The sequence below is a fragment of the Triturus cristatus genome, chromosome 10, assembly GCF_964204655.1.
Source record: "Triturus cristatus chromosome 10, aTriCri1.1, whole genome shotgun sequence".
In the NCBI taxonomy this organism is placed as follows: Eukaryota; Metazoa; Chordata; class Amphibia; order Caudata; family Salamandridae; genus Triturus; species Triturus cristatus.
This window is the reverse complement of record NC_140593.1, coordinates 967,162,717-967,306,895: the sequence shown is the minus strand read 5'-3', so window position 1 is coordinate 967,306,895 and position 144,179 is coordinate 967,162,717. Positions and strand designations below refer to the sequence as shown.

General features: G+C 44.8%; 1 protein-coding gene across 1 annotated transcript; it reads left to right on the top strand.

Moving 5' to 3' along the window:
* The first annotated feature begins 28,016 nt into the window (after positions 1-28,016).
* LOC146796341 (cryptochrome DASH-like) lies at positions 28,017-125,800 on the top strand. Its single transcript, XM_085628864.1, has 14 exons — positions 28,017-28,319; positions 44,141-44,313; positions 54,060-54,153; positions 55,056-55,186; positions 59,625-59,773; positions 61,136-61,224; positions 62,268-62,341; positions 73,100-73,189; positions 79,578-79,657; positions 88,144-88,203; positions 101,327-101,484; positions 117,045-117,164; positions 121,190-121,366; positions 125,399-125,800. Exons 1-14 carry the CDS (start codon positions 28,251-28,253, stop codon positions 125,507-125,509), a joined length of 1,575 nt encoding a protein of 524 aa, XP_085484990.1. The 5' UTR covers positions 28,017-28,250; the 3' UTR covers positions 125,510-125,800.
* Positions 125,801-144,179: the final 18,379 nt, after the last annotated feature.

The following is a 144,179-nucleotide window of genomic DNA, read 5'->3' as shown; positions in this document are numbered from 1 at the left end:
TCTTCAAGAGGGGAGGAGCTTCGCCCCGCTTGCTGAGAGCGCAGCAAGCGCACACAAATAAGCAAAATGGCATGACAATGACCTTTTACTTATAAGACGCATTGTAAGTGCAGAGGGTGGGGCTGAATGCGGCAATTGCATGATTACAGCTCCCCCTGCAGTGTGCATGTCTGGTTTGCTACGGCCAAGTCGCCATGAGCACTGTAGACCCAGCAATCCCATGAATGTAAAACAGCCGGGGGTGGCTGGCACAGGCTCCCAGCCTCAAAATGAGTGCTGGCTTAGCCTGTGCCCCAATCCAATGCAATGAGAGCAGCTCCAGAATTGGTTGTTGGCGTTCCACTGAGCAGGAAGGAAGTCCTTCCCTTTCCTGCTCGAGGACTCTGATCGGGGAGAGACGTGTCACAGACGGGGAACAGTATGTATGGGGAGTTTGGCGCCATCGCACCCTACCATATTTTTATAATTCTAGCCATCACTGCTGAAGACTCGACATAGATGGCCACTGCAGCAGAAGCAAGATGGTGTCCGCGACGCGCGCGCTATGCTGACTTGGAAGGAGGGGCAGGGGAAGGTCTGGGCCATGGAGGAGCATCACACAGCACCTCCTGATGCTTGATGAGTGTGCTGCATACTCCATCAGTCACCGCTTGGAGGCAGCATATTGGATGCGTAACTGGACATCAAGCAGTCTGTGCACTAAGGAGCAACTATCACACCATGGGGTGGCACACAGATGCCCTTGCATGGCTTGTAGTCTCAGGGGAGCTGAAATCCTGCTCTAATGACTAGCTGGTTTGCATTAAGGCGTACCTTGGATGAACTACTGCACGTGCGCTCTAAGGAAAAAAGGAGGTGCCGGGTGACGCAATCTAGGTGGAAGAAAGGAAAAAAGTGGGGAAAGGTTTAGACTCCAGATTAAGGAACTGCACAAGGTTTCCATAGGACTGCAGCTCGATGAGTGTGGAAACAATTAGAAGGGCTTAGACCAAATTAAAAGCTATTGATACGGGCAGGGCGGAATATGCACTACTTCAACTGAAACAAACCTACTATTCTATGGGGAATAAGGCAGGCAAACTCTTGGAATGTAAGTTATAGGCAAAGAAGGTGAAAGAGAGGGTTGAGGCTATTAGGACTCCAAATGGTGCCCTCACCCATAAGAAGGAGGAGATTTGGAATGCATTTAGGGACTTCTGGCTGTAAAGAGCTGAGGAGAAGAAAGATGGGGGCATTGCTGAAATTCAGGAGCAAGTCAATTTGACAGGTCTAACAGTTCAACAGGTTGAGCTTTTGGACAGTTGTATGATGGAACCCCACATGCATTTACACCGCTTGCCTTTACAACACAGTCACTACCCTGACTGTGACGTTATCACACGTTACTTTACCACGCAAGTCATTACAACAACTTGCTTTATGGGGCACTGGACTTTGGAATAGTATAAATTACTATTCCAACTCCAGTCTACGCAGCAGTAGGGAAGGTGTTGGGCCTAAAAATCCAACACCAGTCCAACAAAGCACCCCCTAATGCAAGTCATTGTGATGACTTGCATGGTAAAGTAATGCGTGGTAACGTAACAGTCGGGGTAGTGACTGCATTGTAAAGATAAGCCATTGTTTTGACTGCAGGGTAAATTATATTTAATTTTCTGGACAAGCCTATTAGGCTAGAGAGGTGATCAGCAACTTTGCAAGGCTCCATAAGGCACAGGACAGGTTCACAGCAGTATTTTATAAACACCTTTTCCCACTAATGGTGCCCATACTCACAAATCTTTTTAACACCTTTGAGGATGTGCAACTGTTGACAGACAACAAGAGAGAGGCATTAGTGGCTTCGCTGCCCAAGCCAGGGTAGTAGTTGATGGGTTACACTTCTTATCATCCTATGCCTTATCGCCCATTTAAATGTGGGTGTTAAATTATTCACTAGCATTTTGTTTGCAGGATTGGGTCCCTATATTTCGAGTCTTATTGACCCATGTCAAGCAGGGTTTATTCCTGGTAGAGGACCCTTGGACAATTCTAAGATGGCGATTCACCTTCTAGACAAGGTGTGGAGGGCGAAGGTAGAGGCCCTGTTGATGTCTGTCAATGGCAAAAAGGCCTTTGACAGGATGTTTTGGCCATATATCTGGAAGCTGCTCAAGGTGAATTGCTTTGGGCCTAGATTCAGGACATGGGTATGGAACGACTACTACTCCCTGTAAGCCTGGGTGCTTGTGAATGGGAATGCCTCAGCCCCTCTCTCCACAGAACTGTTGTGTAGTTCCTACAAATCTATATAGGATCTGTGTGTTTAGACAACATAAACTAAGGCATTGGTGTCCAGACTGATTCCAGACACCCCCAAAGGATATGTTAGTCTGTAGACCAGCTAGCTCACAGTGCAGCTATAAGCCCCACAACCTTACCAAGGAGCGAATAGTTTCTGGCAACTATCGAAAATGACCACCCTGACCCCTCAGGGATCGTAGAAACAGTACAGTATTTTTCGCTCAGTCACTCATGCTCTCTCGAGCTCAGTTAGATATACAGAATAATCAGTGGGGATGTTTTCAATAAGCACTTATTGAACCAGCATCATTCTACCATAAAATACATGTGCTACAACAACCATTAGACAGAAACAGATGTATACGGCTATAAGCACCAACAGAGTAAATAAAAGGTAGAATTCTACCAGGTGCTAAAACAATGAATAAATGCAGGCATATAGATACGTGCGGGTAATCATGAGTACTCCTAAAATGCAAACCCTAACTAGATATACCTAAGTATACCTAGCATGTATGAAGGTGCATAGCCAAGAATCTCCTTAGGAAAGAGCCAACCCCATTACCTGATGGCAAAGAATGAAGGACCCCGTCTTGGTCTCGAGTTGGACACCCCGCGAGGGATGTCAGACCACTGCGTGCTGGAGTGTCTACGTGCAGGAACTTCAGCATCTCGTGTCAGCATGGAAGCTTCTCCTCTGGTTTGCCCAGCGAATATGTGGTACTTATATACCCGAAAGGTGCCCTCAGGGGTTCTACCTAGATGTGTCATGGTACTGTGGGCCTGACGATAGTGGTGACTTTATAATGCAAAAGATGGTAATCCTGCTGTAATACTAAGAATCCTTATGCATAATAAATTAGGCTAGTTTTCGAAGAAAACCACACAGCATTTGTTCGGCGCCTAACTAGGTAAAAGGTCCGCACCAGAACCGTTATATAGAACAAGGTAGGAAAAATTTAGGTAAAAGGCTGTGCAACTACATATGCCTATATAGGGGTCCACTGGGGCTCATAACACCCACTCCTCATCCGACTGGACAACAAAATTAACAAAAGCTAAAATATGCCTGTATTAAAACATAAAGGGCAATGCAAAAATATAAGTATAAAAACGTCTAAAAACATGGTATGTGTTAAAAACGTTGCAGAAGTTAAAAAGCGCTATAAGTCCTCTGGATAGTCAATATACTGTAAGACCAACTGAGCACGCCGAAAGCCATAGTGCTCAGTGAGAGCAAAGAGAGAAAAGTAAAACAAAAATGGTGTTTTCGGATTCCAGTCAGTCAAGAAAAACTTTATTTGGTTTTCACAACCATAGAGCATGATACTAAACATTTTTTTTAAGAAATCAATTACAAAGATTTAAAACAAAATTTCATGAAAAGATCATTCATTTATAAAACAAAAAAATGTTTTGGAATTCACGTAAAGTTTCCAACTTGTTTATGACCTAGTTCATTTTTTATTGTCCACTATTCGTAAAAGTGTATCAATCGAGGTAAGAAACTTCGCCCCTCGACAGATTAAGATGGTTGATGTTCCCCCAATCCAACAAGTTACAGTTTGTCTACAGGTACGAATGTTGAGCTCTTTTAAAATGGGTTTTAAAAGTCTCCTTCTTGCTTCTTTCACTGTAGGGCAGACGCACATCAAATGGCATAAAGATTCATTATAATATCCACATAAACGGCATTTTGCATTTAAGAGTTTTCCTTTCCATGTTTGTCGCAAATCCTAGGTTTCCTATTCTCCAAGCCGGTACAGCATAAAACTCTTTTTTAGAACCGATCGAAAATGTGCCGCTAAATAAGCTTGCGGTTTTGGTTTAACGTAAGAATTTATGACCGTCCAAGAATGTTTGCGTTTTACCAGTAATCTTTTGTCTTCTAAAAAGGACAGATTTATTGCGGCGCTATTACACACTCTATTAAATGCCGTCCTTTCCATCTTACTATCCCATGCCTCTTGTATGTCTAGTGCGGCCAATGCTGATCGTAAGTATTCGCCCCATGAGTACGATGTATTCAAATCAAACTGAGCCTTTATTTTTGTCCAACATAGGTTATTCAGAGAACCAGGATCTGAGGAACGGAGTTTCCAGCACAGTTTGTCGCTGGAATTCCTGATTTTGTAAGCCGAATTCCAGGCGGATCTGTGCTGGTGAGGCACTTTTCGGAAGATAAAAAATGGCTTTATACACCTTTATCTGTAGTTCGTTTAAGACTTCAAATTCCCGGCCAGGCCATATTTCCAAACCGTATGCCAGTGCAGGAAATAATCGAGAGGCCATTACTTTCAAAAGATGACTGTATGATGGGCAAATCAATTTTTGTTTCAATTGTTTATAAGCAAAGATTAGTGTTTGGGCCTTTGCTCTTATTGCTCTTTTCTGTTCAGTGAAGGACATACCTCGACCCAAGTTAATCCCCAGATACTTATAGGTACAAACTTCCTCTATATGTTCGTCTTTGGCAAACCACCTGAATTTTCCTGGACTAGGGCCTGCTAATCGCACGACTTTTGTTTTTTTCGTATTTATCTCTAGCCCTTGCTGGTCGAAATACTTTATCAGGTGGTTAATGACTCTTTGCAAGCCAATTGGAGTTTGGCTCAAGACCACTCTATTATCTGAATATTGCAGGTACTGTATATGGTCTTCAGCCAACTTTGGAGGAAGACCGTTTATTTTTAACAAATAAGATTGCAGGTCTGCGAGGTACAGGTTAAAACGGCTTGGGGCCAAAACACAACCCTGTTTCAGGCTGTTGTAAATGTTTATTTTGGACGATATAATGCTACCGTCTCCCAGCTTCACCCTTGCCCAAGTTTCACTATGGAGAGCTACTATGGAATTAATTAGTTGTTGCAGTAATCCCCATTCTTTTAGTTTCATCCAGAGTCGATCTCGTGGGACTCTGTCAAAGGCAGATTTTAGATCAATAAAACATGCAAAAAGTCCTGTGGTCTTAAGTGTGGCTTTTTCCGTAAGGATTGCTAACGCCGCCAGATTCGTAGTTGTACCCATTCCTTGTCTGAAACCAGTCTGATTTTTGGGGATTATACTGTTTGACTCTGTCCATGCTTGTAGATCTAACAAGATGCAAGATGCATAAAGTTTTGCCTCCACGTCCATCAAGGCTGTAAGCCTATAATTCCCGGGCTCATTGCGACTTCCGTTCTTATAAATGGGGTGAAATAGACTCCCTTTCCAAGAATATAGAGACTTATTTTGGGAGTACAGATAATTGAATAGTGGCGTGAGGTAATTAGCCCAAAAATCTGGTTCTTGTTTAAAAAGTGCGTTTGGAAGGCCATTTGGCCCTGCTGCTCCCTCCGTTTTCAGTTTTTTTATTACTTCTTTTAGTTGTGTACTATTGGTTAAAGGGTTTGAGCCATTATGGCATAATTCCTTAAGGTCTTTTTCAGGTTGCACATTTTCCAGAGTTGATGGACAGTTGCGATTGCTTTTCCTCCTGCAAGGCTTCCAGATCACATTCCAGCCTCGGTTGCTTATCATTCTTTGTGAAGTTATATAAGTTTTGTCTGTGTTGTGCCCATTTTGCCTCGCTTATGCCTGCCGTTTGATACGTTCTTGCTCCCTTTATTAACTTGTTTATTATGCCCCAAAATTCGCACCTATTTGGCAATTTCCTGGCCCAAAGTAATTTCTCCCAGAGTTTTTCCATATGTTCTTTTTTTGCGTCCCTGCACTTCTCCTTGTATTTCTTCCTCATATCTTTAATGTGTCGCTTGTTTACTATTTTTCCTGCTCTTGCTGCAACTGTTCTTTTTCTCACCTCCCTTGCTATTTCTCTTTTCTGGTCACGGAGCTGAATATTATACCATGGTTCGTATATTCTTCTCTGTGGGCCTGGGCATCCTGGGAGTACTGGAAATGTATTAACTAAGGTTTTCCCAAAGGTTTCCCAAGCCTATTCTAATGATTGAACACTCTGCGACCCACTATTGTTTATATATGAAATGAAATTAAATGAAATGAAAAGTGAATTTATAAAGCGCGAATTGCTGCCCAGGGGCGTCCAAGCGCTAGTGTAGACTAGTGGTAACTGAGCACTGAGGGGGGATCAGCCAGAAGAATTAAAGGGGGGTAGTGAACAGGAAGGTTTTTAATTGTTTCCGGAATGACAGCAGATTGGGATTGGACCGAAGTTGAAGAGGGAGAGAGTTCCACAACTTGGCAGCATTTAGTGCGAACATCCTGCCACCAGCTCTCGCTCTTTTTACTTTGGGTATTGAGGCTAGAAAGGCCTGGGTGTAGCGGAGATTTCTGGTCGGGTGGTAGTGAGCTATTAAATTGCGGCTAATTGCTGGTCCCGTCTGCCAGAAAGCCTGATGAGAGATGCACATTGCCTTGAAGGCAATTCTCTGTCGTACCGGTAGCCAATGCAGCTTGCTAAGTCCGGGCTTGACTGATTGTCTGCGAGGCAGCTGCAGCAGGGTGCGGGCTGCGCAGTTCTGGACTACCTGGAGCATTCGCAGTGTGAATTCCGGGGCACCAAGGTAGAGGACATTACTAAAGTCCAACCGGGGCTGGATCAGACCCTGAACTGCTACCTGTTTGGCCTCCATCGGTAGAAGGGGAAGAACTTTCCTCAACATTCTGAGGAGGCCAAAACAGGTCGCAGACAGTTTGGTGGCCTGGGTGTTGAAGGAAAGGGTCTTGTCAAGCCATACCCCTAAGCTCTTTATGTTGTCTTTGGGTGCTGGGGGGGTGGCCAGGCATGGGGGCCAGAGGGAATTAAATGGTACTGGAGATGTTGGTCCTAGGAGCATCAGCTCTGTTTTATCCCCATTGAACTTTAGGGAGGACGTTGTCATCCATTCCTTGACTTCCTCCAGGCATTTCATAAGACCTGATGAAAGAGGTCTGTTGCCCTCCTGCGCCAAGGAAACCACTAGCTGAGTGTCGTCAGCATATGAAATGATATTAATACCAAACGGCTGGACGACCTCCGCCAGTGGTTTCATATAGATGTTAAATAGCGCACGGCTTAAGGAGGAGCCCTGCGGTACCCCACAGCTCAGTTATCTGCTGGCAGACACCATATCCCCGTCAAAAATCTGGAATGATCTATTGCTCAGAAAATGATTCGAGCCATCTAAGTGCATTGCCTGTTACTCCGATGTTAAATAGGCGGTTCAGCAGGGTGGCGTGACTGACCGTATCAAAGGCGGCACTTAGGTCAAGGGGGACCACTGCCACTGATCCTCCTTGATCCAGAATCCTTCGGGTTTCTTCGGTGACCGCCAGTAAGGCGGTTTCGGTTCCATGCCTGGGTCTGAAGCCTGTCTGGGTAGCATCCAGTAGCAAGTTATTCTCGAGGGACTTCATCAGATGGACATTGATGTGCTTCTCGAGAATTTTGCTAACCCAAGGGAGCAGCGAAATTGGGCGGTAGCTGCTAGGATCCTCTGAGTCGAGATTTGGCTTCTTAAGCAGGACCCGAACCATGGCTTTCTTCCATGCAATGGGCACGGTGCAGGATGAGATGGAAGCGTTTAAGAGGTTCAGTACTACAGGCAGGGTAGCCTGGCTCGCCTGTATCATGGCCTCTGGTGGAGCTGGGTCACGTGGGGATCCTGATTTTACTTGGTGGGCTAGTTGGTCAAGAGCTTCAAGATCTAGAAGGGGGAATTGATCTAGTGATACCCGATCCGGGGGGGGGGGGGCTGCCTCAGTGGTACCTGGTCATGTACTCTTAGATCTGTGACTGCCGTTGGAAAAGAGGAGTAGATCTGAGTGACTTTTTTATGAAAAAATTCTGCTAGATCATTACATTGGGCTCGGGTCTTAACAGGAGGTGCGGTTGAGCTAGCCACTTTGGTTAATTTTTTCACTAAGTGGAAAATTTCCTTGGGTTTAGATTTAGCTGCCATGATTTTATCGGCGAAGTGAGCTGATTGAGCGACCATTATCTCGCCTTTGTAGGCCTTGATTGCTTCTCTATATTGAGACTTTTTTTCTGGTAAATAATCCAGACGCCACGATCTCTCTAATTTCCTACAGAGACGTTTTTTGTCTCTGAGGGTGTCTGAGAACCAGGGGGGCGATTTATGTGCCCTTTTAGATGTAATCTTGCGAAGTGGAAGGGAGGTTTCAAGAGATTTTATAATTCAGTCTTCACATTCCTGGTGTGCTACGCTAGGGTCTGCGTTGTGAGACGGGCAGGTGGATTCTAAATTGTGAATCCAGGACTCGATGGGTAATCTGGCCCAATTCCTCGTGTTCTTAACTAGAGGTATAGGAGGTGTAGATTTGCAGGTGGACCAGGTAAAAGGGATAAGAGAATGGTCGGTCCAGGGAAGGCCGATCGGTTGGCCGACTACTAACTCTGTGCAATTGCTAAAAACTGGGTCCAGTAGGTGACCTTTTGAGTGTGTGGGGGCTGTGACCCGCTGATCTAACTGTAATGCCGCTAGGTCATCCACCAGTTCCATAGCAATATGATCTAGGGTGGTGTCAAATTGTAGGTTAAGGTCGCCTAATAGTGTAAAGTTAGAAGTGGCTATAATTTGTTCGGCTAAAATGGTGGGGAGTGATCTGTGAAATAGTTTGGGTGGACCTGGGGGGCGATAGACCAGAGTGCCAGAAAAGGAGCTGTTAGGAGAGAAGCCGATACTGAATGCTAGACTCTCGCACTCCGGGATTGATTTGGGAGTGGTGCGGCAGCGATACTGATCTTTGAGTATGTTTGCCAGACCTCCCCCTCTCCCCTCCATCCGGTCTAATCTGTTAATTTGAAAACCGGGGGGCAGGGCTGTGACTATGTGTGGCTCAGAGTAGGGTGTAAGCCAGGTTTCCGTCAGGAAGACTGCATCGGGCTTGCGTTCTTCTAACAGGAGGGCGATTTCTGTCCTGTGTTTTGGTAAAAGACCTACAGTTTAGCAGGAACATACTATATTCCTGTCTGGTATCTAATAACTTGTTGGTTCTGAATGTATGTCTGCAACCGAAGCAGTATGGAGGAAGTTCAGTGGGCGTGTAAGTGTGCATACAACATACCGGACCTATTGTCCTCGCGTTATAGATGGTCTCTGGGCTGTAGGTCCTGGTGTGTGGGGAGCGGGATATAGGGGGTATGGCCCCTGGTCCCGTCCGGTCGCGGGATATATTTATGCACGACGTCCATAATTAATTTGATGTTTTTGCCGCGCCATTTTAACTTCCCTAAGTTGTATATTACAGGCATTTCTGTTAAAGTTGTGGTGTTCTTTTTCTGAAACAGATTTGCATGCAAAGCTAGAACTTGTGGAAGGTGGTCGCTTTCAGGGCGGGATTGGATATGGAACGATTCAACTAAGTGGAGTAATTCATTACTAGCCATTGTGTAATCAATAGTGGATTGAATTTTCCCACTTAAGAAGGTAATGCCAGCTGGCTGGTCTCCCTTTATTTTCTGGTTCCAATTCATATTTTTGGGTATTGACCTCAACTCCTTTTGACATACTCTTTTTTTCAAATTAGTCCCTATTATTTTGGTATTAAAATCGCCTGAAATTATCAACTCACTACCTTGGTGGCTGGTTTGCAAGACCTTTATCAAGTTTGTCAGGCGGGACAATTTGTCCTTCTGCTTTTTGTTAGGATGAATATATATGTTTAAAATCAATAGCTGCCAAGGCTTTGTAATTACAGATGTTTTACTCTCCAATTTTACTACTTGAAGCCAATTTTCACCCATGTTGAGTTCTTCCATTTGCCAGTCTAATTTTTCTGTGACATATATTGACAATCCCCCCCTTGGATGCCCATAATTGCAAAAAGTTATTTGGGTTTCCTTAGGCGGGTTTGAAGGTTCCTCTCAATGCTGTTTCCTTTGTAGGCCATTAATTACGTCAGGATCGTTGTTGGCTCAGAAAATGAGAAACCCATGACCAATCTTGGACTTCTTCTGTCTGTTGTCTTAATTGTAGTGGACTTTGATCCAGTTTTCCGACTTTTTGCCTAATAAAACTGTATTCTTAGGAGTTGTACTTCTCGCTTCTCTTAAACATGAAGTAGGCCGTAACTCATGTCATGATAAGTGTGGGACCACTGTATCTGATAGTAATGGATACGGATATTTTGGGCATTTTGGATATAATAATATAATGCCCCAGGATTCAAAGTCCTCTCTGGTTGAGTATATCAGAGCAGTTGTTTCTTTTGAAGACCAGGTTGTCTGGGTCACCTCTATTTCTGGCCTATTTTCCATTTGCAGAAATTCTACTGCCAGGAGATCTACAGATGCAATGTTGCTTAATTTTGATATCTCTTCAAACAGTCTCAATAAATTTCCCCTGTTTAGGGTGTTCAATCTGCCCTTTGTTTCATATTTGGGCTCGAAAATCAGTTCATGAAATATTTCTACTGGATCTCCTTGTTGTATTTCCCTCGAGTTTATACAGATTTGTGCATTTGGGGGTTCATAAACCTTATTTCTGTTCTGGGCTATGTTGTTGAATATTGTCCTTTCTTGTTTGTATAAATTCGGTTTACCCTCGCTGGTTTTTTCTCGTTCTGGTTTTACTACGTTTTGGCTTATTACTACCCTTGCGGGTTCTTGAGTGGTAGATGTTTCAATTGGTAATTTACAGACTCGTCCGTTTTTTCCAAGAGAAATTTGTATTTGACTTCTAGTCTCCGTTTCTATTATATCCATTTGATGTCCCAGCACTTTTGCCGATGTTATTAATGACCTATTATCCTGAGTTGTTTTATGGTCTTCTTGTGTTTTTATGTTTGATCTTACCACTCGGTATTCATTTGAGTTTCCTTCAATAATTGGATGTGTAAATGTGTAATGTGTGCTATTTTCGCCCTCTTGATTTTTTATTGCGGTTGTAGTATTAAGTATCGGTTTCGTGATTACACTAAGCTCCTTTTCGTGTTGTTTATGTCCTTCGCTTTTGAAAATTTTATTATTTTCTGCTTCACAACCAGATGTGATACGATGAGAAGATATATCAAGAATGACAACTGTCTCTAGTAAATTCACTCGGTGCTCTTTATCATGTTTAGTTTTTTTAATGCCTTCACTGATATACTTTGTTATTTTCTTGATCGCATGAAGATGAAACACTTTGGAGGGATTTATTAAGACAGTCAATAGAGTCTTGCAGATGTAACCTAGGGCTACTTTGTTGCTCATTGGCGATTTTTTTGCTTTGTTGACTTTGTTTAAGACTTGGCCGTTGGGAGAATAAAGGGTAAATCTGTCTTGCTTCCTGGCCGGCTTGTTTACAAGCATTGTTCCTGGCCTTACGTGCTCGTTTTCATTGTCTTTTTGTTTGAACACCATTTGATGAACTGAGTATTGAAGTAGATTGCTGGATAATTTGCTGATTTCCTGTTTCGTTTTTATTCTTAAGTTCATTGTGTTTTGAAGTACAATCAAGTTGGAGGTTACATAAGTTCCTTTCCGGACCTGTGCTGCCTTTTTTTTTTTACATCTTTTGATTCTTTCGCGACTAGGCGTTCCATGTTTTGTGCAGGTTTAACAACACATAATATTTCTGTTAGTATTTCTGGAAGAGATGCCAATTTATCGATTATTCGACCACATCCACAATTTAAGTTTGACAAACGTCCGCTACCTAGATCACTACTTTTGTAATATGTACTGTTATAGTGTCCAATTTTTAGTTTATACCTGCAACATGTGCCGTGATTAGATTCATGAAATCAATTTGAACCTCTAATTTGACTGATTGAAATTTTTAAATGTCAATAGCTTGCTGTAGGGTTCTTAACAGAGTTTCACTCCATGTGGCTGAATGTATTGATTGCGCTGACATCCCTGTGGTTGATTCAAACCCACTGACTGATGAAATTGTGATCGGAGGGGACAAAGCCTTTTGGCTTTCCAAAAGATGACCATTTTGGGTAATGTTGTTACCCTCCTGCTGCTCCACACAAACTGTACTTTTTGATTGGGGTGGAGGCTGCCCCCCCTACCTCCCTGTCTTGCCGATCTGGGGGTGAACTGAAGATAGGAATATCTCCTTGGTCTTGAAAGTGAGCATCCTCTTTATTTTGGGTGAGAGCGTCCTCTTTATTTTGGGTGCTTATTTCCAGAGCTTGGATGAGGTCTGCATCGTTGGATATAGAAAAGGAACTAATCCAGTCGTCCATTTGGACGTTATCTTGTACTCCTATCTTACCTGGGGCTCCTTTTTTACTAAGATATTTTCCACCTATTTCTTCTTTGTTTTGATCAAGCGAATCCTTAGGTAGATGCACCTGCGCAGTTATTTTTATCGACCCTTTTTTTCTAGGCTACTCTTCTCTATCAACCTCCCTTGTACTTGTTACTTGGCTTATTTCTTGGCCTGTTTTCCTTTTGAGTATAGGGCTTTCCCCTAGTTGATTTAATTGAGTAGATTTTGCCTCTAATTTTGTGCATCCCAATACCTGAGGACTTGTTTCACTTGATTTGTTAGGAATTATTGGACTTGGCAGACCTAAACCTCCGTCAAGAGCATAAATTGCAGCCATTGGGTCTTTTAAGAAATTAAATCGCTGCTTGCCGTTTTTCTCCCCAAATTTGAAGAATGCTCATTCCGGAGTGGGAGCTGGCACTAACCTCTCCTTTTGCAATGTTAATTTCTCTCTTTTTCTCCTTTTGTTTGGGAGAGTTAGAGACACTCCTCTTTGATTTGTTCAGTGTCGTCTGTCAAATTTTTCCAGATCTCATGTTCCTTGGTTAATGGGGCTCAACCCACTTGAATGTCACACACCGAGCCTCACCAAACCTCTTATATGGACTGTGCACTCAAAAGATCTTCTAATGGAAATGAACTTCCTTTAAATAGAACGTGTGCCAGCGAAACTGGGATCTGAAACTCCTAAGCAAACCACAGCCCACCCCCCCACGGGCACACTCTCAAAGGGAGCCTCTCCTATGCTCCCGGCACAACAATTGTGGGGCTTGGGTGTTAGACTCAATTAGTACCAATGGCAATCAAAGGTCAAAGGTGGTCTGAAAGCTGCAAATGCCGGCTACGATACAATTTGTGCTGAATTAATCTACACAAGACTTTTAATCTTGCAGCGGCCGGGCTGTACCCGCTAACTGCAGACCCAGCTGGTGTGTCCACGGCCGAACCCCATAGTTTTCCACGGGCCTCTCCTCTCTGCCCCTGGCTCCTCACTCCTCGCACGGCTGCATTTACTCCCCTTCCTCCTTCGATTTGGCTCAGCTCCCAGCTCTGAGCACCGCCAAACCGCTCCCCCCTTGATCCCTCTCAAATTCACTTATGAAAATTAAAGTAAATTTCCTGGGAGTTTTATTTGATGCTTTATGATTTGGTGATAAATAAGTTTGTGAGATCTCCTTGACCACGCACACCACTTCCACTCCACTTCCACTTCCAACCGCCGCCAACCGCCAAACCGCACCTACCGCACTTGATGTAGCGCCACTCTACAACCCGGCAGTTTCAGGGATCTGGGCTGTGAAAGCAAAAACAGCAGCATTGGTGATGGCGGCCCACGGCCCACAGCCTCCGCGACCCTCTGCAACCGGACAGTTTCAGGGTTCTGGGCTGTGAAGGCAACAACAGCAGCAGTGCTGATGGCTGCCCACGGCCCACAGCCTCCGCAACCCCCTGCGGACCTCTCGGGCTGCTCCCAGAAAATAGATCCCGATGGCTGCAAGCCTACAGGTGAGTTACGGCGAGTTTTCGGCCATGAGCGGCTGCGGCCGCGGCTCGATCCTCAGCGGCTCAATCCTCAGCGTTTTTTAATTCCAATTTGGGTTGTTTTGGAAAAAGGCTGAATTGTTCCCATCACAGTGAGGGACAAATGTTTATGTGTCCTGTGTGGGAGACGCAACATCACTGCTGCTTACATTCACAGACAACGGTCCCTGTAACACCTCTTGGATCTGGTAAATGGAGCAAAGGCGATCTTCTCCAGTTCCCACAGCCGTTACTGCACGGCTCCGCACGCCTCAGTACGCCTGATCCTCGACATCCCCCGCCGCAGCCACATCACACCCCACCTAAGAGACTTGCACTGGCTCCCCATCAACAAGAGGATAACCTTCAAGCTCCTCACCCACGCACACAAGGCACTCCACAACACCGGACCAGCCTACCTCAACAGACGACTCAGCTTCTACACCCCCACAGGCCAGCTTTGCTCTGCCGACCTCGCCCTCGCCACAGTCCCCCACATCCAAACAGCGACCTCCGGCGGCAGATCATTCTCCCACCTCGCCGCCAAGACCTGGAACACCCTCCCCACCCACCTATGGCAGACTCAAGACCTGCTGACCTTCAGAAGACTCCTCAAGACCTGGCTTTTTGAGCAGTAGCAGCTTCCCCCCCCAGTACCTTGAGACCCTCACGGGTATGTAGTGCACTTTACAAATGTTATGATTGATTGATTGATTGATTGATTGATTGATTGATTGATTGAAGTACTCGAAGCCTTTGAGCCTGTGGTAGAGCCGGTGTCCATTCCAACAGGAGCTGAAGCACCCTGTGGTGGCTCTAAGAATGCCAAAATCAACATTGGAATACTCTGAGGACACTGCTCTATGTGGGCCTTTAATGGGTCCAGTAATACATTAACATCAGGAGGCGCAACCGATGGAAGTGTTAGACATATGTCCAACACGCATTCTTATCTGCAGAATAAGCAGCGGAGCACAGGCAAGACGCAGTCAACCCAGACTGATCTGAATGATAGGAACCAATGCTCGCTTAGTTCCCGAAGCTGAGGTGCGCCCAGGTGGCATACCATGTGTTCACGGCAATGTCGAACAAGGAGTGCTTTTTCCATCTCTTTGGAAACTGGGTAGTCCATTGCGTAACGGGAAAATTGAAACCAGGATAACCACTACAAGTAGTAGGACCCTCCAAAAATGCTTCCCACTACGGAGTGTATAAAAGATGGAATAACTCTGAAGATCGTCTGAAAGGTGCTTAATAGTCCAGAACCTATGCTCTTAAATTGGTGTACTATCCCACTCGTATCAGATATGTTAAAGATACGCTGTACCATTTCTCCGAAATAGAGTGGAAAGTTAGTTTGGACTAGTGCCTGTATCTCAGCTGAAGTCCTTGCAAACTGGAGATAAAAAGTCGCTCTGGCTGAGGTTAAGGCCACATTCTTTTGTAAAAGTATGGCTTTCAGTCTGCTCAGAGAATAAACCGTATAAGGGATACATTCAACGAAGGCCATAGCGGTGCCTCCCTGACTGTGTGGGTGGGTGGAAACAATAATTGCATACAGAAAGTAACCCTGGAACTTACTATGACCAGATATGCGATGCCTGGCAGCATCCAACAACAACCTTGATCATTTAACTTAAAATAACTCCCATTCGAGAGCAGTTTAAACACTGGATGAATAACAGCAGCTAGGGATCCTTTCAAGTGACATGATAAGTTTGCAACCAAAGCATTACAAGCTTCGTGAAGCATTATATCCTGACAAATTAGAGACCCACTTAAACTAATTCTCACAGTCTAAACCGCTGAGAAAGACTTCAGTGTCCTCATTCCTGCATCTAAATCTGTACAGTAATTCCCAAGATTCATGTATGTATTCCTTTCCCAAAGCTTCATACCTGCCTACTTGGTGATACTGTAGACAATATTGAAATTGGAATGTCGTGACTGGCAGTATAATATGGCCATGGACTAACCACTCTGTGGAAGGTGATTCAGCCACGGTGAAAGTTAATTGGTCCAATTTTTCAATGTGCAGCATTGTATATTTTGCATCTTTTTGTGCCATTGTTGTCTGTCTTTCTGTTAGATTATATGCAGAAAACAGAGACGTACTGTTGATATACCGCCAGGGCACGTGACCAGAGCGCAATGAGTGTAGCGTCCAGCTTAATAATAGAATGTCCCACAATTACGAATGCCCATGCTGAAGAACAGACACATTGTTGCCAAGTGAATAAATTCTGGATGTTAGTGCGGTCATACCATTGTAGACCACTGCCAAAGCGTTTTCTAGATTAATCCTGTCAATCTCACGCAATCTCTCAGCAGCTTCCTGTTGCTAGATTTGCCATATTTCATTATAAATAGCATATAAGAAGCGTTTCTGACGTGGTTTCTGGGGACCTAACAAAAAATCCCCGAGATCCATGTAACCTGAAAGTAAGGACAAATGTTGTTTCACTCGGGACAGTGTTGAGCTTTTTAGCCACTCTAGGAATAATTTCCCAACACTGTAAGATGTCACCACCCGAGTGTTCTCGTTGTACGTAGCGCTGGTCAGGCCTACGGATAATAAACCCTTCTGTGGTTCCCCTGAATCTTCCCTGACACACATTTGTGTCGATAGGCCAAACCAACCATCCCTTCCAATTGGGGACTGAAGAATTATATGAACCATCATGTATAATGTCATCTAGCATATCCTCACTATGTTGGGTACAGTTACACCACCCCTCAAAGTGTGTGAGTGAGGGAATCCAAGGTGTGTTCAAGTCCTTAATCTTGGCTAGTCCAAGACAAAGAGTCTGTTGCACTGTGTTGTTCATGAAGATAATCTGCTGTGGAATTAGACATGCTCTAAAAGGATGCCTCGGATCCCTGAAATTGCCAATCCTTAGTCCCCCAGATTGATTTTGTGTCGATGGTGTCCTTCCAAAAGTCGAAACCCTATAAAGACAGCTGGGAAATAAAGGAAGCAGAGTAAATCTGTTTTGTGTTGGTGAGCATATTTTCCTTTGCAGGTTTAGGTGCAACCTTGTAATAATAAGATGTCTGGTCTGAAGTGATAAACCAAGAAAAATAAGCAAACTTCTATGCAAATGTTTGTGAATTACCTTTTGGCGGTGTTGGGCAATGTTCCTATTGATGATAGGTGAAAACATTACGTGGGATACTTGCTTTGTGCAAGAAATGATGACCGTAGTGTTGGTAGCAATACACGGTATCAAAATCAGATGTATCATCATACAATTCATCACTAGAGAATGCAACATATTGTTCTAAATCAGACATCATAGAATTTACAGTATCAAAGTCCCGATCATCAGAGAAAGTACTGGAGGTGATGCTATCATTCAAATAAATTTTAAACAAATGTGGTATTTCCAAAGGTTCAGTGGGACCAAATGCATCATTTGAAACCCTATAACAAATTATTCCCTCAGGAACTGGAGCTGCTGTAATGTTCACAAAGGACAGGCCTCTTTGTTCACGATGAGATGATGTATGTGGTTTCAGGACCAAATTAACATGTGGTACTGGGTGATGGTGTCCATTTAGGAACAGGAAAAAGACAGTCACTACCCCAATCCAAAGGACTAGGAAAAGTAGACCAATTGCAACCCAGAGCTGTATCCAGGGAGAAACAAGGTAAGTCTTTTTCAGCCAAAGGTAGAGATCATATGTTTTCTCTTTGCGGGGAACAGAAGCTGGTGGTGACTCAGGTTCATTTGGATCCTGAGAAAAGGTGTCAAAATCGATGAAGTAGCCAGATGCTCTTTGATCTATCTTTGGTAGCTTAGCAGGTTTTTTAGAACTGGCAGATAGCTCATTTCAAAACATATTCACATAGATATCGATATTAGACCGAATTGAAATTTGTGTTTCATTTGTAGTTTGTTGCTGTTCAATTTCAACAGGCACAAGTTCCATTCCATTGTTGGTAACTCCATTACTTCATATAGTAGAATCTTTAAACGTTATTAGTCTTTCTGTCTGAAATTCCTGTATGGTAGCGAGAGGAGATCGAGGGCTACCCAGGAGTCATACGGCCGGCTATTCAGTATCGGCCACATAATGTGGTTTGATCAGATCAATAAAGACAAATCTCTTTTCTTTCTTGTCAGCAAGAGGCGGAAGAAGTACTGTTCTTGTTCCTTTGAATGCCAGGACAGGTACAGGCGCTCTGTAAGATGGCCCAAATTCTTCTTTGTCCACAATCTTTTCTCTGACCACGTTCCTGATCTTCGGGACCCAGGCAGGTCTTGCCGGAATAGCTTTCACTTCCCCAGTGGAGGTGCATTTTACTTGGACGTTGCATTATAATGCCCGGAATTCATTGAGTTCCTGAAAACAGCCAAACGATCATTGATGTCAAATGCTTTTTCATCCGTTACTGTTCTGCCACAATCGCGGTCAGGTACCCAAATTATAATCCCAAACAGGACCTCATATGGAGTATGGTCTCCTAGGGAACTTCTTGGCATGTTATTAAGTGCCCTCTGGACCCCATATAGGTGATTGACCCAACTGCCACCAAATCCTAATACCCTCGCAGTTAGGGATTGCTTTAAGTCCTGGTTTTTCCTTTCCACAATCGAATTTACCTCTGGATGATAAGGAGAGGAGTACAGTAAGACCACACCCAAACTTCACATAGCTTCTTCTTAAGCCCGAGAGCTAAACGCAGGGCCATGGTCATAATATAATGTGCCAATTGCATACGTCCCTGTAAAAACTCGCAAATCTTTTATAACAATTTGAGCGCCAGCTGAGTGCTGGGGCCGAACCCATAGGAATCTAGAGCATGAATTCACTGCCACCAAGAGGTACTTGTGATCCCCGTCAGAGGGGCTGCAGTGATCCAAATAGACACATGTGACATGCTACAGTGGAACCCTTCATCTGTTGACATATGTTGCACTAAAGGACAAAGCCCTTGGTCTGCTTTGTAAGACCTGGCCACCAATAAGGCTGTTTCAGAAGAGAAACTGTTGCAGTAATACCTGCGTGTGCTGAATCCAGACCCTCGTGTGCAGCTAGAACTAAACCTAATCTGCGATCCATGTATGGTATTACTCTATCCCCCACTCCTGGAATTTGAGCATACAGAATATTTTGTGCATCTAACTTACTTGTAGGAGTACTTGAGTGGAAAGTCTTTTGGCAAGGCTGAGCTGTAATTACGCATAGCGATGACAGCTACCATTATCTGTCCGCCTATCCTCGTGCTGGAACAAGTTATTGCAGCAACAGCAGCAGTTCTTAATGTCGCCTTGGCGGTTTCATTAGCCAATGAATTCCCTTCAATGTGAACGCCAATACGTTGATGACTCAGCATATGAATCACGTGAGCCAGTGGCAAGCCTTTTTTCAGCTCTGCCACTTGTTTCCAAAGCAACTTGTGCTTTATCATTCAACTTTTTGAATCTCTAAACCCATTCTGGCCCCAATAGTGGAGATATTCATTGTATGACGGATACAGTAAAATGAATCGCACATAATCAGTGTGGGGGATTCCTGATCTGTATTTTGCTGTGCCAGTATCAGTGCTTTTAGTTCTGCCAGCTGGGCCATGCAATCTCCTAGAGACGGTGTCTGCGTATTGCTAGGACGGAACTTGCCGTCCCACATACATCCTTTTACAATCACACATGCAGCGTTGTATTGCTGTTTCCTTCCTATGGAGGCTAAGCAGATCCGTCAGTGTAAATTATGTATTCAGACTGATCTAGAGGCATTATTTCATTCGAGAGAGGATATTCTTACTCGTATTGCAAGAATGCTTTCATTTTTAAAAGAATCAAATTTGTTGTCTACATCTGTTGTAGTGAGAGAATTAGCCCATCGTATCCATCATGGATGCAGTGCTTTTTCATTTGGAACGCTTGCTTTGGTAGCAGCCTCTAAGGTTGGTCCCGGAGTCACGACAATTATCCACTGCCCCTGAGCTAGTGCTCTTTCTCTCACTACAGCAGTCTGTACTGCTGTTAGTATTTTTTCTGTTGATGCAAAACGCATTTCAGCATTTGTATACAAATGGGATTTGTATGCAATGGGTACCATTTCACCTTCATTGAATGTGAGGTAGGTGTATCCGGATTGACTGCGATTACACAAATCACTAAATTCGTGGTGTTTACACGTGTGTGTAAGTGTCTGGAAGCTATCATGTCAGCTTGTAAGGAACTGAGAATTTCTGTGTGATCCTGTGTCCACTGGCGAACTGAGAAATCAGGTCTAATTAAACTGTAGAAAGGTTTTACTCTTTCTGCGTAATCCAAAATGTATGTTATGCCAAAATGTGGGAATCCTAAAATGGATTGTACATTTTTCAGAGTCTTTGGAGGTTGGATCAGCGCACATTTTTCTAAAGAATTAGCTGCTATGCTTTTCCCTTCACTTGAAAGCTCATATCCCAAAAATAGGACATTGAGGGGGGCACTTTTTGACTTTTTAAAGTTAAATTTGTAGCCCTCAGAGGCTAATCCCAGAATTATGTTGTTCACCCTGTTCAAATGATCCAATAATTGTCTGTCAGATAAATATCATCTACATAGGACAATGCCTCCTCATGAAAATGTTTAAGTAGCTCTGATACTCTTGCTGAGAACCACCCTGGGCTATTCTTATACCCTTGGGGCAGACTACAGAATTGGCGTTAGTAGCCCCGGGCCAAAACTTTTGTCAAATATCTGCTTTCAGGCACTAAATTTTGGCAAATGAATCCATTTGAGATATCTAGTGTTGTTTTATATTTCTCCCACACAATGGTATTCATCAATGTGGCACTGTGTGCATTCTGTACTGCAAATGCTTTCTTGCATGTGTTCAAATGCCTGTAGTGGAAAACTAGATGCTATGAATTCTTGGGTTTTATCACTGAAAACAAAGGATTATTCATAGAAGAGATGCAAATCTCAATCACACCTCGATATTCAAGTTGATCTAAGATCTCCTTGACTTGCTTTTTCACGTCATGTTTTATTGGGTACTGTTTTTGTGGTGTAGTAGTAGTCTTAACTGGGATTTCATGGTGAGGTGACTCAGCATCCCACCGAAAATGATTGCGGTATAATGCGAGAGCTAGCGCTACTGCCCACTCCTGGGCATATGAATGTTTTAGAGATTCTGAAACTAGGTCGGAGAAGGCTGGTAATTTTACGGCTTCTCCTTTTGGGCAGTCCATAACGAACTCAGGTGGCCCGCATCGCTGCTGGGGGCATCTGAATACCTGTGCTCTGTCGTGCCTGGAGGGGCTGTGTTTGGAGTCGCTGGCCGCTGTTGAGGGTGAAAGGGGCTGCTGGATGGACTACAGCTCCTAGGAGCCCGTGCCTGACCGCACCTGAGTCGCGGCCCGCCCACCCGCCCACAAACATTTAAAAACGCTCGCGGAACCCGCTGGCGCGGGTCCCGCATCGCTGCTGGGGGCATCTGAATACCTGTGCTCTGTCGTGCCTGGAGGGGCTGTGTTTGGAGTCGCTGGCTGCTGTTGAGGGTGAAAGGGGCTGCTGGATGGACTACAGCTCCCAGGAGCCCGTGCCTGACCACACCTGAGTCGCGGCCCGCCCACCCGCCTATTGGCTCCAGTATCCCTCTAATTTCATTCAATTCCGCAGCGCGGGACGCCCAGGACGAAGCCCGGACAAAGGGCGGACAGTCTGTGACAGTCCGGGACAGGAGGGGGTAGGAGGGGGCTTTTTTGTATGTTGTTAACCTGCCTAACTTGTTGTGTGATCCGCCTAAACGTTACTGCTATCAGGGTAGGGCAGTGAGTTGCATGCTGGTATAATGGGAAGCTATTATTTGTGCTAGGCAGCCATATACAGCGTAGGTTTATAGCTTGTTGCATATTGTGGTGTTAGTCCGTTGTTGAGTATCGGTACTGGTCAAGCCCGGCTTATAATGTCTAAAGCTAAACCAGCGGTTGTGTCCACTACCAAGGATAACTATCTAGTCAAGATGGTCGATAAAATCAACCAAGAACGGAGGAAGTCCTTAGGACGGCCGGGGTCACAAAGCCTGAGGCCTCCCTCTCTTAACCGATCGGCCCCCCAGTCAATTACTAATCCAGATGTCAGTGTTTCCTTAGATCCTATGGATAGTTCCATCTTGGTTGATCCAATGGATATCACAAGCGAGGCTAATGTTACTCCCGGGCCCCCTAACGATTTAGAATCTGGTCAAGAAACTTTTTTTGATCCAATAATTCCAAGTGTGGAGGCATCGAGGCCACAAAGATTATTACGTTCATGCAGGAACAATAGCAAGATTAATCAGCCCAAACGAGGGGGGAATCGCTCCACCAAGAGAGCCGACCCTTCATTGTCCAATGCTCAACGTGACCAAAAAACGGTACAGGATGGTACCACGATCACTTTAGATAATGAGCAACTTGATTTTTTGATAAATGCTATTGATGCCAAGTTTGATTTACTTGTTAAACCCCTATTGATCAAACTTGCTATAATCTCAGATGAAGTAGTCAGACTGGGAGGTTTACTGGATTCATTCATTAACGCCGGCACGGGAGCGAAAACTGACGATAATGAACATGGACCTGTTGAGGTTCCCTCTAATATTCCTAATTTAGTTCTAACGTCGGCCGTGAGCAGCAATCCTAATTTTAGTTCTGGGAATGATTGCGAAGCTGTTCCTGCTGTCCCCAACTCTCTCCCACAGTTGTCGGGCCAAACTAAACCTTCCTTTAGCTCAGTACTAAGGAAGCAGGTGGGTTCCAATGCAAATTTTAATAGTTCAAGTAGCCCTCAGCCAGATTTACCGCCGACCTGTGCACCTTTTGTGGCAGTTTTAACTAATGTTCCTCCAGTAAGAGTGTCCGGAAGCAACCACGGCTTTGATGAATCCCATTCGTCACTAAAGAATAAAACTGTGGATTGGCTCCACCGGCAGTGTGGCTTCCCCGTAGCCTTATCAGGGGATATCTTAAGCACTAGAAGAACTAATTGGGTAGGCAAATCTCGTAAGACCTGTGGAGGGGATTGTATTGTTATCAATTTTCGAAACCCACAACTTACCTCCACGGTGCTGATCAAAGCCGCATCTCTCCCTAAACGAGACCAAGGAATTTCTTTACGCCCCCTTGGGTACTTTTATAGAGACCATGATTTTCAACCTGATGTTGAGCATCACCGATGGAGGTCTAGAGATTTGAACATGTGTGCTGGTCCTACTATTTCCACGTCTAATAGATTCCAGCCCCTGAGTGGGCTTGATTGTAACAATTGACTGGTATTACCTTTGGTGGACCCAGGGACTGTGGTCGCTCCCTTGGGAGAGGGGAGGCGTAGTGTGGTCCCCGGGGTTCCAGAATCAGTGGAGGCTATTGGTATAAGTGGTATCAGTGTTAACCATATTGATGTCCCAGTCGATTGTGGAATTGAAAGACCGACCACTGACGATAGGGATAGGGTTGTATCAACTAAGCTCACTGTACCAGACAACTGGGGCCGGTGCTCAATTGCCTGTTGGAATGTTGCTGGACTCTCACAAAAGGATGTATGTTTAGGTTGGTTTGATTTCATTAACATTTTTAATATTATTTGTTTTCAGGAAACCTGGAGTCTGGACCCCATTAATTACAAGGGTTTTGTTTCTTACCATTTGCCGGCTGTGGCATCCACTTCGGGCAGAGCAAAGGGTGGGCTTTTAACCTTGATTTCAGTGGAAGTACCACTCACTGTTAAGAAATACGTACCGATTGGGGCCCATTCCCAGATTCTATGGCTTTACCAGGAGCTGGGTAGAAATATCCTTTTAATTAATTTTTATAATAATGTATTTGATAATACTAGGCAGCAGGTAGTGTTTGCTTTAGAGTCCGCTTTGGCAGATATAGTTACGGGAAACGATATAGTGTTTGATTTCATTTGGCTAGGGGATTTTAATACCGCTGTGTGTCCATCCCCCGCCCACAGGGTTTGTAGTTTTGTAAATTGCTGGGGGGGAGGCGTCTCTCATTTTCCCCATAATCCTTATGGAGATTCATTAAACAAAATCTTGATGACCTATGATATGGAGATGTTGGAGAATATGAAAGGTGCCTCTGGTGAAACCATCCCTACATTCACGGACCGAAATGCAAATACTGTGATTGATTTTATTTGCATTTCATCTAGCCTTAACCCGTGGTGTACAGCCCCTTTGGTAGTTGATAATTTAATTAGCGATCATAACTGCCTAACTGTGGAGGCTGTCCTCTGGAAGGCGAAACAAGGCCCCAATTTAAACATAATAGCTAATATTGAACCCCACCGACCAACTGGAACCAGAATTAGGTGGAAGGGGGATAAAGCTGATATTCTGTCCAACTCCATTATTATTAATTGTGTAAACGAAATTGCTGTTATTTTAGAGAGCAAAGAACTAACAGATGTAATTATACCCAAGTTTATAAATATTAATCTCATTATTGATGCTAAATTTACTAAGCTTCTTAAGGGTAAGTCGTGCGGGCAAAGGGGGTGGTTTGACCATGCTAGCACTATTGCCCTTAAGGGTCTTAAAGAGGCACTTGTAGCCAAACCAAGGGACATAATTTTGGTTAGGGAGCTCAGAGCCACCTATCAGGCTGCAGTTAAAAATAGGAAGGCCGAACTAAGACAAGAGGCATGGGACAAGCTAGACCAGGCGGCTGAAACTTCGGATTCCTCCCTTTTCTGGGCAACAGTTAATTGTCCCTTTCTTAAGAACGAGGAGATCCCTGAACTGACGGCAGTTGGAAACGTTAGTGCAGAATGTTGGGTTTCCCACTTCTCCATGATTTTTGAATCGGATAAATCTATGGACGTAGGTGGAGGTGACTGGCCAGTCATTCCTTTAGATATATCCACCTCCGAGGTTCAGGATTGTATTTCTGTTAGTAAGGGAGGAAAGGCCCAGGGGCCTGACGGGGTGCCCATAGATGTCTACAAAAAAGAACCAGAGATATGGGGCCCGTTATTAACTAATGTGTTCAATGCAGCGGTCTGCTATGGTGTTCCACACACCTGGGAGGAATCTATTATAATCCCTATCTATAAGAAGGGAGAGAGGAGGGACGTTAAGAACTACCGTCCAATCTCCCTTCTAGATTCCTCTGTGAAAATCATGAGCAGGGTGCTTCTGGTCAGATTAGAAGAATGGGCCGAATCGAATAACATATTGGCAAATTCCCAATATGGTTTTAGGAAGGGACGAGGGACAGTAGAACAGTGCCTCAACCTAGAACTTCTTATAGGGAAGTATACGAAGGCCAAGAAAGGTTCTCTTTTTCTCTGCTTCGCAGATTTGAGCAGTGCCTTCGATATGGTGAACCATAAGATCCTATGGGAGAAATTACTAGAAATGGGGGCACCGGAGGGCATTGTTTATTTCCTGGCCCGGTTATACGCTAACCTTAGTTCAAGTGTTCGTTACGGTCCAGGAGGGGAGCGCACCCCTAAGTTCCTTATCAGACGTGGTATTAGACAAGGGTGTGTGCTTGCCCCTCTACTTTTTACACTCTTTATTAATGAGGTCGATTCTGTTTTAAAGACTGTTGTGGCTGACCCCCAAAAACTCTTGATTTTCACGTCCCAGTTCTACTTTATGCGGACGATGCCGTTATTTTATCTAGGACCCCTATTGGCCTTCAACGCCTAATGGACAGGTTTTCTCTGTTCATTAAGGAAAGGAAGTTGATGATTAATAAAACAAAAACTTTTGTTATGGAGTGTGGTAAGGGCTGTAAAAAAACGCACTCGTTTTTTATTGAAGGGCATAAGGTCCAAACGGTGGACTCTTTTAACTACCTAGGTATTACCTTTTCCAAGTCAGGTAGCTGGTCCAGCGAGATCAACCATGTTAGGGCTAGAATGGCGAAATGTGCCCACGGGGTGTTTCAGTTCGCATCTAAAATAGGGGATAAACGGCTTAAAGACATGCTGAAAATCTATCAAATGAGGTGTCTTTCTATTGCTCTTTATGGTGCTGGTATTTGGGGGCATGTTTCGACTGGGAGTCTACAAGTGGAGGAAAATCTCTTCCTAAAAAGACTCCTAAGTTTACCCATATCGGTTTCTACCGATTTGGTGCATAGGGAGTTTGGAATTCAACATCTTTCAGATTCTGTCGCCCTCAGACCACTTATGTTGTGGCGTGCAATCTGGGCAAAGGAAGAGACCTCCCTAAATAGAGCTATCATTAACCCCTTGCATGCCCGCCCCTTTCCCCGCCCAGTGCCGCGCCTTCCATTAGCGGGCGGAGTTCATGACGAGCTGGACTTGTCATGGGCACAGCGCCACCGCAGCCCATGACGAGTCCAGCTCGTCATGGGCACTGAAGGGGTTAAAGATTGTTTCTCTATTGATAATCATCTAAAGATCCCATGGGTCAAATTTGTCACGGGTAGTTTTTTGGAGATCTATGGTCTTAATGTAATAGAGGATTGTTATGCAGCCTCTAGTTTGACCAAAAATGAGACGAAATCTGTTTTTATGAGCCATAAGTCTGAGCGGCGTGGAAAGGCCAGTGGTAACTTAACTACCTGTTTGTTCTACGGAAGTTTCTGCGAGACGATAGGGTACCAACCGTATTTGAGCTTTGTTACCAGACCCTCCCATCGGTTCGTACTGACAAGATTGCGTTTTGGGATTGTTCACCATTTGGTGGCATTTCCAAGTATCAAAAAACACCCGATTGGTCCTTGCCCATGTGATAATACTACCGTACAAAGCACCATGCATTTTTTATTGTTTTGTCCAGTTTATAGCAATTTTCGTTCAGCTTTTTTAAAACCTGTTTTTAAGAAGTATGGAGTTAGGATTGTAAAAGATACCATGAAATTGTTATTTAACCCGCCACCCGATGTCTGTTTCTTTACTGCCACTTTTCTTCTTCAAGCCATCAAAGCAAGGCCTAGTATGATATTTTAAACTGTTATTTAATGTATTTTAACCGTCTGATTGATTTTGTATAAATGATGTTTGTTTTATAATGCAATGTATGCGCTTTTATGGACTTTGTGTTTAAGCTCCGAATAAAGCCTTATGAAATGAAAATGAACTCAGGTGGCCAATCTTTTTAAGCCAATAAGATATCATATCCATATGTCAGGTTTTCCCAGAAGACACCCTTCACTTTCATGGATATGTTCCCCTCCATTTGGAGTATTATTTCTTATAACTGATGTGGGACACTTACCCTAGTATCAGGTGTTTCCACCGTGATATGCCCATTCAATGCTGCTGTCACCAGACATTCCATCAGGTTCTGGCGAGCTATTGTTACTTCTGCTGCGTTGTCTAGTATCGTCAGAGCCCATTCCCCGTACAGAAATTGAGTCAACAGTAGCCTGGGCATTTCTTATTTTAAGGCTAGCTACTTTCTTTTTTTTAAATTGAGGTTTACTTTTGGGTGTATCTTCTTTTTTGATAATATAGTCTGAAGCACAATGTGTGTCTCTTTGCTTGGCTTGCTCTTCAGATCTGCGTTCTGACCGTCCTTCCCTCTCAGTGTTTTTTGATTAACCCAGAAAGGAACGAAAGGAACATGTATCAGTATCCAGCATACATATCAATGTAACTATAAAATGGAAAGCAGCTGTACCAAGCAGTATTAGTACACTTTACATAACATATAATACCCTCTCCATTTCTCCAGAGCACTCAGAGGCAGCAAAAAAAAATATGTAATGCTTAAGAAAACCCAAAACAAAGTTAAAATACTAGGATGCAAAGAAATGCAATTTAGAAAGCTAGTACTGACTGTATATTTGACATCTGCCATTTTATTTTTATTTACTTTTGAGAGCAAGATCCTCATCCAAACAAGAGGCGCAAGTGCGCTATACATAACACTTGAAGAAGTATACATTACAATGAGGGAAGAACGCAAAACTAACCGAACGGTAACGGGGGTTGAAAAAGCAGTCGCAAAAATTAAAATTCAACCAGGAGAATAATCTCAGTGACCAGTAATAAACAAGGCATGCGTAAATCGAAATGGTTACATAACTTTAGATAGATTTACTGGACTACCACCAACACGACAGGAATCTTCATGCTGCTCATAAACAAAGCGCAATCAACAAGAGTTGCACTACACATGAAAGAGCAGAGGTTATCCTGAAAACAATTGAGAGGGGTGGCGATTTTTGGTGACCTGCAAAGAGACCGACTGGGAGGGGCAAATTGATGCTGCACGTTAGAAACCAGCAGAGGGAGTATCCTAAAAAGAGACGAAGGAGGTAGACAGGGATCTATTTCTTCACTCCTCCTGCCCATCCATTCGAGCGACACTGCCATGTCTGTCACAGCCCCGACGACTATCATCTGCCTCCTGAGGAACGACCTTAGGCTTCACGACAATGAGGTAACGTGTGTCACTGTTTAAATGTTCAACGCTTCTCTCCCCCGAAAAGTGGTAACATGGGCTGTGCGTGTCGTAAACACAGACAGCTGCAATGTCCTTACTGGGATGCAAACATAACAAGTTACTAATTGAAACACACGAAAAGCACGATCTGCGGTCCAGTGCAGGTCTCAGGTTTGTTTCCCTCATCGCTGAATATATAGCCGTAAGAGGTGTACTTTCCTGAAAAGGTTGGAACGATGCGTGATCCGTTGACATCTAAAGACATTTTTAATTCAACAAATACGGGGACGGGATAATGTATTTAGTCGCAGCGAAGGTGTTCTTCGGGCAATTTGTAAAGCATGTTTTCAAAAATCTGAACGTGATTTGCAGCGTACTTACCATTATACAACTCTATTTACGGACTATGGAAGGAGTTGCATAAAGCTCCTGTTATATATTCATCTCGTATCCCGTCACGTGTGACTGTGCGCTGCACCGGGAGTAAGTTAAGGGTATAGGTAAACGTGGCGGCCATCTTGAGATAGTATTTCCAGTCAGAAGTACAAATTGTCTTTAGGCTTACATGCCCATTGGAAATTAAAAAGTGCATTGTTTGCTCGGTAAATACTCAAATAACTATTTACATTTATCTAGTAAATGATTGCACTGAAAGCGAATAGATGCGGTCTCATATTGTGGGAGCTTTAATTAAACGTCTCTGCAGCAGCTTATGTTACAGAGATTTGGAAATACAATTATGGTAACATGGTTGATTTCTTTAGTTGGAAATTGTGATCCTGAGCTAAGTGGGTCGGGCCAGTGAGCGTGGCTGCATGGTCAGAGAACATCATTTCTAACTAGATTGATGTAAGGATCACATTCAGGACCTGCCCAATCCCATCACGGGCATGGGTTAGACCTTGTTTGCAAAGAGCCTTGGCCTCCTGTCACTGGGGCTGCATGTCTGCAGTGGAACTCCAGGACCGACAAGCGTAGCCCACCTGGGCCTTGTTCAGTGAACTCACCTTAACCAACTACTACTGCTCTAGCACCTGCTTGGGGAGGGGGACGTGCTCAAGATCGCTGGTCACTCCAATCCTGCAGGTGTGGGTAAGACTGATTTTGTGCCAGACAGTTCCGGGGGAATATGCTTGCTATATAGCTCTTCGGCATTGGAACACTTTTGACTTTAAGACCGAGTCCTAGTGGAACTCTTGAGACTCAGACTACTAGTGGCACTTACCCTGGATGCTGCTTGTAGTGAACAGGAAATAACTGCTATCGCTAGAGTTAGGAGGGAGTGGGACACTGGGAACTGCCTAAGAAGCACTAGATCCCGATCTCCGGGGGAATGTGGACGTTTTTTGTGAATGTTGTATTTTCCTTTGTGTTGACAGAGGTAAAATAAAGTACTTCTCATTTTTAATAAAAGTGAGTGTTTGGCTAAGTATTAATTTATTGTTGTTGATGTATGTGGTTTGAGTTCTGAGCCTACGTTCAACCCCAGCATCTACCTCACCTCCCCGAGGGAGCCTTGGACTGCTTGGGCCACATTATTCCAGAGAGTCAAGAATTGAAGGTGTATTTGGCCCAATTGCTAAGGATCCATAGTAGGTCGAGCCCCAGGATGTCAGGAGTAAAAGGCCTTAGCCCCCATGGTTGGGTGCAGTAACCCCTGTGGAACTCTGAATTAGGTCCAACCAGTGAGCCCACATTTTTTAGTAATTTTACCCTTCAAAATGGTGAATAGCTTGAAGTAGTAAAGTTACTAAAAAGTGTAAGAGTAAGTTTATATGCTTAGATTTACTTGTGTAAATTTACCTTTGTGAATAGGCTTGTGTGTGTCTGTGTGAACACAGACGACACCTGGATTGGCTTCAAAGTTGGTGCACTGTGATCAGCATTAGCCAGTGTGAGTGGCTGCTAGAAACTGCAGTGAAACTGTTTATGTGCAGCTAGGGGAAGAGTCCCAGAGCAGGAGGTGTGTGTCTGTGAGAACGAAGTTTTTCTTAAGGAAAGGGGCTGACAATTTCTTTTCGTATTTAACTGGTGCCTAGTGATATCAGTAAACACAACTGTCTGTAAACAATATGTGGGTGTTATGGATCTATGCAACAGGGTTGGTGGGTGTGAACAACAATCCGTGGCCACTGGGCCAGTTCTCAAAAATAAATAAGTGGAAAGCCTAGTTTATCAACCACAGTCCTTCAAGGCTCAGAAGTGTAGGAAGAGGACTCTGCATAGGAATGATTGCTGTAGAGTTGCTTCAAGAGTAGAACTTGTGCATTGTTAAACCTGTACACAGCTTGTGTTCTGTCATGGCCTCAGCAAAACAACTAAATAGCGACTGCGCTCTCACACACTATCTAAAGCACTCTCCAATATTTCACGTATTAGCAGTCTCACTTCTGACAAAACTCCTGCGCACAGCGGTACAAAAGGGGGTGGTGATGGACGGAGCATCAGAACCAATCAAACACTCACACCCAGTCAACAGATCTGGGTTTGATCCATCACCATTCTTTAGCCCACTCTGCCACCCCAGTTCAGACATGGCCATATGCAAATCAGTCTGACCCTGTGCCCCATGGGAACAGTCCAGCCCGAACTGCCAAGCCATGCCTTCCCTGGACCGGAAACAAGCTTCCTAGGACCGGTTTCTGGCATTTCAGCCGTCTTCAGCCAGGCTTGCTTGAATCCAGTGGCAAAGTGAGCAAGGGACTCACGTCTGAGCATACCCTGCCAACTTATGGCAAACAAAGCGGTACAAAAGGGGGTGGTGATGGACGTAGCATCAGAACCAATCAAACACTCACACCCAGTCAACAGATCTGGGTTTGATCCATCACCATTCTTTAGCCCACTCTGCCACCCCAGTTCAGACATGGCCATATGCAAATCAGTCTGACCCTGTGCCCCATCCGCTTTGTTCGCCATAAGTTGGCAGGGTATGCTAAGACGTGAGTCCCTTGCTCACTTTGCCACTGGATTCAAGCAAGCCTGGCTGAAGACGGCTGAAATGCCAGAAACCGGTCCTAGGAAGCTTGTTTCCGGTCCAGGGAAGACATGGCTTGGCAGTTCGGGCTGAACTGTTCCTATGATGCACAGGGTCAGACTGATTTGCATATGGCTATGTCTGAACTGGGGTGGCAGAGTGGGCTAAAGAACGGTGATGGATCAAACCCAGATCTGTTGACTGGGTGTGAGTGTTTGATTGGTTCTGATGCTCCGTCCATCACCACCCCCTTTTGTACCGCTTTGTTCGCCATAAGTTGGCAGGGTATGCTCAGACGTGAGTCCCTTGCTCACTTTGCCACTGGATTCAAGCAAGCCTGGCTGAAGACGGCTGAAACGCCAGAAACCGGTCCTAGGAAGCTTGTTTCCGGTCCAGGGAAGACATGGCTTGGCAGTTCGGGCTGGACTGTTCCCATGATGTACAGGGTCAGACTGATTTGCATATGGCTATGTCTGAACTGGGGTGGCAGAGTGGGCTAAAGAACGGTGAGGGATCAAACCCAGATCTGTTGACTGGGTGTGAGTGTTTGATTGGTTCTGATGCTCCGTCCATCACCATCCCCTTTTGTACCGCTTTGTTCGCCATAAGTTGGAAGGGTATGCTCAGACGTGAGTCCCTTGCTCACTTTGCCACTGGATTCAAGCAAGCCTGGCTGAAGACGTCTGAAATGCCAGAAACCGGTCCTAGGAAGCTTGTTTCCGGTCCAGGGAAGACATGGCTTGGCAGTTCGGGCTGGACTGTTCCCATGATGCACAGGGTCAGACTGATTTGCATATGGCTATGTCTGAACTGGGGTGGCAGAGTGGGCTAAAGAACGGTGATGGATCAAACCCAGATCTGTTGACTGGGTGTGAGTGTTTGATTGGTTCTGATGCTCCGTCCATCACCACCCCCTTTTGTACCGCTTTGTTCGCCATAAGTTGGAAGGGTATGCTCAGACGTGAGTCCCTTGCTCACTTTGCCACTGGATTCAAGCAAGCCTGGCTGAAGACGGCTGAAATGCCAGAAACCGGTCCTAGGAAGCTTGTTTCCGGTCCAGGGAAGACATGGCTTGGCAGTTCGGGCTGGACTGTTCCCATGATGCACAGGGTCAGACTGATTTGCATATGGGTATGTCTGAACTGGGGTGGCAGAGTGGGCTAAAGAACGGTGATGGATCAAACCCAGATCTGTTGACTGGGTGTGAGTGTTTGATTGGTTCTGATGCTCCGTCCATCACCACCCCCTTTTGTACCGCTTTGTTCGCCATAAGTTACAGGGTATGCTCAGACGTGAATCCCTTGCTCACTTTGCCACTGGATTCAAGCAAGCCTGGCTGAAGACGGCTGAAATGCCAGAAACCGGTCCTAGGAAGCTTGTTTCCGGTCCAGGGAAGACATGGCTTGGCAGTTCGGGCTGGACTGTTCCCATGATGCACAGGGTCAGACTGATTTGCATATGGCTATGTCTGAACTGGGGTGGCAGAGTGGGCTAAAGAACGGTGATGGATCAAACCCAGATCTGTTGACTGGGTGTGAGTGTTTGATTGGTTCTGATGCTCCGTCCATCACCACCCCCTTTTGTACCGCTTTGTTCGCCATAAGTTGGCAGGGTATGCTCAGACGTGAGTCACTTGCTCACTTTGCCACTGGATTCAAGCAAGCCTGGCTGAAGACGGCTGAAATGCCAGAAACTGGTCCTAGGAAGCTTGTTTCCGGTCCAGGGAAGACATGGCTTGGCAGTTCGGGCTGGACTGTTCCCATGATGCACAGGGTCAGACTGATTTGCATATGGCTATGTCTGAACTGGGGTGGCAGAGTGGGCTAAAGAACAGTGATGGATCAAACCCAGATCTGTTGACTGGGTGTGAGTGTTTGATTTATTCTGATGCTCCGTCTATCACCACCCCCTTTTGTACCACTTTGTTCGCCATACGTTGGCAGGGTATGCTCAGACGTGAGTCCCTTGCTCACTTTGCCACTGGATTCAAGCAAGCCTGGCTGAAGACGGCTGAAATGCTAGAAACCGGTCCTAGGAAGCTTGTTTCCGGTCCAGGGAAGACATGGCTTGGCAGTTCGGGCTGGACTGTTCCCATGATGCACAGGGTCAGACTGATTTGCATATGGCTATGTCTGAACTGGGGTGGCAGAGTGGGCTAAAGAACGGTGATGGATCAAACCCAGATCTGTTGACTGGGTGTGAGTGTTTGATTGATTCTGATGCTCCGTCCATCACCACCCCCTTTTGTACCGCAAAACTCCTGCGCACATCAGGGTACACAGCACTGTCACAACCCTCGCAGATTAGAAGTCGATGCTACTGACAGCATGCTCATAATCCGCTCTGTCTAACAAGCACACACTACTGGAAGCACTCTCTCTCCCCTCACAAACTAGCAGCAAAACAAATAGGTCTGGCTGATAACGTATTTATTTGTAGCTTTTATATAAGCGTTAGCTAGACCCGAAGGTATCAGAGCGCTTTACATATAATGCAGGATCGTTCCATAGAAGTACATGCATAGATACAGACCAAGAAAAACATTGTGCAGTCGAGGTAGGTACAATACAAGGACATTTGAACAGCACAAGTTAATGGTGTGAACAACATAGAAGAAGCATAAACAATCAAATGCCCTCCTTAAAGAGTCTAAAAGGACTGGGTGTGATCATTGGGAACATAAATTAGTTTGTTTGAGTATTAAACTCTTTGTTGAGGAGCAGGTATTTAAGGTCCCGTTTGAAGCATGAAAAGGATGGGTTGCAGAGGAGATCTCTAGCGAGTGAGTTCCAGATCCTAGGAGCACTTCCAGAAAATGCCTGGAACACACTTCCTCTTTCCATTAAATCCTTGCCCAAACTTCTGGCCTTCGGAAAGGTGCTTTTTTCTGCAAACCCGTAACTCCGGTTTGCTCACTCAGCTAGCGCCAAGACACCTTATTGGTATTCGAGCACTTTATGAAACCTCATAAAATAACATAACATAACTACACGACATTGCTATAGTTGAAACAGTTGGATGCATGAATGACTCTTCAGATTACTCCCTGAAATACTTTTGCAGCTAATTAAATGTTAAAATGGAGCTGTTTATGTTGCTGGAGACCCCTGTGTGTGGAAACATGTGTTTTCAGAGGACCTTGTGTGTGGCAAACATAATAATTTATCTGGACGACTCTTCTAGTTGTAACTGATGATAGCCCTTGTTCAAGTCCAATATTGAGAAGACCTGTTCTCCACTGAGGAAATGAATAATATCCTGGATCTTTGTTGATAGGTGTATTCCCTCTGAATGGTTAACTTAGGGGGGCGTGGCCAAGATGGCGGGGTGAGCGGACGCTTCCTCCCGTAGCTCCTCCGGCCCGGCCAAGCTAGAGCCTTTTTCTTATGCTTTTCTCCCCCCGCTGAGGCTCAGCGCGGGAGAGGAGCGTGGCGGAACATCAGGGGCACACATCGGTGCTGTTTTGGTCCGGATCGCCCCGGGGGAACCCCCCCAAAAGTTCGACCGAGATCAAGGCACGACGACGGCGAGCCCGAGGGGCGGAGCGCATTGGAGAGCTGTCCGGGCGCTTCGGCTGGGCCTGGTGCTGAAAGTTGCGATCTGGAGGGGATCTGGCCCGCCGGTCGACGGTGACTGAAGGAGCCTTGCGGGTAGGGGCCCGACGGTGTGGAAGGCTTGGGACGGGTGCCCCGGCACTCGGATTGGTGACGGCGACACCTCGCACTGCGGAGGCCCTGACCCCTAGCCGAGGTACAGCGGACTCTCTGATGGGGTTGGACCATCTGGGCCCCTGTGCGTGACAAACGGGGGCCGGTGGTGGAACTTATTTTACTGCGGGGTGCCTCGGGGGCCCCGGTGGTGTCGCCGGGCCTGGTCGTTTTGGCCTGCTCCGCTCCGCCGCCATTTTGTCCCCGAAGGAGCAGTGGTGGCAGCCTTCGCTGGAGTCCTGGCTGCGGGATGCAGGCGACCCCCGCTACTGCTGGGCTGACTACCGGAGGGATGTGCTGTTGGGACCCCTCCGCTGCGGCCCCCTTGGTTGTCTCACACTAGCTCTTGCGGCTGACGGTGACCGGACTGGGCCGCCATTTTGTCACCTGTGACGCAGCGACTTCACTCGTGGGGGATACCCAGGTCGAGTGCTGGCCGGCGGCTGAGCATCCCTGGGGCGCCTGGATCGGTGCCCGACTGCGGAGCTAGCGATGTCTGGAAAAGGAGGCCCGAAGAAAGGGGACCGTACCCTGCCGGACATGCTTGGCAGGGCCCAGCACTTGCGGGACAGGACGCAGCCCTCACCGGGGCCCTCCCGGGCTCCGGCGGATGTGACTGGAGGGGAGCCACCCGTCACGAGGGCCTTTATGGAGGAACTGTTTAGCTCCCTCAGGGAGGACTTCCAGACACTGAAGCGGGAGGTGGCCAGCGAGGTCCGAGAAGTGCGCAGGGAGGTGGAGGGCCTTGGTGAGCGTGTGGAAGCGGTGGAGACGGAGGGCCAACAGCGATCGGAGGAGATAGTCCACCTCCAGCAGGACGTTCTTCGCCTCCGGGAACAGTGTGTGGAGCTCCAGGCCCACTCTGAGGATCTTGAGAACAGATCTCGGAGGAACAACATTCGAGTGCGTGGTGTGCCGACTGCAGACGAGGGGTCCGATCTGGGGGGCTACCTGCGGGCCCTGTTTCGAGAGATCCTGGGGGAAGCTGCGGACTTTCCCATCAGCATTGACAGGGCGCATAGGGTTGGCCGGCAGCGCCAGTCATCGGCACCTCCACCGGACATTCTGGCCTTCCTGCCCGACTTTCCACTAAAGGAGCGCATCATGGCGGAGGCCCGCAGGAAACAGCCCCTGACTTTCCGGGATCGGCCGGTGGCGCTTTACCAGGACCTCTCTGCCATCACTCTGCAAAAGCGCAGGTCCTTTAGGATTGCCACTGACTTTCTGCGCGAGCACGAGACGCCGTACTCTTGGGGTCACCCCTTCCGCCTGATTTTTCGGTGGAACGGAGTGTTACACCAGCTACGCTCCTTGCAAGACATTTGTGGGGTTCTGGGGCTCACGGCGGCGGAGGAAGAAGGAGCTACGCCGTCGTGGAGGTCCTCGGAGAGACGGAACCGGCGGAGGTCATCGAGGCGGCGCTCAGCGACCAGTGTGGGGCGCCCGGACTCCCCTACCATCAGAGCGGACATGGCAGACGCCCTGAGGGCGGCGGCCGGGGACTCGACCGGCTCCTCTAGCGTGGCCTTGACGGCCTAATACACACTCCGGGGGGAGATGTCTTTAGCTTCTTTACTTACTTGGCCCGGGGCGGGGGGGTTGGGGGGGAGCGGTTGGAGGTGAGTGGCTGGACGTCCACTTTGCTCTTTCCTACGGACTTGCCCGTTTTGGGGCTTGACTGAGACTATGGGGTGTTTGAGTTTGGGGGTGGCTAGTTGCCAGGGTTGTGTTTTGGGTGGGGGGGGGGTTGTTTTGGGGTTGAGAAGGTCCCGTCCGATGTTGTCTATGCCCGCTTTGTTCTGGCTTGTCCTGCGCTGCGGCCTTGCGCGCCCCACCCGTTGATTCCCTGCCCATTGCATGGCGCTCCCGACCCCCGCGAGGAATGCCGGGCCTAAAGGTTGTGACCCTTAATGTTCAGGGTCTGAACAACCCGGTGAAGCGCAGAGCGATCCTGTCGTTGCTGGAGGGGACGCAGGCGGACATTTGCCTTTTGCAGGAGACACACTTATTGCCCCGAGATTGCCACAGGATGCGCTCTGCTAGGTTCCCTACCCAGTTCTTTTCCTCGGCAGCGAACAAGACGGCGGGGGTAGCTATTCTCCTAGCGAGCTCCTTTCGGGGGGAGGTGTTGCATAAGTGTGCTGAACAGAAGGGGAGGCTCCTTGCGTATCGCATGCGCCTGGGAGGCATAGCATTTACGGTCGGCTCCGTGTATAGCCCAAACGATCACCAAGAGCGCTTCCTAGATTCCGCGCTGGTGGATGTCACTGCTTCCCCCGACCGCCACGTTATCTTGGGGGGAGACCTCAACATTGTCTTTGACTCTATGATGGACAGATCGGCGCAGCGCTTCCCGCAGACGGGGGAACTGTCCCAGGCTGGGAGGGCCCGGATTGCGGAAATGGGTTTGCACGACCTCTGGCGCTCCATGCACCCCACGGATAGGGACTACTCTTACTTCTCGCACGCACACCGCACCTACTCACGGCTGGACTACCTCCTGGTGAGTGGACCGATGCGTGCCGCTGCCACGGCGGCGGACATCGGGGTCCTGACCCTGTCTGACCACTCCCCAGTCACCGGCGTTTTCCAGTGGCCGGCGGCCTCCCCCTCTCGGGGGGTGTGGCGCCTCCGGGACACACTTCTACACAAAAAGTCGGTGGTGCAACGCATCGGGGAGGTCATACAGGACTATCTCACCCACAATAGCAATACTGACACCTCGCAGGCGACACAGTGGGCAGCATTGAAGGCCGTCCTTCGGGGGGAATTCATCTCTATCTCTGCAGCTGAGAATAAGGAGCGGCAACTGAAGAGGGAAGAGCTGACGGCTCAAGTCCGGGAGCTTGGGCAGGTCCACCGCCGTACGGGGGCGCCGAGGGTGTGGAGGCAGCTGAAGGCAGCGAGGAAGCTCTTGTCGGCTCTGGATCTTGACAGGGCGGAGTACGCCGCCCTACGTTTGAAGCATGCCTACTACACCGGGGGGGACAGATGTGGCAAGCTCCTAGCACACCGGCTCCGGGTCGCGCAACAACGCAGCGTTGTGAAAGAATTGGTGGGCGCGGACGGGGGGGTTGTCTCCGGGGACGCGGAGGTAGCGGAGTCTTTCCGCGGCTTCTACGAGGCGCTGTATGCTGAGGAGCTCTCCTTGCCACGGGATGCCGACGGCTATTTGGAGTCGGTGACCCTCCCGGTACTGGATCCGGCTCAGGCTGACCACCTGGAGCGGGACATCCATGTTGAGGAAGTGATTTCCGCTATCGCGCGGCTGAAACATGGAAAGGCCCCGGGCCCGGACGGGTACACGTCGCTCTTTTACAAGACTTTTTGCACGGCCGTGGCCCCTGTCCTTACTCGGCTATTTAACTCCTTCGCCGAACCGGGAGCCATCCCTCCGGATCTCCTGAGAGCGACGGTCGCAGTAATCCCGAAACCTGGGAAGGACCGGGCCCTCTGCGGCTCGTACCGACCCATTTCGCTTTTAAATGTCGACCTCAAGTTGTACACGGGGATTCTCGCGTCCAGGCTGAGTCCACACCTCCCCGATCTGGTGGAGGCGGACCAGGCTGGTTTTGTGCCCGGCAGACAGACGGTTGACAACACCAAGAGGGTGACGCATGTTCTGGAGAAGGCCTCAAGGATCTCGGGGGAGCGGATGTTGCTGTCTGTTGATGCGGAGAAGGCCTTCGACAGAGTTACTGGCCGTATCTTGAGCTGGTCCTCAAGAAACTGGGAATCGGTGATAAGTTCCGCACCATGGTATTTAACTGCTATAAGCATCCTTCAGCGTCGGTGCGGGTCAATGGGTGTAGCTCTGGTGGCTTCGCCGTCGAGCGCGGCACGCGGCAGGGCTGCCCTCTTTCGCCGCTCTTATTTGCCCTCTACATGGAGCCGTTAGCTCAGAGGATTCGTAATAATCCGGATGCAGTCGGGGTCCGGATGGGCCAGTACGTTCACACTGTTAGTCTCTACGCGGATGATGTCCTGCTGACTTTGGACGACCCTAGGAGGTCGCTGCCTGCTTGCCTCCGAGAGCTGGACGCTTTTGCGGGGGTGGCCGGCTTCAAAATGAATATGAGCAAGTCGATGGCATTAGACGTGTCCCTGGCTGCGGAAACCAGGAGGGATCTTCAGCGGCTCTTTCCCATGCAGTGGTCCTCGTCCACGGTGCCGTATCTGGGGATTCTGCTGGCGCCCACATTACCGGAGATGGTTACGGCCAATTATGCCTCCCTCAGCAGGAAGATCAAGGACGAGCTTGGCCGTTGGAACAAAGGCCTGCTGTCCTGGCTGGGGCGAATCGCGGTGGTCAAGATGACGGTGTTGCCCCAGATACTATATCTTTTTCGGGCCCTTCCGCTCCAACCCCCGGTGGGCTGGATACGACAAATGCAGGCTGACATCTCCCGCTTTGTCTGGCAGGGCCGTAGGCCACGCATGAAGAGGGTCCTCTCCACGCTTGCTCCGGAAGCGGGGGGTCTCGGCATTCCGGACCTCCGTAAGTACTTTCAGGCGGCGCAGCTTCGCTATCTGGTGGAGTGGAGCAGGTGGGAGTCCGATAAACATTGGCTCTTCCAAGACCAAGCAGTGGCGGGCCGCACCTTACAAGAGGTTCCATTCCTGCGCCGCGCGCACCGCCCCCCCAATCTTTACGCTTCCTTTGTTACGCGGGTCCCCCTGCGTGTGTGGGACGCGGTCTGTGAGGCCCGGGGCCTTACCACCTTCCCTTCGCCGCTCACGCCCATTGCGGGCAACCCGGACTTCTCCCCAGGGATGGAGCCGGGGGTTTTCTCCCACTGGGTGCAAGCGGGCTGCAGGGCACTCTTCCAGATCTATGGCCCGGAAGGAGTGGTTCCTTTTCAGCAGCTCCGCCAGGAGTTCGGCCTGACGGAGCTGGACAGATTGCGCTACATGCAAGTCCGGCATTGGGCCCTCCAGCCCCAGGTGCGTGCCACCGCCGCCCGTCCAATTACACCGTATGAGAGGTGGTTGGCTACGCGGACCTCCGACGCTAAATTGATCACCGATCTGTACAAATACCTACAACCTCCGCCGTTTCACTATTACAACCCGGGGAGGGAGCGTTGGCACAGGGAATTGGGTAGGACACTTAGCCACAAGGAATGGGACAAGATTGCGTATCGGGCGCGGCACTCGGCATATCACACGGGCCTTACGGAGACCTTTACTAAGGTGTCCACATACTGGTACTACACCCCGGAGAGGCTGTATGAAATGCATAAACACACTGACAAGGGGTGCTGGCGGAGCTGCGGGCAGGAAGGTACCCTTACACACATTCTGTGGGATTGCCCAGTGCTGACCGCCTACTGGAGGGAAGTCTTGGACGAGGTGGATAAGCACTTTGAGATAGAGCTGCCGCGACTCCCGGCGTATGTCCTGTTGGGCCTCCCCAATGACCTAATGTATCCACTGAAGTCCCGTAGGGGTAGGCAGATCGCAATCGCGCTGGGGTCTGCGGTTCAGAACATTCTAATCCACTGGCGCACAACCACCGTCCCCTCTATCACCGGTTGGTTGCATAGGCTCTGGCATGTGCTGGGGATGGAGAAGCTGTCGCTGACGGTCGCGGGGGAGATAGACCAATTTGAAGAGCTGTGGCAACCCTTTCTAGCGCTGCTGTCCACTGAATTCCGGGAGCTCACCTGCCCGAGGTATCTTAGGCTTCTTAGGCTGACGCCGCCGGTGACCCCGGCGGACTAGCTTACATGTGAGACGGGGACCCCCCGGGGAGGGGGGGGGGCGCGGGGCTTCCTGGTTAGGATCACTCTGATGCGGGACCATAGGACGGGGGGGGGGGGGGGGGGAGTGTTGTTGTTTCGTCACTGGGAGGATGGGGGATGGGAAGGGGGGGGGATTGTGTTCTGCTGGGGTGTTGATGGGGGGGGGGGGGGTTTACTGCTTAGATTTGGGGTGTCGGATACGCGTGCGGGGATTCCACAGCTTGTATTTCTAGCTCTCATTTACTGTGTTTTTTCCCCTGACCCACCGCGCTACCTATTGCCAACCCTCTGGAGTTGCACCCTTTTTCTTTGACTGTATTCCATGTATCCTGCCCTCCTATCCCCCTCCCCCATGGTTTGTTTTTGTCTCAATAAAAACGTTTTAAACATGAATGGTTAACTTAGGCAGCATCTAACCACTCCGATGCAGATATTACCAACCAACAGTCTTTTGGTTATTGGGATTAAAGGGGAGACTCAAAATGTGGATCCATCACGAGTTCAATAATGTCCTGTTGCAAGAGGTTGCCAATCTTGACTTCCCACTGCTTTTGTACGTTGTAAGCAATGCCGCTAAAATACAGAGTTCTGCTTCGCACCTCTTCATCTACATGCAGCCTGATCTATTTTTATGTTTGCCAAAACCAATGAATAGTTTGTGAAAGCAACTGGTAATGTCTGAGTCCTCTAACAATTCAGTGTGTGCGATGAGCCTGTATAGTAGAATTAGACCACATTTCACTGCCTTGTTAAAGCTTAACAGGCATCCTATGTCCAAAATGGCTTCCACAAAGTAGACATTAAAGTTGCCCTCACAACTGTCTTTTGACAACACTGCACAGAAGCCTTGGCACACATGCAAGTTATGTGCACGGTGTATGCAGATATTTAATTCTGGCTGAAGGTTGTTGTAGCCAGAAACTTTGTCAAAGTCAATAGCTATCATCATATTGATGGAAGCATAGGTGTCTACCAGTTAAGGGATTTTTATGTGACATATTTTAATGTCTAGAACAAGTTCAGTGATGTTGTCATAGTGATATTAGTGTTCTAAATGGCCTCACTCCCCATATGTTTTACAGATATACGAAAACGTGCAAAGTCAGATATGTATGGCAGACAACAGTTACATCTTCACATACTTGCTGTTTCTTTGTGATGGTTTGTAAATGTCCTTCACATGACATATTTCACTATGTGGGGTGATGGGCTGTGTGGTGCATCCATCAGCTCCATGTGGACATCAGCATTGTGAGCATTATGCGCCATGTTCAGCATATCTTCCTGCTTCCTGGGCTTTTTTCCAGAACCACACTGACTCACGTCAAATAATTAGCAGAGATATTGTCTATCATCCCCATCCAGGACCCAGGTTCCCAAAATACCCCACATTAAAAGACACCAGCACACCTAGTGATCTGGCATTGGCGGAGACAGTAGGACAAGAAGCATGGCAGTACTATGACTTCAGCCTAACTACACTGCAGCTTTGCGATACAGGTTTCCATTTCACACCAGACTCACTTCAGGCACCATCAGGGGACAAAATTATAGGCATAAGGCACAGCACACTGTACCAGAGCCACCTTCAGAGACAAAGGAATGGCTTTGTCACCAGTGTAGAACCTAATGACACTAAACACTGAGAAATTAATATGCCGCATAACAAATCTTTATTAAACTATTTACAATGATCAGCCATGCATGAGATAGCTGGATGGAGCTCCTTATGGAGGAGCCGCAATGAAAAGTTGGTGCCTGGTTGGTGTGCTCTTTGCTCTTCATTGGACCTGCCCTTGTACTTCTGGTGCACATTTGCTACCTCGTTCACTCTGGAAGAGCTTCGCGTGAGTACTCTTGATGATAACACAACAGGGGTGGATTAAGAGGTGTGGCAAAAAATCACAAACTTTCCTGTTAGTAATTTTTTGACTTTTCGCACTCAGTGTACAGCTTTAGCGATTCTTAACACAAGTTAGCTTGTGTCAGAGTTGCTTAATTCTTATACTGCAAACATAACTGTATCAAATTTAATGACGTATCGAAACTCGGTTACAGAGTGTCCTGTGTGGTGTCCATCTGAAGTAATTCATTCTTCAACCGCACTCTCCAGTCAGTAGCGTAGGTCTATCCATCGCTATCCCTCTGCTGTCGGCTCCCACGTCCTAAGGTAGCGCTCACTGGAAGAACACCACTCGGTGCATCAGATAAAGTTGGCATGTGAATGGGAAAACTATATCTCCACCCAACTTATTAAGCAACTAACAGCCTGTGGTCCATTATCATGATCAGAGTTGTAGGAGGTCTGATACTTCAGCATGAACAGGAACTTTGATTCAGAATAAAAAGAAGCGAAGGGGGTGAGGGTGGTGAGCTTGGCGGGACATGGGTAAAGTCATTTCCAGGCAAGTCACTGCCTGTAGATTCTTCACTGTCTGAACCATCATAGCAGTGGGCTCCATTCAGCATAAAAAGAATGATGTGTTATGAGCAATGTTTGCAGATGACTCCAAGCATCCAAAGATTCAATCTTCCACTACTCAGGTAAATTTGCTTTAACATCCTAATGCATTGTGGAAGTTTCAGTCCTTTTTCGTCTCAGTCTATTCAATTGAAGCAACACACATGAAAACAGTGATTTGTAGAAGAAAATATCCAAGAATGAAGCTTTGTGTGCTTGGTGACATTAAGTCTACAGGTAGTCCTAGGAACAAGTCAGAAAATGCTCTTTCTTCGACACTGTAAAAGCAAAGCTTTGAATTTCGTTTGCAATGAAGTGATTTACCATATTAGATTGCAATAAATCCCCATGGCAAAGGCCCAAGGACTTGGCTCACCCTTTCCTGTATGTATATGTTTTCATCTTTCTTTCCTGTTGCTCCTGCATAATGGACCTGGCAGAGGGACATAGGGTTCTTTGCTGAAGGTTTGGTCCCCCATACTCTGACCTCCATAGCCTTTCCACAACTTTTCCAACTGGTTTGTTGCCTGACATCTCAAATAGAGAGGTGATTTACATTCCCGGGGTGCCGGGTTACAGCAATGTTTTAAACCAGAAGGTTTGTTTCCTGGTTGAAAAACTGATAAGAGAGTACTAGAGCACAGTTGAGATCCACACCCCTTAGGTTCTCTTGGAAGCTGGTATTCTTTAAGTCTAGAGGTATTTAGCAGTCGGAGTATCTTGAGATAATATGAAAACCATACATAGATAGACAATGAGAAAGCAGGGTCACAAATCATTTTTCAAAATACAAACTTTTGCTGCAGGTAGGGGTTGATTTTGAGTCTTATTTCAGTGACAGAAAATGTGATTGACTTGATATTTAAGTTTGTGTTGCAGGATGTCTAACTTGTAAGAGTATCTCAAGATTAAAACTTTTGTGATTGTAGGTGTTGCATTGGGCCCTGAAGAACGCAGGACGCATAGTGCCGCTCTACTGTTTTGATCCAAGACACTACGTGGGAACACATCATTACAATTTTCCTAAGACTGGGCCACACAGATTGAAGTTTTTATTGGAAAGTGTGAAGGATTTAAGGGAAACGCTTAAGAAGAAAGGAAGGTAATTGGGACATGTTCTAAACACATTTTTGAAAGAAGAATAGAAACATTGTTTGTAGCTAAGATGTGCCTTAAAACTGCAGTAGGGATAACAGCAGAACAAAACAAATGTAATTACTCTTTTGGTGTTTTTGATGCACTCGCTCGAAGGTACCTGTCCCTGTAACACATTGATTCTCACAGAGATGTTTTTTGTGAGGGCTTACCAACACAGAGTCATCACAGTGTGTTAAACATGCCCCCCCCCCCACACACACACACCCTCCCCCATGTAATATGGTCTAAAATTGCAAATGAGGCATCCTGGTGACATCATAAACTACAAAGCTGAAGGCCGAGTTGTTTGTAAATTTCCCCAGAACCCCAAGATTGCAATAAAGGGCCATATTACACATGATATATTTTTATATTGCATGTTGTTTTGGGGTAGATAACTTGAAAAAAGCTGTTTTCTTCAAAGAGCAAACAAAAATGGGCACTTAATGGAATTCGAATGTTTAGGTTTGGTATACCATTCATGAATAAATTGATGGTGAGGGCCAATTGATTTATATGATTCTGTGACTACAACGTTTAAGGCATAATTATGGATTGGCTGCATTAGCCACATAATTAGTTTATTTTGCAGATTTAGCAAAAAGTGAGTCTATCTCAGATGGATGAAAATAATATTGACAAAGAATTTGCTGCATAATTTGCATTTTTGTCACATAACTTGGTCCTCTATGCCACATAATCCTAGTAGCCTTGACAATGGTAACGCTCTGCATAGTAGTTTGGTGGCTTTCATTATGATGATAATGAACTCCGGATTTCACAGGGAGTTATGAACTGTTTTCCATATTTTGAGATTACCTGTGAAAAATAGCTTTTTATACCACTGCATTATGTGCAGTAAACACACTCAAACATATAATATATATTAATATATATACATCAGTCAGTTTCTTTATTATACTGGTATAAAAGTATCAAGCAGCATTTTTAAAAGAAGTTAAAAAGAATGCAAATTGTCATTTAGTACATAGATAGTCCGAGGAGTTTACTCGACCAAAATATGTGACCACATTATTGCAACACAGAGAATAAAACAGTTATAAAAGAGACTGTATAATAAAATTCCTACAAATTCATTGATAAGATCATAGCTAATTTTAAATAAAAACAGTTAAATGCTGTAATTATAACAGTCCAACCCAAATTGGCCTGTGTAAAGTGCCAGTGCGTAAAAAGTGTTTTTTGCGATGGATAGGCGTTCATCTTAGGTTAGGGTATTTTATCCATAAGGCCTAAGATATAGGTTAGACCACCCCTCGCAAGGCTTTTTGCCTAACTATCCAAGCACAACTTAGGAACTTAGCCACCCCACAAGCAAAGAGGGTCCTTGCGTCTGACTTCAGAATGCGCAGAGCAACCCAGTGGTCGGGGGTGCCCATTTGCCTGCAGATTGGTTTTAGCCATTTAGACCTTGCTGTTTTATATGCTGGACAGGCAAACATAACATGGGCAACGCACTCCAGCGGGGCTTCTGGACGCAAGTTTGTGGTTAGTGCACGAACGGGGAGTGTACCAAGCCTAAACTGAATATAGAGCGCCCTATCTCGTGGTACCTCGATTATATCCAGATATGGTTCGAGGCTTCTACCCTGCTTGTGATGGTAAAATTCTTCTGTTAATCTTCCCTCAATTGGCTTGCTGAGTTCTTGAGTATCTATCCAGTCCCAATATGTGCGTTTGAGCTCTACTTTGCTAGGAGGATTTTGGCTGTCCCAGGATTCCTTGAGGCCCAGGACTCTCAATGTTTTCCTGACACTTGTTATCCAGTTGACTCTATGGTCAACGTCGAGACTCATCACCTCGGTGAGTGCTAAAGTCACAGAAGGATTGAAACCTGTTCAATAGTTATATATATATATATATATATATATATATATATATATATATATATATATATATATATATATATATCTCAAAACAATACCCTTTCAGACTTAGAGTGACGCCTGAATTATGTGCTACAGAGTGCCACTGGTGTTGTAGGGTGCTCTATACAGGAGCTGCTTCCCACCTAAACCTGGGTACTACCCAGAGTTTTCTGCTTATTTTATTGCTTATATAAATATCACACATTCACACATACAATTTTCTCTCACTCTCTCTCTCGCTCTCTCTCTCTCTGTGTTTACATCATCTTTTTTAACCATCTTTATTAGAGATAATACAGCAATCCGAGCATCTGATGCCGCGAGGGTAGCTACAATAGGTAACATGACAATGAGCTACTCGATTTTTGTGAACATTACGAAATACTTATGAGTTATGACAGTAGTACAACAACTTCTATAACTGGACCACCATGCATATCTCCTAGCATGAGTGTACATATATTAACGAGTTTGCCACACAGGCCACTCCCAGGTGTCAAGTAAACTATCTGGTCTAAACCTGACGCAATAGAAGGAACACTTCTGTAGTTGTGATAACAGTTTGGTCCATCAGTGCTGTGGGGTGGGGCATCTGCCTATAAGTAGGCGTCGGACAGGGGGCTTAGGGGAAATAGGTGTGGAGAGAGAGAGAGAGAGAGAGAAATTAATCCCCTCCTATGCCATGAACAATAGGCTTGTGTGGTGTCTGTCAGTAAGTCCAAGGGGACAGGGTTGTCCTGTGGGGCCACAAAGGCAGTGAGCATGTCCTCCCAGTTTGATGCAATGGGTCCTCTTCTAAGTCCCCCACATCTTCAACCTTACCCCCTTTCAACATCGCCACTCGCCAATGCATTACTCTTGTCAGCTTTGGTCCTGGCCTTCCAGGGCATTGCTATTAATCTAGACACAAGCAAGAGTGCCAAGCAGATGAATCTGGTGATGGCTCCCCTGACTTTTCTGCACCTGTAAAGGCTTAGTAGACATCTGGGCAAACAGTCCAGGTCATTGCTTCCCGTCGTGAGGGATACTATGTCCGTGTCAATTCCAGAGGCCTCGGGCAATTGGGCAGTTCCTAAAAGTGTGAAGCGTATCTGCCCCTGGCGTTCGGAACCGTGGGATACATTTTGTAGAGACTGGCTGGAGTGAGGTAGGCCCTATTTAGCATATTGTGTTGGATTTATTGGAAACTAGTGTTCCAGCACACTTTGTGTGGGTATTTTAATATTCTATCCCATGTCTTGGACAAGAGTGCATGGTCTATATCTCCCTCTCAGGTCCCTTTGAGAGTGGCCATGGGATCCTGTAATGTGTTGACTTGTGCTTTGCTTAGCCAGGTGATCAAACCGCGGCCATCGCCCAGCATGTGCATAGCACTTAACAATGGGTGGGGGTCCGGCCCCAAGTACACTATACCCCCCAGTCTCGCTAGCATGCCCATTAGTCTGCGATAGGTGAGAAAATGCCGCTGGGATGCCCGCTGTGTCCACCAGCTGGTCAATAGGGATAAGGGACCCATCCATAAAAAAAAGGTCTCCCAGAGTACAGAGTCCCGCCATTTACCACCGCTACAGACCCTCTAGGCAAATCTGCTCTCGGAAGACCCAAAGGAATCGCAGTCGGACCTCGGGGGCATATTGGGGCATGTCTAGCATGTGGCGCAAGGCTCTTGCAAAGCAGTCTATTTGTGGGCAAGGGTAGCGCCGCACCAGGCAAAAAGGCCTCTTGCACTATCTGGTGTGTCCATTCACCTGGGGTGTGGCCTAGCTCGTCAATGTATTTCAGTAGTTGGACCACTGCAGCTACGCTGCCAATGGTACTTTTCAAATTCGGGGCCCCAAAGCCCCTGCGCTCCGTGGGGAGCTGTAATTTTGGGACCATGTTCTAGATGAGACCACCAAACATGGCGTGTGGAAGGTGCTGCGGGAGTCCATCACTGGCAAGTTAAAGAAGTAATACAAAAGTGGCCGAAGCATTATCATTTTTAAAAGCACCACCCTGCCCTACACCAATAGAGGGAGGGATATTTTCTGCTTATTCTTGTACTGTAACGCCCCCTCCCCCCGCCCCCCCCACCCCCACAACCTGGAATAGCAAATGTTCTGTAAAACTGTGCTGCTTCCTCCAAAACGCATGTTTGGACTTGTTCTATGGCCTTCGCTCCACCCATTAGTTTCTACTCCTGTGACGTTCATAAATGAAGGCCGCTTTCGGAGCGTGAACATTTCAGAGTAACACCTCTATATCTTGCCGCTTCAGGGTTTTTCTCTTGCCTGGTTGCATGTCAAGCACGTTTACCAAATGTTCTCGGGATGGAGTTTAATAATTTCAGAATAATTCTGGAGAAATGTACTTAAAAATTGGCTTGGCTTGGCTTAGGCCTTTGCAATTTCAGGTGCTCTTTAGAACCGTAAACAATAGCGCTGAAAACTAAGTTTGTTCCAGGGATGAAAGCTTCACAGAAACACACTTAACGTCAGTGTTAAGTCATGGGGACACACTTTTTGGCTGGAAAAAAATGAATGGTGGACTTCAGGCTTTAAAAGCCCATAATATATCAAATATTGGAAGGCATGCTGTGCAAGGAACCAGCCACCCAGCATGTCACTCCTCTCACTTACAAAAGTGCTTGTCCTTCAGCATAAGGAGAGGGTCTGGTATCAGCTCTTAGAGTTTGAGGCAGCTTCTCCTAGTTGCCTATCTTGGTAGGGAGATGTGAAAGCCTCAGGGTGATCACAAGAGTATCAGGAGGTAGCAGATGGCTAGCCCTCCAATCTGTCCGGACAGGGTTTGAGTCTATTAGAATGGCAAAGAAACGAGTTTAGGAAAGAGATAGTGCCCCAATATAGCCCACGCCCATCTCACTTCTAACCAACCATCTTCGGCCCATTCCACACTTAGCAGTATGTCAATGCATAAAGGGTACATCTGCGAGAAATCTACAATCATTACAGTACATTAAGCACCTTAAATCTGGCACAGATCATGTTTTTGCTTTGTAAACCTCCCAAAAAGTAGCCGAAAGTCACATAAAAATGTATGTTTCTTTTTTAGTCACCTCAATTCTATTATCTGATTCTTAGTACCCCAATTTCTCACCTTCCAGGCCCCATGGTTCAAGGGCACATTGTTTGGGCAGTGAGTAAAGGACTGCGACTCAAGTCTTCTCAGGCTTGGAGGCTGGCCCCCCATGAGAATCATCATTGTTTATTCTATATAACCATACAATCCATACATCACATCCATCATAGATCTCTCAGGGGAAGCCTGCAAACAAGCACACTCGCAATGGGATAGGTTGATTTAATAGTCTAAAAAGCCAAATCCTCTTGACATTCTCGTCAAGCCTACCTTATGATGATTTAACTAAAAGTGTAGTAAGAGACAAATCTTGAATATTAAGTATCTAGTAATCAGCTACAGATCATAGAGCAGAAGGAGCACGAATAATAGAAGTGGTGGAGTCTGCTACCTTAGCAACCGTCCACTTCAAAGCGGTCTTGGCTGGACATAAGGCAGCATTTCTCTTCGTTCCCAGAAGAGAGTCAGAAAGCCTGCTGCATTGATCAGGCTAAACAAGATTGAATGGGAGGAAAACGCATGGAAATGTGGACGGTGAAGCTTCAAAGGGGTCCCAGTTAGTGTTTTTTTAGTTCTCTAAAGGGTGAACATTAGGAGTGCTGAATACGAGTAGGCGGGAAGTAGAGGAGAGATGAACTTCAAGATGGTGAACACTTCACCTCTTTCTGATTCACTTAGCGCCTGATTTAGAGTTTGGCGAATGGGTTACTCTATCACAAATATGATTGATGTACTGTTCACCATATTAGAAGTACATTATGGTCTATGGTACTTCTAATAAGGAGGACACGTGTTGTGACGGAAGAAGCATCTTTTCAACCTTTAAATCAGGCCATTATCCTGGCAGCAACGGCCAAGCAGGGTGCACTAACTAATAAAGATCTCTTTAAGGATCATATAATCAATCAGTCAGTAGACTTGTAGAGCGCTTCTTGTCACCCGTGAGGGTATCCAGGCGCTGGCAGGGTCCAATTGATTAGCCGAATAGTCAGGTCTTCAGACACTTTCTGAGCTCTGGAAGAGATGGGGAGGTCCGTAGATGAATGGGTCGCTCATTCCATGTCTTCGCTGCTAGGTAGCCAATGCAGAAAGAGTCAGGGAAGCGTTATAGGTGTTTCTGAACCCCCAAAGCTACACTCTTTATTTTTTAAAGCAAGTTACTTCAAAATAGGCACAGCACTGTGAGCACTGTTGTGCCATGTCCAGAATGCATGCCTTGCAATAAATCTTTGGTAGTTGTCGACAACAAGAGATAATAAGTCACAAGACTTCAGGAAGAGTTGCACAAGACGTCAAAGGAGAGGAGGCCACACCAGTGCTTTCAAACTACTCCTCCCAAAACAACCCTAAACCACATCAAAACTGTATCACATCATAGAATAGAGTGATTAAAAGTGAGGCTCTTTTGCCCAACTACTGTAGCCATTGATAATGATAGCTACAGTTCTACACATCTGAAGCAAATTCATTACTTAAACCTGTAGTTGGCAAGACCAATATTGTGACACAAAGTGATCTAAAAAGAGCCACATTGCATAAGAAGATATTATGTGTAACAATGACTAAGTTTCTCTGCAGTGGCCGCCTGACTAAGGAAAAATCCTGATCCCTGAAAAGTTAGTGTCAGTGGTAAGGGCAAAAAGATTTGGAACCAAATGTAAGAGGAATGGAAAACATTGTTATCATCAACCTGCCAACCATTGCAAGATAAGAATTCTGTGAGCCCTGTGAAATAAAACCCTACACTGGCTCAAAAGATACTTTTGCCAAGTGATATCGGACTTTGCAAACTGATGAGCCTAAATAATCCACAGCACAATGTGGAAGTAGAAGAAAAACAGCTGCAGTATCATTGGTTGCACAAACAGAGATTTGTTGGAGACTTTGGTAAGCATAGAATTCTTCATAGAAACTCCAACCCCCAGATCGTACTGGAGCCTCCCGCCCCACCACTCCTTGACTTTTATAAGGATTTTAAGGTATATTCTTAATACCCTAAGAAATTTTGCCAGAGGCATTGTGTTTTAAATAAAATGTTAGGCACTTGAGATATGCCTGCACAGATGCAGGTGACGTGGTGAAACTGACCAAAATGTCCTTAAAGCCCTCTTTACATCTGGGTCTGGCTAGAGTTAATCTATGCATGCATGTATGTGTTATTTTGCTATAGCACAACTTGGCCAAAAGGCAGCAACGCGCTGTACAGGGTCAAAGACCAGCATAAAGTCAGCGGATGATAATGGAGGTAGCTGGTTTGCAAGCTGTTAATACATTGTGATGTAGTGCTCTTTAAAATGGCAAGTCTTCCAATCTTTTCTCAATTTTGAGCAGCGTTGGGGCAGTCCTGTTGGATGTTGTTCCAGATTCTGGGTGCATGGATGGAAAAAGCCTGCTGCCTTGTTTTGTTTTTTCGTTTTTTACAATTCTTAGTCAGCAGTCTGATGGTGTCTTGTGTGTGGGTGTCTTGAGAACCACCAGAGCAAGGTGAGCTTTTCTGCAAAGTAAGTGGGGGTGCTGGTCTTGCTGGCTTTTGTAAATGATGCAGTTAGCTGATGGTGTGGGCCAGCAAGGGAAGCCTATGGAATTCCATCAAGATGGGGTGATGTGATCATACTTTTTCAGACCCTGGATGTTTTAGCTCAAGTATAGCGTCTTCTGCATTCTGATAAATGGTGATGTTAAGGCCCCATAGTATTGAGAAAAAGCGAACGAAAGATTATTGTGAAGGCCAATGATCTTGGAAGGTCATGAATTGTTGAGCAGAGGGGGGGGGGGGGGGGGGGGGGGAGTCTTTGTTTAAGCAAATGGCTACCACATCGGACAAGATGTCAATAACCAGGCCCAGTGAGAGTAAAAGGCAGCTTTATTTGGACAGGTATGCAGTTCAACATTTTACAATTATAATTCATTCTCTCACTAATACAATAACATATCTTAACACCCCCCCCCACCCTTAAGCCCTCCCGACAATAAAAAGCCCCAAACCATTTTTACAACATACAATCCTCCCGTCCCCTTTCTTTCATCCACTGACCTTCACACCTGCCTCAGCCATCGCTCCCCTGTGTTCCCACTGCCCAAACCTACTCTGCTATGTCCCCAACCCTTCTAGCCTGTCTCAAGCTCCTCATTTTCTGCCACCTGCCCTAGCAATAATTAGAGCCCCATAAATTCGGACCTCCCAAGAGAAATATAAATAAATAATTTAAATCTAGGGAGGGAGGGCAAACTAAAATGTCTATCCCCTACCTCAGGACCACAGCACTTAAAAACAGCAAGCCTACTGGCACCTAAGCCCTGCCCCTGAATAACCGCAACCAATAACTGCATCCTGACGGGCAGAAATCTACCACCCGCCCGAGGGTGGACATCGTGCAGATGCCACCCTCAGGAGCCCTCATTTTTAGGTCTCGCCTGACCCAGCGCATGCGCTGGTCTGGCGAGACTTATTGAGAGGGCTCCAAAAAGTGCTACCAGGCCAGCCTAGAGCTACAGTGCATGTGAACGGGCGCGTGAGCCGCGCTTTACCGCGATTACTTTCACTTTAGCGGCCGCACGGCCACTTTGATGTTTGAGCGGGATCGCGATCACTTTCACTTTCGCGGCCGCAGGGCATAGGTCTCGCTTTTGGGACCTTATAAGTATTTATTTATGCACTTATAAGGTCCCAAAGGCGAGACCTATTGGCTATACCAATGCTTGGTTTTTTTTTCTACGGAGTTTTATATAGCGCAAACTTGAACCGGTACCGGGTATCGGAGCGCTTTACATCGCGTTACATGAAGACACATTCATTTTTGTTAGGCACGGGGAGATTAAGTGATTTGCCCAGAATCCCAGGATGTTCAGCGTCATTGCCGAGACTCTAACCCGGTTCCCCAGATTCGAGGTCGACAGCCCTAGAGGTTATGCCAACTCCTCTCCCTCATTGTCAGAAAAAAGATGAAACCATGTGCTACTGACTCATCCCTGAGTGCTTGGTAAATGAATGCTCTGCGACGTTTATGTCAAATGCTACAAATACAATTCAGCCAGATCCACTAGCATGGGCCACAGCAACCCAGCAGCCCTACGTCATTGTCCAGCACCTGGATGGAAATTGGTTCTCTGCACCCTGTGGGTAAGAACATTCTGTGGGGTGTCTCAAAAGGCATGAAAACTCAGAATAGAAATATTTACCGCACTTGGTAAATACCTCATTGTGAGGTAATGTTACTTACTGGGTGAGTTCAGGGCCAATCATTTGAAAGCTCCGAGAATATGATTAATATCACATAATCCGTATTTCCGATCTCTGTGCAAACCCTGTTAGGACATTGATAGCAATTGAGCCCTAAATTTAATTCAGGACATTGGGACTTAATTATGAGTGAAGCAGTGTCGGGTGGGATATTTAGTGCACCTGATCAAATCTGACATGGAGGTGCTTGGAATTTATCAGGTGTGATAATTATCGCCTATTCCGCGTTTTGTCCAAAGAAAGGGGTGTCGCATGCAGATTTTGGTGATTTTTGCTGTTTTCTTCACCCATGTATCTATATTTCCCAGGCATTTTCCCCCTTAAATATCAGGAATGGCCTGCAGAAATGTATGCGGGGAAAATAGCAGAGTTGTAGTGTTTGCTGAAGAAATAGGAGTTTCCGCACTTTTTAGAATTAACTCGAGCACTCATAATGGAGGCTTTAGTGTCTTAAAAGCCAAGATGACAGCATGCCGCCATGTTATGTTTTTTCGTACTTTATAGCAATTTGTTGGTGCGGAAGGGGAAGCCAGAAGATGTCCTCCAAGACCTTATCAAACAGCTTGATTCAGTCAGTGCCGTGGCTTTTCATGAAGAAGTAAGTGTGGCATACGTAATCCATAACATTTACCATATGTGTACATCATACCCAGTGCTTAATTTGTAAAAAATGAAGTGTCAGGACTCTGGTCAGGAGGCTACTGCAGCTCAGTGATGGCAACAACACAACTACTAACCATCACACTCCTGCTACAAGTGTGACAATTCGGACTATTTTATGCCCCCAAAGCTATTACGATTTGCTTGGGATGTCAGGTAATAGTCATTTGTGATGTATATTGATTTAATAAGTAACTGTTGTTGTGGTCAGCTCTAAATTGGCCAGACAGCCCCATCTCACAAGCACGGTGTTGACCATTAAGTACAAGTGCCTAGCACCGGAAACCACCGGCTCAAATTAAGCACCGATCACACCACAAACTGATGTGCCTGTTGATGTTTAAAGAATTGCTGTTATTATCATGGTACTCACGCTCTGGACTTTAGGAGGATGAAATCTTCTTGAGTCTGCCCTGGCAGTGATGTGACAGGTTCCAGTCAATCTCCCTCTGGTGTGAGTTGACAGTATACAGCAACCTGCATGTGACCGTTCAAATCCCAGCACCTCAGTCAATAACAAGAGGGCCATTAAGCGGGTTAATAGTAACACGTCATTGGCAGCAATAAATAGTGCACTTGTAGTATGTGCTCTAGTGTGGTCCTCTTTTATATTTAGCTAAACAGAGCAGATTTGCTTTCACCAAATCTTAAAAAAATATATATGGTAAATAACGTTTTCTCCTAGATGCCATGTATATGGAAAGCAATTGTGTTTTTGTTCTGACAAGAAGGCTTTTCATAATGTTCTCAGGACTCAAACTGTAATCCAGAACTATAGGTTTTGTCAATGCTTGTCAGAAAATGTTGAATATATTGTGATTTTCTCCTTTTTTTTTTTAGGCCACGAAAGAGGAACTGGATGTAGAAACAGCCGTGAAACAGCTGTGTTCACAGCTTGGGGTAAAAAACCAGAGCTTTTGGGGTTCAACGCTGTATCACAGGGATGACCTTCCATTCCGCCACATTTCCAGGTATGCCGCAGTTACAATAGGGGATTTTATGTGCAACTGAAAGCTCTTTGGTACCCCAACATGGTGGCCAGTCCACTTTCAATTCAGAACATCAGATAAAAACCCTAACTTGCCCAGTTGTCCACCCAGAATGCATCTGTTAGGGAGCTGACTCTCCAAGGTCACCCCAAGTCTGCAGAACTCTCTGTGGGAATAGTGCAACCAAACTTGGCAGATGCATGCTGGTGGGAGAGCAGGGGTGATGCTAAGCCAACAAGGGTGCCAAAGTAGGGGCGTTCCCTCATTGCTCTGGCGAGAGTGCCTTTTCGTCCCATGCTTGGTTCAGTGGGTGCTGACTCTTAAAGCAGCATTTCAGAGAAACTAGACTGGCTGGTGTGATGTCACCTCTGTCGCTCTTTACACTGAATAGCACGGAGCAATCTGTAAAGGACTTCCTTGATAACAAGAGTTCTTAGGAGTTGTATACATTTAGTAATATACCACAAACTGACTGTATTTTAACAATCCTGTATACAAGTGCACCCTAACCTTGTTAATCCTATAGTTTGCAGATACGGCTCTTTCAATTGAGTTACTTTAGCTGAGGAGCGCACAGTCCACAGAGTTGAACTAGCCTACTCTGCTAATGTAAAGCACCACAGAATACTGGCAGACTCTGTAGCATATTGAGCTGCTGCACTGTTTTGCTGTGCCCACCATCTCGGTGTAATTGGTACAGTTCTGGATTACCAAATAGGCACCGGCCTATGGGCCCCACTCCCTTTAAGGGCCCCGCTACAGTGGATCAAAATAATATTGATTTGATCTTGAAAGAAAATTACAATCAAGCTTTCTTAAATATTGTTTCCAAGAGATAGAAAAAAAATGAATCAACTCAAAAAAACGAAAACTTTACATCAAGGACCCTTAGAGAAAATACTGTATTAATGTAATGTACCCATTAACAACTTGAAGTACATAAACTAGAGACATCAGATTCACATTGTTTGTCTCTTAAAAGCTCATCATCTGGCAGCTGTCAGTTTAAAAAAAATAATCCGGTGCATTGGGTATTAGGAGATAATTTGCGAGGAGGGCACCGACATTTCAGCTGCCTGGGGGCCTCCACAGGGTTTAATCCTGTACTGACTTGGTAGCACTCTAGTATGTGTGGTAGCACCGTGGCGTAATGGTAGGCAACCTGCAGTGTTTCACACCCTACTAGCATACTGGAAAGGAATACTGACACATGGGATAGTAGCCCACTGGCGCATTTGACAGCATGGTGGCATATGGGCAGCACGCTATCACGGTGAAGAAAAATCTGGTATATTCGTCAGTGTTATGGCAAATTTTCAGAATATACCTGACAGGATGAGCAGTCGCAGCCTGGTATATCACGCTGCACTCAAGTATTGAGAAGCAGCACTGTGTGACACTGAATCTTGTTTTATTGGGCAGCATCAAGTAGGCATGGTTCGAAGGCACCCCATCACCCTTAGACACCCTGGCACACTAGGCAGCATTGTGCCCTTTTCTAAGGATCCAAAGCCAGGCACGGGTGTTCCTGAGAGAAACATGACATACTGTGAAGGATACTGATGCCACTGGCAGCACCTTGGCCTATAAACAGGGACACTGGAATTATGCGGTTTTGCTGCAGCAATTTGCCATATTTGACACATGAACCATCTTTTGCTGCATAATCTGCAGATTTCAGTAAACAAAATTGTTTCTAGCTCAGAGGGATACAAAGTTATTAAGAACACAAGTTGCTGCCCAGTAGAAGGCCTTCGCTAAGTTTGACTAGTCACCTTTCTGTTTCTTATTGCTGTATTTGTGTGTCAAAGGGCTGCTAATGAGGTGAAATCTTTCCTCAAATAGTGTTAACGTGTAAAAATGCCAAAATAATGAGGTAATATTTACACAAAATGTGCCACATTATGACACATAATTTGCCTTTCTCTGATACATAATTTAGTCAACCCTGACTCATAACTTTGTGCTCCCTGCCACATAATCCCAGTGGCCCAGATTGTGGCTGATTTCTGGCGATCAGAAATTCTATTGGCGAATAGTGGAGCAGGCAGGGTGTTCAGCCAGCCCGCAGTGTTTCGCTAAGGGATGCCTATTGGCTATCGAGTGCTCAGCACTTCCACTCCCTCTTTTATCACCTGATGTTTGCACTTTGCTATCAGATTGTGTGACTAATTTTTTGGTCTCTGTGTGCTAATTTGCCTTTTCTTGATGCATAATTTAGTCAACCCTGCCACATAACTTTGTCCTCCACTGGTGCATAATACTAGTGGCTTTGCCAACAGAGCACTTCTCAATGTTCTGAAAACACCCTGGCACCCAGTACCATTTGTTCCTCTTTTATTTTAAAAAAAATATTCTTTGGGGGGGTGGGGGTATGGCTCCTCCCAAAGCCTTGCCTTAGATGACTGGACTTGATCACTGTAATGTGAGGCGGGCTGCTGATACAAACATTCCCACAGTCCTTTTAGTTCACTGCAATTTCTGACATGACACTGTTCAAATGTGATATTTACCAGTTTTAACATGGTGGTAAAACCGAGCAGGGCCTTTTGTTTAGCATAATTATTATCCATCTTTCTGTTCAACGCCCATGCCAAGACCCTTGCTGCTATACCACTGACCCTGCGCTCTCCTCCATGAATCCATGATAACCCATCTTGTGTACAGTGCACTGCTGATTTTTAGACAAGTTGCTCTATGTAGGTCATACAAATTGGTTATTGATGTTGCCCGCGATCCTACAGACGCGGAAGTAGCTGCCCGGGAACGCTGGCCGTTGGACTTATTGAGCAACGAGCAACACTTACCCGGAGCAGTAAAAGAATCTTTGAATGCCAGCAACCCCCTAGTTAAAAGGTGCGGCATTTATTGTTCCTGAACCATAGGATATATACTCTCTTTTAAAAAAAAACGTGTTAACCAACAGACATAACATCCAGAGGAATAAACCTAACGGTACGGAGTTGCTTTATGATCTAAGGACAAAAAAGCGCGCAATATAGGACTTTATGTGTCCACTCCCACGAATGATCCTAGAGCTTGGGGAACTGTGAAACACTGAGATAATCTCATTCAAGATTTTAACCCAATAAACGAGTTATCCTAGTGCGTTTGCACAGGTGACTATTTCTGGACAAGGAGATTCAAATAGTTATTGTCCTGAAGAAGGAGGCTACGAACAGCGAAAGCCTCCGAAACGCTTCGACGCATTGTATATGTGTTAAATTCGGAAGGGGCATACAAACTTTTTGAAATAGGGAAGTGAATCCCTATTCGATGTTGCCCATGAGGGGTCTGAATTAACTATGATATAACAAAGTGCATTGTCTTTTATCCTCCTTTTCTCCTGTATGATTATATGCTAAAATGTTTTTAATCATTTTCGTCTTTTATAAAAATGAAGCGTATATTTTATACTGATCATATTCCTATGAAAATATCTTTTGATGCAAATAAATAGCTTGCTCTGATATAATTGGCGTTTTGTGTGTAAGTGTTCCATCAGTGGGAGTGATTTGTGTAAACCCGAAATTGGGATTCTGATTGAATAGAGTGATTGAATCATTTGATGAGTGCCTTATCCAAAAGGGAAAAAAAATCTTTTTACTTTGCGGTCATACAAATTCATACATATTAATATCTTTGTATTTTGAGGCATTGCCAAGTCCACTAATGTTGGTTTCATTTTTACGGTTGTAGATCTTCCAACGCTATCTTTTTATGCTTGTGTTGGTTTATTCATCAGTTATTACCAAGGTATTTTGAAGATGTTTCTTTTGTTTTTTCCTTTGTAGAATTGTATCTCTACCCAAAGTGCATTTGTGTCACAACTAAAGCTTTGAGTACCCTTGCTTTGGTGGGATTCTTCAAAATATTTTCCTGCATCCAAGGGCATGCAAAACGGGAACCAACCCCTTTTACAGACAAACACATTCATTTGTTTAAACACGTGACAGGGATTTTACAATCAAAATTGATTGGAGGCTTGACAGACTTATTTATTTTATTTTTGTAGTTTTAAACACTAACTACAAGTGCTGGAGGATGTTGGAGAGCTCTACATAGTGACAAGAAAACATAAGTGAATAGAAAACACTGAGATACAGAAATACATTAACTAATGCAGAAATATGTTCGAAAATAATAACATCAGGTGGTCTTAAGAAGAAAGAGCATGCAGAAAATTTGCACAAAACTTGATAGAGATTTATATTCAATCATGATAAAAAAAATAGGCAACACAGGTGGGATGGAGGCCTGTGTTCCGGAAGTGTTACTGAAACCGAATCAAGGTGTGGGTGTTAAAATGCCTCTTAGACAGAATGAGTTGTAGGCCTCTCTGCAAGAAAAATATTGAATTTAATTTAAAACATTTATTTGTCAGATTACATTTCTACTGACTGCTCTTGCTATCTCCTAGGTTGCCTGATGTTTATACCCAGTTCAGAAAAGCAGTGGAATCTCAGGGCAGCGTTCGGCCAACCCTACTGATGCCGGAGAAGCTTCCACCTCTGCCTCCAGGGTTAGACGAAGGACACATCCCAACCATTGAGGATTTAGGCGAAGAAGGTGGGTGACTCCCAGTAACCCAAGGCACATATCTCATAATATTAATTAATTCCCTAAAAACACTGACGTAAAAGGCGAGTTATGGTTGCCAATGATGTGGCGAACACACAAAAACCATTGGTGTAGATTTCCACACTTGTTACCCTTCTCGGAAGGCTTCAAGTCAAGCTCAGGTTTGACCGGTCAAAGACTGTGCTTCTCTTTCGTGTCCTCTGCATGGGTTTAGGGGTTCTTCTAGAGGAAATATGAGGTCTGCATGCAGGGTGAGGCCACAGCGCGGGATGTTTGCATGTGCTTTGACTCCTATTTCAGGCAGATGCGACCAAACGCGCAGAAAGAAACAGCAGGGTAAAAGAAGACTGCCAAAGATGGACCACGAGCCAGACAAGCATTCACATCAAGAAGCAAATTCTCCACTGCAGGCTAATAGTTGTGAAAGCCTAACTTAAGAGAAATTCTCCGTGTATGAATCCCAAATACAGCTGACTTTTCTGCTACCTTGAGCTTCCGAATAGTCACAAATTTCAGAAATTAAAACTTTGCAGTGTTCCATCAGTGTGTCTGTGTCGACATATAGAATGGTTATAAATGTATGTTGTAATACAATTTTAAAAAGTGTTAGCGAAGTTATTATGCCTGGCTTCGGCAAGCTGGTTCTTTGTTTAAACTTTAATTTTTTTACTTTGAGCGCATGCCATGAATTTGAAAAGAAAAATCATAGAAAACAGCACGTTGCCACCTAAACATGGCAGGCATATGCTTGCTATAAAAAACATTCCAAATAATATTAATACAACAGTATGGGTACTTCCTCACAGGCATGGGTATTACAGCAGGTGTTTTAGTTTTCATGCACATCACAGAAAAATATGAATTTTATTAGTGCAAAGAAAAGCTTATTATCTTTGAAGTACTATAACCTTAAGACACAGTTTAAGCATGCATTGATGGCAAATAATTAGAGAAGATCGAAAATAGAAAGGAAAAAAGAATTGGCAAAATAAAGTTTTAACACCCACCCAATTCCCCCACCTCCACCCAGCCCTTGCACAGACGAGCACCTCTTTTTGCGTGGTTGTGCACATTTGATCAGTAAAAATGCCATCATTTACAGTGCAAGATAGCCAAAGTCTTGTATACTTAGGTGGGTGCCAGTAAAATGTGAATGACAGTTGAACATACCAATAGATGAAGAGGAGCGACATTAAATTGTACTATGACATTTTAAAAAAACAGTTAGTACCAATGACCTTTCATTTTTTTATTTTTTTAAATGAGGGCAACCTGGCATTGCACTGCCCAAAGATCTTCCTGTCTTTGTCACTTACAAGGTTATTATTATTCTTTTTTTTTTTTTTGCAGAACCTCTGACTGACCCCAGGTCTGCATTTCCATGCAGTGGTGGCGAAACACAGGCATTGTCAAGGTTACAGCATTACTTCTGGGACACGGTAATTGAAGGTTCTTAATATATTTGTTTGCTGAAAGGGTCTGCGTTTTGTTTCGTCTCCTCCGCATCCTATTGACCTGGATGTTCTTTTTAGGTGTTCTGAGCTCTACCCTTTTCTGAGTGTCTACTTCCCATTGACTTCCGCCAACCCTGATTGCTGAAGAGTGACTCCCATTACTAAGGGGATGTTCAGGTGATGAAAGCTCTTCTGGGGTAGTGCAGAATGGTAAACAGGAGATCTGTCCTCAGTGGCACGGCAATTTGCAGGGCATTTAGAATCACACAGCAATTAACAACATTCTGCGACAGATCTGCATGGATTCTGTACGCACATTCAAAAGCTGTGTTTGGATCAGTAGCTGGTGCATTTTAATGAAGATGCATCAGTTACTGAGGCGGACCCTGCTTCATCCTTTTTTTTTCAAGATCCCGCTAACAGTGGATAATCAAACTTCCATTATGGAAAGGCATACACTCAAAAAAGCATGAACTCTATTTTTTTTACCATAAATTACATTGAATTGATGTTCTCTTATTAGTTTAAAAAATAAAACTATTTTGTTAATGCCATCAGCTAACTCCTCTTGACTCCTACTATTGACTTAATAAAAGCTTTGCGTCCTTCATTTGTGAGAAATATCACACTGTGTATACGTATGATGACAAGTCAGGTGATTGGTTACCCCTAGCACTTCCAGAAGAAATCAGGTTGCATAGAGTTACCAAGTTCCTTTTGCAGTAAAAAAAATTGAGTTTAATTTTGGCTACTAAGGAAGCAAGAATCAGAAGCATTATATAGTTGTTCTAAAATCATTGCATTAATTGTCAAATTACTTGAATTGTTTGTTGCTTTGAAATTTCAAAGGCTAAAAAAACACATTTCGACTAGATGGTTTGTGGGTTTCAGCAGGCTACTGACTATGTTACAGAATCATCCTGAAACCTTAAATCAATCTAATTGTAATTTCACCATTTCACCATTAAACCTCAAGAATTGTGTCCACAAACTTCAAAACGCTCTCTTGCTTCCTTCGTTTCTGACAGAACCGTGTTGCCTCATACAAGGACACTCGCAATGGGCTAATAGGAATTGATTACTCCACGAAGTTTGCATCGTGGTAAGTATTCTGGATTGCTGATTTTCCATTGAAAGGATCCATAATATATCAGTCACCCTGAAAGTAGAGCATGCTGGTGCCTCCTTGCATTAGACAATCTTCAATTGTCTGGAGACCAAGCATTGAATAAATGTAGTATGTTCACTTAAGATACAATTAGTTATGACTGGTACATAGATTGCCTTAATTAAATAATGCTCAGTGGTGTGGTAATGACTGTTTTCAGTATATCTGAAGCGGCTCATGATTCAGCCTCGACTAGTGAGTAATAATACTTTGGCTTCACATTAAGTGATGATGATGATTGAACATCATTTGAATTGTCGTAACAAGGAAATTATATGTTTCTCTAAAATGCTGATCTGGTGCTCCAAAGGAGGGTCCCTCGACATTTATAGTTCGCGCAGAGCAGTCAATCCCTCTGATTGATCATAATTTCTAATCTAATGTACTTTATACTCTGTAGAAAAGTGAATGGTACTGTCTCACATACTTTTTTTCTGTTCAGTTCCCTGATATTCTAACACGTGCAATTAGAGACATGCACAGTCTCCCCCTTTCTGCACCCTCCTCTAATCCATGCATGACCCAAAAGCAGAAGCTATGTCTCCATCCTCCGCCCGACTTTGTCTCAAATTGAAATCCATGTGATCCTACCCTCCTAGATGTGCAGCGTCTTGCTGTTACTCCGCTAGGTTCGAGCTTTATACATATCAACAAAAACAGCACATACAGTGTAAGCCAGAGGAAACGGCAATAATAACAACGTGTTTATCTTTCCATTGAATTGTATAAGACAATGATAAAAAACGCAGAGAGGAGGTAAGTACTTATCAAAGTGAATCCTGAGTCACCTGAGATAACTGACCTTTTGAAATCATGGACAAACTCAGGATCCATTACACAGAACACAATCCCTCAGATGCCCTCAGAATTCATAGACATCTAAATTCCAGCTAGTCATTCTTTAAGTGGCCAAACAATGGAAACCATATTTTAGCCATTTGTCATGGTTGTTCCCAATTATTGTCAGATTATTCCACATCCTGTTTACCCAGTTCCTAAGTAAGGGTGACTCAAGGGACTTCATCGACATGCTACTTCGAACAGCATATGGGATAACAGCATTCAAACAATCCTGCACATACCTTTCATTGTTTCATCTCTCCTACTGCGTGCATACATTATTGGGTGGTCCAACATAGGATGTTCCAAATCACTTTTAATTTGTCTTAAAACTGTTATTTGCAGTTGTAAGTATCATAATGTTGTTTTTACTTTTAAATTTATTTAGTCGTACTAATAATATTTGGTGGATTTTTGATAGTCCCCGAGCCCTTTAAGTGTTGTTCTACTGTATTCAGTTCACCCAATAACATAATCCCACCCAATGAGTATTTCTCCAGGGACCTTTCTCTAAAGGAGGTTGAACAGGGGAATTCTCAGCCTTTTGTCGGACATCTGTTCCACTGGAGGCTCCCAAGGAGAAGAGAGAACTATCAGGGCGAATTTGTTTAATGTTTAAACTTTGGCGAAGCCCTTGATAGGATTTATAATACAGTCATGTGAATTAGGTTCACTGCTTTGTTGTATAGTTTCCTATTTTTTATTTTGACTCTGCTAGAAAATGTTCAGTGGTTCTGTCATCTATTCCATCCTTTCAAGGTACATTATCAATACACTTGGCTTGCATTTTAACAGCTGTTGAGGCAGTGTCAACAACGAGATAATAACACATTCAGGAAATTTTGATGAAATGACCAACAATTTTGTTTTATTATTCTGTTTTAACTTTTTCCTATACTGCCTATGTGGTTTTCTGCTACTCCTTAGATAGTGTTTTATATATGAAAGAGAAGGACTCATCATTTTTTAATTTTGAGCTATCAACTGACACATTTTCTGCATTGTCCTTGCAGCTGTCTGTGTTATAGTTACCGGTTTGTTTGGTATACTCAATGCTTTAGGTCCATTTGTCCCTAACAGATGCTGTCCTGTCTTACCCTTAGGGATCTTTGTAGGAATCCTCTTCCTGTGTACTGGGGCAACAGTTTCACTTTTTTTAAATACATATCTTTATCTCAAATACAGTGACAGAGGCATTAGGGATATGGATTGGGCATTAACTTACATTAAAAATCATGACATTGAAAGCAAACATCGGAATCACTGCCATACCCAAGAGCACATTCCCACTTGACATATGAGAAGTCTGACAGTCTCGGTTAAAAAAATCCTCGTAGCACCTGTAAAAGGAATCAAACAGTGTACGCCGTCTGCCCCCGCATGTCCCACATTAGGAACAGGTCACATGTTGTCCCTCGACCCAATCCATACATAATCTTGGGATGTCTTCTAACACTCCCGGCAGGCCTCCTCCAAGGCACTATCCTCAGTTAAAGGTACTCCTCACTACACATACCATACTTGGCCAATCCAATATACTGTGAGGGGAGTGGACTCCTAGATGGAAACCCGTGCGCTCGCCACTCAGTTGCAGTCCATCTCGACTAAGTATTGTGCACTCTGTTCATCCTCTCCAGGTAGATCTCCCATTGCTGCCATGGGGGACAACGCCCGTTTGAGGACTTGGTTGCTGGGCAAGGTCTGGACCTGGGACCATTTCATTTATACTCAGATTTTCTTGGGATGGCGGGTGAAATGTGGAGATCGGAACTCGATTTCCCACCAGCGGTGGGCCAGCTGAATGCAGTACTGGACACAGATCGGACGAGAGAGATGGTCTTGGGATTGTATGGGGTGCTACTACGTGGGACCGTTGCACCCGGCAGTCAGGCTCTGAAGGCATGGTGGGAGGAACGATTATCAACAGAGATTCCAGAGGCTGCATGGGTTAGAAGTCTGGTGTGTCTCTGCCAAGCGCCTGCCCGGAGGTGGAAGCACCAATGCATATGGTACAACCCTCTTGCCATTATGTATCTTTCTTCCAGCATCAGGCAGTCACTTGCAGTAGCGCATTACTAGCGCACCAATTGGAAAAGGACCCCAGGAGCCAATTCAACAAGTGCTTGCCACCTAGCTCCTGGCTTAACATCTCCTGTTCTGGATTTGGCGCGTCCTGAGCCAGTGCATTGAATAATTGAAGTTGTGCCGCCACATAATAGATCTCATAACTGGGGTCCCCTGTCCCCCCCTCCTCCATTGTGGCGTACAATGTAGTTATGGTCACCTGGTGCCTTCCAGAAACCCAAATTAGTGAGGCTAGCAGACATTGTAAATCCATAAAGAAAGATTTCTCCAATATAATCTGTAAAGTCGCAAAAAATTATAGAAGCATTTTCACTATTGAAACCCTACCCACAGTCGAGAGGAGAAGTTGTGTCCAGAAGGGGAGTGACTGTTGAATCAATGCCAATGCTTTCCCTCGGTTACCATCCACAAAGTCTTCTTCCGTTTGGTAAAATGTTACCCCCCGTACCGCCACTGCAGTGCAGAGTGGTCTTCTTCACCAGTGTGCCGCTGTGCCTCTGGAGTTCATATTAAGGGTTACAAACATGATTTCCCCTAGTTAATGTACCATCCGGACATCCACCCAAAGTCGTCTAGAGCTACCATGACCTCTAGTAATGTCCGTCTGTCTGCCTTCAGATAGATCAACGTATCAAAGGCATACATTGACATGACCTGAGGGTGACCTGACATTCAGACACCTCACTGATGTCCCAGAAAGTGTGACAAACACACCAGTGGCTCAGTGGCTTAAGCAGAGAGCAAGGGAAAAAGGGGGCAGCCCTGTCTGGTACCTCGCTCTATATTCAACCTGCCCGATATAACTTCTCCGGTGTAGACCCTGGCCAATGGAGTCTCGAAGAGAGAATCTCAATCCACCTTCAGAACTTCAGCACCATCTCAAATTTGGTTAAGACCGTCTGCAGGTACGAGCACCCCAGTGTGTCAAAGACCTTACCTATTTCTAGGCAGGCTACCCAACAGCTGGTGTCAGCCCTACGAGCCCAAAGTAAACTGTGTGAGTTCAGGAACGTGTTCCACCAGGAATTAACCCTTTCTGATCAGGGTGTATCAATATCTGTGACAGCGGTTTCAGTCTGTCTGCTATTATCTTCCCTAGGATGTTGTAATCAAGGATAAGCAGGGAAAGAGGAAGAAAGAATTGCACCTCAAGTGGATTGTGCCCCGGCTTCATGAGTACTGTTATTGGCACTTCTCTCATGGAATCAGACAGCCTACCCCGTATGCTTGCTGCTTCAAATAATCTCTAGAGTCGAGGGGCCAGCTGGGCATTAAAAGTGGCGTAAAACTCAATGCGGAGGCCATCCATTCCCGGAGTCTGACCCCTGGCTATCTGCTTTATCGCCAGCTTGACCTCCTCTAGAGTCAGTGGGTTGTCCAATTCCTGCTTCTGCAGGATGTAAAAAATGGGGGTCCCAATACTATGTAAGTATGCCGTCATCGACTTCTGATCTGTGTACCTGTCAGCCTTTTATACCGACGTATAGTACCTCTCAAACTCTCTATTTATATCCAGCTGTGAATTTACTGTGTTGCCTGCAGTAGTCCGGATCGCCCCCAAGGGTGTTTGTGGCACATCCGACCGTAGCAGCCAAGCTAGCAGGCTACTAGCCTAGTTAGCTAGCTCATGTTGGCACTTAATATATTCCTTGTAATCTAGGGTAAACAGGCGTCGTATTCCCTTCCTGTGTTCTGCTTTGATGCTCTCCAGTGCTTCAAGGGACTCAGAACTGGAAATCTACTCCCCCCTCTGCGTTCTTCACAGGCGGTCCTCTATTTCCATGATCTCTTTCCTCACCCCACGTTATATGCCATACTTTGTTGTCATGTGTACCCCTCGAATGCGCCTCATTCCACTACTGCATACGAGCAGATCCCTCATTGTCAGTAAAAAAAATGGTTATGTTTCCACCCACATGAGCTTTGAACAGCCAATCCAACAACGCCAGTGGTTGAAACTGCCAGGTGGGAATCACTGGGCATGCACGGCCCCATGAGAAGGTCACCATTAACGGACAGTAGTCTGATACTGTCTTGCCCAGGTACTTCGCATTCGTGCACTTACTCATGAAGGAAGGTCCCACTGCCATAAATCATATCAATCTGCCTGTGTAAAGCATGTAATCCTGAGTAGTGAGAATAATCCCACAGGCCCGGTTCTAGGGAGCGCCAAACATCTACCGCTTGCATGGTAAGGGTCCCATTTTTGTAGGTAGGTTCTTGGTGTTAGTGTGTGTTTGGGCCCTTACCAACGGAGAAGTGGATCTATCATTTAGCAGATTCGGAACACAATTAAAGTCCCCACACCAGAAGACCAGAAATAGCTCTGAGCGTAAGAGTGCGGGTTTTAAGAAGGCCCCGAAAAGAGATTTTTCCCACATTCGGAGCATGCACAGCGGCTAATGTAAGGGATTCTCCATCAAGAGCGCCCTCCAGAATGACAAAGCAATCCTCTGAGTCAATCAGAGAGTGTTCCTGTATGAACGGGACTCCAGGGGCCCCCCATATTAACATCCCCCTGGCATTAGTGGAGTATGCAATACCATAAAGCATACCCCGCCATCGTTTGCGCTGCTTTGATAGTTCCCTGGCCGCCAAGTGTGTTTCTTGGAGACATGCAAACTGTACCCCGCATCATTTGAGATATGAATAAATTTGATAGTGCTTTCCTTAGGAACCCATCCCCCTCACATTCCAAGTCGATAATCTTGAGCTGGCATATTGGCAGTATGGACGTGAGCACAATCAAGTCAGTGGGTACCGGGGAGGAGGAGCCAAGATGGCGACCGGAGCAGTCGCTTGAGCGCCCGGCTCCGTCGGCCCTTGGCCTCGGACTATCCTCCTGATTCCTATCCTTGCCGATTTTCGAGGTGCAACGCGTGCGACGACGCGCTGACTGCGCCGCCGCTTTCCCGAAGTCTTAGCCCGCCCGGATGCCGGAGTTTTTGGTGCCTTTGTTCCCCGCCCTGGACCCTTGCTCTACTGTGGCCTCGGCCGGCCCCCTGGAAGCGTCGCAGTCACCGGACCCGCTGGTGCAAATCTGAGCCCGAGGTCCCGATCCCGCCTCACGCCACGTACGGTCGCCAGAAGAGCCGGGAGAGAGACGCCCGGACACCTCCTGTACCCTGCATCTGACGGGCTGGAGCCAGAGGGTAAGCCCCGGTGTGGCGGGTCTCCTACCCCGCTCTGTGGACCACGCCGTGGAAGGCTGCAGACCCCCTTCTTCTATGGTCTAGTCGGCTGCAAAGAGCGCCCGAGGGAGGGGAAGAGACTGCTGGCTTTCACCTGTTGCGGCGCAGACCTGTTGGGAATTGCCTCCTTGTCACGATCCCCCCCCCTGGCCACGGTACCGTTCAACGGTAAAACATGGCGCTGATTGCCTGCTCGCTGCTGGGGGGTGACGCTCCGGTCTCGCCCGCTGCCCGCTTCGCCCTCCCTCTACCAGACTCCAGCTCCCCAGTGCCGTCCCGGATTGCTGCCGTTGGGGGGACGCAGCCTCCGCTGACATACGGCTCCGTTCTGGCTGCCCTGCGGGACTTTCGTCTGCAATTGTGTGTCGGCTTGCAAACGCTGAGTGAGCGGTTCGACTCTACACTGTCTGCTGCGGGCCGTGAGCGCCCCGTTTGTGATCAACAAGACGTGAGTCTGCCAGTGCTGTGGCCCTCCTGCGGGGAAGCAACGACTGGGTATAACGGTGCTACACTGGTGTCTGCATTTGGCTTTCCCGGCGCTCGGGATCAATCGCTCTCCTGCTCAACGGCAGATACTTTGTTTCCCCGGTCATTGCTGCCTGCTTTGTTGTTGCCTGCCTCACCGTGCCCGCAGGAGTTTCCAGCTGAACTACACCTGGCGACCTCGAGGAACCGTTCACGGTGGCCTATGACTCCTTTTATGTGGAACTCATGTACTTTACAAGCCAGGTCTGGATTTTATATGGTGTGCAAGGGGACCTCCATAGATGATCGGCGGCCATTTTGTGACTCTACTTCTCCATCTTCTCCCAAGTGGCCATATTGTCTTTGTCTGTTCGGGATGGGGGGCATTCAAGAGGGGGCGGGTCTAATCGTACGCCCGCGATCGGGCCAGGGCTAGATTACTTTCTATCATCATGGCTTCACGGCCGGGCTGGACTGGGACTGGAATTGTCTACTTATGTTGTGCGCACTCGTCGCGATCTGTCTGCCTTCATTTCCGTGGTGTTACATGCTATCTTCCCACGACCGCCTTCGGGTGTAGTGGGGTTTCAGTGTGTGGAGGCTTGGTTGGCCGGTGGTGTCGGGCGCTCCTGAGGATACGTGGGCTCCTCCCCGCCTCCTTTCTTCTTTCTTCTCTTAGTTTCTTTACTCTATTCCTACTTTCTCTCTCGTCTATATTTCGGGTTCATTGGGCGACAGGCACTATGCTGGGGGGGGGGTAGGCCATAGCCTCCGCATTGGTGTAGGGTGGGGGGGTAATTTACTGTTTCTTCTTAGTTCTATGGGCCTCTTTCTTTCATGTCTCTGCGCTATACTTGTTTCGATTCGGGGTCCGGGTGTGGGGTGGATTGAGTGGGGGCGGCTTTTAGGGGGTGCGTATTTACTACTGTGATGATCCTGTTATCTAATTGCATCGCCTTACTGTATGAGATTTTCTATGGCTGTTTTAATGATGCTGCTGCTCTCCAGTGTATGAAACCGACTTGCGGACTCGAATCTCCTTGTTTCTATCCTTTACTGACTTTATTCTCGATAAAAATTTTTTTTTTTTTTTTGAAAACCTTAAAATTAACCTTCACTTCTCCTTCCCCCGGTGTCAAGGATCCCTCCAGTGTATGAATCCTGAATCGTTGCTAATCTTGACCTTGCCGCACAGGGAATGTATTGTTTGCCTCTGTGCTCAACCGTATTGTGGCCGGCCTGATGGTTGTAGGCCCGTATTTGTTCTTTTACTCTGCACAAATAAAGGTTTTTAAAAAAAAAAAAAAAAAAAAAAAGTCAGTGGGTACCACTTGGGATATGGGGCACTGCGAGTAGACGCAGCGGTGAACAACTAAACAGTGTAACATAGTAAACAAACCCCAACAAATCCCCATCCTTGGCCATACCATCAACCGAACACAGCCAACCAGCGATTCAAATTATTCAACTTTCGACAGTCATTCTGCCATATGGGACGGTCCATACCAGTCATGACACAGGGGCGGTGTCCAGCTCTGCCGCCATTGGGTTAGCACACAACTCCCCCTTCCTAGATGGGCCCTATGTCCAAAGAGACTCCCCACCCAATCTCGGCACATGACCCCACAACAATAATAAGAGCCAACAAGTAAAGGATATCACATCAATCAAGGAGGCCCCATTAACAGGTCTGCAGTCATCTGTGTGACCTGGGGGCCTCCCCGCAGCTCCTCTGGGATCTCTTCAATCGGTGAAGGGTTGTGGGACCCTACAGAGTCCATGTCTGTTTCACTAGGATCTCTTCAATTGGCAGAGGGTTGTGGGACCCTACAGTTTCCACGTTTGAGTCCCTACCGCTTGATCCAGCTGTCATATGTTGCTTCACTTCAGCCAACATTACTACTCTGCCCAGGGCAGCCTGAGCCTTCATTGCCTTGCCCGGAATGCTCATCACTTAGCATTGTTTACGTATCTTAGTTGGCCACTCATTCATTCCCTCTAGTCTGGCGGCACGTTGCTACTCACCCCCTGAACTCCAGCCAGTTTCAGACCTCCTTTGGTGTCATAAACAAAAGTCTTGTTGTCTAGGATGACGTTTGAGTTTCGCTGGATACAGCAATGCATATTTAAACCCCAAAACGCAGAGCTACTGTTTCACCTCTTGGAACGACTCTCGCTGCTGTCTACCTACATTGTGTAATCTGGGAAAATGGTGGGCATGCTATTGTCTGTCTTCCAGGGGCCCGTGGCTCTGGCAATCTGCAGAAAATTGGCCCGATCCCTGAAATTTAATAGCCTTACCACAACTGTCCGTGGAGGATCACCTGGGTTCAGGCATCACCCCATTACTCTGTGGGCTCGTTCCACGGTGAAGGTTGACGTGTTGCCCAGCTAGTCAGGTTTCTAGATAGAGGTCCATGCTCTTGCCTTCCACTCCCTTGGGGAGATCCACTACCTGGATATTGCTCCTCCTGGATAAGCCTTCTGCTTCATCAACTCTTGCACGTAGTACTGCTACCTCCTTCTGGAGCATCACAATATTTCGATCATGGTCAGCTACTGAGGGGCGAATATCCGCTAGCTCCAGCTCGTCTTCCTTCACTCGGTCCTTGAGTTTCTAATGGTCATCTCGTAGGAATCCTACTTCCAGCACCGGAGTGTCTACTTTGGGCTCTATGGAGGCTTTGACTCTACTTACAGCTGCCAAGAGTTCCAAAAAGTTCCTAAAATGGTTCTGTAGTAGAGGCTCTACTGCCATTACCTTAGGTGAAGGGTCAGGTGGGGTTCGCAAGGACATCGAGGTCCCCTCCCCGGGCATTGCTGGCCTTTACTTTAGCCCCTGTCGAGACTCAGTCAGAATGGACAGGTTCTGGTGTTTGTTTGTGGTAGGGCAAATAACAGTAGCAGATGCACCCTAGACCTCTGAACTGGTATCTCCAATGGGCCACTCTAATGTATCGGGAAACCGGGACCCTGACAAGAAAGAAGGCACAGAAGCCCACTGTTCAGAGAGCCACTCAGTAGGTGCAGGGGAGGAGCGGGCTCACCCAACTCATCAACGGTTCACCAGCTAGAGAGGGAAAGTCTGAGGCCTTCATGGCCCCCGATACTTTGTCCACCCGGGGAGACACACCATGGGAAAAGACCTCCGGTAAGGGCAGCTATGGGTCACCGATGAATGCTGCCAATTGTCCTGCACAGTCCAGGTGAGGCAATCATTAAGTGTAGAAGAAAGGGGGCTTCACCCTATTCGGTGGTTGTACCCCAGACGGTGAGTGACATCTGAGGCCCTCGTGGTTCCCTGATATCGTTCTCTTGGGCAAATGCACCAGTGGGGTATCCCCCACCAGGATAAGTGCAAGATCACCGATCTGCCCGGGGCCAAAGTCAGTAAGCGTGGTTAGTGCAGTCCCCTGTAGTCAAGCGGTTCCCAGCTGAATATCCCACAGTGAGAGGGGGGTAGGTGTCTGGGCCTGCTAAGCCCCATGGCCCCCAGAGAAGCGTCTCAGGTTCTTGTGGGCAGAAGGTGGCCGGATCTCACGAAGAGCATGCTCCTCTACTGCCCTTCACCTTTGTGCTCTGGTTTGATCAGGGCATGTATCGGTACACCCCTGTGACACCAGTGCTCGGTCTGGTGCATTCAAGCTCCTCACGCCTGTAAGCTGCTTGGGGGGGGGGGGAAAAGGCATCCAGTCAAGTCGGTGCAACTCGCACCCGATCTGAGGACAGTGGGAGGGGTGGAACGGGGGGCCTGCCGATCGTGGCCTCACCTACTCCAGCCGTACTGCTCGGGCCCCCGTCTGGGCTCCGTGGGCTTGTGTATTTTGGACACGTCTACATCAGGTTTATCTGAATTCTAATGCACTATTCTCCATCAGGTTTTTAATGTCCTCATACCGTATATCTAAATCTACATGGAAATGAATACAGTTTCCATGTTTGCAAGCAAAATCCACAGATGAAGTATAACCAAATGCCTTTTCTTTAATAAGAGCTTTTTGAACACAAATATGTCTGAACTCATAGAATTGTGAGTATATTTCGTTTTGGTTTGCTATATTTTTTTGTACTAAAATGTAATTCTTTGTAAAAATGGATCCTTTCTTTCTAGGCTGGCACTAGGCTGTATCTCTCCCAGATACATTTATGAACAGATCCAAAAATATGAAAAGGAGAGGACTGCGAATCAGAGCACTTACTGGTATGTATACTGGGTTTAACACAATGCAAGGAGCCCCTCTCTACTCTATGTTTTGGATAATAACATGCAGAAATAATTTCCACATGGCGTGATTTACACATTGTTTTCGATAATTCCGACAAACAGCAGGCGAAATGTCTGGGTGAAGAACACCAGAACTGTAGTCCTCTCACTGGACTTGTAATGCCAAACATGATGCTAATGCTATTAAATGCCCTATCCGAATAACTGGCCCTAGGGAACGAGGGCTTAAGTGTCTGATTTTGAATTTATATGGACACAGATTTAGTTCATAATGTCAATCAGTATGTATAGACTATAGTCCTGATTTAGAACTGTGAGATAACATAAATGCATGTGCTCTGTTGAAATTTGTTAAATGTAGAGGATAATGCACAGACAGAGTGTCCTCCACTATACTAAGAACACATTGAGAGAAATTGACCTGCAAATTCTCCTCTAGGTGCAGCACTACCTCCACAAATCAGAAGCTTTTCTGTTATCGCCTGCCTCTAAATCAGGCACTATTTATTAGAACCTCAACTGTGCACTTGCAAAGAATCTCCTAAAGCATGACGTCTGTATTGTGTCTAAGATTTAGAGAATTTATTGAGGACATAAGGAGTCATACACAAACTGCGCAGGATAATGACATGTTGGATTAGGTAAAGCTGCAGCTATTAGGAAACCACATGTCATGTGATGTGGTGCATATGGAGGCTAGACATATGTCACTAACTGTGAATGAGAGGGGGCAGGGCACCATAAAATCCTCAGCTCCAAACAATGATGCTCATGAAAAGTCACTTCATTTCTAATCTCACTAGATTGTCTTTTTTCTCACTTATTACATAGGAAACTAATAACTGGTGATGCTGATCATAGAAGGATCATCTTGTCATATCATGGGCTTCTAGACATGCAGCCTCCTCATGCTCACATCCTACCACATTGTTTAATGCTTAGAGGCTATGGGCAAAAATCATTCATTCATTTTTGCTCATTAGTAGTACACAAAAATCTGACTGACTTTTGAGGGCATTTTATACCTCTTGTGTTGAACCTAAATAATTAGGTTTACATTTGATAGTTGTCTTAAGATCCAAAGGGAAACTGTAGGAAAGTGGGGTTTTGTTGCAGTAACCCCCCTCCCACACACATTTTGCCAGATTTCTGATGCACTTTGACTTTATGTGCCCTGGGTCTCTGCCAATCAAGTTCCCAGGGCCTGTGTTCTTTCTCAAAACTGTACCTTTGTACCTCAAATTGGCACCTCTCTGGCCACATGTAAGTCCCTGGTAAAAGGTACCATGGGTACTAAGGGCACTGTGACCAGGAAAGGCCTCTAAGGGCTGCAGCACATATTGTGTCACCCCTAGAGGTCCTGTACCTTAACACACACACACTGCCATTGCAGGCTGCGTGTTTTGGTTCAGAGAAAAATGAAGAGTTGACATGGCACACCTACCTGTGAGTCATGCCTGCAACCCACTGCCTAAGGTATAGGTAAGACACCCTTCTATCTGGGTGCCCTATACCACTGGTTTAAAAGTTTTGGCCACTTGCCAACGGATTTGATTCAAAGTATGTCCAAGTTTCCGATAATGATCCACCAAGGGTGCTCCAATGGTCTCGCAATTAATCCAACGCCTGTGTTGTAGGATGCATGATTTCACCTTTGAATGGTCTGTCCTATATAAATCTTCTGACAGGGACACCAAATCACATATACAACATTTTTAAAATTACTGCTCGAGAAAGCATTTAAAATATGTGAGACAGTGCCATGGATGAAGACTGTAGTCTAATTACACAATTGACAAGCTGCACTTTGCCCACATTTAAAATGATCTCTTATTGCTGGAAGCCCCCACTGGGATTGAATATTGGGAGCTGTGTTGGTGGGTAATGCTGCTCTGTGCTCTGATGAGTCTGTCCTTCATATAGGGCCCCCTTTTGAAGTAAAAGAGTGGTGGGTCTCTGTGTTGGATTGTGTCCCTCTCAACAATAATATATATAAGGGTCCTAGGGGAACTAGTTTAAGGACTACAGCACCTTCAATCCCCAAAAGACACAGAAACACGCTAGAAGAAGGTTTTAAGTCCAAAAATAACGAACACAAAGCCGCTTGATACCGCAAACACAGTGCAAACCTCTTCAAATAGTCAGTACATCACTGAGCCAGAAGATTGAGAGTCCATCAGCCCACCCTTGTTGGCGGAGCTTCGTCATCTAAGACTCTAAAGGGTCAAGGACTGGGCCCACATTATCGAGCCAGCCGGCCCTGCTGGGTGCCCGACCCAATGATCCCAAGATAGAAAAATCTCCTGCCACAGTGTGTAATACAACTTTTGAAGACTCAGAAAAACATATGCAGTGCTCTAAAGTGAAAGTGCTTTAAAAATGACTACGTGGTCAAAAATTATGTTTATTGGGGATTGACCAGGTGTCATATCTAAAAACCAAAATAGTCTTAAACAACTACGACTATTTCCTGACTTGGTCTCGTGAGGTCGACATGTTTCAGCCGATATGGTCGACTGACCCGGCTTTCTTCAGGACCTAATTTCGATAGTAATCAAGGCTACTGCAGGATATATTTAGTGAAAATAGTTTAAAGAAACAAAGATTCTCTAAGATAATTATGATGTTATCATAAAGTGAGTGTGTGGCCATAGCCACCCTACCAGACTAGCAATCTTTTTGCTTTGGTACTGTAACTTTATCTTCTTTCCTAAAAGGAATAATGAGAATCAAACCATTAGGAAAGTCTCACACACAGACATATACAGCATCAGCGACTTCTGTCCTCCAGTGCCCTTTTGTGCACTGTACTCATTATAAATAACCCAAAACGTGGTTTACAGATCTATAAAGTTTTGAAACATGGATTTGACTCACCCAGCTTTCTGTGGGAGAAAAGCCTCACCTCACCCGGCTGACTGCTCGGTGAAGGAAGCACCGCTTTGTTAAAATGTAAGGACAAAGAAGAACAAATTGCACACAGATACTCGTACCTCTGCCGTCCCTACAATAAATTCAACATCTAAAACCGATAAACCCTTGACTTTAGAAAACATGCCCCTCAGGCGTGACAGGCCAGGTGTACCAGGCAAATGATTCTCTCACAAACCAACTCCATATGCGAATCCTCATACCCCTTAGTAAAAGCAGGGACCATTGTTTAAACAGCCTCATGCAATCAAATCAGGGGGACCTTTCTCCCTTCTTATATTTTATGAGATGTCTATGTAGGACTTATTCCATCCGATCCTAGGGAGAACACAATGCCACCCACTTCAAAGGTTCACAACAGAGTGATCTAGTCTTCTCCCCAAACATCCCACAGTAAATTAAAGCCAGCCAAACTAACCCAGTAATGGCGAAAAACCTGGATAACCCTCTCCTTACCTGTCCGTCGATACTTCGAGCCTGACTGCGAGCAGTCTGGGAGGTGATGGCAGGAAGGAAGGGAATCCTTAAATACCCGCTCTGATTGGTCAGGTTCGACGTTTGAGGCAACAGGTGTTCGTATTTGTCCTCACTCCGGGCTCGCAATTCCGAACACGCATGCGCGGGAGTGGCGACACTCGTCCTCACGCGCATGCGCAGTCCAGAGTGTTCCCAAACGGATAGTGTCTCTCTCGTGCTTCTGCCCACGCTGAATGACTAGCTTATTTCTGGCTGCCAATATCGCCATACACCAACCAAACAAAAACCGCGGATCAAACCTCCGGGCATGTGACATATATTAGCACTAGAGTGTGGGGGGCCAAAGGTTCCCATCCCTCTCCATGGCCAGATGTATCGCTGTCCGTAAAAACAAACGTGTGGAGACACTAGTCTCTACGTATGCGCAGAACTATATTGGGAGCTGTGTTGGTGGGTAATGCTGCTCTGTGCTCTGATGAGTCTGTCCTTCACATAGGGCCCCCTTTTGAAGTAAAAGAGTGGTGGGTCTCTGTGTTGGATTGTGTCCCTCACCAGGCGCCAAATTTTGAAAATAATGCTGCGTATGGTATTGCTTTTGGTATTGATACAATACACATCTGTTATTCAACGCCAAGATACCCTTCTGGGTAACGTGCGCTTTGCAAATGCACAAGTTATGTTATGTTATTGAAGGTGCTTACAAAAATCATGCGACCTTCTGTCTCGGTGTGAGCTTTGGGAGTGAGTAATATTCTCTATGGGCATACCATGTTCTTTTTCTGGTCCTTTTAAGTAACCTTGTGGGATATTTCCTCTCTGCTAGGCAAGAGATGAGCAAATCTGATTCTTGGAATCTGCTAATATACCAGCACAGGGTTTTGTTGAAAAAGGTGCACGACAAAGATCAGAATCTAGAATATAACTTGATCGACATAATGGCATTCATTGAGGGACAAATGAATATTGGTTTAGAAGACACTGAGATGTTTAATGTATTCTTAGAAATGTAGGACCACTTACTTGGTTTATTACTTTAAGCCGGGCTGAGTACGGATGGGATGATTTGTATGCAAATGCTAATATTTCAGACATTAGTGGCAAAACACCAACTGAATTATGTTCTTTGTATCCTACCAATGTCTGCAGACTTTTCAGCTGCAAATTTCAAACTATGCTTCACTACTTAACCAATAAAAAGAAAAATTCAATTGGAGAGTTACTTGATTTCTTATGAAGAAAAGGTTATCAAGCAAGAAATGCACCAAACATTCATCTGCTTCTGTGAATCAAAGATGCACCTAAGATTGGATACAACTGATTAATCCAGTCTATTTATTGAACATTATGTCACTTGCAATACCTATACCATACAAGGTCAGGCCATGCTATACTATACAATGACAGGTCATACCATACCATACCATACTATACCATACAATGACAGGCTGAACCAAACCATACCTTACAATGATTGGCCATGCCATACCGTACATGACAGGCCATAGCATACTATACGATTACAGTCCATATCCTAATGTGCAAAGACAGGCCAAATCCAGACATACTATACAATGTTATACCAAACCACATCATACTATACCATACCATGGTATATAGTGAAATGAAATGAAATGGAAATGCGATTTATAGAGCGCACTAATACCCTGGGGTGTCAAGGCACTAGTGACAGACATACCGTACAAATACAGGCCATAACATACCATATCATGCTATGACAGGCCATACCATGCTGTACAATGTTAGGCCATGCCAATCCATACTATACAATAATAGGACATGCCAAACCATACTATGCCATCTTTTAGCCGTACCCATGTTTGGTGTGCGTTCCTACAAAATAGCATGGCTGTCCATGCCAAAAGATTTATTTTTTATTTATTTGTTATCTTTACCAATGCTGCACAGTCATGCTGCAGCATCAGGGGGGCTGTGCAGCATCTGTAAAACTCATTGCCAAAACCAATAGCTCCCAAAGGCGAGGCCTATAGGCTTTGCCAACTCTTATTACAGTTTGAGGGTGGGTAGCTTGTGTCTTTGCACTGATGCTCCTTGATATTTGAGGAGGTGTACTCTTCTGTCCTATTTTTTATATTTATTTCATTTGTTAAAGAAGCATGGCATAATTACATCCATTCTTGTGCCTTCACTAGCAAATACATTTCCCATGACATAAGAGTCTAAAAGAAAGCAACTAGCCAGTCCCAGGTACCTCAACCTCTATACCCTAACTTAAAACACAGAAAAAGCACCCATCCTTTTCATATGGTAACCATACAGACATTTCAGGAGTGGACTAGTCACAGGGATCAAGGAAAGACATTTTCTTGACACACTATCGGTCGTACTGGAATTCTTAAAGCCTTAGTGTCAAAATGGGCACCTGTGCTTCAAATTGGACCAATTTCCAGAAGGCGTAGGTGAAGCTGATTAGAAAAAAGTTTTTAGTTTCCTCTTGACTAGCAAAAAAGTTTTTAGTTTCCTCTACTCTGGGAATTTTCAGAATTCACTACATGAATGACCTTTAGGACTGGGCTGAGCATAGACCTGCGGCCCTCCAACAACATCGACCTCTACCCACCCATTCAGGGACTGACCGCCAATCCTCATCTAGCACTTGACGGAGATACTGAGATTTGTGGAATTACCATCTCCATTTTCATGTTTTCATCACTGAAACACACTGATCTATGTCACGTTATCACAAGGATCTTTCTGGTCCTGAGCTTACTCTGCTCATAAACATAGCCATATTATGTCATATTTCACTTCTGCTTGATATTTACAAAGTATTGATTATTTCAGGATCAAGACAGGAATAATCATAGTAACATTACTATAGGATTATTAACTTTAAATAAAGAGTTGCAGATAAGTTTCTTTTCAATTTCTATGAACAATCCTTAGTTTATTATTAGCATTTATTTTGATATTTCAGGGTCATCTTCGAACTCCTTTGGCGAGACTATTTCCGATTTGTTGCCTTGAAGTATGGGAGGAAAATGTTCTTCTTGAAGGGTGAGTTTGAGCAACGAAGGTAATAAAGAGAGTTTGCAGGACAGAATGAATATGCAGGCAACTTTTAAGCAAACTCTTTCAGAATTTACAGTAGGCTTCGTTTCTAGTATTGTAAGTAAGGCCATAATTTCAAATTTGATGGGTAGCTGGGTACAGCAGTGTCATTTGTAAACTGCAGTCAGTTTCAACATTGTTACAAAGCAGAACCAATAGTACCGCATCACAGGGATCACAGAACGAAACAGGATTTCAGACATCCTACTGACTTTTTAGGCCTCGCCTGACCCAGCGCATGTGCTGGTCTGGCGAGACATTTTGTTAGGGCTCCAAAAAGTGCTACCAGGCCAGCCTAGAGCTACAGTGCATGTGCGCGGGCGCGCGCGTCGCGCTGTACCGCAATTACTTTCGTTTCATGTGATGTTTGAGCGCGATCGCGATCACTTTCGCGGCCGCTTTGATGTTCTCCGTGAGGCTTCAATAGATTGCAGCAGTTAAAACAAGCATTGGTATAGCCAATAGGTCTCGCTTTTGGGACCTTATAAGTGTTTAGTTATGCAACTGTTGCAGAGGCGCAACTAGAGCCAAATTTCGGGGGGGGCTAAGAAAAAATTTCGGGGGGGGCTGAATCTTTAAGCAATAGGCAGAGTGGAGCTGCAGGGGCTCTTAGAGGGGGTGAAACAACAGCAAGGCCTCATTAACATGCAAATGGTCTTTTAAAGACCTGTGAAGTGCTCGGGTGCGGCTGTGTGTGCCCGGGAAGCTGTCTCATCCCGGGCTGCCACACACGCTGGGGGGGGGGCTGAAGCCCTTTGAGTCCAATGGGTGTTGCGCGCCTGAACTGTTGCATGGCTAAACACTTATAAGGTCCCAAAGGCCATACATATTGGCTATGCCAATGTTTGTTTTTATTATGTTTGGTTATGTTTGGTGTGTGTGGCCTAGGACAGATTGATTGACAGAATGTGATATGCCCGAGAGTCTGTTTGCTTAGATATTATGGAAGATGCTGCTTCTTCTTAGCTTATTCCAGGTAGCAAGGATTTCTATAGTTGGGAATCTTTGATATTGGGTGACCCAGAGATTTGTGGCAAACATGCCTACACCCACCATATTAGAATATTCCAACACTTTTAGCAGTTTAATAGATGAGATTCAAAGGGAGCAGTCTGGCATTTTTAATGAGCCCCCCAGGAATTACTCAATAGTAAACTCATTAAGGTCTGTGCTCATTCTGCATACCGTCATAGAGCACAATGTGAGTTATAGGTGATTGCACAGTAATATGGACAATGTGAAAGACTCCAGCACCGTCTCAAAAAGACTCATGTTACTGAGTCATAATACTCAGAATGTCAACTATAATGATTCTTTTCATGTTGAATTACGTATTAATCAGTGCAACTTATCTACTCGCTAGTTTGGGACTGTGTAGTGATTAACTTGAAATGGGAAAATAGTTCTTCAGTGGCGCATTATTTCCCATTCCAATGCAGACATAAAGCACTTGTGTGGTATTTTCTCTCACGATTTGCACCACAATTTACTTGTCACAAAGCACTGCAGCAAACACTTGTGATTTCCACACAGATTTGTAAACCTGTGTTTTAGGCATGTGTGGCTCTAGATACACATGCTTTGCTTACTCCTGCCATCCAATGTTAGGTCCGGATGTGTGCAAGTTGTTTTTCTTCGATGAAGTCTTTTGAGTCACTAGGTAAGGTGACTCCTCCTCTTGGTAATAGTGTGCATGGGCATCAACTCCATTGTTATATTGTTTTCTTTCCGCCGTCTGTTTTAGACATGTTATACTGCACTCTGGTATGAGACCATTTTTGGGATCCTTTCGGTGTGTAATCCACTCTACCCTTGTAGGTATTATTTTGAACACGTTTGACTTCCTTGCTTACCGAAGTTCTGAAGACCCTCATTCGCGAGGTCGACATTTTCCAATCACAGCCTTCCGACCTCGCTTGTTTAAGCTACCTTTACTCTCACTCAAATCCACCGATGATACTCTGCTGATCGAATACACTCCATTTTGATTCAGCCACCAGTGTCATTCGAAGTACCCGCAGACCGACCTTCATGAAGTCTGCTATCTCTGCTTATCCCCGAGCACAGAGAAAAAAATTGTGAGGCACGCTGGTTGTTTCAATAAAAAAAAGACCCTGCTGGACCACCTGGCATTGCGCAGAAAAATGCAGAGATGCAAAATCGACCTCATGTCCGTATCTTCGGAGAGGAAGATATCAAATAGAAAGAACTCAACGCCTCTGCGGCTGAAGAAGAGGGAACCCTTTCGGTTGGAGATTCGCACTCTGAATTGGAAATCGCACGATCTGCCGCCGAGTCAAGGTGCTGTGAGTACTCAAAACCCTCACCTGCCCACACTAAAACTCTTGGTTTCCACTGAACAAAAGGCTTCTGGGCCACCACTGCCATCTAGTCAGTCAACATCGAGATTCAGCTGCGTCTGCCCCTCCCTCGTTCCCGGCAACAAAAGCAAGTATAAAGCCTTTCAGCTTTTCGGCTCCGATCACTCCGGCTCCAAACAGTTACAGCAGTTTGGCTCCAAAACCTTCAGTGCCGAAAACAAAATCGGCTCCTGCTATACTCCCAAAGCCTATTTTGGAAACCATGCAGGAGAGCCTCGATCTGAAACAAAAACGGATCACTGGGATGAGATGAAGGAACTCCTCCAATATCTCCCAGAGACACATAAAAAGAAAGGGCAAGATCTGGTTCAGAATGGGAAGTAAATTTCTAACTCTTCCATTAGATGCTCACTGGATCTGTGGATACAGCAGCCAGAAACATCAATGCAAGTTTTCTCCTATGCAGGCACTCCTGGCTGCGTATCTCAGGATGTAAACCAGAAGTCCTGCAAATTTTTCTTAACGTCCTGTTTGATAAAGAGCATCTCTTTAGCCCACAAATAGATGAGGCCCTAGAAAACAATTAACGACAACACTGAGGTTGTCAAATCCATCTGAGCACTTCAAACACCCTCTCCTCGGGGCTCCTTTTGTCGCTCCTGATACAGAGCAGGTTCCAAAGCGACATCTACCGATGCCTCTGCATCCGCCTATAGATCACAAATTCATAGCTCTCCATCTAGAGGGTATTTCAGAGGCAACTACAGAGGTAATAAATTCAGAGGTCGGGCAGAGGTGCACCAACCTGTAATGCCCCATCCGATAACAAACAGTGACTTACTTCTCCTTCCCCACAATCATTCTACACCTGTTGGGGGTCGATTGCAGTAGTTTCTCCCCACCTGGCAGTCCATACCATCAGACCGGTGGGTGTTGGACATTATCCAACATGGTTATTGTCTGGCGCTTATCAACACTCCTCCCAATATTCCAACTCGCACCCACAGACTCTCTATGGAACATCACCAACTCCTCAACCAAGAAGTGCAAGCTCTCTTACTCAAAGGAGCTGTAGAGCCAGTTCCTCTACGACATCAAGGGTCAGGGGTCTACTCCCTCTACTTTCTTATTCCCAAAAAGGACAGATACATATGGCTGATTTTAGATCTACCGCCTCTAATCAGAGCACTTCCATATGGTCACACTTCACCAGGTGCTTCCACTTCTACTGCAAGGCAACTTCATGTCAGCATGAGACTTAAATGACACTTACTTTCACATTAGCATACACTCTGCACATCACAAATACCTCCGGTTTGCATAGCAGGAAAACACTACCAATTTGTTGTCCTTCCATTCGGAGTAACCACTGCACCCAGAGGGGAAACAGTGTTTACAACGCTAGTAATACCACGCGGGTAGGTTACAACGCGGACGTTACATCGTCTTTGTTGTTACCACGCATGGCATTACATCGCAAGTCGTTTCAACGACTTGCCCTAGATGGCGCGCAACACCAAGGAATGTGTTGGATTTTAAATCCAACACATTCCCTGCTGTTGCGGTAACTGGAGTAGGAATAGTAATTTATACTATTCCTAAGTTCAGTGCGCCATCTAGTGCAAGTCATAGAAACGACTTGCGATGTAAAGCCATACGTGGTAACAACGCGGACGATGTAACGTCCGCGTTGTAACCTACTGCGGGGTAATAGATGGCGTAGTAACATCATACATTCCACTCAGAGTGTTCCCCAAATGGTCTGCATTGGAAGCAGCGCATTTACGCAGATAAAACATTCATGTCTTCACGTATCTAGACGACTGGCTGATCAAAGCATGCACACGCCTTCTGTGTCGTCAACACGCTCAGATTACCATAAACCTTCTACACCAATTGGAATTCACTATCAATGCCCAAAAATCCCATCTTCAGCCTTCACAGCTCCAGCCATATCTTGGGCCTGTGCTCAGCACTCAATCATATTTAGCCTGTCCAAATGCAGCCAGAATGCACAATTTTCAACACTGCTACCACGATGCCAAGGCAATCAATACTCAGCAGTCAAAACTTTCATGCATCTTCTGGAAATGATAGCATCGTGCATTGTTATGTTTATATATGTACCCTAATACAGGCCTGGGTAATACCATAAACCGTCACCTACATTATCTTCCTTACACTACACAGTAATGAGCCTTAGGATTGATCCTTTGCCTAGTTCTAGTCCTGGGTGCAGAAGGAGGGTTTTTCCTAAACAATAGAGTCCTATAACTCCATCAATAGACTCACACAGTATGAATGAATATTCGTAAGGGTTCTTAGAAACCAGGCAGGGGCTACACCACCTACCCCACCATATCTACGTACAAGGTTCATCCCATACGTCATCCTCAAATCCAACAATGGCTAATACATGAGATAGGGGACAAAGAAATCCTAGATTCTTTTTGTTTAAATACAGCACATCTTGCTAGAGTTAGTAGAGGGAACCGAGACTTCCAGGCCGACACACTGACCAGAGACGCTGAGGCTCCTGCATGCAGATGCTCCAGCTAACAGTGGTCTAAACATCACTCACCGGGTGTCCAACTCGAGACCAGGACGGGCTCCTACATTCTCACACTTCAGGTAATGGGGTTCGACTAAATCCTAGAGGGATTCTTGGCTTCACACCTACTCACATGCCAGGTACACTTAGGTACATCTAGATAGGCATCGTAGGAGTACGCGCTTTCTTTTATCATGCATTTTATATTCATTTATGATTAGTGCAAGATGGTAGAACTGTACTATCCATTTATATTCACTGTACTGCTGGTTATCTATATCTGCTACTGTCTAACGGTTGTTGCAGCACATCTATTTTACACTAGAAGAACAACTGTGCAATAAATACTTATTGTAACACGCCCAACTGTTTCTCTGTGTAACTCTCTGAGAATGAACTAAGTGAGCACGAGTGACTGAGGGAAAAGTAGTACATTGTTTCCACGATCCTGAGAGATCAGGGTTGTCATGTTCTAAGGTTGCCAGAAACTATACTCTCCCTGATAAGAGGACACACTAGTGGCACCGTGAGCCAGCTAATGCAAACAGGCTAACATTCTCAGTGGGGGTGCTCAGAGCCAGTCTGCCACCAAACCCACAGTTTATGTTATCCGGAACACACAGGTCCTGTATGGGTAATATAGGAACTACACGACAGCATTGTCATAGTACCTCATGCAAGACTGAACATAAGCTCTCTACAAGAACGTTTAGCACAACAGTGGACTCAGTCACAGGGTCGACTTGAGGATTTAGTGTTGGTAGACAGCCACACTCATCACTCTCTGCAGTGGAGGAACACACAAAATGTACTAAAAGGGCCACTGTTCATCAACCTTGTTCCACAAATCGTGCTAACAGCAGATTCATCCCCGGCAGGGTGCGATGCTCACCTACAAGATCTAACAGTTCAGGATCTCTGGGACACCAAACACCAGAATCTCCATATCAGCTACCCAGAGCTTCAAGCTGTTCACCTAGCATTAAAATAATTTTTACCTTACCTGACACGCAAGGTTGTCTTAGTCGGGACAGACAACATGACAGCCATGTACTATGTACAAAAACAGGGGGAACACACTCTCTACAGTTACCACGCCTCTCTCAGACCATTTGGCGGTGGGCGATACATCACAAATCCATCTGCTAGCGGAACATCTGCCAGGTACAGACAACCCTTTTGCCTACCTCCTCAGCAGGATGTGGCAACACGTCCACGAATGGGAACTCCACCCCCAAGTCCTTCTCTCATACTTCCACAATGGGGGTTTCCACAACTAGATCTTTTTGTGACTCCACAGAATGCAAAGTGCCCAAACTTCGCCTCCAGGTTCCCACACGCCCGATCCAAAGGCAAGGTTCTTCGTACCAACCCACATTTCCTTCCAAAAGTAGGTTCGCCCTTCCACCTTAATCAATTGGTGGAAGTTCCTGTTTTCTTCCCTTAAGCTGATTCTGTGGCAGAAAAAGCTCTTCATTCAATAGGTGTCAAAGGGCATTAGTGTATTATATTGACAGGGCCAAAACTTTCACAAAACTAAACAACTCTTTGTTGCTTTTTCACCCCTCATAAAGTTAAGCTCATTTCTAAATCAGGTATTTCTACATAGATCATTAAATGTATTCAAATATGCTACATGCAAGCTAAAAGAACTTTGACTATAAACCCCCATGGCACACTCTACTTCCAAAATAGGGGCGTCTATGGCTTTCTTGGGCAACATCCCCATAGCTGGCATTTGTAAAGCAGCTACATGGTCTACACCACACACTTTCAATAAGCTCTACTTAGTGGATGTTCTAGCACACCAAACTAATGTAGGACAGGGGGTGCTACGTACACTTTTCCAAACAATTGCAACTCCCACTGGTTAGTCACTGTTTTTGGAGGACACTGCTATACAGTCTGTGCAAAGTTTGTGTATCCACAACCATGCATGTTTCAAATGGATTATGTTACTTACCCTGTAAGCATCTGTTCCTGGTATGTAGTGCTGTAGATTCACATGTGCCCACCGTCCTCCCCGGACACCTATGGTTGTTGCAGTTCTTATCTATACTTTGATATGCATGGACATCTCTTCACTGATACTTACTTGTACTCCATTGTCAACCTCTTGCGGGAAACTAATCCAACAATGGAGTTGATACCCATGTGCACTATTACCAAGCGGAGGAGTCAACTTACCTCCTGGCTCGAAAGACTTCTTTGAAGAAAAACAACTTGCAGACATTCAGATCCAACATTAAATGGCAGGAGTATGCAAAGAATGTGAATCTACAGTACATGCCAAGAACAGATGCTTACAGGGTGAGTAACATAATCCTTTGGGTACAAGTAGGAATTTGCTGTCAAATTGGGAAACTGGGTCCATTTTGATTAGGGTCTTAGATGGGATTCAATTTTGTTCGGCAAATGGTAAATTAACTTTATTTTTGATTTATTTTAATTACTAGAAAAAAGTGCTTATGTCTTTGCTGCACTCTATGAAAAGATGAATATCTTGTTGTTAGAAAGTTGATAGCTTCTATTGGAGGGGATACCTAACTAGATGAGGGCAAAAAGAGGATTTTTTCCTTCAAATCAGACATCAATTATTCTGGGGCCGAGTCCATAAAAACTTACATACAGTGCAAATTCCCAATCTAAATTTAGCGTACATTGTAGAAAGAGCTTATTTTATCCCTTTAAGATTTTTTTCCTAGAATGCTATCGGCATAAAAGTACGAAGTTCCCAGGATAATGTCACTGGCAAAATCATAGAATGTACTCTCATCCCACATAGTAACGTTGCCATCACGCTCTCAATCTATACTAAATTTAGATGAGGTGTTTTGCAGTTTGACTTCCTTACATGCAACGGTCTGGAAACCTAGTCCAATATGGTTTCTTGTCAGCGATATGCCTTCCAACTCGGTCCAAATATTGGTATGTCTACTTTCCAAGAGTCTAAGGAATCCTTGGTTAGTACCTAGTTTTCAAAGAGGTATTGGCAAAGCAAATAGATATGGCTTGTATTTTCAGTTCTAAAGCAGACCTATTGCCTTAGGCAATGCTTGTGTTTAGGAGTGATGGAGCATTAAAGGTCGATACAAATAATATGATTTTGTAATTTAATTATGTAATCACGAAGAGTGACGTTACTTTGAATCTGAACATTTGCCACTTTAATTCATAGACCATGGTATTGACTATGTTATCATTTCAAACAATTATGTTCACTTATTTAACCTTTTGAATGATATTCCCAATTCCAGAGCTGAATTCTTTTTAGGCATGCGAGCAGTTTTGCATTCAAAGCTTCATAACAGTTTTAACTCCTAGGGTGGCCATTGCATTGATGTCACAGTTTCCTGTTTTTTGTCCTTTATACAGTCTCTGTTGCTAGACTAAAAATTTAAATAGTGTGTTTTTTTTAAATGTGGAAAGGTGTGCATTTGCTCTTCAAATGGGATAAATAAAAGGTGACATCTTATGTAGCAAAGCCTGAAATGACAATACACAATATCTTCAAAGTTGCACCTCAAATTAATGTATTCTCTCAACCATCTTTCCACAAGGGCTTCTAGACAAAGAGGTGCCCTGGAAGAAGGATAAACGGCTCTTCGATGCTTGGAAAGGTGAGTGTCGCATTGACATTGTCGCTCGATACAGTGGACATTTGGAAATGAGTGGGTGGTTCAGGTCACCAGTTTACCTTTGTATTTAATTTCTTGCATTGCTACACACAGTGTTTTTTTGTTTTTTTTAAAGAAAGGTCCCCATTTGTATCATCTTCTACTTCCTGAGAAATTCACGGTTATTCCAAACATGATGTCCCCCCTCTGTTCTGTTATCTTTTGGAAGTTTGAGTAGGACTTGGATCCCAAACTTTCAGTTCTTCAACAGCTGTGGTAAGCTGCAGACCCAGAAATAGTTGATAATTTTTCGCAAAAATTGAATCTCACGCTCCCTCACTTATTTATGTTACAATCAACGTCTTAACAGAAAGAGCACTCTTTTCTCAGCCATTTGTAATGGACCGCACCTCAACCTTCGCATGCACAATCAGATATTGGTTGCAGTCCCTTTTTAGGTCTCGCCTGCGAATGCAGCGCAAAGCGCTGCTGTCTGCCAGCGAGATCTATTGTTGCTGACTTGCCTCGGAAGTGGGACAGGAGATGGGCACGCGCAGGCTTTTGGCGGATTTGAGTTGGTGTACGCGCTTACAGCCACGCGGCATGCACATCTCCTGTCCCCCTTCCCTCGCAAGCCAGCATGCAGTTTCACTTTTGTTTGTTTTTTAAACTCGCCCTTTCGTTGGAGCAGCCCGCAACGGCGGGTCCGCTCAGGAAACAAACATTGACACTGCCTTGGAGAATCCCCCACTCACCCGGTCTGCGGGGGGGAATCCTCCTGAGCGGCGGCTGGCTGCGGCGCTTCCGAAGCCCTCCAGCTCCACTACTGCAAGCACGACGCGAGGCTCTCTCCTTAGGCATGGGAGCCCCGCACAGCTATCTGCCGCTCTTCACCCGGGCCCACTCCTGGGACCCGGGACTTCAGCTCCCGCACTTCCTCTCTGGTGCCGGGGCTCCCTCTTCACCACGGGAGCCCCGGAAGGGGACAGGCGCTGTCTGCACCGGCTGCACGCGCCGCCACTGGGCATGCAAAACTTACTGGTACCGCGCATGTGCGGGCAGCCCTCGCCCTCCCGGCCCGGATGTGGAGCTGCTTTCTGTTTTGCTTGTTTTTATACCAACCGGCGGGCACGCCTTATGTTGTACCGCTTCCAACATGCAAAAGAAGCGGCATGATGCAATGGGCCATCGTGTAGCTAAAACATTTAGTTTTTACAAAAGGCACACCGTGCTTTTTTGCCTGCTTTTATTTTTGAAACGCATTTTATTTTACCCAGAACACCTACTGCGCTTTATCCATAACACGGGCGCACACTTTTAACAATGTCGCCTGTGGCTCGCAGCCCGTCACCTCGTCCTGGGTGATGTGCTTAATGTTTCAGCACAACGCCTGCTCATACTTTCACAAAATGGCAGCGCGCCTTTCTTATTTTCTGTATTTTATATTTTAGGGAAGGATGTCCCAGTCTGTTTGTTTATTTATTTTTTTATTTCTCTTTCCAGTCCTAAATGGCACTGACTGCACAGTTTGCGGTGTCCGGTGCTGAGCACTCAGTAAACTTCTTGTTGTTGGACCTTTCGCATCACTGTGTGGGCTCGGACTCTTTCTGTCTTCTTCTCTAAGCTCTTGCAGTAAATGGTATGCATGTTCTGTGCAAGTAATATGGTTCATTAGGAAAATGGTCCAAGAATCCCCAGTGAAGCGGCGATCGTCCCCGGGAATGGTGCAGGCAGCTTGGAGTCCTGCCTGTGGTACGGATGGACCAAGAAACAACTTGATAAGAAATACGGTGGAGCTTTCACTGAGCAGCGCCAGAGTGTATTTTGGTGTTTCAGACCCACACACAGGTGGGGAGAAAACTCGATAGAAATGCAGGAACCATACAGTCAGGGCTTTAAGTGGCATGAAAAAACTGGGTGGGGGGGGTCTCTCAAAGGGGCCTGGCCAATGGCCGTGGCTTAAAACTGCTTTAAAACACGTAAGCTAAAAATCGATCGGTGTTTAGCATAGTGTGCTGCCTGACTTGTGTTTTGTTGCTTTTGTCACAGCATCCAGATATATAATACAAGTAACATTACTCCTACAACAAGCCGGGACTATTGGCTTTGTCAATGGTTGTTAGTTGCATAAAATAAATAAGCAACTACTACGGCTTCGTTGTATATAATATTGAAAATGCTTCAATTCTGACATGAGACTGTGAAAAAAGTAAAACGAGTCTCTTGGAAGTTATATCAAAGCCTGTGAAGGATGGTACTGCTGCAAAGTGAAGATTTTTATTTTCACCCTGAGGGTGAAGGCAAAAATTGGAGAACCTAATAAGGACCCTTCTCTGCACCTGCATAGCACCGGCAGGACCCGGGCGACTTAAAGCCCTGCATACAGTGTATGTTTTTGGAGGGAACGCAAGATTCGTAGAAACATGAATGGCTTTAGTTGTATCCAGCGTTTGCAATCACCAATTTGCTGGTTCGTACCACCATAAACAGAGCTGCCAAGTATTTCCATGTAACGTCTTATCAGTAAGTCGTGACTTTTCAAACAACTGCCTGTTACTTTATGGGACTTTCATTTTTTTTATCGTAACATTGTAAGTGTAGGTTAAAAAAAATCCCAGCAGGAGTAGTGGTATTGAAGTAAGAGCCACTACTGGCTGAAGGTGTCACACATTACATGAGAGATGGGCGGTTATGACTGAAGTGATTCATTTCAGATAGCAGCCACATCATTAATATGTTTTCTAGTGCTTCAAGCAGGAATAAATAGCATGAAAAGTTGGAAGGCTATACAAACTCGGATAAGAATAATCCTGTTAGTTGTGGCTCAACAAGCGTAAATCAGAAACGTGTTGTGAGGACCTTGTCATTTAGGTAAAATAGCGCAATCACAACAAAAGACTGTCAAATACTGCTCCCCTTACCACCTATAAACAATCACCTCACCAATTCATAGATCAAACTATGCCTAAACCGCCCTACCCCTCTGGGCCTCCTAGGCGCAAAACCCTCTGTAGCATTTGTAATTGCATTTCACCTTCTGTCTGTGATCTACCTGAATGCTATCCATGAAACCATCCTTAAGCCTCATTTCAGCTGTCTATTCTTTCCAGGCTATTTCAAGTTATATTTCTAAGCATCTGATCTTCAGAACAATCATGTCACCACACCCCCAACTCCTCCCACTGGCCTGCTTGTCCTGAATATCAAAGTCAACCCTCCTGTAACACAGAAATTGCTAAAAACGTACCTATATTTCTCATGCGTTTATTCCTACATAATATTACTATATTTTATCATAATACAAGCACACACAATCCCACTCTATAAACTTTCCTCCACTTTACTCAACACAACACCACTCCACGCTAAAGTACTGCACTTCACTACACTCTATAATAATTTCCTCTAGTCTATACTACAACACTTCACTGTACCACACTACACTCTATAGGTCTACATTAATAACATTTGAGCTAGTAATGTTTCATTAATATTTGCTACGCCAAAAACTCAAACTTTTACTAATGCGAGACCTATTGCATTGCAAATGCTTGTTATTTTATGGGACCAGGACTAAATCACCATTTTAGTCTAGCTCACAAAGCACTGCACTATGATGTTGTTTTCCACAGAGATGGAGTCATTAAATTAATAGAATATCAATGCACACTAAAATCTTTATAAAAATCGCACGCAATAAATAAGTTAGGTTTAAAAAACATTCAAGTTTCATTGTCAGCTGTATTCCAGTGTTGTCAAATTGGCAGCACTACTGAATAAAGATTATTAATTGCTATCAGATCCCAATTAAATGTCCGACTGTTCTTCTTTGAGTTAGTAACTGTCTGAAGTGTTCTTCTGGTATTCCATCTTGGTGTTGAAGATAGCATTCTAATTTCTTCTGTGTTTCAAGTAGTGTCTATGCTTAGCATTTTTTTTCATTTTCTTTTTTTTAACACAAATGTGTTTTAGCTAATAGCCAGTTACAGAAAGATACCCATTTCCTGCATTCCCCTATGTGAATTTCCATTGAGATTTAACCCCTGTTTCAACAACTGAAACACATTTCCACTAACCCACAGTAAGAGAGAAGTGAATTCTGTGATCTTCTATTAGCCTCAGCTGTCCTGTGACTATTATGGAGCTCACTTCTGTTTTTCGGGTTTCCCATCTTTTTGTTTGCTTTTTATGTCTCTCCTACTAGACCGTGCATGAGCTGTCTGTTGCGAGACATATCGCCTGCTTGAAATGGTCTTAGAGCCTGCCTATTTTACTTTTCGTTGGCCTTATTGTCACTCTCGTTTGCTTGCTTCTTATTCGTTAGCTTGTGTGTGCTTTACTCCCTCTTCTTGTGTCTGTTGCCCCACTGGTGAGTGGACACATTACTTGTGTCATTCCACTGCTCATTGTTCAGGTGCTACTGTTTTGTTTTTAACTCCTTCACAGAGTGCATGTGTTTTCCAGCTGTCTCCCTCGAGTACTTCTTTGCCTCCACTGCAATAATGTTGCTCTTTCTCTGCCGGTGTGCTTCTCTCTGCCCCCTGCATGCTTCTGTTTCCACCGCCAGATTGCCTCTCTCATCCATGTGCTTCTTCCCAACAGCTCCATGCTGCTCTTTTTTCCATTTCCTTTCCCGAACCCCGCTCCATGCTTCTTTCTTCTCAGTTTGATTTCCCCTGCTCCACGTTGCTCTCTCTGTTTGCTTCTTCAGACCGCTACCCCCCCTTTGCTGCTTAACCACCGCCCTCCTTGTTGCTTCCCCCAACCAAGAAAAAAAACTGCCCACATCATTTTGTAGGCATGTGCATGCTTGTTGTGCACAACTACAAATTGACACAGCTAGCCACATCATATGCTTTTTTTCCCTCATTTTTTAGCCATGGCACACAGCCTCAGGGATGCTGTACGGCATGACTAAACAAACCCATTGGCAAAGGCAACAGGTCCCAAAGTAGAGATCTTTTGGCTTTGCCAAGTCTTGTTCCTTTTGCAGGAGCTTGCCTTCACTAACAATGTATTCTCATCTTAGCATTGTACCTGGCAACGCCGAAGTTCTAGTTTTATTTTCCTATCTTTCACTTGTTGGTCCTGGCTATGAGGAAAGCTTAGTGAAGATTCAATAATGCAGACATTATAATAGCAGGATGAATAGGGAAGCATACCTGTGCAAAGCACGAGTCTACAACAGTAAATGTATCACAGCCCAGATCACAATCAACTTGAACATCAAAAACAGATAATCACTCCAAAACTATAAAAAACATTGTATAAGAAAAATGCCCAAAAGGTCGACAATCTTTTAAGCTTGTTTGAAAGCTAAGAAGGTGTTTTTTGTTTACCTACTATAGCTATTGTTATAAGCTGATAGTGATTTGGGACTAAAAAAGGTGTAGGTAATGATGCAAAAATTAATATTTTCAAAATTCAAGCAAACAGAAAAAAACAGCAGTATTTCAAAAAATGTTGTGAGTTTGTACCTTTCTTTTCTCGAGCATTCCAAAAATACATATAAGGCGTATAACCTAATATTTGAAAATTGTATAGAAGGATGTTATTGGATTACAAAAGGTTTCTGAGCCATGTAGCGTGTTTATGAGGCATTCTTATTACCCGTTTTAGCTATTTTTGAAGAGACGGATAGGTGTGATTGTAGGACAGTTAGAAGTGTATTAAAAATGGAGAAGAGTCCTACTTTCTAAAGATATTTGTAAATAAGAATAATAGTGTTTAGAGACAGTTTTAAAGGAAAGATCATGAATGATTCAATCCTTCAATATTTTAGTACCTGGCGGTTATATTCTAGTGCCGCAGTAAACACCTGTAAAACACAATCAGGAACGACGAATGCCTTTCAGGAGAGTGTTTGTGCCACAAGAAAAGTTGTGGCTTTTGGCAAGACTGTGCACCAGCAGAAATATCCACTTCATAAAACCGTGTGTAAAGAGAAGAATTGCCAAATATACTAGTAGTTGTTGGATACCTTGGCAGTATGGGACTGTGATCTTAGTTCAGGACTGCATGAGTAAGTGCGGGAATCTTGTTTTGCACGCAGTGCAAAGCCTGGCATGGCTAGTGGGTGCCAACAATCTCATATCTGGGTAACCATTCTAAAAGGGGATGAATTACTTAATCAATTTTCAACGTCATTATCTCTGCTCCACAGAACTTGATAAAAACTGATGTTCCACAAGTGATGCTAACATCATTCTGAGTGGCAGCCACCAGTGTCCCCTTCACCACAGTGACGGTCATCTGGCAACGTTCAAATGCCCTGCAGAACCATCCTGCCTAGGGTTCACCAATTTGTTTCACTCTTGAATGATTGAGGAAGTGGCTCCAATGTCATTGCTCATGCTGTCATTGTTTCTTTTACTGGTGGTTTTTATTGAGATACCAGAGGGACTGGAAACTGCATCAGATATTTGTGAATTGTGTTAGATGCTGGGTGTATAATAAGGGCCACTGCAGGAGCTGTGATGGTTGAGGAGTGAGAAGTCCATTAGAACCTATAATTTGTTATGTCAAGGTCCCAAACCTCATCACCTTTTTAAGAATGCATGTAAAATGTCAAACCTGATATAGCCTAGGTCTCTGATGATTAATGTAAATGTGTGGTCCTTCTGAAAGTCAAAGTGCAGAAATTGGTCCCACAGTCTGTTGGAATTCCCATTGGAATTCCTTGAGTGAGTTAAATGATGTTGTGTAGGCACTCACCTTCAGCAGTGACTACTTCCACAGTATCTTGTACATCCACTTCTGTGATGTGTGCATTTTTTGAGTGAGTGGTAAGGACAAACATTTCTGGAGATGTAGGCTGCAGTGTTTTCTGATGTTGTAAGACGCATCATGGTGATCAAGTCAGCATTCCTGAAGCTGAGGAATCCAATGATTTTTTGTTGTCTGTGGAAATGGATATAGAGCAAACTTAGTATGACAGACTCCAACACAAGAATCATAAGCACTTTTTTTATGTTTGCAAGCATCATATTTTCAAAGGAACAAGGACACTGGTGGCATAGGCGAAAGGCATCCGAGGCACAGAGTTGTTCCTTGTCCACAAGGCGTCGCCTGTACTCTCTGTTCAAGCTCTGTGTGAGAATCAAAGTACACCATGGTGATTAAACAAGCAAGGCATCTTTGATGGTCTTCATAGATTGTTTTTGCTGCATACCCTACAGACTTTCACTTCTGTGCTCCAAAGGATCATGTTGGTGGCCATGTTGGATAAGACAAAACAGGCAACAGTAGTTCACTCTTATATCATTGAAACAAGTTGAGTTGTATTTATTATTTTCAAAATAATATACAATTCCTTGGAAATGTGTAAGGAGATCAGGAGAGCAAGGATGGGTGGGCGCTCCTTTCGCTTTGTGGCAGCACAACAATGGAACAAACTCCCATGGGGGCTCAGGACGGAGGTCTCAGAGATGACCTTCCGTAAGGAGCTGAAAACTTATCTTGTCCCCTCTGAATAGCAGGGAGCTCACACGGGTAGGGATTGTATTTCGATGAGGGTGTCATGGGTCTGTACCGCAGCGCGGGGACACACTAGCCTAGTGTAACCATGCGCTTTATACATTCGCTTATTATTATTATTGTTATTGTTATTATTAATAAGGGAAGCAAATTCCCATGGAGCAAGGCATCAGCACGGTGATCATCAGGGTCCAATTTAAAGTAATGCGCGGGCACTGAAGGTCGTGGTATCAAAGCCTTGCACCACAGGAATTGTTTCCCCCTTTTCTTTACTGGACTGGACTGTTTGACCTTCAAAATTGGTCTTGTAGCTCAGTCTACCAGACAAATGCAACCAGATGCCCTCGGACCCCTGATTATATTTGACTCCTGCTCTGCCAGTTTTTGTGTTTTTTTTAACCAACTGGTTTTTATTGGCATTTTTTTTTTGCAGGCATACAGAGCAAGCACGTAACATGACACAAACCAAAGCATGCAGGTAATTTCACAGTATACATTCATTTGAGAGGTGGGAATCATTGGTGAGTGGACAGGCGCTGGGGTGTCTCCTCGGGGCACTGGTGGCTCAGAGCTCATATTATGTGCGGCCCCTCCAGCTCAGTCCCCCACCTCTCAGAGGGAGACAGGGCACATCCACTCTGTCCGTCAATGTCAACTTCATGGTGCATGAAGGCTTGTGAGCAACCAAGCACCAGACTGTAGAACTCCCTCTACCTACTCCAGATCATATCAAATTTCCCTGGGCACCCTCTAGCAGAATATATACTTTTTCTGCTCTCATAAATGTGCCCATCCCAGTGATCCTCTGGGCCTTGGTTTGCATGCGACGACTTCCATTTCTGAACGATGTCCCTTTTAACTACAATCAGACCCATTGTACAGAATAGCAGTTTCCTAATAGGGAGGTCACCACCCTCTGGGACTACCAGCAGGACAAATGGGAGGTTTTGCAGTATTTTGTCTTTGAGTATGTCACTCAGCTCTCTCATGATCATGTCCCAGTATCCCTGAATCTGCGGGCAGTCCCAAAGTGTGTGGAAGAATGAGCCCATAGTGCCCTGGCGTCTCAAACGATTGGGTGTGAGGATTTTACTAGTTTCATGAAGCTTGGACATGTCAATGTAAACTGTAAGTAATAGCTTGTGTTGTATCAAAAGCAATCGCGCTTTGGGGACTGTCTCATGAGGGTGCATCAGAGCAGCTTCCCAGTCCACAAATTCCATCACATCCACATCTCGTTCCCATCGCTGTCTTAGGTTCTCAAGATTACCAGGTATGTTGTTTGTTATTGTTTTGTATAATGAGGAGACTGCTCCTTTGGCCAGTGAGCCTACTAGTAGGTGACTCCCTAAGGAAGCTGACTCAGGCAGATTGCCCCATTGAGTGTCCTAGGCATGGAGGGAGCGCCTGAGCTGCTCCATCTTATACAACATCCGTTACCCTAGAGGTCCCATTCAAGTCCTACCTCGCAAATCCCTATAGCCTGGGTACCTTTTTCAATACAGATCCCTCCCTTAACGGCATTTCCATGTTGACGCTGCTCTTCCTTACATGCGTCTTTGCCTTATCCCACGCAATCACAGTTACCCTACCCTTACCATCTTAAAAATAGTATATTTTGCATTGTGTAAAGAAGTTTCGGTTGAGTGATCATTCTTTAGAATGGCCACTCTTCCAAGGAGCGGTACCTTACGCCTGGCAATATTACTTTGCATGTCTACCAATACGCGTTGTAGGTTTTGCCTCCGGAATTGCTCCAGATCCATAGTGACAAAGGGGCAGATGTACGACCCACCAATTTGTGACTCGCAATTTGCATCACATTTGCGACTCGCTATTTGAGACTCGCAAATTGGGATGTATAACAGTGTCTCAGACACTGTTTGCGATTCCTAATGGGGTCGCAAATTGCATGCCTCATGAATATTAATGAGGCAGGCGCAATATGCGACCCCATTAGGAATGGCTAGCACTCCCAGGGATGGTGGCCTTCTGGGGTCAGCAGACCACCATATCTGGGACTGTTTTTAAATAAAGCAGTCTTTTTAAAAAAAATGCAGTCTGTTTTCCTTAAAGGAAAACGGGATGCATTTAAAAAAGAAAAATGAAACTTTTCAGTTTAATTTTTTAAGAGCGGGCAGTGGTCCCTGGGACCACTGGCTGCTCTTAAAAATATTTTCTCTCATACTCACAAAGGGGAAGGGGACCCCTCCCCTTTGCGAGTGGTTTACCACCTACTTGAAGTAGGTGGTAAACTGCGAGTGTTTTGCGGCCGCAAATGCGGTCGCAAAACAATTGTACATGGCATGGTGACTCACTATTAGGAAGGGACGCCCCTACCTAATAGCAGGAGTCCCAAATGCTATTTTGCAAGTCAGTGACTCGCAAAATAGCATTTGTACATGCCTGGACCCTTTTTTGCGGTTGCAAACAGGAGGATCTCCCGTTTGCGGCCACAAACAAGGGTCGTACATCTGGCCCAAAAATATCACTCCTGGGTCCCAATCCATGTTCATAAAAAGTACCGACTTGTGCAATTTCACCCTAAATCCTGAGTATTCTTCAAAGGGTCCAGAAATCTCCAAAGGGGGTCTGGGTATCCTCATGTGGTGTAAAATATAATGGAGGACATCATCTGCATATAAGGAGATGGTTTAATTTTCCCATTCTGTCAGGGCATGACCACCAACAAGCTCTCTCTCTGTCCTGAGCCAGGTGTCCAGTGGCTCAACGCACAAGGCAAAGAGCAAGGAGGAGGAAGGACATCCCTGTCTGTTCCCCTGTTCCAGTGGAAATGTCTCAGACATTTTCTCATTCACCCGGATCGCAGTTGTAGGCTCTGCATACAGCAGAGTCACACAGCTGCAGAAGCGAGGTCCACAGCCAAACCGTCTTAATACCAGGGAGAGGTAGGGCCAGTGAATCGAATCAAATACTTTCTCAGTGTCAGTGGACGTCACAGTCAAGGGGGCCGTAATGTCCATCACTGCATCCAGCCAATTGTGAAAGCACTTGAGGTTCTGCCTGGTCGATCTGTGGGGGCCAGCTGGGGTTCTTACTCTGCCCTGCACACTATGGAGTAATAAGCTAATAATTCTGATTTTTGACGCTGGGAAATTATGCAAGCACGGTTCGCAATTGGCCTGTTTTTAGCTCATGTCCTAAAGATGACCCTATACTCTAGCCCAGGTCGACACTAAAGGCTTTTAGACCTGAACATCCAGTCTCGTTCAAAATAGGTGGACTTCTGCAATTTATTTTGCTTGCTTTCCTTCTTTAATGTTAGTATGCCTTGATTTGTATGCACACATGTTCACGCACTGTATACATTTCTCACTGTATGATCATAAGACCAATGAGCATCTATTTCAGTTTATTACATTTACATTTAAAGTTATGCTGCATGATGTTTTTTGCATAAATAATGGTGAATTGAAGGCCCTGCACGATTAGCACCAACAATTGATTTTGAAATTATGCAAATTGTGTGAAATATACCTCAGTGAACCATTGTTGTCTGTTCTGTATACTACCCAGGATTCCTGGTGCTTCACAGGGTACCTCTTGTCTTGGTAATCCATTTTGGGGATGAATCATTCAGATTAGAGAAGCATTCAGAAAAACTCCAAAGTTCTGTCACTTTTTGGGGTGCCTTGGCATCAGCTGGCATCCCAGCCACCAAAATCACAAAGCCAGAGAACTTCAGGTTTGTTTTAAAAACTTAAATATCCTCCAAAACAAGGCAGGCTCCTCTCCTTAAGTCTCAACGGACTGGCATGGAGTCTCATGTGGTGCTCTCCTTCGGTGCAAGCATGCATCAATATGTCATGTGTAACACTGATGAAAACTAGAAGGTGGATCAACATCTCTCAGATGGCATTCTAGCCATGGAGAAGATTTCACAGCTCAGTTGCGTATATCTTCAGAGCGCCACCAGAGTGGACAAAGTGGGTATGTAAGAGGAATCCAAGAGAAGCCATAGCTGGTGATTGAAGACTTTCAAAGGTAGTGTGCCTGATTCAGACACCATCATGTTATCAATGTTGGGCATCGGGTACCTTTTTTTCTTGAAGGCTTGATTTGATCAGCTCATTTCCACACAGGTGCATACCTACTCTGGGCGCCTTGCTTTCTTGCTGACGATCAAGCATACAAAACATATGACTCCTTTCATTTGCTCAATGATCTCTATGTCTTCCACTTTCTCCACTGTTTTTCTGACTAGTAACAGGATACACTGATGTTGGGTAACAAACATTTTCACTGACAAATTAATGTGTACTTTGACTGTTTGTTCTTCTTGCACCACCATCCCTTGGATCTCTGAGCCAGACGCAAAAAGGTGCTGAGCACACGGTACTAGTTTTAGGTCTTCCATCCTGTAGTATATTGGAGTAAAAGTGCCTGCCACTGTGACAAACACTTTCCTCTGAGTATCCATCTGTTCATATGTGATTCAGCCATTAAAGATGCCCTTCAGTGGGAAGGCTGGAATGCCTCTTGTACACACATACTTGCTGTGATACGTTGTAGCACTGGGTCAGGGCGACAAATATGAGGGACAGTCTGAGGCACTTTGACCGACAACCAAGTGTCAGTCGGGCCATTGTTCAAAGCTTTTCACCAGCAGAACCAGATGAGGCTCTACCGGTGCTTGGGAGAAACATTGAGGTTTGCCTGATTCTAAACAGAGTGGGTGAACCAGGAGTTTGATGGACTGCTTTGAGCAGTGGAATGTTTGAATGATTGATTCTCCCAGTTCCTCATAAGAATTTGATGCCTTGCATGTACTCAACATCACTCACAATTGTGTGTTGAAGTCATCAGTATCTTCACCATACTCTGGACCTTGCTGTCACTGTAAAGATGCTAAATGGCTGTGTGTTCTGCAGCATCAGGTAAATCTGGTGCACCTCTTTTCCATCATTATGAAGCAGTGTGTACCTAGAGACATCATCTGTTATCTTCTTCAGCAACCTCAGTGTTGTATACTGGCTCCATTTGTGTTTACCATTTCTTAGTGGTCTGCCTGCTTCTCTTATTTTAGTGGGAGCTTGCCGTCCTACGGTTCAACTGTTATTATTATTTCAATGATTTCTCCTTAATTTTGCAAACACACTTTGGTAGTACAGGTTCATCTGGAGAAATGTAATATTTTCTGCAATAGCAATGACCTTCAGATATAGTATAAAAAAATATTTTTTTTTAGGTAACATGAATGCCCAGGAAGCAGATAACAGTGTAATCAAACTTGTTCGGAGTTTCACTTATCTTAAAATAACATACCATCTATTTTTAAAGCACATATTCATCTGTTCAGGCTGAATAACAAGAGATGCATGAGTTTAGAAGCATAGTGACCACTGATGCCCATTAGAAACTGCTGCCATAATTCTTACGTTTTGAATGTGAAAGTACTGTTGAGGATGACAACTCAATATTCCTGTCGGTAGCATCAAGTCTATTATTTAGCTATTTGGTATTGGAGATTTTTTTAAATATGGAAAATGCTCAAACTCTTTCTAATAAAGAAGTAGAATGTTTTTTAAATTTGTCCAGTGTCAAATGGAAATGGTGGAGTATATTTTTGTTCATCACTAGAACTCTGTTATCTCCCATTTACTTAAGTCCTTGTCACAACTTTTTCTAGAGGGTCGAACTGGTGTACCATTTGTTGATGCCAATATGCGAGAGCTGGCTATGACTGGTTTCATGTCCAACCGAGGACGACAGAACGTCGCCAGCTTCCTCACCAAAGATCTGGGGTTGGATTGGAGAATGGGAGCAGAGTGGTTTGAATACCTGCTGGTAAGAGCGCAAATTGAGTCTTTTTCTTTCTGCAACCTCTGACTGTTTTTGGATACATATTTGGCATACTAACAATACACAAAAGTCTATGCAAACCTATCTTTAAGACTTCTCCACCATATGTCTCAATATACAGTGAAAGGACATGACTGCCTTGATATTGCTGCGGAACTGAAGGTCTACATATTTTTTAAGGTGTCCCTCACCCGCAATATCATTCATATTACACCCAAACACCATTGATCTTGTTTCAATTTACTGTGTTCTATCTTTTGTAAAATTGGACTGACAGTAGGGAGTAAGTACCTCCTCATACGTCTGTCACTCTGAATTGGGTGTTCCGTATATCACAGATCTTATAAAAGTGGAACCAAGTGGACATCTGTAGAAACCAACCTTAACAAGGACATTTTAAATGATGTTTTTAAACTGGATGGTGTTTTAAGAATTGCGTGGCTAAAATGTGTGCAGGATTTTATGCATGATCTAGGCCACCCAGAGTTCTATACTAAGCCGAGTACATTGGACTATTTAAGAAGAAAAGTGCTGAAAGTGAAAAGCTTAACCCTACTCAAATCCCTCACACTAACAGTAGAAATATCAAAGCCTACAGTAGTGCATAACCAGATGATCTTAACTACGCATAGCATTCAACCATATCTCACATTAGTCGGTGGCACGTATGACAGACTCCTTTTGACAAGATTTAGACTAGGGACACTGCATAGAGTAATGAGTTTCCTGAATATGAATAATTGGTCGAGAGTTATGCAATTGTGCCTTTGTGACAATCGCTCAGAGCAAACAACACTGCACGTGGTTTTATTTTGTAAATTTTATAATATGCAAAGGAAAAAATTGATTTTATCCCTTTTAAAAAAGCTTGGTTCTAGACAATGCCATCCCGCTTTCTTAGTGTTACAGTTTTTAGAAAATGAATATACAGTATGGTTTTTATCAATGTATTTAAAAAGTATATTGAAAAGTAGGAAATTGATTTTAATGTGACTGTTTGACAGTCCAAAATCTAATTATGTAAAGAGGACCCAAATAAGTGACCTCTAAACGTCTGAGCACTACATGATTCAATGTATGATATCTATTTATTTTCATGTTTTTTTTGCTGTGCTATCTTGTGTAATACCTATGTGATTTTATGTGTTTTTATGATTCTCTAAACACAAATTGACTTTGACTGACAGCAGTTAATGTAGGCCTCATTCAATTGTTTACTACAATGAGTTTTCACAGAGACATTTTTTAAATCTCTTCTTTGATCTTAGTTTATTTTCATAAAACAATGCAGCAACAAATTGAGAATCAAACTACACCATGCAGCACTGTTACCCATCTACTGTGTCAGCAGGACATTTAAAAATGTCTGAACAGAGATAACCCTTTGCTGAAACCCATTAGCAGCACATCTTTTAAGACCAATTTGTTCAGATACAATTGTCATTTTCCACAGACAGTAAGAGTCTTGGGTATTGGGAGTTCCTCTCCTGTGTAAATTTTCCATTTCTCCTAAATCATGCGGTTCATTTGAGGACAACCCTGAGCTTCATATTTCGGGAGCCCCAGTAAACAATAGGTATCCAAAATCTTTTCCATCTAACTATATTAGAAAGGGCTAATTTCCTCTAATTTAGGGCAATGTCTCTTTTACCCAGTGCCATACCAAGTCTGAGGAAATACTTTTCGGCTCGTGAAAATCCCTCGTCTTTATGGACATTCAACACACCAGTTTGGGGTTTAGTTCAATTGGGTGGCCAAATACCTTCCAGAATATACCAGTGGTGAGTGGTGACCCTCAACACTGGAGAGGCATAGAGGGGGCCAAGAGACAATCCCAGTGGGGGCCAAAACGGTAATTAAAACAAGCATTAAGGTCTCGCATTTCATTAAGTTAAAGCCATTTGCTTTGCTATACAATACCATTAGCAAGCAAATGGCTTTAACTTAATCAAAGGCGAGACATGTTGCATTTTCAATGCTTGTTCCTCCTTACTCTCTTGCTGTCTCTCTCCTGGCTATCCTCTCACCTCTCTTGCTCTTTTCCTGCCCACACCTTAGTACTATTCTATAATTCGGTAATGTAGTTGGTCGTTAATTGCTTTGTATTGCATTTCTTCTCTCTTCTCCATCATAGAAGACCTAAGATACTATGTATTAATACCATTGCATTACACCGCTATACTGCATCACTTTGACCTCATGATGCATCTACGTTAATGCAAATGGTGATGTACCCTACTTCAACTCTCATATCCCATTATGCGACTGTTTCTCTCTGTCCTGTACTAAGTCCATCATTTTTGCTTTGTAAAATTTTCAATAAAAATAGTTCTGAAATGTAAACAAAATCTCTAAGTAGGTCACCCGTACAGTCTACATTTTTCGAAAATATACAATGCCTCAAAATCTTCAGAAAAGTTACGCAAGTAAACAGTCACACCTTATAAAATCCTCTATACATAGAACTGGTCTATAGCACTGCCTAACAACTACTTAACATGAGTATGTGCCCAGACACCAACTAGTGGATTATATATTGTAAACAGAAGCTTTGTCGTTTCTCACAGTTTTTTCACGACACACTTTGGCTTTAAGCCACAACCTACCATGTAACATGCCTTTATAACCCACATCAGGTGTGTTAAAGCCTTTATATTGTTACACATAGACTACTACTTGCACTCCAAACTTTACTGGTTTGTAAATGGCCCACAACATAATTTTCAACATGCACAACCACACTTGTCTCCAGTTATTCACCTATTTCCATTCTATACACCCACACATGTACACACAGTAACTCAATGTTGGAAGTGGTGTAGTGGCTTAACTGTCAACTTTCGACCCAGGCGAAATAGGTGCAAATAATGGCACTTGACCAAAACCTTGTTGCTAGGTGATGTAGGCGAATTAACTCATCTCTCTTTGCTTCAGCCCAAAACCAGAAGTGCTTAGAATTCGGTTAATTGCATGTATGATGCCCTATATAAATAACTGCGTATCTGGACATCTCTAACTTCAATGGTGATCTCTCACCGAGTTCTATGCCCACAATATCTACACTGCTTGGAGGGGCAAGACAGAATCTGTATCCTTCATCGTTTGCTTTTTTAACGGTGTTGGTCCAGGAAATACACAGTGAATGTCACATTAAGGAAGCAGTAGCACCGCCATAGACTCTGCCCTCAGGATAAATGGGGGCACCGAACCCGACAATGGCAGGTAGTCTTGCACAGGTGGGAAGCAGACCTTGGGCGAGCCTCTTTTGTGAGCTGACTGGCTAGTCCGATCGGAATCTATACTTAATAACCCAAAACAACAAATGCTGTCTCATAAGCACTTGCAGCCTTACCTAAACAGCCAATATCTATTACAAGTCAGAGGAGGACTGGGAGAAACATTTATTGCTGACAACTGTCCCACTGCTGCCACTGCTTAATTTGAGTAAGTGGTAGCAGGTGCGCCCAACGGCATTCATTTTAGGGGACTGGCACACGAACGGGAAGAACGGAGGAAGAAAAAGACAGAAAAAAGTCACCAAGGAAAAAAAGTAGGGACCTGCAAGAGTAAGATAAGGGGCCATGGAGTGTCTGGCAGTGTATGAAAGAGCTCGGAGGAGACCACGCAGCCTTGGTATTTGGCACACAGATAGTGTAGGTCCACTCTTGCTAGTGAAAATGCAAACTACAGGTTTTAGCAAAACACAAAGCTTTGCCAAAAGAACACACTTAAGACCTCTGGCCGGTTACACCTTGCACTATTTATCACAGCAACTGTTTACGAGAAATGCACTAGTAGCTTTCCAATATAATAATCGTCCAGATTATAAAATTGCTATTTACAAAGTCTCAGCCTTTTACACACACTTATTACCCTGGCTCTGTAACCAGCTCTGGGGTCAACAGAGGGTAGGGCGCGTACCAAGTACTGATGCCTCCTATGCCTATTTTAACGGCCCATACTCTCCCGGTGCACGTGCAATGTGGCCGAAGCGGAACCTCGGAATACCCATGTTCAGTATGTACTGAGACAGCCATGACGAGCGACCTCTGCTGCTGTAGATAGACCCAGAAAGTGAAGTCCGAAAGAAGGGAGCAAGACTGGAGAGTAATCATGTTCTCTACATCTCTGATTATCGAGTCTGAACGCCACTGTAGCACAGCATTCACTACTGAACAGCAGCTGCATTGGAGAAATCATATCCGGTGCAAAACAGCTTTAGTAATATAAATATATAACGCACTCAAAAGAAGTATGGACAATAGAATGTAATTACGTACAGTACGGGAACTCTTTGGCAGATGCGTGCATGTCTCTTAAACAAGCAAGCAGTGGGAGCGTGTGCGGCAGAGAGGAGACGCCATGCGCTTGCACATCGCCTGTCCATACACACACATGGTTTGTCTCCCTTCGCGCACCAAACCCACAACAATAGTCACGCCAAGGCGAAGCAGCGCATGCCCTGCGTTCGCTAGGCGAGACCTAAAAAAAGTACTTACCCGTGTTTCCTCTCCTCCGTCCGTGTATTCTTCTTTCTTCTGCCATCATCGTGAAAACACCTCATGGAGCCTCAGGCAACCCCCTTCTGCAAATCCCGTTGCTGCTCTCATGCTGCAGATGAGCAGCACAAGAGCAGCGCCAGAATTGGATGGAGTGGGCTGCCTCTACGCCCCAGCCGGCACAGGTCTCCACCGAGCTGTCTGAGACAGCTAGGTGAAGAGGTTTACACTGCCCAAGTCAGGCTGGCCGTCACAAGACGGCCGGCCAAAGTGACTTGCGAGGTGTAAACTAGTGGAGTGAGCACCACTCCCCTGCTGCCAGTCAGCAGCAGTGACCCGCCCCCAAACACTGCTCGGGCTGCGAACAGTGAAAAATAAAACGGTAATTCTTTTTAATACCGTTTTATTTTTCACTTTTGCTGCACTGGCAGCAGGGTGGAGCCGCTCCTCTGTCCTAATGGGGTCAGGTGGGACTGCCTCTGGAATATAATAGAAATATAATTCCTGAAGGGCCTAATGCGTTCACAGGACCTGATTGTATATATAAAGTCAGCCGTCCCCATCAGACATCATCGGCATTTCGGATCTGAACTATGCTGATAGCGACACAGTTTTACGGGGGTCAAATATAGCCTGTGGAGATATTTAATTTGTATTAGGGGGAATCTACTACAAATTGCCACCTGTCTTAGGACCATAGAGACATTTTTGAGATGTAAGTACCGGTTTGTATGTCAGAATATCAGTCACAAATATATTGTCTGAAATAAATATTGTTTCCCAATTAAATTATTAAAATATTGCTCCGTTGGTTGTAGATTTTCTATTATTAACTCCAATGAGGTAATATTTTTGTCAACCATATTTAGGACACTATATGTATGTCAAACAATATTTAGCCCACGATATTCTGGCAACATACCACTGTTGACAGTTGAGAAGGGTTCCAGAGTACCACAGGAATTCAAAATAGGCACCATGAGCACTAAAAATAATTTGAACCTATTTTAAGAGGTTTCAGAGAAAGTGGTAGAGCAGAAGAATAGATCCTGGACTGGCCTGGGGATATTGTGTACTTGAATGTAAGTAAACAGAAACTGACTGCTCGGTTCCTGTTTCGGAAGGTCAAGGACACAGAATGACACTCGCATTGCAATTAAGTGTGATTTTCCTGGAATTACAGAAAGGGCCAATGGCGACAGTTTGAACATTTTATCAGAGTGGATGATGAAAATACTAAAACCAATCAAGATTTCACTTTCTTCTGTGGTGAGCGTGTCCACAAAGCCCAATTCTGCCTCTTTCAAATGTATGTTTTAAGTCAAACAGTAAAATTTTACATTCAAGTGCTCGATGCTCTGCCGCAGGATTGAAAACATGGATATCTGGTAGAGATACCTAGCTGTAGATTCCTTATTTTATAATCCTCCCCAAGCGCCAGACTGGATCCAGAAATATTTTCAACAGTAATTCTGGACATCAGTAGAAGGTGTCGAGCGACTCTGTAGCAATGTCGCCTTCCAAAATATGACATCAACGGAGTCCATATATGCCCTCCCCGACGTGCTGATGTCAGTTCTTTTTTTTCCGCGCTAGCAACCCGGATCTGAACTGCTGTTACTCTGCTCATTTTTAGGCCTGCTTGACGTTTTTTTGTCAACGGGGCAATGTGCCATTTTCTACCCTTTTTCAATGTCTTCGGGGTTCAAGCCTTGTGAGTGCTGTAGGCAACAAATGTCCACCACAGACCCTCACTCGGTTTGCATGTGGTGTCTGAGTGAGCCCCATGACTCCGACGAGTGTGACTCTTGTAGTCAGCTCTGACTGAAGGTGCGAAGAGAACGTCGCATGAAGCTCCTTGCGGTGTGGATGTCACAGTCATCGAAGCATTCTCACCGACCTCAGTCCCTTATGCACTCTGCAGACCAACCGAGCTTCCGCTCTAGGAGCCACTCTCACAGGTGTCATTCTCCTTCGACATCCAGAGGTAAGTCTCGGCGTAGGTGGTGGAAGTTGCTGTGCCTGCAACTTTCGTCGCCTACCGCTGGTCCTCGCTCTTCTGTTGAAGTGTCGGGCACGAGTCTGGCCTGCACCTCCCCACCTATCCTGGTTCCAAGGGGGCTTTGACCCAGATGAGAAAATGTTATCAATCTGTTCATTCTATTTTTGGGTTGTCACCTTACTCTGGAGCGCCCTTGGGCCCCACAGGTGTGCATGAGGTCATGCCTGTGTCCCCTCCAGCGGGTTCTCCCTCGGCTTCAGGTCGCCTTCCAGTTTTTGAACAGTAGCGATGCCAGTGGACAGCTCGTCAAGGCTACCACCTTCAACTCCTGCTTCTGGTCTGCCGACTCCGATGTCAGCGTCGGGCTCTTGTCTGCCGGCTCCGATAGTGGTGCTGTCAACGTCCCTCAGCGCTCCTTCCGATGTCGAGTCGTCGCCTTCTCGGCATCGATCGGCGTCGGTTATGACGTCGGATGTGGCGCCGATGGAGTCAATCGTTACTGACTCTTTTACTCTCCTCTCTGGAGCCCTTCCTCTGGTTTATCCTTCTGTGAAGCATGGTTGTGGAGGCACTAATGAAGGTGTGGTGTGTCCCCATCCCATTTCGGACATGGTTCTACCCCCTGTGCAGTCTAGCTGGTTACTTGACTTGGGCGAAGCCAGTGGCTTCGAATCTTCTCCAGCGGCTTCGAATCTTCTCCAGCCTCCTGTCTCCTGCTGGTTTGGCTAGGAGGTGAGTTTCGCTCTGGCGGACATGCTCAATCAAGTTTTCCTTCTGCGGAATTGTCAAAAGACACTTTACTTGGCATTCTACATCCTGACCAGTCTAACGTAGAGCCTTCCCTTCCTTATAGCGAATGCCTTTTTGATATCCTGTTGGGTGCTTGGGCTAAACCTGAAACAGCGCTCCATGTGGATTGCTCTATTTCTTACAGGCATCGCCCGGCCCCGGAGGATCCGTCTTGTGTCACTAGACATCCATCTACTCAGGGCTTTGTAGTACAGGTTGCTTTAGCCACCCACAATATTGATGTTATCTTCCTGTCCCTCCGGAAAGAGAGGCCAGGAAACTTGACGCTTGTGATAGGTATTATTTTTCTTCTTCTAGCTCTGCGATCTCTGAACACTTCTTGTGTCCCTGTCTACTTCTCCCATGCCTTGTGGAACTCAGTGGAGTGCCTCCTGCCCTCCCTTCTGGAGGAAAGCTGGAATGCTCTTATTCCATTGGTATGAGGTGAGCAACAAGCTGCCAAACTTAGCATCCGCTGTAGTATGGATACCACTGATTCTGTTGGTCAGGCTATGGCCTCTTCCATAGCTCTACATTGGTGTGCATGGTTTCGTACCTCCAGAATTTCAGAGGCTGTGCAAACTGCTTTCATTGACATACCTTTTGATGGCGCCTCCCTTTTTGGCATGCATGCTGACTCGACTTTACGCCAGTTCAGAGATAGTCATGGTGGTACTGAGTATTAACTGTTGTACTAGGTTTGTTGGGGACAATTTGTTTCCCCCAGTTTAGGCTCCTATCAGACTTCATAGGATGGAGTACTTCTCTCCCTTCTGTAGTGAGGAAATGGGGTTAACAGCAGACATTGCTAAGTTAGCATAAGTAGTATAGGCTTGGCTGCCATTCTGCCACTTTTGCTCACAACACTACATGGCTCTGTTCTCGTGAAATACTTTGCTGGCGCTGCTTCACATGAGAACTGTCTAACTTTTGCATATCCAGCCAGGCACCGCGCTCTCTGTCTGTACAGCCTGTTCAAGGTCGAATAACAATGTATGCTGTTGGTTCGCTTTGGTCAGTCCCACGCACATAGACATAACATGAAGCACAGCGGCCCAACTGAAACTCGGGTACTTATAATATGGCATCACATGCATGAGAAGGCACTTTCCAACATAGAAGAGCTGTGCTGACCCTGAGATGTAATTCACTGCATCTGATCTCGTAGGTATGGGGTCTCGCTGACAAAGCTCAGAGGTCTTCTATAATTATTCTAAACTAGCTCATGAGCACGGGGAGGGTGGTAAAAGGAGCTATAGTCCTGTTTCCACTGTCATTATAATATGATTTCCTCTTTTGTGCCATATGGAATTGTAACAATGCTAATTATATTGTTTTTATGCATTATGCTGCTCTTATTGGATAGAGTACTGCACCTTAGAGCACGTTAGTTAAAAACAAACATTTTAAACTATACAGTGTCTCTGATTACTCATTTCATTACTTTTTCTTTGGGCATAACCTATCTTCTGTCCAACTATGTACTCCTGCTGCTTCTGCACTGTAATCCAATGTTGGGGGGGCTTCTTTCCCCTTCCTGGGCTTGTTCCCTTCATGCTCTGTACTCCCAGTTTTCGTCCAGCGCTTTGGTTAGGTTTATTACCCATTCTCAAGCTTCCATGGAGCGTTGGTCAGGTTTCTTATCTGTTTCTTAAGCTTCCATGGGTTGGACATTGTGTGATTGTCAAAATTGGCTATGTGTTGCCCTTAGTTTCCGCCAGCCTTTTGCTTCACCCTGGTGCTCGTCTTCTTCATAGTGGACTTTCCACATGCTGGTTATTCTTTATTAACCTGTTACTGCCTGCTGGCATTCTCCCTCAGTCTGTGGTGCTGGTTCTTGGACAGTTGCCCTTCTTTTAATGTAGTGGGGGATGCTTTCACAACCTACTCTTTTATGTGGCATTGTGTTGCTGTTTTCCAGCTTTGTCTTTCTGTCTCCACCTCAGTTATTGGCGTAACTTCTTCTTTTGTAACAGTAGGATGTATTATCTATGTCCTTCCCTGGTTACCTCTGTTCTTGGAATGTCCATCATTCTTCCACTTCTCGTCTTCCTGCTCACTGTCGGATAATGTAGGTGACCTTCGAAGGAGTGGGCATACTTTTGCTGTACCCTGTATGACTTGTGTGTCTACGAGAATATCTATCTTTCCTTATGTATTATATCCCTATATAATGTATATGCATATTTATCCTTATTGCATTTATCTTTTGATGTATATTTCTCTGCTTTTATATATATGTCTCTTGTAGATGTCTTTTACTTCAGATATATATATGTGTGTGTTTTGCACATATGGTCGTTTGTCCCTTTATACCTTGTACGTCACTGCATTTTACCTACACCCTTCTTAGTGACCTGGTTCAACCTTCTTGGTTGTACTTGACTGTTTCTTTCTCTCCAATAAACTTCTTTGTTACATTTTTCCAGAGGATGCCTTGTATATCTATCAAGATTCTCAGCAGTTTCTTCTTACCGTTCTTGTTGTTTTTCTTGCAATGCTCTTCAGCGTTTATCTCTTAATCTTTTCTCCATCATTCTATGATTGGAGGTACCTTTTTTCAAACTCTGTTTCTCAGGTTAGGTTTCTCGATGATCGGTGGGTGCTCTTTAGGGGGATCCCAAAATGCGTTTTCCCTATGCAATTTTCCATAGGAAAATTAGACACAGATACAGCCAAAATGGCTGAACGGAATTTCACCATTTTTGTAAGAAAGCTAGGTCTTGGTCCAGAAATCATGGTTTTTTTGTGTAAATCCGTCAGTAGTTTTGGAGAAAATAAAGTTAAAAAACGTTGTAAATTTCACGCTGTGGAGGATCAGTGGAGTCGAAAGTTCTTAATATAAGATCTGATTGGCTGCCACCCCATCGACAAAGATGAGGCAGCAGCCATTTTGGGACTCTGGGACTCAGTCTCCTGTCCTGTAGAAAAAATCAGACTAGGCTTCCCCTGGGGCTAAAAAGGTAATTTATTTCTTTGAAGCTGCGGGGATCCGGGGCGTCCAAGAAAAAGAAACACGGCCTCCAGCACTTTTTTTTAAATGTAAGCCCTAAGGGTGTGCCAGGGCCATTTTTAGGTCATGCCTACACAGTACATGTGCTGTGTTGTGAGATGTATTGTTTACAAGTCAGTGGGCTTACAACCCAGCAACAGCATACCATTAGTTGTTTTTGTGGTCGCTCTCATTTGCAATCTTTCGATTGCTTAGCTCCTATAGGCTTCCCATCCTTTCTTGTGTATACTCCTGCCTGGCGCATGGACCAGGCACATGTGTTCTTCCTTCTCTTTGTTCTTCCATGTCATTTTGCAACGCACTATTTTTTTATTTTATAAACGGTATAATTCATTACGTGCAATGTACTTCCCTATGTTTAACACAGGCATATATCTCACTCTATCTGCTGTCTCTCTTGATGCTTTGGCTACCCACAATTATATCACTCCACTCCACTCTACACTACTCCACTCTACACCACTCCACTCTATGCCACTTTACACCACTCCACGCCCCTCTGCACCACTCCACTCTACTCTACCCCACTCTACACCATTCTACTCTATGCCACTCCACTCTGCTCCATACCACTCTGCACCACATCATTTTACTCTAGGCCACTCCACCCTACAAACTCTGCTCTATGCCACTCTACTCTAAGCCTCTCCACTCTATACCACTCATTTCCGCTCTACTCCACTCTGCTCCATTCTGCTACTTTCCATGCCACTCGGTGCTGCTCCACTACACTCTACTCCACTCTACTTTATGCCACTCCACTTCACTCATTGCCCCTCTATGCCATTCCACTCTACTTCTCTCGACACCACCCAATGCCATTCTACTTCATTGCTGCTCCACTCTATTCCATGACACTCTACTCCACTACCCCACTTTACTCTACGCCACTCCACTCACCCTGATCAACTACCCCAATCTACTATACGCCATTCTACTCTACACCACTCCACTCTAATCTATGCCACTCCACTCAACCTGCTCTACTCTATGCCACTCCACGCCTTACTCCACTCCCTTCTAATTTACGCCACTCTATTCCACTCCACTCCACCGCACTTTGTGCAACACAACTCTGTCTCTCTACTGTACGCCACTATAATCAACTCTATGCCGCTCCAATCTACCTGGCTTAAATATATTGGCAAAGCCAATAGCGCTCACATAGGCACGACCTATTGGCTTTGCCAGTGCTTGTTATATTTTAGTCAGAAGGGTGGTATGTGGCACCCTCCCTGAGCCTTAAAAAGTCCCCGGGGACCCCATTCCCTGAGGCTGATTGTTATTATTAGAGGAGAGTAGCATGCATCCCCCCTTCCTGAGCCCAGTGAGGCCGCAGGGACCCCATCCCCCATTAAGGATCTTGTTATTTAAGGGAAGGGCATGCGCAACCCCTCCCCAAAACTTGGTGAAATCTCAGGGACTCCATCCCTTGGGGCCATATATAGAATTTAGGGGAGGGGGCATGCGGCCCCCTCCCCTAACCTGTTAGAGGCCCCAGGGACCCAATCCCCCAAAGCCTAGACTTTCATTTTAGGGAGGGGGTGTGGTGCGGCTCCCCTCCCTGAGCCGTACATCAGCCCCAGGGACTCCGGAGCCCGATACGAGCAGTGTCCCAGGGACCCCATCCACTGGGACACTGTTGTTTCCTGCCCAGCAGAGTGCGGGCATCCCCTACCTGCATTTTCCCAGGCAGGGAACACAACTTTGCTCCTGCCCGGCCAGGAGCAGAGAATGCTGCTCCGGCCCGGGGGGGATCAAAGCAAGCAGCCGGCTCCCGCCAGCACCAAATTGGGTGCTGGGTGGGGAGCTGGTAGGGCCCACAAGGGCATTGGGGCTCCCTTCCGGGACCCCAAACGCTGTGGAAGTTGTGGGTGCCCTGGGGAAACATATTTGCTGGCTCCCTGCCGGCAGCCGGTATGGGTGGTGGCGGGGCCACAAAGACCTTAGGACTCACAACAAACCCCAAAAAATACAAAGAATATGTGGGTGCCCCACCTGGCCGTAGCGGACACCGGGCAATCCCCTGGTGAGCCGCACGGGTGGGGGCCGGTTTTGGGCCCCTGGGGGCCGTTTTTGTTACAGGGCCGTTTTTGCATCATAGCCCTGGCAAATATCTCGGCGGCACCCCCAAGCCCCAGGGGGTCGGCCGAGCACTTTACCAGGGCCAGTTTTGGTTCCCAGTCCGGCCCTGACCAGGGCACCCAAAAAAATGTAAAGAACAAAAAATTAAAAAATCAGGAAAAAGAAGAATCCTAGATGAGCAGCAGGAGCCACTGATTATTCACTGCCCCAGCAAGAAGTGCCCCATAATGTCCAGCGTGGGCTTTTCAGTCGTATTTTTATGATTTTGGTAGTGCCCCTAGAAGAGACAGGGACACCACCAAGTTGTTTGATAATATTCTGGAGGCCTGCATGGAGCACAGCAGCCCCCCAGCAACATGAGAACATTGTATTTCTCCTGGGTCAACAAATCCATGACCCCACGAGAGCTTACCATGTGTTTTTTAAATCACTCTGTGCTGGAGCTGTAAGCTTTTCAGCTCGAAGGCGTGGCTCCCTTGTGGTTCTTTCTTTGACTGTACATCATAGCCTGAAAAGTGTAACAACAACAAAAAAAGACTCAAAATCATGTTTTTATTAAAAAATGCTTAATTGAAAATTTGTGACAATCACTATTATTAAACATTGCAATGTGTAAATCTGTAATTTGATTATAGTTAGAGGTGAATTTTTGACAACACCAGTAGGTCTGCTCTATATATGCTGATCTGCAGACCCCAGGCTAAAGCTAATAGGCCCCATGCTTTTTATACTTTAATGAATTGACCCTTTCACAAAGCTGGTAGGTGTGCCTTGCTTTAAATGACATTGTTTACTGCCTACTTGGAGTTGGAGTTGGATGCAGCTATCGCACCCTACCTCTGGTAAGTCTCTTGTATCAATGTGCAGCTGGTTCTAGCCTCCCCTTTCCTGGATCAGCCAGTTCCACCAGTGGAGCAGTTACAGCTTTACCTGGGCCACAGATGCAGTTCAGTCTCCACAGCTGCTTGTGCTAGGCTTTGCAAGCATCACATCCAGCACCACTCCTCTGCCCCGGCACCTGTCCCAGTATTGGAGCAGTCAGTCCCGGCAAGCTGTCGAGGTTGCAAGTCGGGTTCACATGCATGTTGACGCAGACAGACATAATTTTGAGGATGGGGGCACTCCATCCCGCATCTTCCCGGCACGGCTTCTCTATTTTTGGTCCCAACATAGCCAACCAACTTAATGAAGTGGTCCTGCTGCCCTGGATCTCAACAAAGTCTACAGCACGTTGCGAGAATACCTCCAGTGCCCTTCTCTCACCTCTGGAGCGCCCTACCCATTGCAGATACTCAACAACAGGTTGCAGCCTTCTGGGGCGATGGCACCTCACCACCTTGGGAAGCTGGCTGTCAGACACTCTAGTCCTGGATTACAAAAGTCTTACTACCCCTTGTTGGGTGTAGCGTCTCTTTGTAATGTGAAATCCTGTAACACTGAGTGGAAGCTCCAGCCGCTCCTTAAAAGTACTGCTGGGTATGCTGTGATAATCACAGGTCTCTAGCTACAAAAGATTTTAAGAAAGTTCCACCGTTTGGTGTACTGGCTCCAGCCAGGTTCAAACACAGTATTAATTCTTTAGGTGATAGCTGGAAGACAGAGGGTCTGGAAATCTATCTCTCTCTCTCTCTCTCTCTCTCTCTCTCTCTTTCTTTCTCTCTTTCTTTCTTTCTTTCTTTCTTTCTCTCTCTCTCTTTCTCTTTCTCTGTCTCTCTCTCTCGCTTTTCCTCGAACCCAACAAAACAGATCTAATCCACAACTGATATTCCATTTGGGTAAAACGGGTATTTTGCTGCCATAACCCATGTTCTCTGGATGTAGAACAGTACTTCCATATTTCAAAATGCCCTCTTTTGCATGACTCATTTTCAGCAAGACCCTTGGCTCATCTCTCACTATGAATTTTGTGGCTCACAGAGCTCTGCTCACATTTGCTTTACTGTTTCACCCACTGACATTGCAATTTGTTTTACCTTTTGTCACCTCACACACAAGCCCTTTGCCACTGTACCTTGTGCTCACAATTGATTTTACCTTTCACCTCCTGACATAACAGAATATATTTTTTTGTTTTTGTTTATAGTGTTGGTATATCTGCTGCTCAGCCAGTATGAGTGTTTGTGTGGAATGTAGGTGCATGGTGATGCATTGGAAAGTTGGTGTGCCTGTGAGTGTCAGTTGGATTATGGGCTGGCGTGAAATGTCCATCTGTTATTCCCATTATGGTCGCTCTTTTATTTATTGTTTTTACATGCGTGGTCGTTTATCGCCTTTGCATCTAATACGTTTCCATGCTTGTTTTCTTGTTTCTTTATCAGATTGTGATATGTCCATCTGTTATTCGCATTATTTTCGCTCTTTTTTTATTGCTTTTAGATGCATGATCTCTTAGGTATATGCATTGCGTATCATTCTGGCATTGTTTACATGCATGTTCCTTTTCCCTTCTTATGCAAATTGCGAGATGTTCATTTGGTAGTCGCAATGTTGATCTTTTCTTCCGTAAAAGGGGAGATGTGTTATACCTGCTGCTCAGCCAGTACGAGTGTTTGTATGGAATGTTGGTGCTTGGCGGTGCATTGGAATGTTAGTGTGCCTGTGAATGTCAGTTGGATTTTGGGCTGAGCAGCAGGGAGGCTGCTCCTAGTGGGGCTCATTACTATAGCTCTTCATTGAAGCTTACTATTGGAGCTTATTACTTACCAGCAACTAAGACTAATAAACCATCTTATATACAATATACACCTCGGCTGCTGGACTTCTCATTACAACAAGTGTTTTGCTTTTTACTAAACTTGATCAATTGTTTCAAAAGTTCCTTTCAATATGATTGATTTGATAATGGAAACAGAATATTGTATGTGTTTATGGAGCATCACATAATTTACTCTGAATGCTATGTCACTGCTTAATATCATGAAAAATACTGAAGAAATGGATGGAAATGCCATATCTAGCTGATAGTGTGACACAAATGAGTCCAGCGAAAGGATGCACTGGATCAAAATCCATAATTCGTTTGTTTTTGCTTACCAAAACAAAGCCTACAAATTTCACATTAATGGTTAATTTGTAATTGTAAAAACAATGTTACACTGTACCTAATGGTGTGTTTGTTTTTCAATTTAATATAACAAAAGCATTATATGCCTTTAAGGTGGACTATGACGTTTGCAGCAATTATGGGAACTGGCTGTATAGTGCTGGCATCGGGAATGATCCAAGAGAGGACAGGAAGTTCAACATGATCAAACAGGGCCTGGATTATGATGGGAATGTAAGTACCTTGTACCATTCAAATAATGAGGTGGCTGAAACTCCCATTCTCTTTCCCTAGAGCGCCTTTACCAAAAAGGTAAGCCAGATTTGAACAAATCAGAATATCTGTAATTTTAGTAAGGTTTGTGATTTATGGAGACTGGGAACTGAATCATTTTTTTATTTTATTTTATTTATTTGAGTTTTATATAGCGCTGGCTAGACCCAAAGGTATCAGAGAGTGCTTTACATAAGGAACAGTGAGTTGCAAGTTACAAAGATTTGACATAAGTTACACAGTGATTACAAAGTAACAACAAGAGTTACTAGCGAATAGCACATAAGGACACATGATGAAGCCACAATAGCACAGTAGTATGCATTAATAGTGCGTGGCGGAACAGAGAGAGGGAAAGGAAAACATGGGAGGGGAATGCTGATAGAGTCAAGGCAGGTAGGAGGGGGAAAGTCCATCAGGGGGAACCAAGCAGTCAGTGTGAAAGACAGATAAAGCAAGAAGAACCGTGAAAAACAATGACCGATGTCCGGCTGGGTAGGTGACGGCCAACGGGTCCAGACTCCTCAATAGCTGCATAGGACAGCTCCACCGGGCAGCGGCCAAGGGTACTCGGTCTCAAAGGTAAGTGCAAACAGTTTCGGTTTCTGCCCATGGGGTATCGTCAGGGTTCCATCGACGGTAGCGCTGGCTAACCCAGAGGTATCTGAGCGCTTTACCAGAGGATCGTTGCGTTAGAAGTTACATCAGTTACAAGAGCATAGTAAGGTACAGGAAACAAAGAGAATGTTGCGAGAATTCGTAGGAGGGAGGGGAGGTAGGAGCCATAGCAGGAGGACGAGGAAGAACTGTGCCCAATGTCCGGCTGGGTAGGTGACGGTCGAGGGGGAAACCAAGGCTAACCTCCTCTATAGCTGTCTAGCAGCTCACCGGGCATCAGCCATGTTGCTCCGGTCTCAGCGCTCAGGAAAAACAATTTTGAATAGATACATGGGCTACTGTTGCATAGTGAAGTAGCGGAAGAACTTGACCCCACTAGAGGATAGAGGTAAAAGAAGGCGGGGGGATATAAAACAATCCAGAGAAGGAACTGGAGGCTGCCATTTAGGCTGCAGAGGAAACGAAAGTAGAGGCAGCCGTCATTTTAAGATCAGGGACGTCATGTCCAGGCCTCTGTAGATCCCTATGTAGGCGTTGATGCGATAGTTGGTCTCGGCCATGAAGAAGCCCTGTTCGTGGGAGGCAGCAGACAGCTGGGACACCCTGGACGCCATTGAATCTTAGCTATTGGAGTGATACTTCTATGTGTACTTGGCAGGAAAGATTAGATAAGACCTAGATAAGCTAGACTATGGTTGCTCGGGTGGGTGCCTTTAATCCTTGAGGGCCAAAGCCAGTCGTCAATACATTATTTCCACCATCAATGTCCACGTGCTATATATATTTAAAGGAACTGAAAGTTTGACATAGTGCTGTCGTCTGTAGCCTTAAATGAGTACCCATAAATCCGACAGTACTTTAAAATGCATTTTTTTTTAGGTGTGATGGGACAGTCCTTCTCAGTGGCATAACAGGGGGAAAGGAGGCCTTTGGCGGGGGCTGCATGCCTGTACACCTAGAAGGGACCAGAACTCTTTCAGTCCAGCCTTTTTTAAACGCATGCTGCTGTTGCCAAGAGACTTCATCTAACCAACTGCAGATGCAGTTTGTAAATTCTCAGCAGCCGCGGCTGCCTCAAAACTGCAGGAAAGGAAAAATAAAACGATAATAAACCTGTTGTATTATCATTTTATTTTGCCTTTCCAGATGAGTCTTTGGAGGCAGGGCCATGGGGTATGACAGGCGCAGGAAGAGTGGTGCTACACTGTGATCAGTGCACATGACGGTTTGTCCGACCATCTTAGGCCGGCCAAACTGTCATGCGCACTGAAGCTCTCTCCAACCCGAGCTGCGTTGCTGTGTTGGAGAGAGCAGGCACAGGCGCCCAGTCTCCCTGGGAGTGCCAATCCAAAGCGCTCAAGCTAATCCTGGTGCTGCTCTCATAGCAGGAGAGCAGCGTCAGGATTAGCCGTAGTGGAGTCTGGGAGCCTGTGCCTGCCTGAAGAGGCGCAGAAGAGCATAACGCGGCCGGCTGCGGGTACGTTTTTTTATTTATTTCTTTTTTGTATTTTGACCCCACAAAGCCCCCTTCCCACCACCCCCCCCCGCCTCACCACTCTTCCACAACACCAGCTGCTAATGATTTTCATGCTACTCACAAATCCCAGATCCAGAACCTCTGCAAGCAACTGAGTTTTTTTTAAATCTTACAAAGTTATGGCCAATTTAAAAAAGTCCCTGTGGTGGATCTTGCTACCCTCGTTTCAAAAACATTTTTAATCCATCAACCTTTTTACCCATTTTAGTGCACTAATACGCTTACAAATAACATATTATACTACATTCCTACTCTCCTCCAGCTTACCCAACGCCCATCAGTACCATGAATGCTGTGAAGAGCACCATGCCGAGAAATGCCAGCGAGCAAGATGGGAGAGTGGGAAGGGGGAATGGATGGATGAAAAGAGAGACAGAGAAATAGAGAGAGAGGGGAGGAAAGGGAGCTATTTGGTTTCAAGATTTTTGCCTGGGCAGCTTTTTGTTCCGAGGCTGGCCCTGTGCATAGTAACAAAACAAAAAACAGTATAACATTTTTATAACCAGATTACAAATAAATAAAGTTTTAAATAGTAATGTATACCAGAGGTGCAACATTTTCCTCAGCAATCCAAAAATAAAAAGTGAATTTCCGATAACAATTTCTGAATTCCTGAATAAAATGCAACTAAATTAAGGAAACAAATATTAATGTATGAGTAGTATTTATATACAGCAGACTCGGCCACAAGGGCCTTGGAGCACTTTACATATCACTGGAATGAGAACGTATAACTCGCATTGAAAAGAAAGATGGAACGAGGGGTATGTGGAATGTTTGGGCAGATACAGTTTAAAGAGATTGGTTTGTAGTTTATTGTGGTGCAGGAGCTTCAGGAGAGCTCTGGTATTAATCCCTTGGCTATTGAGGAGTGTGGCTCAATGGTTAGAGCGGCAGACCCTGAAGCAGAGTTCTGGCCAGGGACCAGGGTTCGATTCCCGCCTCGGCGGGGCTCGGGCTCAATTTCCTCGGACCTGTCTATTCTCGCCTCGGTGCCTATTCTAATCACGGGCCCCACGCTGCAACTCTGGACAATAGCTTGCTTAGCCTCCACACCGGCCCCAACAGCGCTAAGGATGCCTGGCTTCACCCTGGGGGTGCCCAGGAGTGGACACTTCACAGGGAAAGCCAGGAGGGGTTCCACAGCGGTATGAGTATCAGCGCCAGGAAACCGCAAAGGCGACACCGCAAGGTGTCCGTCTGCTGACAGTGCGCTCTATAAGTACCTTGACATTTACATTTTTACATTTACATTTACATTAATCACCGGTGATTGGAAAGTGATTGTTGACACAGTATAATCACATGTAATGTGCAGTTACAGATGCCAGTTTTGGTAGGTACATCTCTGCTTTCCTTCATTGTAAGGGCTTTAAACAGGTACCACTGTGCTGTTCAGTTGGATGTTAAGGATACCTGTTACCTAAATTTCAAGATACAATAAAGCTTACCAGGTGTTTCTTCTCAATGGTTAATATTTTTACTATCTTCATTATTTTTGACGAAGGGTAGGAGGAAAAAATTATTACATTATAAAGTTTGGAACTTTCTCGCCTACTTCATTGCATTTCTGGGCAGCCTCTGGTAATTTTCAGATATTTGGTAACGCCAGAAAGATATTTGCATATTTTCAAATAAGCAGGTGCCTGAGCACGGTGGGCAGGGCTGTACTTATTAAACAGAACAAATTCGGCCTCTATTGATGAACATTCATCACATGATGACAGGTACCCAGGATTGCATTTAAGGTTTACTATTGTACTGCAATGTCTTTCACCTAGAATGTGAAACTGGAATGAAATGCCTGCCTCTTCCTTGTTTTCTAATGCAGGGAGAGTACATCAGGCTTTGGGTTCCAGAATTGAAAGGTATAGATGGAGGAGACGCGCACACGCCCTGGGCACTCAGTACTGCATCTTTGGCACATGCCAATGTGTCTCTTGGCGAGACCTATCCACTGCCAATCATCACCGCACCAGAGTGGAGTAGACATATCAATCAGAAACCTGTAAGTATCTTATCGCAGTAAAATAAACCATGCTGAAAAATATATTCAAAGAAACTGTTCAAAGTAGTTTTTGGTACCAGCCTGCACATCACAGGGAGCCGCCACCATTGACCTTTCATTTCTTCTTCCATATCTCTTCTTGTGCCTGTGACAGTGGCGGGAAGAAGGGAAAGCATGCTGGGGCCACCAGTGTAATATTGTTTATTAGAGACCAGACTACGGACAAGGCATGGATAGGTCGGCGCTGCGAACAGCAAAACAGTAGCTGTGACTGAGTCCCTTAGAAAGCAATTTTCAGTCTGCCTCCCAGTCCACCACCCACTTGCTTTACGCCCTGTTCTTCTTCTTCCTCTTTCCGGAGTCAGGCAGTCAACTGTAACATCACCTCTGATACAAACCAAACAAGATTTGGCAAAAGCAATAGGTTTAACGTTGGCTACAAGTCTTTTGGCTTTGTCAAAGGCTTGTTTTGTGGTTGATTTTGCAAAGCTTTATTGTTGGGGAAGTTGCCGGTCCCTCATCAAGCTGTAAAAACACAGGTTAAAAGCAAAAATATTTTTGGCTGTAAAGAAGTATGTATTGCCATCTGGATGTACTCCTTCAGAAAAGGCAGAATGCTGTAGCTCACAGTGAAGCTAGTCAGTGGCGGAAGTGAGCTAACCCACTGTCCCATGCTGTATGGTATACTGGGTGGAAATAAAATGTGAATGACACAGCTACAGACCAATGGATGAAGAGGGCTGGTTAGAAGTAAGTATATTATGTACATCATTTTAATAAAATCAGAAGGCTTTGGTGAGCTTGTATGACTCTATCTTAATTTATTACATTGATCAGCCATTTGGACCTTAAATGGTAATCTTGAGACACAGAGCAAGGATGGCAGGAACGGATATAGTTGGTGCTCACAAAACAACATGCAACTTGACTGAGAGAATCACATTTGGATTCATTAGCACTGAAATTCCCACTGTCACCAGTAAGAGACAATGGTTGCCCACTGAAAACCACGAAGAACAGAACATTCCTGGTTATTGGTTTTCCAGCCTAAGAAGATGGAAATATGGCGACCATTGACAGCTGGAAAACACAAAAGGGTGGAGGGCAGGGTACAAATAGGAGTCAGCATTGTTAACTGCACTTCTTTTCAGTATACCTTGCCTCCCACACCCACTTGGATGTGGCACTTTGACATTTCCTGTTAGAATAGTCATGTTTCATTTTCTTCGAAGATGCAGTGCTTTCTTGAACCACTTTGTGAGCTTGAGTGGGACAGCTTGTGCTCAGAGGTAGGTGAGTGTAAATTACTCTTCTAAATATCAGCTGATGGTGAAGCAAAGCGGGTGCTTCAGTCACTGCAAATCATTCGACACAGTCCTTGTGATAGAGGCTTCTGGGACATTAGGGGATAACTGCAGAGTTTTCTTTACACTGGGCAAACTTTTTGCTTAAGGCCACACGGGCATCATTTTTATATTTCGGGGAAGCCTAAATAGCAAATTATTATTGCTATAATTTTCCACTAAAGGGTGGTTTTTTGGCTGTCACTGGTGCAGAGTTTGTCTGCATGAGTTGCTTCTGGACTTTTGCATGATGGCAAAGTACACACATTGCATCCGGATAAAGACTGAAACTCTACCTTAGGTTTATTTATAATTGGACTGAGAAGGGGTGAAAAACAGGTCATCCACATAGAAGAGCAATGGAACCTGGCGGGCCGTTAACCACTGAGAGGAGGCTTTCTAAGCAGTGAGGCTATCCAGGAGTTGACTAAAATGATTAGGCTATATGAGAATAATTCAAGACCAATTTAGATACAAAGCTGTGGAAAATACTCTATTTAAATATTGCCCCAACTACAATTCACAATTTTGTTGGAAGGACCACTACAGTATCTGGTGTCTCGGCTGTCATAGCGACCACATTTACACAAAATATCAAGAAGGTAAGAACTTTCACAGAGCAAAAACAAATATGGCTTTGCAGATGGATATGGGTAGGACTTTGCAGAGCAGAAAACTTCCATGCCTTCAATTGTTACTGGTCTGGAGAAAGGCACCCCACGCCATTCCCAAAAGTTGCCTGTAAAACAAAAAGGAATGGTCTAACAGTGTTCTACACTTAGCCATATCCCCTTAGCCTTCCGAAGCAGAAACCAGACTTCAACATATATATCGGCTGCTTGGGACCTGAAGTTAATGCCTCAACCTTACATATAAAGCAGCCTGAACCAAAGAATGGCCTAGAGCTGAAGCACCGAGTATTTAAAAAAACAGTCTAAACTCAAAACACAACTTGAGCCTTGAACTAGGGAATGCCAAGATGAGGAATAACCTTGACCCAAAAAGCAGCAACACACAAATACATCATTGTGGATTCTGATGAAATAATTAGAATTTTACACAAAGACACTTAAAGGGATGGTGTCAGCAACATCTACATCCCTTTTGGAAAACAGCTGTCCTTTGAGGAAGCCATGTCGCCAGAATTATGCTAACACTCCATTGTTAGTTGCAGAAAATCTTTAGCCAGTATCGCAACTGTGTAATCATCCATATTGTGATACTTTGAGATGTGTAGGAACATGATTTCAAATAAATACCCTTTACTGTTGTGTGCAGCTACAACAACGGGCACAACGAACCCTGATTCCAAGTATCATTGTAGGTACTAGCTATATCATAATGAGAATATGGATGCTCAAGAGTTAAATGAATGATGGAATGTACGTAGTACCCGATAAAGGGCCTGATTACAATGTCGGGCGGAGAGCCTCCAACCAGTGGTTGGAGGTTTTCTGCCCGACATGGTAGGTTTAAAGTCCTACCAAAATATTAGGATGACGGCGGTCGGAGTTTAAACCTGTAGGCGGATTCCGACGTGGTTTTGACAGGCTCAAGGAGCCCGTCGGTAAGTCTGCATAATCCCTTAATGACGGTGGCTCCGCCGTCGGGATTATGATGTAACTTTCCAATAGCCATAACATGTCGGCCTTTCTGACAATGGAAAGGCTGTGGAAAGTGACATTTAGGGCCCCATAGCAGGGCCCCCGTCCCACTTGGGCCTTTGCATTTCAGCCTGGCGGCACCTGTGGTGCCCCCCTAAACCTCCCTGCACCATGTTCAGGCACCGTGATGTGTTTCAAAACATACATTTTTCAATGAAAGGTAGTGCTGCGGGCCTTTTCCGCCTGCCGCACAATCTTCCATTGTGAAATGCATGTTTGTGGTCGCATCGTAATAGTGCGGTCGGAACTGCCGACCTAAGGTCGGGTGGCTGCTTTCTGCAACGTTGTCGGGCGGACTTCGTAATGAGGCCCAAAATCTCTATATAATGAGGGCTCTGATGTACTTCTAGTCAGACCATGACTCCCAGTTGAGACATCCACATACAGTGCTCTGCTGCAGATGGATGCCCTGTATAATGGGTATCCGCGCAGGTAAATTAGTAAAATGTTAGCTTCTTAAATGAGATGCAGACCAGAAGAGAGAGAGAGAGAGAGAGAAAACCAATTAGTTACTTCTCAGGTTGAAGGTGATGTTAAAGCCAAGTATGGAAAATGTAATCAGCCTACTGATGACACATTCACTGATGCCATTTGTAGGGTGTAAATATAAAGAAGAGCTACAGGGTCCTTTGTACATTAGTGACCACCCAGAGGCAGATTTTTGTGTTCATTCGCACAGTACCACAACTCTCTCTCAACTCCGGAGCAACATGGAAGGGAACAGATGTAGTAATTAACGTATATGTATCTAATGCTTATGTTGTTATTTGGTACCTATTGGTGCTGAGATTAATAATAATTGTGTTACTATATATCTATCACAATGGATGGATGTAGGGGCGACAATGTGTAGAGTTGCGGTCTAGTGGTTATGGAACCCTGTAGAATGGCAGCGGCGTAGACTGGCAGCAGCATAGAATGTTGTTGTAGGGGGATTCCAGGATAAATGGTTGGATGTAGGTGAGGTCGAATTTATGAAGAATAAAACAGTTAATACAAAAATTATTGTTTTCTTTTATCCACAGAATGACCGAGGGTCATCAAGCAGAAGGCCAAGAGGACAGCCCTACACCCCGAAACAACACAAAAACAGAGGAGTTGATTTTTACTTTTCCCGCAACAAGGATCTGCACTAGACATCATTGATTGCCATTGTTGGTACTTTGGGGACCTGTTACTATCATGTTGATTGAATATTCCTGATTCAGCAGTCAGGCAAATTCAGAGGATCTTGCAAAGACTGTCTCAAAAGGAAGACTTTTAACACATTGGTGGGCCTTGTGCCTCCCACCAACCGGTTGAATTGCTTTTTATTGAACTGTGTTACTTTATGAACATTGGCTTCTGACTTTTCTTGTGAGGTTACGTTTTTACTAATTTTCAATAAAGTATAGTAAAGAGCAAAAGGAGCAAATGCCAACACGAAATGGGAATATTTCTGCTTTTCCTTTCAGCTGCATACATAAAGAGAGGAAATATATGTTCCAGGCTCGATCGGGATTAGTTTTCCACTTGTACTCCCATTGGTGGTGATTGGTCCAGCAAAGGTGATGTGAATTGAGTACAAGGTGTAAGCGCTTCCTGGGAACTATGTAGAGGGATCCTCACATTCATGTGTGGATTTATATACGTGATTTGCCCCACCTACGAGTTCTGAGATTTTACGGACTAAAAGCAGTGGCCCACTGCTTGCAGATAGAGAGATAACATGTAGCCTAACCGTTGCACAAACGCATTGCAAAAAGAGTTCCAAATTGCAAATACCAATACACAAAGTATTTCTTTAACCTGGATGAAATTGCAACAAGTAACTATATACAGTGGCAAGGTAAAGGAAGGGTGTACTGCTACCCTCAAAGATAGGACTTTTGTTTTGCAAAGTTGTGGCATACAGAAAATGTGATGTGCTGAGCAACCCATGAAAAGGGGGCTCCTGGTCAAAGGCCACACAGTGAGTAGAGAGATATTTGGGTGCCAGAGCCACATTGTTGCTGCTGATGAATGGTAATGGAACCTGAGTCAAACCTCCAGGTGGCATTTTGACAGAGACTAGGAGGATTGTGAACAATTATTCAGACCCTGGGTTCCTCCCTAATAACTGAAGCTCCTTCGGTGAGTGGGAGAGAGGTCCTCTGGGATGGATTGCCTGATCTTCTGTATGTAGAACTGAATGCTCCCTAGCATAGACGGGGAGTAGAGGGAAACTTCCTAGGGTTATTTGTAGCAGCAGCCACTTGCAAGCTGAAATGGAGGCAGACCTTCTGTAAGAAACCACAGAGTTCGCCATCCTCCCAAAGCAAGCTTCAGATATGTGGCAACATGCTGTGTGTGGATGAAAGATGTACTGTAGACTAGATTAGATGCAAGAGATTCTCTCTATAGAAATCTATTCAGACTGAGAACAATCCCTGGTAGAAAGCCTTTTAGCCACTCCTTTCCTGTTGACTGCCAAAGTCAGAACCTATCTCGGAGGAAGGAGGGTAACTAGCACCAGTTAGTGCCAGGTCCCCCCGTGGATTGCCTTCGCACCATGAGTCATCATCATGGTCATCAAACTTTATTTTGGTCAACATAACCATAAAAGTACACATAAAAACATGTGAAAACATTAACATACTGACGGCTCATAAAATTACAAAATCTATTAATATGATTTGTTGAATCCCTACAACATCTCAGGCATACTGAGGAATAAAAGAGAGACAATACTAGGCAGAATTACTAAAGTCTAAAACCAGTCAGCAAAAACCTCAAAAGGGTCCGCCATGCTCTCCGGAAGACATTGAAAAACTCCCAGTGAAGTATAAAATGTGCTCATCTGTCCCAGATCAATTACCTATCAACCCCTTCTCTCTTATAAGATCATATTGCTTAAAAATTCTAACAGGGAAGCCTAATTATGTAAAGTGAACCCCCTATTGTGCCAGGATTGTCTGCTGTGAAGACCTGCCAAAATAAATTTGGGTTCTAATATCTGAAGTGCATTGTGCTTTTGAGGCATGTCTAAGAATCAGGATATGACAACTTCTTTGATCTTATATGCCAGATTGATTGTAAATATTTTTAAATCAAGAAAACAATACAGCTTTTATTGTCTGTCTTTCATAAATACAGTGCATTAGGTCGATCCCTGATTCCCAGAGTACGACTGAGCGGGATAATCCACCGAGCATGTTGCTTCTCGTAAGCTCTACAAAAAAATAACAAGTGCTCTCCATTCTCTTTTATCTGACAACCCATAGGGCATAACTTAGTTAAATTGATGTTTGTGGTCCATGAACAGTTAAAGATGACAAGAGGGAGAATCTCTAATATACATTTGATAAATAAGGTCCTAGCAAATTGATGGTTAATGTGATCTATGAATTTCTCAAATTGAATTTCACACTAGACCACCAAAAAACGATCAGAAAGGTTGAGTTTTAAAAACAGTGAACCTAGTACTTAGATCAGTTCCAAGCACCTGCTGGAACTGAGGAGTAATGCAACCAATACTCACTCAATCCTAGCCTACTCAATCATGTTTTTATATAACATAGGCAAGAATTTGAGTGTGACAAAAAATTACCTAATATATCCCAAAGACATTCTCTAAAGGTCACCAACTCTTATATTGTCCATATGCGAATCCTTATTAAATTGGTTTTAAGTTGGCTATATTAGTAATTGAATTTAAATTTAAATCAAGTCTTAAAGGGAGTAGCGGTGCACTCGTTGGGAGCGTCAGCAATGTTTTGATAGAGAGATTCTCGCTTTTCTCAAGTGAATCTAGCCTGCAAATGCCCCACAGTTCTGCTCCGTAGAAGGCTGCTCCACTGGCTTGCGCCTTATAGATCTCCAGGGCCAGAGAGATAGGATAAGTTGAGGCCCTATTAGCAAACCAGAGATAGATGCTTCAGAGTTAGTGAGCTTTTCTCAATCCGATCTTTCCAGGTTTGAGCATCGGTAAGTCTCACCCCTAAGTAGTCAAATCCAGAAACCCTCTTTAGTACCTTTCCTTCCAGGGATACCGTTTCCTTTGCTCTTTTTCTCGAGTTGAACACCATATATTTAGTTATGGTTCCTTTTATTTCCAGGCAATGACTCTTACAGAAAAGATTAAATCTTTCCAAAAGATTACATAAATCATTTGGGGGTTTTGAAAGAAGTGTATCATCAGCATATAATAAACCTTGGGGCCTCCATGGAAGTCATTATGATTGCAGGCTGCACACCCAAAAAGGAAGCCATTCTGTGCCCAGCACACTATCCCTTTTTCATGTTTGAAAGCAGAAGGCCCACCTTGACCTGAATTGATCCCACTCTAGGGTCTAAATTTATAATTAAATCCACAGAGGCAGATTATATTGTCCCTTTCTACAAACAAGGCGACCAGAGATCCATCGGACCTATTGTGGAACCCATCCAGCATGTTCAAGTTGCTACATGGACTAACAACCGGGTACTACTAAAAACTGTCCACGGCTAGCGATGTGCTTTGTCCTGGCCATACCTGATGACCAATGAGGATATGAACATTGATAGTGAATGATCCTCAAGGCTTACAGGGTCAAATTGTGGTGTGCTTCCTGGGCTACACTGGTAGACGGTAGAGTGTGGCTCACCTGATGGCAAGTACAACTACTGCTTCCCTTGCAGGTCTATACTTTGTCTTCAGTACTTGAGCAGGACCTATCAAAGAGTGTGAGCACCATCAGTGGCAGATATCACCTGCCTCAATGCTTCCTGTATCACTACCTCCTTCCCTCAGAATGGGGAGGCATCGGTGTCATGGGAGACCTGGCTCGAGCCCAGAATGAATCGAGAATGCCCGGGTGCACTTTGATCCCACAATGCAGGAGATGACTGAGTGGAGTGTATAGGAATCAGTGACACGGGCAGAAGTACAGCACCTTCGCATTCTCTGAAGGTATGTCTTCTATCTACAGAACTTTTGCTACTTTCTCATAAGATCATTCCTTAACCTTCCCCTATCAGACTCATATTTTCTCTTGAAGGTTGATGTGTCCATCAGTTCTAATTTATCAGCATGCACAGATTGTGTGCACAAGCAAAATACGACTATTATCCATACGTTTCTAGATAGTGGAACAACTACACTCATTGATGTTCATTAATTCCTAATTTCCTGACTCGGGTAGAGAGGTGACTAGCACCATAGCAGAAGCTCTTAGTTTTGTGTGAACCCCATAGACTTGAAATCACTCGAGGCTGATGGTTTGTATCTTGTTTCACATGTGATCACAAAGTGATGCGATGACAAGGCTCTGTCTGACCTCACAAATAGGTGGCGAGAAACAGATTACCTGGGGTCCTTCCATAATTACATGACCAGTTGTCTAATGCAGGTGGGGTTATTGGTGTTGTTGAGAGAGTCCAGCCTATCGCACCAGAGTCTGAAACACTGCTTTGTGGTGATGATCCGTTTCTGGTACCTTCAGAGCAGGTGCACAAGTTTGGTTCCAATTAACTAGGCCTATTGAAGGGTTTCTCGATCAGTTCCCCGAAAACAAAAAATATTTGATGGCTCCATGGTCCAGTGCCCATTAAAGGCTTGTATATGGGAATCTCTTGTTACTTTCTGACAATAGTGTAGGTGTCTAAATCCCATTGTTCCCTACATTGTTTTTCCCTTGTGCCACAAACTTCAGAGCAGGATGTAATCTCCTTGGAGGTGTTCCTGATCTCTGACTTTCTTGTCTTGTCGTTCAGTGTTCTTCACTTCAGCGCTGAGCTCATCTGCCCTTTTAGTTGCTCCTCCGGATACTTTGCACATCTTTATTAGTCTCATCACTGCTGATATTAATGTGTGGCATTCCTTTCACGAGTGGAATAGTAAGATACCTAAATATGTTTTTGAGAGTTTTTTGAGAGAGTTCAAGGTAGACTGTCAATGGGGAAAGCATAAGAAAATATAAATTCTTCCTTTGACAATCCACTTAAAACTCCCATCATTTAAATCAGATTTCCACTCCTTGCCATGATACTTCCATTCAAACACCTATGTATTCTCCCCTTAACGGAGGGCGTACATCAATGTATTCACTCCTCTGCATATAGTGTAATAAGAAAGCATTCTAAAATGACACACCCTAAATGGAAAAGATCTTATGCAATTGAATATTCATTTAATCAGGAGTGCATAAACATTAGTACTGGACCCTTTTTTTACACGAGCTGCACAAAGCAAATGCTGACGTGAAATTGCCTAGTTACCAGTGCAAAATTGCACAGCTCGGAATGTGGCATGCGTTCTACAGGTAAACTGCGAGTGCAAAGGCATGGACCATATCGTGAACTCATGGCACAATATAAAAATGCAAACTGCTTTGCAGTGCGTGTATGTGGAGACAATGCTAGCCTTATGGCATCAGATGTCTGTCATGACCCGAGCTACTACAGCACGGTCGTGCCTGTTACAGCTCTGCCGAGTGCTTAGCTTCTTCTGTTGGATGTACCTGACTAGGCAATAGAAGTGTGGCGTTTAAACGCCACACTTACGGTCGGGAGATATCGGACGAGGACTCATGCCCTGATATGGATGGCATTACTTCATGAGGACATCGGGGGCACTTTGCCCAGTAAATATTTCGCGTGAAGGATTATGACTGTAACTTTGTGAGAAAATACTTGCTTTTGGATTTTATATATAAAAAAAATTATCAATTTTATGGAACTTGAAGGATTAAGGATAATATCCCGAACTTTTGATACTTGTCTCAGCCCTGAAGAAGTCATATTGGAATAATTTGTCCATAGACGAAACACGTGTTGGCTGTTTCTGGCTGTTTCTTTTTTCAAGAACGGAATTTGTGGTGTAACAAAGTCTTCCGTGAACACCCAAGAAAATTGGAAAATAAAAACTCTGAACAGATACTGGACATTTCTACTCTCTTTGAAACTTCTAAATAGCAACACTATTGTTTGATTGAACATGTGGATTATTGCTCAGGGAATGCACTTTTGTTCTATTGTCTAGCAATTGCTTTGCAACTGCAACCAACAGCGTGGGGTGGTGGCTGTTACATTCCCTTTGAAGCACATTGAGAATTTGTTTGTTGAGATTGCACCTCTTTGACTTAGCGCAGCAGAAACCTTACTACCCCTCTTTTTAGACATTATGCACCTGACTAGGCCTCACACTGTCCGGGGCCCATGGGCCACCACTTGGCTCCAGATCGGATTCAGTGAGCAGGCCCGGACTGGCGATGCCGGGCACCGGGCAATCCCCCGGTAGGCTGCCAGGGGTGGGGGCCGGTTTTTTGGCCGGGGGCCGGTTTTGTTGCTGGGATGGGCGGGGGCCTATTTTTGTGCACTAAGTACTGTTCAGTAGTCACTTTACTCACTACTGTACTCTGCTGCATCTCACTCTCTCCTCGGCTCGCTCCGTGGCAGAAAAAAGCACAATTTAATCAATCTCTCCATGATTTTCGGAGGTGGGTCGGGTGACGGGTCTCGCGTGCGCGCGCGCTGCGCAGATGTCTCCCTCGCCGCGTCTGCGCGACCTGCTCTTAGGTTTCAGTTCACCCACCTTAGGGGGGTGGGGCGGGCGCCGTGGCTGTTGGTGGTGACACATGCGCATTGGGGCTCTCACAATTAAAAGTGCGCGTGACCCCCTGATTCCAGAACCCAGAGACTGAGACCGTGACAACGAGAGGCCTTCTCTCGCAGTTGCCACCCCTTAATTTAATTATTAATTATTTCTAGTTCTATCTCCCCCTGGCCCTGCCTGTCCCTGTGTCCCAGTGCCGCCCGCCGCCAGGTGAGTGGTGTTTGCATTTTTGCAAATTACATTTGTAATCCGATAATGCACAGCAGAAGGTGTGCAGTAGGAGCGTGGGGTCAATGGGTAGGACCGAAGTATATGTAGGCAGGGAGCTGAATAAACATTGGCCATAAAACTGCTTGTTTCGCGCTGACCCGTTTAATAAGATGTTGTGTGTTTTCAACTAGATCAATATTCTTAGAAGCAGTTCCGTGTTACAGTTTGGAGAGGCATTATTCTAGTGCAGCACTTTTGAAGTCAGTACTAGTTTGTTACACTAGGCATTCTTGCCTTTTTTTGTTGTACAGGAATGCAGTTGTGTTGATGACATTACCTCTTTTGGTACAGTATTACCTGTGGGCGTTACTTCGGCTGAAGTTCACTGTTTCAAGTTGAGCCAATTTTTGAAATTACAAAACGTTTTTAAACATGTTTGGGCGGGAGACATACATATTTAGGGACTGCAAAAGAACAGTTCATCCTACTTAATTGATCTAAAAAATTATTGAAAAATATTAAATGATATGACCCGTGATACAGTTTGTAAATTTTAACGTTTCTCTACATGTTTCCTAAAAATTACAAATATGGCCCAACTAAGAGACACAGAGTTCCATTTAATGTACCATTCAGTCCGATTACAGTAATGCCTCATTGTCTCCATTTCAAATGATCCATGGAACGTGGTGATTCGACTGTTGTGTGAGTACAAATAATTGATTTTCAATGGCACCTGCGACTCAAGACCGGGCTGGAGCGGGCCAGAAATTTCAAAAGCAAAAGGGGCCTAAGGAAGTAAGGGGCAAGTGGGCTACTACTAGGCACAGGCCCGGGTTCCGCAACGTAGTGGCACTGCACCGACTTTTGTTTGTTGCTGTTGCTTGCCTAATATGAATGTGAGCAGGGAGCGAGGTGGTGGCTGGCCTCAGGCCTGGCACTGCAGCCAGCACGGGTTTATGATCATCGCCTACTGCCTGACACGCGACGCTGCTCCCTGACACTAAAAGCCGCAGGACTGGGTGACTGTCCAGCGCTGATTGACAGTCTAGTTCACGGTGCGATGTGCGTCCCCTGTCTCATTCCTCTCCTTTCTTTTATTTGCTCCCCTGTGAAATGGATCCAAAAAAAAAAAACACTTTTGCTGGAAATGTCGTATTTTTCTGTTATTTTATTTCCAAGGTGCAGCTTCGGGAATAAAAGGTTAAAATATGATAAAATAACTAAATAAAGTAAGACAGAGTGGTAGCAAGCTGGCCAGATTGATTTTATTAACACCCAAACACATTAGCGTCACTTTTACAGAGTTTGCCAGTGAAGCGCTATTTTTGTTTTCTTGTCTTTGTTTTTCCTGGGCTTGCACCTAGTGCACCAATCCTGGAGGTGCTGCAATGTGTGGATTGGAGAAAAGAAATGTGTACTGCGGCTCTGCGTCCAGGGATGTGGTCTTTTTTACCCTACTGCTTACATTTTGTAAGGATATAAGCAATGGACGTTAAAATGGGTCCATTCAGGGCCTTGTTGTCATGTCCTCAACTTTTCAGGCAAAAGCACTCACTGATTTCTGAATAGTGAGTGTAAAAGCGCTAAGCTAACCATGTTGTTCCTGCTTACATTTCACATGGTTTGCTAATTTTGCATTCCCTTTGAGTGTTTGCTTTTCCAGGATGTTGTTACTATTTTTTGTAGGCCACATATTGCTCTTGTCTAGTGCGTCATTTAAATTGAGCCACATCCAGGTGTTTATAGCCGGCAACAATTGGGTTGTAATTGAAGGTAGTGTGAGTTTTTCTCAGTGGGGCAGTATGGTTTTCAGTGGGGAAGAGGATGTGCCACTATGGCCAGAGCTGCTGAATTTGGAACTGGTGAACCAGGTTCAGCCTTAATAACCAGTCCATTAGACCACTCTCCTGAGTGAGCACAACCCATGCTAGACCTTAGAAGGCTTCGCAAGACCTTAGAAGCTCTGGTGTCTTAGCACCAGCAGGCGGATCCTAGCAGTGGCAAGTGTGGTTTAACCTTCAAGGCTTGTCCACCACAATCCATACTGAAGTTCAACTCCAGTCTTGCGGGCAGGCCTATGAAGCAGCACACCCTAGAACAGTGACTGTCATTGAGGTCACAGGACCCTTGAAGGGCCAGCTCTAGGGCAGTGCAACCGGTGTGACCGCACCGGGTGCTGACTTTGGGTGGAGGCATTATGTTTGCAAGTATATTAAGATTTTAAAAGCGCTTGCTGCCTCCTTCCTGGCCTCCAGCAATTTTCGGCATCAATAAAAATGGCATGATGAATCTGGTGTTGAATGTTCTTCCTTGAGAGAGATCTGCATATTGTTTAGTGGAAGTTTTGACTTATGGAAAGGTAGCTCAGAGTGTTAATGTGCCTGCTGCAAAGAACATGTACCATGCAGATCACAAAGTGCACATAATGTAAATAGGTCAGTGGGCTACTGCTTTTGTCAGAGAGATCCTATTGTTACTTGCAGTTAATAAGTTAAAATCCTAACATAGACCAGTGAGCTATTAATGCAAAGGGCACCACCAGTGCTAAGGCCGTCCCTGCCCTTGAGGGCAGTCTTCCTCACTGACCTGCCTGTGCCTGAGGCTGCGAGCAAGACTCCGGCTATGCTAGCAGGCTGCACCACTACCTACCAGGCCCGGTTCTAGAGGGTGGGCCAGGCCCACCAAACATGAGCCTCCTTAGCCCTCGCAGTCGCAGTGAATCTGCCACCGATGTACAACAACAATAAAAACTGTTAACTTGTGATTTACAATCCTGCTGCAGAGCAACCATTTGTCGGTTGGTAGTTCGTAAATGCAGATAAACTGAATTTTGTGGGAATAGCTCAATGGGTTACTACCTCTGTCACAGATATCCTTGTGTTACTTGCAGTTCAGAAGTTAACATAAGACAGTGACCAATGAACTGTCATAAAAAAACTACATACAAACTTCGCTTTTTTTGTGTTGTGATGTAGTTAGAACTTCTCCATTCTTTCATTATTCTAATGTTACTAATAAGAGTTTGTTTGGGCAGTTATACATTTTTATCAGTAAAGCCAACCCTGACCACTGGAGTACTCTTTAAATCCTGACTTTGTGCTTCTCCGAGTCCCGACCAAACCCCCGTAAAATATACTGCCCACCAGAATGGATGAAGTGATTTCTACACCTTGTAATCCTCATTAGTTTATGTGACATTTCGCGTAAACTGATTTTGATTTATTGTCTCTGTATAATGTGTGCTTGCTGTTATGTAAAGTACTGTGACACCTTACACTGATATGAGTAGTGCTATACAACGAATGGAATGGGTATGAGAGAGGGGCAATGGAGAGATAAGGGGCACTAGTGGAGGGTGGCAGTGAGGGAATACCAGAAAGAGGTCATGGGGTGGGGGGAGCTACGGAGAGATGAAGGGTGTGGGTGGCAGACAGTGAGGGAGGGTGGCAGTGAGGGAGTCAGAGGAGGAGGTCACGGGGTGGGGGGGAACTACAGAGAGCTGAGGGGCACTAGTGGAGAGTGGGAGTGAGGGAAACCGAGGTGGAGGTCATGAGGTGGGGGAACTACAGGAGAGATGAGGGGTACTAATGGAGGGTGGCAGTGAGGGAAGCCAACGAGGATGTCATGGGGCAGGGGGAATTACAGAGCGATGAGGGGCAATAGTGGAGGGTGGCAGTGAGGGAATCTTATGAGGAGGTGGGTCACAGGCTGGAAGGGAACTACAGAGAGATGAGGGGCACTGGTGGGGGTGGCAGTGAGGGAATCCGAGGAGGAGGTCACGGGGTAGGGGGGGGGAACTACAGAGAGATGAGGGGCGCTAGTGAAGGGAGCAGTGAGGAAATCCGAGGAGGTGGTCACGGGATGGAGGGGAAACTACAGACAGATGAGGGGCGCTGGTGGAGGGAGCGGTGAGGGAATCTGAGTAGGTCATGGGGTGGGGGGCTACAGAGAAATGAGGGGCACTAGTGGAGGATGGAAGTGAGGGAATCTGAGGAGGAGGTCATGGGGTGGGGGGGCTACAGAGAAATGAGGGGCACTAGTGGAGGATGGCAGTGAGGGAATCCGATGAGGGGGTCATGGGGTGGGGGGAAACTACGGAGTGATGAGGGGTGCTGGTGAAGGATGGCAGTGAGGGAATCTGAGGAGGAGGTCATGGGGTGTGGGAGCTACGGAGAGATGAGGGGCACTGGTGGAGGGTGGTAGTTAGGGTGTCTGAGGAGGAGGCCATGAGGGGGAGTGGCTACGGAGAGATGCTTCATTTGAGCACTATTTACAAAACTCAGGATATAAAAATCATTTAATGTTTGCACATTGTCTTGTACACTTTTTACTCTGAACCGTTGCACAATTGTTTGAAGTTAAGTGCGTTTTTAAATGTCTTTATGCTATTTTATATGAAGAATAAATTGGTTATATTTAAATTCATGTTTTGTGCTCGACATTTCATTTTTTAGTGTTCTCTGTAGGAATGTCTGTGTTTTATGACTGTGTATCTTGGTGCTCCTTAAGGTAATCATTTACTATGCTTTAAAAGTTAATACAATCCAATATGTAATGAAAAATGTGTTGAAAAAAACTTTTTTTTTTTGGCCTTTCCGTCTCCCAAATTTCTTGTGTGGGGGGGACAAGTTCAGCCCCCCCAAACTCCCCCTAATAGTGGTTGCTCACTGCGCTTGCTTGCTACACACCATGTGGGGGCTGGTCTCACTTTTATTTCTCTCTGATTTACTACTCGTGCCTATTTTTGGTGATCTCTGAAAGAATGTCTATGGGTACATATGACTGGGTGGGTAACCTGGTGCTCTTGAAGGTCATCATCTACTATTTACTGTGGTTTGAAAGTTGATACAATTGAATATGTAATGAAAAATGTGCTGTAAAATTCACCATTTTGGTCGGTTGTTTTCCAAAATTTTCTTGGGGGGAGAACCCCCCCAAACCCCCCTAGTAGCGGCCGGGCTCGCTCGCTGCGCTCGCTCGCTACGCGCTGGACGGAGGCTGGTCTGCCAAATTTGACGGGGGCTGGTCTGCCACATTTTGCCAGGGCTGATTTCAGTTCCCAGTCCGGCCCTGTCAGTGAGAGAGGACTAGTAACTCTGGTACACACGGCGTCGTAAGCCCAGCCTCATTAGTACACTGTGCGCCAGCCAGCCAAGGAAGGATCGGCGTCATTCACCGGCACCAGGAAGGTTTTTATTTCAAATTCAAAATCCTGCCGGCCTGGCCCCCAGGAAGGCATCACTGGCAGGAATAAGTCAGAAGAAAACAGCTGATCGAGTCTTGTCGACACCTGCTACCCTCCAGATGCTAATTTTGCAAAATCCTGCCAACTCGGGCCCCCTGTGCGGTGAAAGAGAAGTTTGCAGCAACCAGGCAAGCGCTGCCTGAGAGACAGTGCGAGACGGCATGGCCAGACAATGGAAGCGATATAAATCTGTAGCATTTGTGCCAGAATTGTATTGATAGCATACAACTTTTAATTCTAAATATCAGCATAATGTAATAATACCATGTCACACTCTAAATGGCAAATGCGCTTATGCGTCGTCTGTATACAAAAGAAACAGCCAAATGAAGCATGACTGAATTATATCTCAATGCCGATAGGGAGAAGAAGGTCCATGGTGAGTCTCTGCTGCCACCTGCTGGAATAAGACAAGGGCAATATATTACGGGGCAAGTTGTTTCCTAATGAAAATAAACGCTAAGCACCGAGGCAGAGAGCTGCAGCCACTTATAGACTACTGGAGCACCTCCAGCAAGCTCGCTTGACTTCCTGCCCAAGGGCCAAATAAGCTCTCTGTCTCAGTCTGGCACTGCAGGGAGGACTTACTTCTGGTAGCAAAGATGAGTCCAGCAATGGAGCACTTACTGGTCTGTGCAATGGGGGCGTTGACTGTGAGAGTGTGGGAGCGGGGCTAAGATACTTTTAGAACTTAATTTCTCGAGAGGGATTAATTTCTGATATTTATGTCTTTCCGTGCTCTTCATTGCTTGGTTTTACTCATGAGAAATTGTTCAAGTGCCACACGTTGGACAGTTGAATGTCACTTATAGGTGCACTGAAACAGTTAAAATTTCACACGAGGCATATTTGCAAGCAGTATGGCCTCTCGCATCCTGTTTGGTACAGTCGGGTCTCACAGTGCCCTTCCATTTCCGGTGCTTAGTGTTTCTCGCTGCTCAAATGGGTGTAATTTCTGATATTTAAACGTTTCCCTCGTCTTCATTGCTTGATTTTGCTTGCGAGAAGGTGTCACTCATAGTCGTCGAATGTCACTCATAATTACACTGAAAATATGAAAATGTCACACATGAGCAGTCTGAAACCTTGGCAGCTAAGCAGTCACTTTTACAATCCATGCAATTAGGCCCTTGATGCCCACAGAGGTGCAACCCAACAGGGCAGAAAACAGCTGTGGTGAAGGTGCAATAATTGGAAGGGGGTAGGGCGTCAGCTGATTAATGTAAGCCTTTTTGTGGAACGTGTTCAGCTCTTTAGTAAGAAATAAAAATGGCATAGAGGAAGAACATATGTTTAATGTGCTGCTGGTTGCTTAGACAGTGCTTACATCGGCATTAGGGTGCTTCAAAGCGCTGCATCTAACCTAGTGTCATACAAATCCAGTCTGCTTCCTATTAAAGGATTTTAGTTGAATTCAGAATATGAAGAATTCCTGTTTGATCCTATGTCAAAAGATGGAATTTATAGGTGCTCTGTTCAAAACAGCTCCAGGAAAGATTTGCCTGTTTATTCCTGAATTCTATCTTTGGGTTCTCACCTGAGGGACAACCTGAGAAAGATCAAGGCCCCCGTATGGCTGTGGTTGATATTTCTGGGGGGCATGGCAAACACAGTATTTTTACACCTCGGAGCCAGTCTGCATCTGAAGCCCTTAGTGCGTCATCTCCTAACTTCATGCTATTGAATGTTTTATGTACAGCCGCTTTTGTACCTTTGGACCTGGTACTTTTAGAACTATTAATTCTTAAGGTAGCTTTTCTAGTTTCTATACTTTCTGCGAGGTGAATTGCTGAGTTGAGCAGGGATCCATGTCTGAATTTTCTGTCTCTGAGTCTGGTTTTAAGGCCATCTGCATTTTTTTCATTCGTAACTATCTTTCCAGGCTTAGTATGGTTTAGAATGTGATTATTCCTACCATTTCTTCTGCGTCATAAAATTTAGATTTCCTTTGGATTTTGGAAGGGCAGTAAAAATGTACCTGTCTCGTATTGAGAGTTTCCAGTAATCAGAATATATATATTTCGTATTTGGCGCTAGATTCTGAACGTGAAAGAATAGAATAAAGGAAAACCCAGAAGGTGGCATTAGAAGTAAAACATGTACAATCGATCCAGTTTTCAGACTTCTAATTCTAGCCTGGAAGTACACAAAGCTGAGAGATAGTCACTTATATGTTGCTTTCATCGACTTAAAGGCAGCATTTGACTCAATCCCAAGGACGCAGTTATGAAAAAGCCTATATCAACTGGGGGTACCAGATGAGATTTTAAACCAAATCATAAGGTTACACAAGGGCAACTTTCCCAAGGTACGCTGGGGTAAAGGAGGCAAGCTCTCCAATGAGATCCCAGTCAGGAGGGGCGTGCACCAGGGCTGTGTCCTGGTGCCAACCTTGTTTCTTCTATATGTAAACGATTTGGTTGAATACTTGCAAAAATCATCCCATGATTCGCCCAAACTTGGAGGGAACTACATTTGTGCCCTAACATTTGCGGACGACAAAATCTTGTCTCAAATTCCCAGGAGTCTACAAACTCTACTTGACAGCCTCAACAAATACTGTAAAGCAAAAGGCCTAGAAATTAATCCAATCAAAACCAAATACATGACGTTGAGACCACACAAATGCTGGAAAAAGAAAATAACCTCATGCGGGATGACTCTGGAGCGTGTATCCAACTTCGTATATCTGGGGGTCACCATCGATTCTAAACTTTCTTGGAAACCCCAAATAGAGAAATCAAAGGCCATCTTAATGCAAAACTCTCGCCCCATCGTAAAAAACACAATCGGCAACGGTGTCCGAAGCTATTACACCTGCTTTGGAAGTATATAAATCCAGAGCTAAAACCGCTGCCTTATATGGCTCAGAGATATGTGGCGGCGGAGCTCTAAAACCACTAATAGTTGGGGAAAACAAAATCTTGAGAATGTTTGTGGTCCTCCCCCAACACACCCCATTGATTCCTCTGTCCTACGACATGGGTATCAAACAACTTGAGCATTTAGCTATATGGAGAACACTGTCATAGTGGGTCAGAATTTGGACCACTGAGGAGCTAGGAACCTACAGAGAATCCTTGAGCGAACTGATGGAACTGGATTCTTGAGTCACCTTCCATTGGTCGGCTCATATCCGGACATGGCTCCTTGATCTAGGGTTGAGCAGATTCTGGATAAACCCAAGGCTGCTAACACCTGAATCAAAGTGCGAGATTAAGCATATTTTCTGGGATTTTATCAGGTATAAAGTAATTTCAAATAGCACGCTGGGAAGGCTCACCACACAATTTTTTGCATTCAAAATGACTCCTTGTTTTGAATCCTTCATGGACACAATTAACAAAATCATTGTACCTGAAATTTAGAAACGAAATATTGCAGTTAAACGCTTTTACCTCCAAATGGGCAGCATCGCAATATAGGGGAGGGGATCCCAATGGTAACCTATGCCAACTAGGAGTGGAGGAGGATGTTGCACACATTTTATTTTTCTGTCCTGTGTATGCAATGGCCAGGAAGACATGGATAAAACCGATAGAAGTTTGAATGTCACAAAGTACAAGGAGATGTTACGAATACTAAAAACAGACAATTCACGACTCATTGTATTTGGTCTAAGCAAGATTTTTATTGGCTATTGGTTTTATAAGGAATAAAAGAGGGCTAAAATTGTAAATAAGATGATCCAGGCTTGACATTCGAAAAAGTTATTATGATTTTTTTTTAGAATACTTGAATTGGGTCAACTCAAACTAAACCAAGTTGAGCACTTTTCTACCAAAAAGGTATTGTACTGATGCCCACGAATTATTTTAGTACAATGATTGACAGTTGCGTACTTCTGGAAAGGGCCAATTTAGTATCCACTTGCACTTTTATGTATCTCCCTACCTATTGTACTCCTGAGAGGAGTCGATCTAGTATGCACTTGCACTTTATGTAAACGGACAAATTCTCCTAGAGGGAAAGGGAAATTGGAAATGTAATCTCGCTGACTCGTAGTGCACTTGTACTGAAGAGGATGATTTTTAATGTATCAATAAGTGGAATCCACCTTTTATTTATTTTTAAAATCTTTTTATATTTTTAAGAAATGCTTTGATGATTCTTTGAATCGAATAAAGATTTGAATGATATATATATACATACACTTACATGCCCAATATTGTACTAAACCTATATTTTACACTATTATTGGGTGGAATTCTCTGTTGATCTCCATGGCTTACAAGGCTGCTGGTGTTCCTCTTCACTAGGGTATCAAGGCAAATCTACTCAGGGTATGGCTGCCTCTGATGAGAGCAAGGTAGTGTTGATTTTTAATATCTATAGAGATGCTAACTGAACTGCTCCCAATACATATTATATTGTATTGTAATTGCATTTATATAGTGCTTACTACCTCTGACGAGACGTCGAATTGCTTTTTTGGTGAGTAGCATGCTACTCCAGAACCCATAAAGGATTAGTGGTGAATAAGTATAGTGAAATATGAAAGTAATTTGAGTGGTGGATATGTTAGTTATTTTGATTGAGAACGATAGTGGAGGGATATAAGAGAAAAAAAGGTTTATATTTATATAGCGCTTTCTACCCCTGATGGGGTGTTAATGTGCTTTTTTTGGCGAGTTGCGCGCTACTCTGGAACCCATAAAGGTTTAGTGGTGAATTAGTATAGTGAAATATTAAAGTAATTTGAGTGGTGGATATGTTAGTTATTTTGATTGAGAACGATAGTGGAGGGATAGAAGAGGGAAAAAGGTTCGCATTTATATAGCGCTTTCTACCCCTGATGGGGTTTTAAAGGGCTTTTTTCGGCGAGTAGCACGCTACTCCAGAACCCATAAAGGATTAGAGGTGAATTAGTATAGTGAAATATGAAATTAATTTGAGTGGTGGATATGTTAGTCTGTTATTTGGATTAAAAAGGATAGTGGAGGGATAGAAAAGGGAAGGATTTAGAAAAATATATATATATATATATATATATATTTGGAGTTCATAGTACTAGGAGGAGGCTTGGGGTGAGTAAAAGGGAGGTTGAAGGGGAAGAGTCAGAGGGAAGGGTTTAGAAAGGCTTGTTTTGGGGGATCGGAATAGTAAAAGGTAAGAGATGATGCAAGGAGGGATGGAGTAGGGAAGTGTCTAGAAAGGGTTATTTGGGGGGTCATAGTAGTGGTATGGGGTTTGGGATGAATGAGAGAGTAGAGGTAGAGGATATATTGATAGAGGTATAGGGTGAGAAATAGGGTAGTGCATTGGAAAGAGTAGTAGAAAGAGGTTTGAGATGAATCAGAGAGTTGAGGTAGAGGAAATATTGAAAGTGGTATAGGGTGAAAAATAGGGAAGTACATTGGATATGCTGAATTAGAAGAAAAGTAATAAATATATAGATCCATAAGTACATGGAAGGTACATAGATGCATAAAGAAAGGTAGTAACTGTAGATTAATGATGCAGTAAATAAACTCCAGCTTTCAAGTGTTGTTGTTCTTAAAATTAATTTTATTTATTTACATATATATATTTTTGTAAATCAATAGTGAAGCAATTGTAGATAAATAGTTATGATGAAAGATTTTCTTATTTATGCAGTCACTTATATACATGTTAAAACATAGAATAATGTAACTATCAGTAATATGTACATTTGTTAAGCAGAACTAATAAATATATATATTTTTTCTTTAAAACATAATTATTCTACACGTTTATACAAAGCAATACACATATATAGGTACATATCTATAGTACAAATAAATGCTTATATACAGAGAGATATGATGTATATTTCAGTTTGCATATGGTGGTTATGTGGAGAAGAGCCAATTCTTGAGTAGTTTTCTGAAGAGATAGTGGTTATCCGTGGATCTTATGTTGGTGGGTAAAGAGTTCCATAGTTTGGCTGCTTGAACATAGAAGGATGTGCCACATATGTGGCTCACAACAAACAAAATGTGTTATCACCTTTTTATGGAGCTGCAATCCTTGAGTGGAGATGTGTGTTGTATCATAATTTTTGTTTTTAAGGTTTAAAATACATTAAATCTTTTTTTCTTTTGTACATTACAAATCTGTTTTGTATATTATTATTTTTTGCACCGTCTATTTCTTGCTATAGCCGCAGTCCTTAGCACTGTGATGGGGAAGTAATGACTGGATTATTTACCAGCAATCTTCTTTACACAGAGGCCTACACTTCCTCTTGACAGTCCTTCAATCCATCTACCTATCCCTTGAAGGGCAGGTGCACATGAGTTTTGACAGGCACGGCTCGTGTCACGGGAAAGAGGTGGGGCGGGCGAGGGGAGTTCGAGGAGGTGGAAATGGAGACGAGGGAGATCGATGTGAAAAAAAAAAAAGAACTTACCTACTACCCTCCATCGCGTCGCTCTCACCTCTGCTCTTCTTCTGAAGGCACAGGATCCCAGCCTGCCCTGCGGCCAATCCTGAAGCTGCTCTCGCATGAGAGCAGCTGCAGGATTGGCCTGAGAGCCCTCAATTTGCGCTCCAGGACAGACTGTGAGTCTGTGCCTGTTCTCTCCAACCCAGCAGCGTTGCTGCGATGGAGAGTTCTTTCACTGCGCATGATGGTTTGGCCGGCCTGAAATGGCCGCCCAAACCGTCATGTGCAATGAAGGGAGTACACATACCCCACCCCTCAGTGCCTGTCGTCACTGTGGCCCCCGCCAAGACTCGGCAAAGGAAAATAAAACGTTAATATAGCCTTATAGCCCGCCGTAGCGGGCTATACCGGCTGTTAAAGGCCCGCTGCAGCGTTAAAGGCCCGAGC

Coding starts and splice junctions, on each gene's coding strand:
- LOC146796341 (XM_085628864.1), top strand. CDS start 28,251: ATGTCTGTCACAGCCCCGACGACTATCATCTGCCTCCTGAGGAACGAC. Junction 28,320..44,140: donor TTAGGCTTCACGACAATGAG/GTAACGTGTGTC, acceptor TTGTGATTGTAG/GTGTTGCATTGGGCCCTGAA. Junction 88,204..101,326: donor GCTCTTCGATGCTTGGAAAG/GTGAGTGTCGCA, acceptor AACTTTTTCTAG/AGGGTCGAACTGGTGTACCA.